This window comes from Notamacropus eugenii, chromosome 1 (assembly GCF_028372415.1).
Source record: "Notamacropus eugenii isolate mMacEug1 chromosome 1, mMacEug1.pri_v2, whole genome shotgun sequence".
Classification (NCBI taxonomy): Eukaryota; Metazoa; Chordata; class Mammalia; order Diprotodontia; family Macropodidae; genus Notamacropus; species Notamacropus eugenii.
This window is the reverse complement of record NC_092872.1, coordinates 146,331,580-146,475,758: the sequence shown is the minus strand read 5'-3', so window position 1 is coordinate 146,475,758 and position 144,179 is coordinate 146,331,580. Positions and strand designations below refer to the sequence as shown.

Below are 144,179 nucleotides of genomic sequence, written 5' to 3'. Positions count from 1 at the left end.
TGAAATACGAGTTTCAAATGAATTTCTGGAGGATTAAAAAGCACAACCAAAACTCCCATCTATAAATCTCAGTCTAACAAAGCCCTTTCTGTAAATATCCCTGGCAGGTACTAGTATTCCAGTTCTATAGATGGGCAATCTGAGGCTCTGAGAGACTGTGTGACTTGCCAAGGATCACACAAACTAGTTATTCTGTCATCACTGGAGTTTGAGCCCAGATCTCTCTCTTCATCCTCTTAAACCCAGCACCAGGCATTGAAGCTGGAAGGCTTGGATTTAGGGCTTGAGTAGTGTCTAAAGTCCTACTCTAGAGCAAAAGGGGGGCCTGATATTCAAGAAGTTCTACCAGATTAAAGGTCTTCTTGTGGGGGAGGGTTCCATTAGCAGTAATGACTATTCTCCATGTTATACTGCAAAGAGCCTTTGGTTCATGTAAATTGAAGAAGATTGTAAAGTATTCTCTCTCTCTCTCTCTCTCTCTCTCTCTCTCTCTCTCTCTCTCTTTCTCTTCCTTTCTTCCTTCCTCCCCTCTCCCCTCTCCTGATTTTCTCAGTATCTACATAGGAAAAACTAAATAGTTGAGGATTGCCTGATATGCAGTTGAATGGGCCAACAATAGACCTGGTCTGTCACTATATATCTTGGACAGACAATATGGATGGATGATGAACTGCACACAGAACTGAATAGGGGGAAAGAGAACAAGTGGAATGACATTTAGGAAACCATACAGTGCTTTTCAATGACCATTCCCCAATGAAATAAAATTCTATCTTTTAAAATCAATATTCTCCTAGTGGTGTTATATGGCTACACATCATGGAACTGAAAGATGCACTGTGGGAGGTAAATAAACTTCAATATAAACCTAATCCTGAATTACATGTGCAAATCTGTGGAAGAGATAAAATTAATAAGATATGTGACTAGAAATGAAGGTAAGCTAGTTAGGGAGAATGAGCAGATGGAAAACCCAAGTGCTACATTGTCATGTCAAGAGACTGAGAGAAGATTCATCACCATATTGAAGAGTTCTTCCCATGGAGAATTTATGAGTGAACATAGACAAGAGTCTCATAACATGAAATAGTGTGAATATGTTGTGATTAGCACCATTGGAAGGAGTACCAACATTGGTGACATCATAATTTTATTAAAGTTTTGCTAGAGAAATATCTTTATGTAACAGTCAAATTTACAAGTTCCATGTCTTTTCCAGGAGTCATAAATTTATAGAATTATCTGAGATCTTAAAAAATTATATAGGAAACCCCCAAACAATAGTCATAGGATATTTTCCAGTAGTAATGTGGCAGTCACCATTTACTAGGGCATATTACCTGGCATTTTAAAAGAAATGGGTAGATCAGTGAATCAAAACAAGTGTAAACATTTTACTGTATAATACTCTTTCTCCTCTCAGATCAGGTCAGAACTGCTTTAGTGTGTTTGAAATATCAGATTTCAGGTTTAATTAAAACTCTCCTCAGCCTTATCCAAAAACAGGAGGAAAGGGGAGGAGTAAATATTGTTAAACTTCCCAGTTTGAATAACGTTCTGCGATATTGTAATCCCAAATCCTTGTTAATGTCACCCACCTTACAAATCCCTTTTCCTGAAATGTTGGCAGATGGATTGGTCTAGCGGCATCGTATTCCCTTGCTATTGGATATAGACAAATGTGATTCCTGATTTCCTGTTAAAGACTTCTTGTTTTTACTATGATTTAGAGGAAGGTGAGGCCACAGCAAAAATATAACCTGCAGTCTTCAGAAAGGTGGAGAAAAAATAGCCCAAATATTCTTGAACTTTATTGTTATTATTGATGAAGTTTTTGTAATGGGTTCTAAGAGAGAGGTGAAACATTTAAAAAGATAGTTTAGAGGCAAAAGGAGGGCAATGGTTACCACAAGAGACAGAGAGAGATCTTTCAATGAATGTGATGGAATATTACTACACTGTAAGAAATAATTCATGTGATGAAGACAGAGAAACATGGAAAGATCTATATGAACTGATGCAGAATGAAGTCAGCAGAACCAAGAAAACAATATATACAGTGACTACAATAATCTAAATGAAAAAAATAACACCCTGCTCTCCTCCAACATACACTTAAATCAGAAATGCAAGAAGAGGCATGGTTCAAAAGAACAGATATGAGAAGACACTCCTCCCCCACACCTTTCCAGAAAGTACACTTGTACATATGTATAGGCTTTTTTCAGTGTATTGATCAGTTATGCTGACTTTTTCTCTTTTTTCTGTCTTTAAAAAATAATATTTTTATTTGGGATATATTTTATCTGGGAGGGCATGGAGGAGAGTTACCAGAGAAAACCTGATGGTATAAAAACTAAAAACATCAATAAAAACATAATTTCTTTTAAAAAAGGAAAAGGATGCATTCTGCCATATTTTTGGTTGAAATTTAGCATTTTTCATCAATTACAAAAATGAGAAGTAAAGGGGAAAACAAAAATGTTTCATTCCCCATAAGTATTTAGAGGAGCTCTAGTAATAGAATGAGGCACAAAAAATGAGTTGGCTAACAAATGTCTCCTGAAAGTAATGCTCATAAAATATAAGCTCAGCAAAGTCCTACCAAACTGGAAAAGTTTCAATTACTGACTTGATCAATCAGTCAACAAGCACTCATTAAGCAGCTGCTATGTGCTAAACACTGTGCTAGATACTGGGGATACAAAGACAAAACAATCCCTACCTTCAAGGACAGAATACCTGTCTATTGACTACCCTACATAAATTCAATCTCACCCCAGGCTGGCAGCAGGGGAATGAATTTCTTGGCCACAAATAAACGCAAAGATCACAGAAGAGTTTGTGATATGTCAATGGAGAGAGAAGCCATAATGACAAAATCACAGAACTCTGAAGCATTAGTATAAAAATAGTCCTTCACACTGTAGGAGGCAGGAGCACTAGGTAGGTAGCTAGATCTCCATTCATTCCACAGGAAATGATCTTAATAATCCTTCGCTAATTATAGCCTAGGATTTTCAGCTACATATAAATCAGTCCATCAGCTAGTACCTGTTATGTGCCAAGCAACGTATTCATTGTTGGGAATTCAAAGGAGATGCAAAACAAACAAAAACAAAGAAAATAACCTCCACCAAGGCAAGGTGTGTGCATGATTGAGATAAATCCCAACTGCTTACTGTGTTTCCTGCCCTGCATACTTTAGTGCAGATAAAACCTGATGATAATTAACAGTAGTGGGAAGAGGGAGGGATACCATAAGAGAGAGAGAAACAGAAACAGGGAGAGATCTGTCAAATCTTAAAGGGCAAAGAAAGGTCAAGAGGCCAGGCTTTTTGAAAATTAAATTTTAAAATGTATTTTATCCCTCTTCTATGTACATATTCCTTCTCCCCACTACACCCTTGAAAAGAGAAAAGAAAATCCTTCTAACAAATATGCATGGTCTGATGAAACAAATCTCCATATTGGCCATGTTCAAAAAAATTGATGTCTCATTCTTCCCTCTGAGTCTATCACCTGTCTGTCAAGAAGTGGGTAGCACATTTCCTCATGAGTCCTCTGGAATCATGGTTGGTCATTACATTGATCAGGGTTCTTAAGTCTTTCAAAGTTGTTTGCCTTTAAAATTTTGTTAAAATGTTCTCCTGGTTCCATGCCCTATACTCTGTATCAATTGATACAGGTTTCTCTGAACACATTTCTTTTTATCATACAGTATAATATTCCATTACAGTTATATATCATAACCTGTTCGGCCATTCTCTGATTGACAGGCACCCTCTTAGTTTCCAGTTCTTTGCCATAAACAAAAGAACAACTCTTGTTTCAGCAAGCACCCCCTCAAACACAGGAGGGCCTTCTGCACAGGCTCTTAGATCTGCATTTCTAAAGGGAAAGCAACTTTTGAGGGGTCCACAACCACTTTAATCTCCCAGGACAGAAACTATATTGGGGGATGGGCCAACAGTGGGAGAAACACCCCCCTATTACCATCCCATTAGACACAGGAATGTTTTGAACTTCCTCATAGAAGAGATGAGGTAAAAGTTTCTTTAGGTTGGGAATTTGGCATATTTCTAATTCACAGTAGTTGGAAATGAGGTTCCAGCTCATTTCCACACTCTAAATATTCTTGACTGCATGTGATCTCTTCAAAGTCAGGAAGAGAAAAGGGCGAAGTGAAAAAAAAAGGGAGGATCAGAATGAAGTTAGATACACCACCACTGTCTAACATCAAAGGTTAGATAGACAGTCACTGAGGCTACAAGGCAGAAAGCTAAGGTTGATATTTTTATAACCTTTTAAACTTCACACCAGAGGACCATCGTTATGTGAACTTTGCTTATTCGCCACAATCTACTCTGACCACCCGGGTATCTCTGAAATAAGCATGACTTTCTTTTCTGAAAATCATACCAACTCTTAACTACCCACATCAAGCAGAAGACAGCAATTCTTTGCCCTTGGATCAAGTCATAATCTTGTAGATTGTGCGGATATAGAGGGTGTAACTAGTCTTACAGTTGGAGAAAAAGGATTCTGACTCCTCTTCTAGATTACCAGGGTCCTCCAGGACTAAATCCAGTCCAACATGCACTGGATAGGATCAGAGGGGACCTTGAATAGAAAAGGGTGTGGATACAATCCTTTAGTCCCTTTAGCTTAACAACTGTATTTTGTTTGCTTTATCATTACGCTAGAATGTGGCATTCTGAACTGATCACAGTAATCTCAAAGTGGTCTGTCCAGTGCAGATTACAGTGAGGCTCTCTTCTACCAAATTCTGGACATTACACATCTCTTAATACAGTTTAAGATAGCATTAGCTCTTTTGGCTACTATATCACATTTTCAAATTTGTTTGCAATTCACTAAAATCCCCACCTCTTTGTCACACATACTATCACTAACCATGTCTTCCCCAGTCCTGTACTTATGAAATGAATTTTTAACATCAATGTAGAATTTTGCATTTATTCTCTAATAAGTATCATTTTATTGAACTTGGCCCACAGTTCTCCCTGTTAAAATCTTCTTAAACGCTGTCAGTGTACTTGTCCTTCCCAGTTCTATCTCATCTGCAGATATGATAAGCATGGTTTCTAAGACTTCATCCAAGTCATTGATACATATGTTGGATACCAGGTCCCACCTAGCACAGAGTGAATGTAATTACTAAATAGTAACTATTTCTCTTTTACCCAGGAACCCTGAGGGTCTTCCCCTCCTAGTTTGATATTTTGGTATTTTTTTTTTCTTCTATTGAAAGAGGTCTATTGCTTGAATGGGTGTATCTTCCTCAAAGTGAGACTCTGATAAGACCTTAGCCTAAAATGGCCAAGGTCCCACATTGCATCCTGGGCATCTCCAGTTGTCCTGATGAATATCAGGACCCAGATGGCTCAGGAGGAGAAAATGAGGCTGGTAACCTTGCACAGACCTCCCTCATTCAAATCAAAGTTAAGTGTAAGTCTTGTCATCATCTTGAGGTCACAGTCCTCTTTGAGAACAAAGCACAAACTCAACAACAACAACATACGTTGAAACAAATGTTGCTTGACCTTCATTTTTGAAGAGGACTGATAACATCACAAGATGGTATCTTGACTTTTGAGTGAATTGAATTGAAATGACGCAGAGTTGCACGAAGTCATTAGCCTCACTCTCCCTGAGTAATAGAAGTTCAGTGACAGGTTAAAAGTCAAGATGATTGGCCATGGCCCAGGATGCAATGGATGACCCTGGCATCTTAGATGCCTGACCAAGTTCTAAGCAGTCCATAGCACCTGCTTCAGCCACCTTTGTGGCCATTGGAACAAATCATTGTCATTTGACCATTTTGCCGGGGGAAATCTTCTCATGCTTGGGGTAGATATCCCCCTAACCCACTGACACATTTGAGACCTATTGGTTAACCTCAACCTACTTTAGTCAGTCTGCTATTCACATACTGCAGCTTCTTGGAGCCACAGGTAACAAAAGTGATCACCAAAGGTGGATGAGCAGCCCTGAAAAGGGTTGCCAAGCCCTCCCACCAGAGATGCCAGTCTCCCTGAACACCACATACTTCCTGTTGGAACAAATACAGCCATGAGTAGATCATAGCTGTACTTCTCTTTAAAAAAACCCCTCCCACTAATGACTCCTCTAAGGGCCCACTTGTTCAATGAGCTTCAAATCTTCCTAACAAGTATTTTCTCCTCATTTCATCCACAAGGCTAGCAGAAGAGACTTAATTGTTTTACTAAAACAAGTATAATTACTATTTCCAAAAAAAAAAATGGGGGGAGGGGGAATGAAATTAGTCTGGTATGACATCTTGATGATATTCTGGCTTGATGAATCCACTGCTTCCCTTTCCATAAAGGTTCACAAATAATCCCTTTTAATGTCTTCTAAAATTTTGCAGGAATTGGGAATTGGGATGCCATTTGCCTCCCTCATTTCTTTGCTGTTGTCTGTGATCTTTCAACAATGACAAATGTTATTTCTTGCAGCACACACGTATGCAGTTAACTCATTATCTGCTTGTTTGCTCCTGGTTGTTGATTCTGTAGTGTGTCCTTAGAAGGCATTTCTGGCCAACTTTTTCCCTGTTGCCTTCCCTTTCTAGCCATGTCACTTTGTGATCTGAGATATCAAAGTTGACTCTTGATTCCAATTGACCTTGGCAGGCCCTGCATTGCCACTACTCATGTAATCACTATTGGTGGAAATTATGCCTTTATGGTAATTGTTATATGACTGTAAGACATAGAACATAGTCTCTAACAAACTGAAAACAAGTACTACACAGAGGGCAACGGAGAGTTGCAGGATAGGTGTGAGTATGACAAATGGAGAGCTTTTTAGAACAATAGTAAAAGATGTGATCAAGAAAATATGATAGAGGACAAACTCATCATCTGGAAAGTGAACCACAGCCAATGAGGAATCCAATGTTAAAAGAAAGGGAGGTTGGTTTCCAGTATATTGAATGGATGCCCTATACATGGGAGTACATGGGCAAGCATCACGCAGGATGGACAGGCATTAATGGGTTACAACCTATATCATCAAAAGAAATAACCAAATTGATAAGATTTCAAAGGTATTAGAGCATTTGTCACTTCCTAGTGTATATGGCTAACGTTCCTTACAAAAGAAGCATTCATTTTTGACATACAATCTGAGAACATTTCATATTGCATTCCCTATTAGATTCCCTAAACTTCCTCATTTTGATAGAAAGTCACTTCAAGTCTACTAATGGAACCTTGATAGCTTTTGTAGTAACCCATGCTTCCAGAATACACATGAAAAGGAAGAAAAGAATGCACGCAAAGTAGGTCACCAGGGACTAATGGTGTTGATTCAATGAAAAATCTAGGTCAATGACTTTTTGGCTCAGCCTACATTGCCATGGGGATGTTGATCAGACTTAGTACCAGTGTCCTTGACTGGCAGGTTTTCCTACTGGCTGTCTGAATAAGCCTGTTTCTCCTTAACTCTCTCACAGAACAGGAAGAAAGAGAATAAAATAAAGGTTTGTTGAACAAGCATCAGTCTTAACAGGTCTGGTGACCTACTTGACACCTACCTGCTCTCAGTCATAGGTCATCAAAGGTTTTCTGCATGGTCTGTAGTCTGTAATCTGTAAAGGGTTATTTATAACCTAGGGCTTTCAGGATAGAGACTCTTTGCCTCTCTCCTTTACAGAAAGGAAGAAAAACAATAAATAGTACATACTTAATGACAAAGGTACTGTGAAGAAGAAATTGATCCAAACACCACAAAAACATCAAAGTTAAGTTTTAAGTTAGGTCTTACCATGGATATCACACAGGCTTGTTTATGCGCAGCTCCTGGAGGTAGTCAAGCATTTGGAGCTCATAGAGGTTAGTGCTATGAACAGACACAAGAGCTTTTGTTCTTATTCTAGGACAAATGTTTGCCTGAGAGGGTCTGAATGATTTGGAAAATAAGCCTTTCATATTTTCTGTATATTTGTGGCAAATTGTGCTGTGTGTCATTAGGCTTTTAATATGCAGTAACATTTATCTTTGCAACATTTATCATAGCAAGACAAGAAAATGGAGGGAAAACACCATATGGTCCATTGAGATTCATTTATTAATGAAGTACATTCAAAGCAGTAATTATTTCATATCCAGAAATCCAACTTGTGCCAACTTGCCAGAGACAGACAGGATCATTTCCCAGAATTTCTTGTTTCTTTTCTCAAAGTGTTGCATAGAACAATATTTTTAAGGTTGGTTTAGGACATGATTGCCATTAGCCAACCACTTTAAGGGTGAAACTGCTGTGGTGGGCTAAAACATAGAGATGAGCAACTCAGCCTCACCCTCAGCACATAACCTCTTTAAAACAGTTTGATAATTTTGACATCTTAATTTCTCTTATTTTTATATCTCCATTTAAAAAAATTAATTTTATTGCAATCTTGGGTTTTTACATCACTCCAATTTCTCCCTTGTATCGTATTTCCTCCCAAAGAACCATCCCTTAATAAATTTTAAAGGAAAAAAGAAAAAGAGGAGGAAGAAAAAAAAGAGCAAAACTGATCAGATTGAAAATGACAGCGTATGTAATATTCCACCATCCAAGGCTTCCCCATCACCACATTTGCAAAACAGTAGCAGGAATCAGCACCATCATTCATGAACTTAAGCCTCACCCAAGCATATGTTGCAACTGGCTTGTACCAGCTCGAGAGCAAATTGTTAAATTTCCAGTATGAGCGTATTCATCTTATAATTATCAGATGCTATGATCAGGGCTCGATTTAATACTTTGCTAATTGTTCAGAGTTAAGAAAGTGATTGGAGAAAAATTTTATAATGCATGTTAAACAGAAGTTTGTCCTGCATACAATTTTGTTTCTTGAAGAACTGGTCATCAATTTTTTACCACCACATCCCTTGCCTGACCCTTTTTCCCTCCCAGTGAACCATCCCTCATAATAAAGAATACAAGAGAAGAGCGTATTGGGGGGAGGGAGAAGCAGTTTCAACAGACTAGCACATCTGACAGCATATATTGCATTTAACATTCATATTCCCCTAACTTTGCAATGACAAGAAACAGAAGACAGAGAGTCACATTTTCTCATGCCTTCTTTGGGGCCAAGCTTTGTTCATGACTGTTTTTTGCAAATAGTTTTTCTGCCTACATAATTCCTTCTGGGAGCTGTCTAATCAGTCCAGGTCCATTTTAAATATTGCATTGTGATAACGCATTCTTTTAAAAAAAATTTATTTATTTTATTCTGAACTTAAGGAATAGAATAAGCATTTCCATAACATAGTAGAATAGGAAAAAAAGATGATTGCACATGAAACTGCAAATCTGTTATATACAATTTGTTATTCCTTTAAAATGTATAAAAGTTATGTAACTTTCTTTTTATTCCTTTTTTTTTCTTCCCCCCACCTTCCTGCCCTAGAGAGGGCTACCATTAGACACAAATATGTACTATATATGTGTGTGTGTTTGTGTGTGTATGTATGTGTCTGTGTACATGTGTGTGTCTGTGTGTGTACATATGTGTAAAATTATTCTATATGTACTTCCATTTATCAGTTCTTTCTCTGGATGCAGATAGCATCTTCTTTCATATGTCCTTTGTAATTAATTTGCATATCTATAATAGTCAAAATGACAGTCCCTCAAAGCTGTTCTTAAAGCAACATTGTTGTTACTGTATACAATGTTCTCTCGGTTCTGCTCATTTCACCCTTCATCATTTAGTGCGTCTATCCATGTTCTTCTAAGATCATCAAACTAATTTTTTCTTATAGCACAGTAATATTTCATCACAATTATATATCACAACTTGTTCAGATATTCCCCAATGGATGGGCATCCCTGTAATTTCCAGTTCTTTGCCACCACAAAAAGAGCTGCTATAAATATTTAAAACACACAGTTCCTTTTCCTTTTTCCCCCAATCATCTTGGGAAACTGGTCTAGTAGTAGTATTTCTGGGTCAAAGGATACAGGCAATTTAATAATTCTAGATTGCTCTCCAAATTGGTTGGATCGGTTCACAGTTCTGTGTGTTCATCCTTTTTGCTGAAGAAGACCATGCCATCAGAGAAATGATGACATGACTTGCACTTGACTTTGTTTTGAGTGGGGCAGGTCACCAGCCTCACTTCTCCTCCAGAACCATCTGAATCCAATGACCAACTATTCATCAGGATGACTGGAGATGACCCAGGATGAGGCAATTGGGGTTGTGACTTGCCCAAGGTCACATAGCTAGTGAGTGTCAAGTGTCTGAGGTGAGATTTGAACCTCAGGTCCTTCTGACTCCTGCATTGGTGCTCTATCCACTGTGCCACCTAGCTGCCCAAGTTCACAGTTGAAATTCACAGTTCTACCAACAGTGAATTAGTGTCCCAACAATGCACTTTCTAAAATGTCTTTTTAATCAACTTTTATTGTGTCTGGATGTTATGTACATTATGGCCCAATGTTAATACAGACAACATGAAAAAATTTAGACTTGTCTCTTACCAATAGAGAGGTGTAGATTGCAGAAGCTGAGATACGCACTGTCAGGAGTAACGAATCTGTATGCTTTACTTAACTTGTACTTCTTTGTACATGGAGAATTCTGTTGCATCAAGGGGGATTCTGAGAAGTGACAGTGATGTAAATGTCATTAATATATATGTTTTTAAAATAGCAATTAACAAATTCACTAAAAAAATTTCATGAGTAGGTATGGCACCATTTTGGCAGCTGAGTGGCACAGTGGATAGAGTGCCAGGCCTGGAGTCAGGAAGACTGATCTTCCTGAGTTCAAATCTAGTCTCAGACACTTACTAGCTGCGTGACTCTGGGCAAATCACTTAACCCTCCTTGCCTCCATTTCCTTGTCTGTAAAAGGAGCTAGAGATGGAAATGGCAAACCACTCTAATATCTTTGCCAAAAAATAAACCCAAAGGGAGTCACAAAGAGTCAGATACAATTGAAAAAACAGCTGAACAACAACAAAATAGAATCATTTGCCTAGGAGTCATGAATATTTGGTTCTAGACCTGGACACATACACACTGGACCTTAACCAAGTTAATTAATCTGTGTTCAGATAAAGTGTCTTAAACAATTATTGCATTATCCTGCCAATTTCTAAGACAGTAAGTCACAACACTGATGTAAATATACATCGGTAGAAGGAATTTCTTCATTGGGAATTTCCAACACTAATAAAGTCATAAGAAAAAAAAAGATTCCTGGATCAGGACTCTATATTTATATTGTGGTTGATATGCCTACAGTAGAAACACACCTTGAATATGTATCAGTAGAAAGTGACTGATCCTTTAGTGAAATATCAATGATGTGAAACTCAAACACATTCGTAGAAACTCAGACAGGTTTTTTTTTATTAAGGCAATTAATTAATAAAGAAAAGCAGCTAAGATATATAGGAGTTAAAATAAGTGAGTAACTAGACTGATCATTGTTAAAATGTCGTAAATAGTATATTTATTAATTTTTGTTGCTTACTTATTTTTCAGTCACGTCCAACTCTTCATGGCCCCTTTTGAGGTTTTCTTGGCAAAGATGCTAGAGTGGTTCACCATTTCCTTCTCCAGATTTATTAAATGCTCTCCTCAGTTCTTGACACTAGTATCAGAATTGAGGTATATCAGAAGCCCAGGGCATTCAGAGAAATTGGTGGTGGACTGGGCTGGGTTAACTGAAGTTTAGGAGTGGGACTGGAAGTCTACTAAAGATGATCTGATTTTGGATGAAGTTAGAGTTAATCTTAACCTTTCTTTGTCATGGCTTTGGTAATTCAGTGAGACTAATGGACTCCTTTACAGTGAAAAGTTTTAAACAATTGAAGGAAATCCTAAATTTCAGTTAGAGGTTAGTAAAAATAAAGATTTCCCACCTAAGGTCCTAAACTCACAGAAAGTTTCCACAAATCCCTTGAGGGCCTGTGGATCCCAGATAAAGAACTCCTGGGCTAGAAGGAGGGAACCAGATAGTGAGGGTCAAGATAGAGTTCAATAACACATAGTCTAAAAAAGTGATATAATACCCACATATCAGGAAATAAAGTAGGGTGGGAGATCAATGAAAATGGCTAATAAAAAACAAAAGCCAGTCAGGAAAAAAGTCATGCTATTGTTTGATCTGAGGTCGTTAAAAAATGTGGGAACAAGAGTGAAGCAGAGAAATCAGGGTCAGAATAGTTGTTTGCTCACTGAAATCTGTTGGCTATTCTCCTTTCTTCCTACGTTACCTAGCTGGGACAGAACTCTTAAAAGTGAATATAGTGCCCAAAGGGCTATAAAACTGTGTACACCCTTTGATCCAGAAACACCACTATGAGGTCTATATCCCAAAGAGATTTAAAAAAATTTTTATATCAGCTCTGTTTGTGTTGGACAAAAATTGGAAATTGAGGGGATGTGTATCAATTGTGAAATGGTGAAACAAGTTGAAGTATATGATTGTAATGGAATATTATTGTACTATAAGACAAGCAGGATGATTTCAGAAAAACACAGAAACACATATAAACTGATGCTGAGTGAAGCGAGCAAAACCAGGAGAACACTGTACTAACAGCAATATAATATAATGAAGAATTGTGACTTCACTATTCTTAGCAATATAATGATCTAAGATGATCCCAAAGGACTCATGATGAAAAAATGCCATGTACCTCCAGAGGAAAGAACTGATGGTGTCTGGAAACAGGCTGAAGCATGCTATTTTTCACTTTCTTTCCTTCTTTCATTTTTCTGTTTGAATTTTCTTCCATAAAATAACTAATATGGATATGTTTTATATGATTGCACATATATAACCTATATTGGACTGCTTATCATCTCAGGGAGGGTGGGAGGTGAATAAGGAAAGAATAGAATTTGGAACTCAAAACAAAAAAAAATGTTAAAAATTGTTTTTCCATGTAATTATTTTAAAGAGTGTACCACAGAATTGCCTTCATTATGAGTCTGAATTTGGTGTTTAATGTTCATCCAATTGGTTACATCTTCTTATATACTTCAGTAGGTTCAAGAGCAGAGACCACCTTACTTTTGATGTCTGTATCTCTAGCCCCTGGACAATACCTGGAATGTAGCATAACTTTAATAAGTGGTTGTTTATTGATGGTGATTGCAATTTCCATTGGTGGTCTTAAAGCAAAGGCTAGATCACCACTTGTTAGGCACATCATAGTGTGTGGTGGTGGTAAAAACAAGCATTTATTGAGCACCTACTATGTGCCAAGTCCAGGGCTAAATGCTTTACAAATAATATCTCATTTCACAGTGGAGATTCCATTTTTAGATGAGTTGGACTATATGGCTAAGGTCCCTGCCAACTCTTAAGTGCTATGACTCTCTGATCAACATCTCATCTTATGCAGTTCTTGTCCATGTTCCCATATTAGACAGCCAGTAAGTACTTAGTATTTACTACATTCCAGGCACTGTGTGAATTGATGCAGATACTAAAAAGGGAGTGTATCTATGCAAAAGACAGTACCTGTTCTCAGAAAGCTAATATTCTAATGGAGGAGATGTGAAAGCAGCTATTTACAAGCAAGTTACATACAGGATAAATGATCTAATCAGTAGAGTGAAAGTACTGGCATTAAGGGGGATCAGGAAAGGCTTCTGGTGAAAATGGGCTTTTATCTGGGACTTGAAGTCAGTCAGAGCAGTAAGGATACAGAGATGAGGAGGGAGAGTATTCCAGATGGGGGGAGGGGGGGCAACCACTGAAAATACAAACAGTCCAGAGTCTTTTGGGAGAAATTGCAAGGAGACCAGTGTGAATGTATTACAGAGTACATGGAAGGAGAAAGAAGTAAGCAGCCTGGAGAGGTGAGAAAGAGCCAGGTTGTAAGGAGCTTTGAATGCCAAACAGAAGATTTTATATTTGATACTGGAGACATTAGGGAGACACTGGAATTTATTGAATGGGGTGAAGAAGAGGGTTGACATCAATTCTCAATAAAGAATCTAGTTAATGTTTCCAGGTTGTTACATTTGTTAAGCTAATAATAACTGCTCATATTTATAAAGAACTTTAGAGTTTTACAAAGGGCTTTCATCACATCAACACTGTGATAGGAATAAAGAAAATTTCCATATATGCATTTTATAGATGCAAGCACTGAGGCTGAGAGAGATTAAGTGACTTGCCTATGATCACTGAGTAAATGTTACTGTTGGAATATGAACCCAGATCTCCTAACTTCAAGTTCAGAACTTTTTTTCTACATTACGATTAGACATGTAGAATGCCATGGTGAGAAAAACAATTTGATTGAAATCATGAGGTCTGAGTTGTAGTTTGAGTTTCTGCTTTACATAGCCATGTGACCTTGAGTCAGTTTTGAAATCTAGCTTGACCTCAACTTTTCATCTTTAAAATGAGAGAACTGAAGCAACTAATTTAATTCAACACTCATTTATTAGAGATCTACCACGTACAAGGTACTATGCCAGTTTCTGGGGTAACAGATTAAAAACAAAATTATTCTTATCCTCACAGAGCTTATATTTTACTTCCAAGTCACTTTCAGCTCAAAAATTTCTTGATTCTATGATCGCTGCAGAAGAAATAGAGTCAGTACTTCCAAATTCCCATCACCCAACATAACTATGCAAGCATGCTATGATACTAACCAAATCTGTTTTTATTATTTAATGTTGATGTAGCAAATATTCCGCTCTCACTCTCCCAGAGGCCGGCTGTGTTATCCCCTCAGAGTTCTAGAAGTACAACCTGAAAGGTTAAGGTATTTTTCTCTAATGCTTTCTCAAGTCTTGATTTTGAATGTTTCCCCTCCTCCAAAAGTACTCCCCACTATTAGGCACCGGTGACTAGAACTCCAGTTCCATATAATCAATTAAACAATTAATTAGCTTTTAAAAGGGAGTTTTACTACAACAATAGATCAAGAAGAGAAATACAAAGACTTCTCCCAGGGACACACATCCTCCCCCATAATATCTTAGTCTGGGGAGAAGAGTGAGACTCAATGAAAGTTTTTAATGGTATTGATCCCACCAAGTTCACTTCCAGTTATAGCACTGCTATCTGAAAAACCATCATATAAGGTATAGCTGGACTGAGAACCAGAGGGAACTCCCCAGTTCTAAGAGCCTAAAGCTGGACAAACTGCAAAACCCACTATATTCTAAACTCCCCTACTTCCTGGTACAATATACTATCTAATATATCCTTGGAGGGCGGCACACAGTTCTATGTGACTGACAGCTTCTAGATTTGAGATTTCAGATATATATAGTTAGCACTGAGGTCAGTAGAAGGAGAAAGCAATGTGGCCCTTTTCTAAATATTTAAACAACTTCTGAGCAGAGGTATAACTTACATCAGTGTCCTGGTTTGCCCCCACTCACTTGCCTGTACATAATGTATTTGCCGGCGCCAGATTCTGATGTATCCCAAATAACAAATGTGATAGACAAGGTTTTGTGGAGTCTTTTGTTTGCCTGAATTACAGCCATGGACGGAAATACCTTGGTAGAGGAAGACATTGGCATCAGGTCTAGTGCTCCATAAGTTCCTCCCAATGTGTTCGGTGTTAGTGATCTGTGATAGTATATAATGATCTTACTCTCAAAAATATTAATAGACAGGGCTGGTCCTTATTTGCAGGTGAATCAGGTAAATGGAAGGGTCCTAGAAAAACAATCCCCCTAAAATCATTCCCCTCTCTAGTCCTTTCCCACCTTTCATGCTGAAATACTTCAATTTCTGCCACTGGGGACTTATTCTTTTCAATGATCACAATTACCATGGTGCTAATTGTGATATGCTCTGTAATAATGCTCTCTCTTTGTTTCCTTCCTATGAGTTTCAACACTCTCAGTATCCATTGCTGCATCTTCAACTGTCATACACATTAACCATGTATGTTTCTCAATTCTCTGTCCTCCACCATCTTTTCTTCTCCTTCTACACTATTTCCTTGAGTTAAATCATCTGCTTGCATGAATTCAATGGTCATCTCCATGCCAATGATTTTCAGATCTACTTATCCAGCCCTAAATTCTGTCCTGACCTCTAGTCTCACCTCCCCAATTGTCTATTAAATATCCTTAACTAAATGTCCCATAGACATCTTAAACTCAACAGGTCTAAAACTGAACTCATTATCATTATCTCTTCCCCTCCTCTTTAACTTTTCTACTACTGTTGAAAGAGTGATCATCCTCCCAGTCACTTCAGCTCTCAATCTAGATGTCGTCCTTGACCCTTTGCTTACTCTCACCCTACATATGTAATCTGTTTCCAAGTCCTACTGAGTCTGCTTGTAACATCTCTCCTATGTGTTCTAATTTTTTCCTCTGACACTGCCACCAACCTGTTCCAGACCCTCATCACTTCCTGGAGTACAGCAATAGCCTTTTGATTGGTCTACCCACTTCAAGTCTCCCCACTCTACTTTATCTACTTGGTTTCTGAAATGATCTTCCTAAATTCTGACCATATCAACCCTTCTATTCAACAAATTCCAATGACTCCCTATCACCTCTGGGATAAAACCTAAAATTTTGTTCATTTTTGTAGCCCTCCTACCTTTCCAATCTTCTTACATCTTACTCCAGGCAAGGATGTTTAGAGACTGATGGTACTTGTCAGGGAAAGTCACCATAGGAAAGTAGTGACAGAAAAGCAGGGGATCAAGTAGGAATCATTAAGAAGACATCAAGCACTTGGCATAATAAGAAGGGGAAAACTTTGCCATCTTCATAATTTTGACCTGGGCCTTACTGCCATTTTACAAGAAGTCCTTAGTCAAGTCTAAGAAAATACCACTCAAGCAATTCCTTGTGTCCAGAATCCCATGTCTAGGCTTTTGACCCAAAGCACTTGGCACCCTAAAGACATTCATCCTAAATAGATTGTTTTAAGAGCTAAGTAGACAAACAATTCCCTCTAACATCCATCTCTTGTTTATTTCCCCTAGGAAAAAAGAAAGAAAGGGAGGTGAGAAGGACAGGGTAGGACAGGAGAGGGGAAGAAAGGAGAGGAAGCCAGCACTGGCAGCACCTTTAAGAACACAGCCACATTTTTCTGACCTACGTAGTCTCACTCTGATCTCCACAGGCAAAGTATAATGAGCCTTAATGTTTGTTCCTTCCTCAGTCATCAGCGCTGTAGCAATAATCAAGAGACTTAAGGGATTTTCCTCAGAGTTAAAAACACTTCAGTTTCACTTAGTGCCAGCACTTTCCCAGGCCTTAGAGTTTGCATCCATTCACAAACAAGGTTTGGTTAGATAATACCACTGAAGGCCCTGCCCCGTTTAAACTAACAAAAACACTCATCACTCATAAAAGAGAAAAAAATCCCCTACCCTTCAAAATGAACCAACTTCCTATTTTTCCAAGCCTGCAGCACCTTGTTTTTCCTTATTGCCTCTACTCTGTTTCCCAGCAGCAGTCAAAAGCTCCTGCCCCCCAAGGTGCACTGCTTGGAAAATTTGGTCATGATTTCTTTGGTCTGAAAGGTAGCACAGGTAGGAGGCAGAACAGAGGTATGCCACCACTTAAGCAGGATCAGGGGTATATATTGGTTGGGCCTCATGAGCTGGGCAACATATTAACTACAGGTGTTCAATAAATATTTGTTGTTTGAAAGAACATATACATTTGAGGGACACCAGAAAGGCTCCCTTTCTATCCCCCCAACTCCCTCCCACTAGGTTATCTTGGGTTTATTGAAATGCCACTATTAATTCTTGAAAACTAATGTAAATTGTCGCCACCCTGCCCCCAGCAAAAAAAAAAAAAAATTTTTTTTGATACATAAAATTTCACACATTGCCAAAGGCTTATCCCTTTCCTACCCATTTTGAGATTACCAACTTTAATTTGACTTAGAGATGTAAAGGACTTAGCTGAAATCTTTACCTTAAAATTTATTTTATTTTAAAGAAACAGCAGAAATATCTCACTGATGACAAAATCTGTCTCCTTTTTTTTCACTTTTGTATCCCTGGCTTCTAGACCAATGTCTGGAACATAGTATAGGATATATATATGGGTGATCTTTTTTTTTTAACTGATGTGCTGCCACTGTGCTATATTCAGATATTTGGTAGCTAGGTGGTACAGTGGATAGATTCTTGGACTTGGAGTCGTTAGACCTGAATTCATATCTAGCCTCAGACACAATAACTATGTGACCCTGGGCAACTCCCTTAATCTCTGCCTCAGTTACTTTATCTGTAAAGAGGTACATTGGGGTCAACCATAGCACCTATCTCTCCCAAGGTTGTGAGGATAAAATGAGATAATATTTGTCAAAGTGCTGTGTAAATAGTAATATTACTATTCATATTATATGTATTTATAAGTCAAATGTTCATGAATGTTAGGAAGCATTGTATGGTAGAGAAATAATTGGACTAGGGAGTCATGAAACCTAGCCTTCAATTTCAGTTTTGCTGATATTCACAACATTCCATTTCTTCATCTATACACATGAAGTAATTGAACTAGATGATTTTAAAGGTCCTTGCAACCTTTAAGAAAAATTTCTTCTCTGTCAATGAAAAATATTAAATCACTTTAGTTAGTTGCTTCTCTCTAAACAAAGGGCATTCTAAAAAGGTTAGGTGACATCACCCCTCTGCAAAGTCTCATTTCTAAGAGCTTAAATTGTTCGTTGCTTCTTCTAGTGGTGCTGGGGAATAAATAGGCATATAAATTATTTGAAAATTCCAATGCACACATGCAATTAGGAGAATTCATTTCATTTGATGAAGGCTTCTATTTAGAATCAACAAGCAAATAGAATTCTAAGTGAAGTTTCAAAGAATGATTCAATCAGGAGAACACTATATTAGCATATGCTAAAATGATGATCCAAAATCATATTTCATTTCCACATAACTACTTTATGTATAATTATGTCATAAGAAAAGTTCAGATTAGGATCCTTTCAGTGAATAGGGTCTATACCAACACCAAGTGTTTGACAAGAAATTTACTGATCAAAAAGTAAATGGAAGGGAGTTTACATATGTATATGTGTTTATATAAATAGATATCTACACATACAGATATCATCTGTCTATATGTGTGTGTGTCCCTGTTTTATGGTATTATAGTTTCAAGGTCATGAAGTAGCAGGTGATGAAAACCCTCCTCTTCAAATGTATTTTTTGTGAGTGGTACCATAACCTGTTGCTGGAACTGAAGAGGAAAATTATCAAATGTAAAAGTAGACTTTAGAAATATTACCACAATGATTGTTTGGCAGACTGGAAGACAATTAAACATACCAGGGGTAAGTGAGTATCACTTTTAATGAGAGAAATGAAGGAGATGAAAAGCTAAGAAACTGAGAAACCAGGGAAGGTAAAATTATTTGTTCTAGGTTGAAGGACTTCAGAGACACTCAGAAAAGAACAGATATTGTGACCAGAATTTAACCAGACATGACTTGAAGACTCCATTTTGTTTCTGCTTTTCTGCCTCGTTTCAACTCCCCTGAACAAGATATCACTCCCAGGACACATCACCTCTAATCTCATCACCATGCTGCTGACTCAAGCCTTGACTGATACTACCTCCTTCAACCTCCTCTCTGCTCTGAACGGTTGGAGAGCAGAGTACCAAATTCTTTCCAATACCTTCCTTTAGAGAGGACAGAAACTAGTTTCTCAGCTTACTCCATTTTCCACCTGCTACCCTGTGTAGTTTCATCTCCATAGAACAAGATGTCCCTGCATTAGTATCCTCTGGTATTCTCCCTAACTCCTTGACTTTTGCCCCTCCTTTTGTGTGTGGTTTCTTCCTTTAGACTGTAATCTAATTAAGAAAAGGGATTGTCTTTTTTATTAATTGTATCCTTAGCACAGTGCCAGGCACATACTAGATACTTAATAAATGTTAATTGGATTAGATTTAAGAAAAAAATTTTTATGATATGGTCTGCCCATAGAGTACATTCATTAGTATACATAGCTCAGATAGACAATGAATATGGACACTGCCTTGAGTCCAGAACTAAATAAGAGGAAAAGAGTGCATTGGGTTATGTTTTGAAATTCTCTCAGCACTTTCAATGACTCCAAGCTTTTTCTTGAGAAAAAATTCCAGTCTTTTTAGCAGTAACATTCTTTCAGTGATGCTATATGACTACAGATCATGAAATACCATATTCTATGAGTAATCAGTGTTGTGAGCCAGCCAAAATTCAATGGGAGTAAGCTGCAGCATATTACTAACAATGGATTGTACAAATAAAGTCATGTCAAAAATTATCAGCTCTGAAAACTAAAGCAGCGCCCATCCATTGGGGAGCAGCTGAACAAATGATACTATATGAATGAAATGGAACATTATTGTGCCATAAGAAATGAGAAAAGGAAATAGTCTCAAAGAAACCTGGGAACTACGAACTAAGGGAGAGTAAAGTGAGCACAACCAAGAGAGCAGTTTATATAATGACAACATGTTAAGAAATATCCTCTCTCTCTCCCTTACCCTTTGCCCCCATTTCACTCTCCTCCATCCCTTTATACATACACGCACACACACATATACGTATATATTTGCATATATATGCAAATATATGTTATTGTCTAAATTGCTCTCCTGCTATGTGTGCATATGGTATTCAGTGAAAAGCGTAACTAAAAAAAAACAGGAAGTACACTGGCTTTGTAGCAAGAGCAAAAAATAAACGGATAGCTAAGGGCTGCATTGGTGTCCATGGAATGTCAGGAGATGCAGAAAGTCCTCAGTACATTGGATGGATCCCCATTGGACAATTGACAGGAGGACATTGGTAAGATGCATATGGGATGAAATGTGTGTGGATGTGTTTTGATTTGTACCACTGGAGGGAGTTCTCACATTGATGAAACCACAAATACATTAAACTGTTGAAGTTCTGGAGGATGGTATATGAGGTACAATAAAGGGAGAGGCAGGAAACTGTCTCCTTCCCAGAAATACAGATATGTCATTGATGATAAGCATGGTTTAAAAAGCTGTTTTGGTCCCTCACGAGAAAACAAGCTGAACAACACCATGGTAACTACATCACAGCAAACAGGAAAGGCAAACAGTAGAGGCAGTTGCTAGAGATGCTGTGGTAGAAGGCGAACATGCAACAACATGGCAGAAGATAGTACTCGTAATCAGGTCACAGCCCTTCCTTATCAACATACTATTATTCCCATGTAAGGGAAGGAGTCTTAAGTAAATTGTTTATTCATCCTAGAAATAAAATGGAGACATTGTCATACAGAAAGCATTAATGTGATGGAACTCAGTTCTTGAACCACTCAGACTATATGATGAATTCCATTTGACAATAATTCTTAAGTGATTTTGAAAAAGTCTTACCTTTTCTAATCTGTCTTCATCAAGACAGTGTGCCTATTTACAGTTCCTTAAAAATGTATATAGATGGCTTCTGTGCACTGTTGAAGCAAGTCTCTTTTTGGACAAAGTTTTACTTCTCCATTTTAATCCATGAGAATGGAAAGAAAGAATTTCCCAAAAGCGAAGGGGGCAACTGAAGGGACATCCAGGCACAGATGCTGGGACCAGGTGCAAGCAGAGATAGAAACAAGTAGTAAAGGAAGGGCAGCTAGGAATGACTCCACCATGCAGAAGTGAGAACTCAGTTGACTGAAACACTCCCAGCCATTGTTTTTTGGTCTTCCTCTTCCTCTTTCTCTCCATTACCACCAATCTCTTCCACCAATTGCAGGTGCCCAGGATCATACGTTTGTATCTCTTTATCAAATATTTTCTCTAACATCCTTTTACATGTACAAGAAGCAATGTGGTATGGAAGTTAAGGAGGTGCCATAGTGGCAGAAAGACTTGGATTCCAGCGCTGCCTCTGACACATACCGACTGTGATCTTTTGTGACCTTTTGTGACTATGAGGGGGAAAATGATTCTGCATACAATGAAGATTTAACTGAATTATTTAACCCATTAAAAGTTTAAAATTGGGAACTGGGCAACACAAATTATATCAACAGCAGCTATAATAATTTTGTCCAGAATTTAAACCAATACAAATTTAATGGTCACAACAAAGAAACCAGAAGAACCCAGAAAGCACCTTAGCACATCTTTGACTTGTTTGTTAGAGAGATTTGGCTGCTAAAGTCAGAATATAGACTCACTGGTAAAATCTTATGAAAAGGATGAATGATAGCTAATTACAAGCAGTATCATCTCATAGAATAAAATGAAGCAGAAGACTAGTCTAAAGAAAGTATGGCAAAATATCTAAGCAAAGTCATCCCAAATCATTCAAGCATGAAAATGCCAAAAATGACTATGCCTGAAAGAAAAAGAAAAAAGATTTGGAAAAATTACTACAACAAAATTTTCTCCACCATGAATAGTGGGACCATCACATTTGGATCATCATAACCCCTGAAGTGTTTACCCAGGAAGTAGAAATGTCACTAAAGAACAGAAAGAGAAGATAGAGTGGTCAAGTGGAGCAAAAAATGGATCTCCTTGTGAAGTCTTGGGAAAGTGAGGAAAGCCTGTTGCACCATGGATGCTGCTCCCCATGGAGAACTTCTGAGTGGGTGTTGGTAGAAGTCACACAGAATGAGCAGACAAGGATTAGTTGTGATATGCATTGTTGGGGAGAAGTCCCAAACTGATGAGATCATAGACCTATAGTCGATCATAGTCATGTTAAATGATTTCTTTAAATAGGTGTGTGTACGCAAACTAATTAAGAATCTCTCGAGTTCCCTGAATCTTGCTTGCCAACTCTCCCTGACACAATTTGCACCACAGTCTGCTTAGCATTAAATTATATTGGTATGGATTCAAAGTATTCAAAGTATTTCACTTTCTATTCCTCAATTGTTAGATAAATATAACTACTGTATAAATATGTTATATAAATGCTGCTTTCAATCCAAAAAGAAATATGGAAAAGTAGAGTTAGAAAAGGCATTAGAGATTATCTAGTCTGGTACTTCCCACTGTTTTAAAGTCTGAAGCTTAAAATTTAGAAGATGCCCACATGAGTTAGTAGTTATCCCAGTAATACCCACTGAGAAAAAGTGACAGCATGAGCTCCAAGTATGGATTTCTGGACCTTTTCCAGTATGTTTGTTGCCTCCTGGGGGTCCATGAGTCACAGGTTGGAACCACTGATCTATTCTAATGCTCTAGAGCCTTATAGATAAGATTAATAGAGATTAAGCCACTGGTCTAAGGGGATGCAACTACTTAATGGCAGGGCCAAGACTAGAACCTAGGTCTTGTCTTCCTCCCCTGATCTCCTTATACTATAGTATGCTTAAGAAATCACATTAATAATGAGTTTTTCTCTCTTAGTCAACTTCCCTCATCTCTTGTCCACTTGATAATTTTGCCACACATCGAGCATTCTAACATGCAGTCTCTCCCAGGAGAAAGTCAGCACTTGATTGTCCTCTTATAATTCCCGACTCTAACACTAACCATTTCATTCCATTAACATTGTTACACTGTAATGCCATCAGAATTCCTTGAAATGTTGCAGCTGAGTTATCATACACATAAAGGCACTATTTAGAAAGCACTAAAAGAGGTAAATTTTAATAGAAAAATCGAGATATGGACAGAAGAATCAATAGCAACCATAGCAACAAAGACCATTTCTCTGTGCAGGCAGAAATGCAAGAAACAAACAAGTTTGGTTCAAATATCCCATCATCAAAACTGAAGAAACCCTTTGTTTGTCAAAAGCATATGCACGCTCATTGCCATTTAGTCTTAAAATAATATTTGTCCATGGTGTCAACAGTAAGTGGAAATATAAATACCTTATCAGGAGACCTAAGGATCTGGTAGCAATTCTGTTGAACTTTCCCAAAATGACCTTGCTTCTTTGCAGTGTGGCCCCATGGAGTACTGAGAAAACATATTCATTTCAATGTTATCTGTGACACATGAGCCAAACAATTATTTCTACTGAAAAAACATTCAAATGCCAGTTTGTGAATGATTCCAGCCTATAACCATCTTTTCTCCCCTTAGAGGTAATAATTAAGTGTAAATTTCTAAATATCTTATATTTAAAATCAGAAGCCAATTTGAAGAGACTTAAGAAGAGAATTAGAAGAAGAGAAAGTGGAGGCACCCATTCTAAATGGTCTTCAAGGAGTTTAGCCACAAAGGACAAAAGAGATGTAGGATGATAGAATGATCAAGTGAGTGGTTTTTGACAAGTGGAGAGACATGGGGGTGTTTATAGGTGGAAGGGAATTAGCCATTAGATGGAGAAATATTGAAAATAAGAGAGAAAGAGGATGATGACAGATGGTTCAGTCTATTGGAGGAGAGAAGAAATAAGGTCATTTGAAAAGGCAGAGGGCCTCAACAAACCTTGGTAAGTAGTAAGGCCATGTCATCATGCAGGATAAGGGTAAAGGAAGAGACAGCAGCAGAAGGCATATGATTGATATGAGATGAGGAAGAGGTAAGGAGAAAAGAGGGAGCTCCGAGCTAATAGATTTTTTTTTCTGGAAAAATATAAGGTTCTCAGCTGAGAGGGTGAGGAGGAGCCATGAGAGGTCAGAGGCGAGATGGAAACATTTCAAAGAGCTGCTGTGGTGAGTAGAAAGATTGCCTAGCAGTAGTGAGTGCCCAATTTTGTAAGATAAATTTGTAGTAGACAGTCAAAATGATTGCACGGTTTTCTCCAGCTTTGCTCAGCAGACCACGTATAGGAGTAGAGGCTACAAATAGGAGGAGTGATTCGAGGCTTAGGTTTGGAAGGGTAAAACAGGTGAAATCATAAGAAGGCTAGGATTTTAAGAGAGAAGGACAGTGTAGAGCTGAATTGGTTCATCAAGAAGTTAAGACAGAGAAAAGAAGAGAGAGTGACTAATACAGGGGAGATGGCCTGGGAGAGAATTGAAGGGTCAAGGGATTAACCATCACAGTACAGATAAAGACTAGGAAAGGCATCATTGTTTGCTTGTCCCTGAGGTGAAAAGCCAACAGATTATGGGTGGTAAAGGGATTTCAGAATTCTTGAATATGGAGGGGTTATATTAGATGATGATAAAAGATCAGATATGGTCTTTTTAACATATGGCTGAGGTAGGGTGGAGGATTAGAGGTCATGGGAAATGAGTAGATTGAAGAACAAAGTTTTTAGGGTATTTGAGGGAGAGTCAAAATATATGTTAAAGTCCCTGAGCATGAGGACAGGAGTTGGGGAGGAGAGAAAAATCATGAGCCATGAACCAAATTCATAGAGGAAGGAATGGGAGTGACCTGGTGGTCTGTAGACAGTTACCAGGATTTTGATTGGATGGTAGATTCGAATAACATGAAATTCAAAGGAGGAAAGAGGTTACTGAGTGATAGAAGTAGGGAGAGAAGCTGAAAGTGGCGATTATGAATTGTCCTTGGCAACCAAACCCTGAGTTTTCACTTTATCCATCTGCTTCTAAACATATTTCCAACTCAGACAAAAGTTCAACTTGGACGTAATTCTAACATGTAGTTGTCTATCTGGTAAAAAATTAGATATCAGGTTAACTGTGACTTTGTCATCAGTCCAACAAAGCCAGTTAATCCACAAGGGTTTCTGGAAAACATGTTTTTTAAGACTGTATTCTTTGATCCACATGATTTAAAAAATAAATTATTTAAAGACTTGACTTCGGATATTAGGAGTTTTTTTCTCATCCCTATGGCACTGTTCCTGAACACAATGAAATGTTGGGTGGTTGTTTTTGTGGTTGTTTTGAGATCTAAGATATCTACAGATGTGGGGCAAACTTTACTCATGTGCTGTATGGGGGTTAAAATTATTTTTATATAATATAAACCAAAAAACTCTGATTTTTCCACTTTTAACTCTGGCCATGAGTATTTGCTGCCATAAAGCCTTAGGCACTTTTTAATACCAAGGCATAAAGAGGTTGGGCTTTCAAGGTGGGCTTAAAACACTAATATCAGTGTTAAAAAAGTCTCTAAATTTGTGTGGCACTAAGAAAAGGAGATGGAATGGTGAATGAGATATTCAACATAAAGTTATTTTCCAGATAACTTATGATTACACCTTTAAGCGCCAGGACTTAATATTTCAAATTCTGGTTCTACTACTGTAGCAGCTCCCTCCAACCAATCAGTTTGCTACCTCTCCATGGTCTAATAGAGGGCAGTCCTCAGGGGTTGTTGTGGCCAATAAATTCTTCACTATGTGGCCAATCTAATAATTGCAATCCTCTCCAGACCTGGTTAGGCTGGTCCTGAGATAGCAAACATACCATCCATCATCAGCCCTTCTAAGTTAGTAGGGGTTGCCAGAGTGTTTGCTCTATGAGTAGCCGTAAATTCTTTGGAATTGTCTTGAATCACTGTAATGCTGGGAATAGCTAAGTGATTCACAGTTTTTCATCATAAAATATTACTATTACTATACAGAATGTTCTTCTGGTTCTTCTCATTTTACTTTGCATCAGTTCACGTAAGTCTTTCTAGGTTTTTCTGAGAATATCCTGCTCATCATTTCTTATAACACAAAAGTATTCCATCACAATCCATTCTATCACAACTTGTTCAGCCATTCCTTAATTAGTGAGCATAGCCTCAATTTTCAGTTTTTGCCATCACAAAGGAGAGTTGTTATAAATATTTTTGTATGTATAAGTAATTTCCCTTCATTTTTATCTTTGAGATACAGAATTCATATTGATATTGCTGGATTAGGAGGGTAGAGGGAGAAGTGGGGTGTGTGGGTCGAAGGTATTGATATAATTTTTTAAAACTCTTACAAAGAGATATTTACTCTCAACACAACAAGAACAAAAGCATAAATATTTTTCCTCAGCACCATGGGAGCTCATGTCAGTCTCTGGGGAAAATGGTCTTGGACTAAGTTTCTGTTCAGTTTCTATATAAACATTGGTCCCACCAAGTTCACATACAATGGTGATATTAATGTTTTATGGGTCTTCACCTCAGCTCCTACTGGGCTGGATCCCTAAGATCACTTTCAAAGGTTACTCCTTGCTCCTCTGGGCATTGGCAGTAAACTGGCTGTAAAGCCCAGCATAGACTCAGGTGCCCAGAGACTCACTTTCCTGACCTATCAAAACTCACAAGGTCCATGTTAAAGCTTCTGAATTGTTACCCTTCACCTAAAATAGCTAGGTGGAGCACCAGACAGAGCTCTGGAGATGAGTCTTGAAGACTCGCATTCAAATCCAGCCTCACTTTGTTAGTGGTGAAGCTCTACACAAAACACTTAACATCTGCCTCCGTTTCCTCAAATGTAAAATGGAGTAACAATGACACCTTCTTCCCAGGGTTGTTTTGAGGATCAAATGAGATATTATTTGTATAGAACTTGACACAGTGCCTAGAACATACACAGCAGGTGCTTAATAAAGGCTTCTTTCCTTCCCCAACCAAGCAACAATAACAACAGACAAACAAACAGTGAAGAATTTTCTTTTTTTTACAGGGGCACATGTTGCCTTCAAACAATATGGTCTCTCACTGGCCCTACCCACAGAATCAAACCAAGAGAGTGTGACTGAAGAAGATTCTGTGACTGTAGTTGTGAAAACCCTTTAGAAGCCCACTACATTCATTTTGATTCTGTTGGTTGATTCAGTTGCAGTGCTGAAGAGGGAGAAAAAATAAACGCTATTGAGTTTTGGATTTACTGCACAGCAGGATCTCATTTCACAGTTCAGTTTAAGCTTGTTTTGAAAATTCCATGTAAAAGATCTACAAAACACTGCACTTTTCCCAAACAGGACATCCACTAAAACAAAGCCATTGTTCTGCAAGTTCTGAGCCAAGTCTTATGCATGAGGTAAAAATGATCAGATTTGTGTTGTTGTTGTTGTTTTTAAGTAAAGTGTAATTTCATCTACCAGTGATTAAGAGCCTACTGCATGACCTATGTTTATGTGCTCGAGCAGAGAGTTAGGGTCATGCACACACCTAGCACTCCCAGTTCAAAATTCAGGTGGGAGCTTCTCAGTCGCTAGCGAAGCCTTCAAAAAGAAAAGCTGCCTCCAGAAATGCACACGCAGAATGGATAGAATGTGTTAGGTCGCATGACAACCTCTGCCTCTAGATGCCTTTCTTTGAGGATAGGAGCCATAAACTAGCTCAATTTATATGATTCAAACAAATCTTACTAGGTTAGATCTGACCTTCAAGATGTTCCTGCAATGGTATGTACTGTGGGTCGATATTAGAGATCCATGAGTTTGCATGTTATATTTTGTGATTGTTTTTTCCCGTTTGGCCTTTGGGGATGGGGGTTAGAGGGGAAGGGGAAGGGGAAGGTGAAGGAGGGAAAAGAAGGAGTAAACAGTATGATTTTTCCCAGGCCCTACATCCTCTTTATGGATAACTCTAGTTAGAAGCTATTGAAATACAAAAGGGCAGCTAGGTGGCGCAGTGGATGGAGCACCAGCGCAGGAGTCAGGAGGACCTGAGTTCAAATCTCACCTCAGACACTTGGCATTCACTAGCTGTGTGACCTTGGGCAAGTCAATTAACCCCAATTGCCTCATCCTGGATCATCTCCAGTCATGCTGATGAATATCACTGCATTCAGATGGCTCTGGAGGAGAAGTGAGGCTGGTGACCTGCACAGCCCTCCCTCATTCAAAAACAAGGTCAAGGGTAAGTCATGTCATCATTTCTCTGATGGTATAGTCTTTGGCAATGAAGGATGAACACAGGAAAGAAAAGGAATTCAGAAGGGGATCTAGACAAGCTGGACAGCTTGGGTACTATCCTGCTAAGTTTAACATATACTTTAAAACTTTATAAGAAAAGTTCAGTTTCATATACAATGTTTTCTATGTTCTTTGTATATTGAAATGTCTGTGTTTATTGATGATTTCATTTACAATAAAAAAAGAAAAATAATTAAATCATATCTCTGTTGCATAAATCAAGGTACACCTGGCACAGAATGAATAAATTTTAGAGGTAAGACCTTAGAAATTACCTAGCCCTATTGCTCATAAAGATAAGGAGACATAGGTCATTAAAATGTTTCATTTTTTTTCCTTTTGCAAAAACCATAAAGGTGACAGAAGATGCTTGGTGGTCTCTTTAGCTGTTTATTCCACTTGATACCTTTATCAGTTATCAAGGAAAAGCATTGTTAGTCGTATTCCTGATATTACTTGGTCATCCCTTCAGATGGAAGCAAGTAATGGCATTTGTAAAGAGAAAAGATATTGGGCTTAAATAAACTTATATAAAATATAATATCTTTAAAGCTATAAAATACATTATAAGCCTGCTGATAACCTTGCTTATTTATAATCAGATGGCCTCTGCTCCCAAGTCTCTTCCTCCTTTTCCCACGCATTCTGGGATGCAGTCATTTAAAATGAAACACTGGAATTCTTACCATGACCCAGTTACTGAGTGGAAAGACAAAGAACAGAGCTGACAAAGTTCTTTATAGTTAAGTCACATGACTTCCAGGAAACTCATGATACAACCATATGAGTAAGGTTTTCCAACTACAACTGTACTCAATGTCCTTTTTCTCATTTGTCAAGTATTATTTCATCATATTTTAGTATTTTAATGTATCTTTAAAATACATATGTAATGTATTTTAATTGCCTCGCAGTTGAGCAAATTATACTTCATATCACTTACCCCTCAAAACACTATTTCTCTTTGCATTATTCCTGGTCATGTCTCTCCATAAATCTTCCAGAGAGGATGTACTCACTAATATTCCATGTATACCAGCATAACACTTGGACATTCCATCTCTTATATCTTGCTGTTGTGATATAACTGACCTGTCTCCTTTTCTGACCATAAATTTCCCAGATATCTCTCAAATTACTTCTTATCATTTTCTAATGTCACTTTCTTGTCACCATTGGTAATACATTACACCCAGCATAAATCTCTCAATACTCTTTTTACTTATCTGCAATTTTAATTCTTCTGATATCATGTTATTCCCTGATTTGCCTACCTTATCACTAGGAAAACACTAAAATATAAAAGATATTCTTTTGTGTCAAGGGGTCGCTTGGAATAGTTTAACAGAATGAACAATTTGCCAAATGAAATTGTCTTCTCCTTTCCTTCTTTTGACACAGCAACTAAAAAATGCCTATTTAAGTTGTGTGTTCCAATAAATTAACTCATTATGATGCTCTCATCACAGTCTAGGCAATAAACATTTTTCATCCATTTTGTTTTTCCTGTAGAGATTGTTAGGCTGATGTCTCATTGGTGTCCCCTATCCTTCTAACTGACAACAAACCTTACTTCCAGCCCAGTCCCAGCAACCATCACTAAAGGGGAGCAACATCAGTGGAAAAGGATCCTGACACCCCCAAAACCACCACCACCACCACCAGCACCAAATGCCAACCAACTGCCATCCACAGGGCAGACAAACGAGCCTAAGTGAAGCAGCATGGTACCCTAATGGAGAAATAAGAAGTGACAGTCCAGGTCCATCAGGTTACTTTGACTATAACCTCCCCTTAGACATAGCAGAGATAGCGTAGAACTCTGAGGCCAAGAATCCTGGGAATAGCAGTGCCCTACATATAACTTACCCTGCTTCCAGCTCAGTCTTTATAGCCATTTGGGGAAGCAACCTTTATGGAGAAGGGGTCCACCATTCCTAACATCGCTAACACCAAACATGAAACAATTGCCATAGATGAATAGTTAAAGTCAAGAACCTGGAACACAGCAGTATTCTGCAGAGAACTAGACCTGCTTCCAGTCTAGCCCCTGAAGTCATAGACTAGGAAAGCAACTCTTGTGGTTATACAGCCTAGCAAGTGCCTCTACAAAGATTGTAGCCCCCACTCCCTCAGCAGCCACAACTATTTAAGAGCAGTCAATAAAATGTATTCTATCCCTACTGTGTGTCAAGCACTGTGCTAAGCTCTGAGAATACAAAAGAAAGGAAAAAAAAGTCTCTGATCTCAATGATCTCACTGTCTAAAGGGAAAGGCAACATGCTAATAACCGTAACAGGATATGTGGACAATAAATTGGGAGTAGTCTCACAGGAAAGTCATTAAGATTAATAACTGGGAAAGACTTCTTCCAGAAAGCAGTACTTTTGTTACACCTCTTCCCGCAGTAACGAGGCAAGGCCACTTCTCAATACTGAGGCTGCCTGAATCTTCCCACAGTAGCAGAGCAAGGCTACTACTGCGGGGCAAGGCGGATTCTCCTCTCCCTACAGTGGTCCCTGTCCAGGCACCAGATGCCCGGGGCGACTCCCGGGCCTTCGCCTTCTACTTACCTATCCCCGGTCTTCGGAAGTCTCCGGCCCCTCTCCTGGTTGGGGGAGGGGAATTCCCTCTCCCTGTTGGGGGAGGGGAATAAACAGGCAGAGCACCCGAAAGGAGTTGCAGCCAGCAAGCTTTATTGCGTTTCTTCTCTTCCAGCTCTCGTGGTCATCCCCTTTTATTATCCCCTGTCTCCTCCCCCGTACCTCCCATGGGCGGGCGAGCTCCTCCCAAGTGCCTCCCCATGGGTGGAGCCAGCCTGTTACCAGGGCCATCCCAGTACCCCACAAGGGGGCAGGTTTGGACCCTCAGGCGTCTCACGGTCCTCACGGGGGACCCCGGTCCAGAGCTGTCCCCCAACAAATGTTTAGCAGGGTGCTTTGTGTATATGTGTGTGTGTGTATATATATATATATATATATATATATATATATATATATATATACACACACATATATATACACATATATATATATATATATACATACACACAATATATACATACATATATACATATACACATATATTTGCTTAATACATGCTTTTTCATTCATCTCTTAAGTAGACAGGTAAACACTAAGATTTCAAGCAATTAGCACAAATAATATCACTTGAGGAGCTTCCAGAGAGCTTCAAAATCTACACAATACAGCTTCTACTTGGACTCCATATAGAGCATTCTTCATGATCATGACAAATACCTTGGTGAGCCTCAGTCCTGCTCAGTTCCAGCAGCCACCAATCATCAAGGGAAACAATTGCTATGGAGAAGGTATGGGACATTCCCCAAACCACCATTACCAATTATATGTTTATGCCTCACATAATATTGATAATAAGAGGCTTATTGAATCTTTGTGTTGCTTCAATCAAAACCTTATGAAAGAGATTGTAGGCTCCATTTATCTGAGTCAAACACTTTTTGTTGCAAACAAACAATATACACAGTAAGATCATGTATTCTATATATATTCAGGCATCAGTGAGTCTATGAAGATATGACATGCTATGAAAAATCACCAGTTCCTTTTTTTCTCTTCATATTTTCATCATTGACACCCCATATCAATGTACAGATCATTCTTTAAAAGCTTCTAAAGAGTTGCAAAGTATGGCAATGGGCCAGTAGTTATTTTCCTCAATTTTGGTAATATTATCACTAGGGTTTTTTTTCTTTACATTCACTGGGATTCTTCTCTTCTCTCTAAGATACTTTCAAAATGGAGTCTTCATTCTTTAAAATTTTTGATGTATGGATTTCTTCCATATGTCTGGACCAGATTTCTCATATTAAATTCAATTTCCACTTCTAATGTAGCACATTGACTATGATTATTAAAATTCCATCATTAATGCCAAGAACAAATCACTATAGAAATATTGACCAAACTATTCCACTATTTTCTTATTTGTTATTCTCTTTCCAGTTTCCTTTAGACATTTTCAAGACTCATTTAGTCTTCATGCCAAAATTTACGTAGATTCTTTCCCTGAATTACTTCTTGTTATTTTGTCTGGCAATATTGTTCATAATTTTCCATCTTCCTCCATATATTCGAGATGCTTTTGTATTCTAAACTGGTGTTACCATTGATTTCCATGTGTCAAGAAGGACAAATAACTTTGATGACCTTCTGTATCTCTGTATGTGAAGAAGTCAAATGTTTGCTAGCTAAGGCAGTTTCTGGATTCTTTTGGGTTCCTTTTTGTGATGACTACATAACGTAGGTGAAACTTCTGTAAGAAATGGTGACAACAAAAATAAATGTCTTTAGTTCTCATTTTCTTTATAAAATTTTTTTATTTAGTATTTTATTTTTCCCCAGTTATATATGAAAACCATTTTAACATTCATTTTTAAAATTTTGAGTTCCAAATTCTCTCTTTCCCCCTCCCCACCCCCACTGAGATGGCAAGCAATTCAATATGTTATAAATGTGTAGTCACGCAAAACAGTTCCACAACAGTCATGTTGCTAAAGACTAAGTATACTTCCCTCCATCTAAACTTGACCCCCATTTATTCCATTTTCTCTCTCCTTTCACTCCATCCCTCCTCAAAAGTGTTTTGCTTCTGACTACCTCCTCTCCCAATCTGCCCTCCATTCTATCACTCCCCCTTCTCTCTACTCCTTCCCCACTATTTTACTGTAGGGTAAGATAGATTTCTGCACCCAACTGAGTGTGTATTTTATTAACTTTTTGAGCCAATTCTGATGAGTAAGGTTCACTCATTCCCTCTCACCTCCTCCCTCTTCCCTGCCACTGTAAAAGCTTTTTATTGCCTCTTTTATGAGTTACAGATATTTTTCCATGCAGGTATATAAATAGTTTAACTTTAATAAGTCTCTTATAATTTCTCTTTCCTGTTTACCTTTTCATGCTTCTCTTGAGTCTTACATTTGAAAGTCAAATTTTCTATTTAGCTATCATCTTCTCAAGAATGCATGAAATTTCGCTATCTCATTGAATATCCATTTTCACCCTCACGGATTGTATTCAATTTTACTGGGTAGGTGATCCTTGGTTTTAATCGTACCTCCTTATTCCTCCAGAATATCATATTCTTTGTCCTCTGAACTTTTAATGTAGAAGCTATTAAATCTTGTGTTATCCTAACTGAGACTCCACAATATTTGAATTGCTTGTTTCTGGCTGCTTACAATATTTTCTCCTTGACCTGGGAACTCTGGAATTCAGCTATAATATTCTTGGGAGTTTTCATTTTGGGATCTCTTTCAGGAGGTAATCAGTGGATTCTTTCAATTTCTATTATACCCTCTGGTTCTAGAATATCAGGGCAGTTTTCTTTGACAATGTCTTGAAAGACGATGTCTAGATTCTTTTTTTCCAATCGGGGCTTTCAGGTAGTCCAACAATTTAAACTGTTTTCCAGATCAGTTGTTTTTTCCAATGAAATATTTCCCAGTGTCATCTATTTTTTTCCTTTCTTTTGGTTTTGTTTTATGGTTTCTTGATTTTTTCACAGAGTCATTGGCTTTCATTTGCTCCATTCTAATTTTTAAGGAATTATCTTCTTCAGTGAGCTTATGGAACTCCTTTTCCATTTGAACAGTTTTGCTTTTTTAAGGCATTCTTTCCTCATTGGCTTTTTGGACCTCTTTTGCCTAGTCTATTTTTTTAAAATTTATTTATTTAACTTTGAACATTCATTTTCACAAAATTTTGGGTTCCAAATTTTCTCCCCATTTTCCCCCTCCCCCCATCCCAAAACACCAAGCATTCTAATTGCTCCTATCACCAATCTGCCCTCTCTTCTATCATCCCTCCCTTCCCTTGTCCCCATCTTCTCTTTTGTCCTATAGGGCAAGATAACTTTCTATACCCTTTTACCTGTATTTCTTATTTCCTAGTAGCAAAAACAGTACTCGACAGTTGTTCCTAGTACTTTGAGTTCCAACTTCTCTTCCTCCCTCCCTCCCCACCCCTTCCCTTTGGATGGCAAGCAATTCAATATAGGCCAGATCTGTGTAGTTTTGCAAATCACTTCCATAATAGTTGTGTTGTGTAAGGCTAACTATATTTCCCTCCATCCTATCCTGCCCCCCATTGCTTCTGTTCTCTCTTTTGATCCTGTCGCTCCCCATGAGTGTTGACCTCAAATTGCTCCCTCCTCCCATTGCCCTCCCTTCCATCACCCCCCCCCCACCCTGCTTCTCCCCTTCTCCCCCACTTTCCTGTATTGTAAGACAGGTTTTCATACCAAAATGAGTGTGCATTTTACTCCTTCCTTTAGTGGAATGTGATGAGAGTAAACTTCATGTTTTTCTCTCACTTCCCTTCTTTTTCCCTCCACTAAAAAGTCTTTTGCTTTCCTCTTTTATGAGAGATAATTTGCCCCATTCCATTTCTCTCTTTCTCCTCCCAATATATTTCTCTCTTACCCTTTAATTTCATTTTTTTAAAGATATGATCCCATCCTATTCAATTCACTCTGTGCTCTCTGTCTCTCTCTGTGTGTGCATGTGTGTGTGTGTAATCCCACCCACTACCCAGATACTGAAAAGTTTCAAGAGTTACAAATATTGTCTTTCCATGTAGGAATGTAAACAGTTCAACTTTAGTAAGTCCCTTATGACTTCTCTTTGCTGTTTACCTTTTCATGCTTCTCTTCATTCTTGTGTTTGAAAGTCAAATTTTCTTTTCAGCTCTGGTCTTTTCATCAAGAATGCTTGAAAGTCCTCTATTTCATTGAAAGACCAATTTTCCCCCTGAAGTATTATACTCAGTTTTGCTGGGTAATTGATTCTTGGTTTTAGTCCTAGTTCCTTTGACTTCTGGAATATGATATTCCACACCCTTTGATCCCTTAATGTAGAAGCTGCTAGATCTTGTGTTATCCTGATTGTATTTCCACAGTACTTGAATTGTTTCTTTCCAGCTGCTTGCAATATTTTCTCCTTGACCAGGGAACTCTGGAATTTGGCCACAATGTTCCTAGGAGTTTCTCTTTTTGGATCTCTTTCAGGCAGTGATTGGTGGATTCCTTGAATACTTATTTTGCCTTCTGGTTCTAGAATCTCAGGGCAGTTTTCCTTGATAATTTCATGAAAGATGATGTCTAGGCTCTTTTTGTGATCATGGCTTTCAGGTAGGCCCATAATTTTTAAATTGTCTTTCCTGGATCTGTTTTCCAGGTCAGTTGTTTTTCCAATGAGATATTTCACATTATCTTCCATTTTTTCATTCTTTTGGTTTTGTTTTGTGATTTCTTGGTTTCTCATAAAGTCACATTAGCCTCCATCTGTTCCATTCTGATTTTGAAAGAACTATTTTCTTCAGTGAGCTTTTGAACCTCCTTTTCCATTTGGCTAATTCTATTTTTGAAAGCATTCTTCTCCTCATTGGCTTTTTTGACCCTCTTTTGCCAATTGAGCTAGCCTATTTTTCAAGGTGTTATTTTCTTCAGCATTTTTTTGGGTCTCCTTTAGCAAGGTGTGGACCTGCTTTTCATGCTTTTCTTTCATCTCTCTCATTTCTCTTTCCAGTTTTTCCTCCACCACTCTAACTTGATTTTTGAAATCCTTTTTGAGCTCTTCCATGGCCTGAGCCCATGGTATATTTATTTTGGATGTTTGGGATACAGAAGCCTTGACTTCTGTGTCTTTCCCAGATGGTAAGCATTGTTCTTCCTCATCAGAAAGGAAGGGAGGAAATATCTGTTCACCAAGAAAGTAACCTTCTATAGTCTTATTTTTTTTCCCTTTTCTGGGCAGTTTCCCAGCCAGTGACTTGCCTTCTGAGTTTTCTTCCCACCCCCACCTCACCTCCAGATCCACCCAGCCAGGGCTTGGGGTCTGAGATTCAAATGCAGCTCCCAGCCTCAGGGCTTTGGGTGGGGGCAGGGCTGCTATTCAGTGTGAGATTAAGTTCAGGTGCTCAGGTGGGGGCAGGGCCACCACAGGGGACTCAGTTCCCTCAGGGGGTTTATGCAGATACCTTCAAAAATGGATCTGGGCTCCTGCCTGCTTTGGGAGCCCTTGTCTGCTGCTGCCTCTGCTTCTGCCTCTGCTGCTGCCTCCTGAGGGGTCCTGAGTCATGGAGACACCCTGCTCCCCTCCCAGCAAGCCAAAAAGACTCTCTCACTCACTCCTGGCACCCGTGGGTGGAGGGACCCACGTGGTCGCTGGAGATTCATTCCCTGAAGCCTGCTCGGATCTGCTCCTCTTGGTGTCGCATGGCCAAGGCAGGCTGGGCTCAGCTCCGGGTCCGGGTCACAATGGACCTTTCACATCAGGTTTTCAGGTACCTCTGGAACAGAAATCTTGTCCGCTCCACTATTCTGTGGCTTCTGCTGCTCCAGAATTTGTTGGGAGTTCTTTTTTACAGATATTTTATGGGCTGTGGGTTCGGAGGTAGCATATGTGTTTCTTTCTACTCTGCCATCTTGACTCCTCCCCACTAGTCTATTTTTTAAAGTGTAATTTTCTTCAGTACTTTTTTGGGTCTCCTTTAGCAAGTTATTGACTTGTTTTTCATGACTTTCTTGCATCACTCATTTCTCTTCCTGATTTCTCCACTACTTGTTACTTGATTTTCAAATTCTTTTTGAGCTCTTCCATGACCTCAGACCAATTATTGGAGGCTTTGGATGTAGGAACTTTGACTTGTCTTCTGAATGTGTTTTGATCCTCCTTGTCACCAAAGTAAGTTTCTATAGTCAGAGGTTTTTTTTCCATTTTTTGCTCATTCTTCCAGTCTATTACTTGACTTTAACTCGCTGTTATGGTAGGACTCTGTTTCCAGTGTGTAAGGTGAACTGTCTCAAGCTTCAGTGATTTTTGGAGCTGTCTTCAAAGATACTTCAAGGGATCTATAAGTTTTCAGTTCTTTCAACGTGGTATGATCTAAGGAGAGGCATTTAGTCCTCTCCTGGCCCAGAACTATGAAGAGGATTCCCCTTCTCCACTGCTGCCATAAACTCTGCAATGCTAGTTCTCCTCACCCTGGGACACCCACCCAGGACTGAAACCCAAATTTAAGTATGGGCAAAAGAACAGAGTCCTGCCTCACTGCTAGCAAAGAGACCTCTATATTCTCCTTCTGACCAGTTGTTTGATCCCTTTACGATCCATGGACCAAGAGCTCCAGAAGAAGTCACTGTTGCAGCCATTGCCACTGCTGATTCCAACACTCCCAAAGCCTGATCCTGGTTTGTTTGTGCCAGTGCTGTGCTGAGGCCAGCTGTGCTGGACTGTGCTCCTCTCTCACCCAGATCCAACAGACCTTTCTTGTTCACCTTCCAGTTTGTCTTTGGCTGGAAATTTGTTTCACTCTGTCTTTTGTGGGTTTAATTGCCCTAGAATTTGTTGAGAGTCATTTTTTAAAGTATTTGAAGGCGTTTGGTGTAGAGTGAGTCCCTACCTTTATTCCCCTTGGCTCTATTCCCTGTAGCTCTCATTTTCCAGCATCAGCAGGCTTCTTGAATGGGTAAGATTGGTAGTGTTTTCTCATCTTTACTCTTAATTGGCAGTTGATTTTCATCTCCAACTGGTTAAGTGTTCAACTATGCAGAAATTCAGAAATGGCTCCCTATTAGTAACAAGTTATTTCTTGTGAATTAGGGTATGGTTAATTTCTTCGATGTGTGTTATGTTACTTGTTCCTATCTGATGTTTTCTTTCTCTTTTCTTGAATAAAGTATTGACAACATAGATACGTGAGGTTTTTGAGTAACCTCTAACCTTTGGCCTCCTTCATTTCTTAATCTCCAAGCATATTTTCCATCATATTTTTTCCATCATTATCTTGCACAAATTTCACACTGATTTCATTCATTATCAAAGTATGTCACTGACTTGGTCAGTTAAGTTCTTCATTGAACATGAATCTATCAACAACCAAAATAAATCACATGAATTTAAATGTTACAATGTCTCAAAGACTGATGTTGATCGAACTCTGTTTCTTAGACTCTTTTCTTCATGTATAATCTTGATCAATATTGCTTCATACAGAAAAAATGGCAGCCTGGAAAGCAAATGTTAAGCAAGCTATATGACCCAAACCAATTCAAGGAGTCAATCCACAAGTAAAGATCCAGGAACCAAAGCAAGAGACAAAAATAAAACAACAAAAAAAAATCTGACAATAGTCATTTGATTGAGTGTAGAAGAGAGCAAATGAGTTGAGAAATCTATTTTTGCAATCTGTAAAATGTCTATTTGACATAAACAAAAAAAGATTCCTTGCTGTCAGAGTTAAACACACTCTCAGGGGACAGTTAGTCCCACCTGTACTTGAACAAGAAATCTATTTACAAAATACTCAATAAACAAGGGTTTGATTTGCCTCCTCTTTTCAGTTAGGGGTAAGGGAAGGTAGAAATAAAAGAAAATAGGTTTCTGTTCCTTGAAATTCTTAAATATAAAAATTTAATAAAATTACAGCATAATTAATAAATTAGTGAGCATTCAGTCTTTCCTTGAACACCTCTAGATGAGGTGTACATCTTAGATGCCTAGACAATCTTGTATGTTTTTGAGTATCTATAATTGTTCAAAAAAATCTTTATAAACCTTAATCTGCCTTTCTGAAAATGCCATCAACTGTTTCTAGTTCCATACTGGTTGGCTTAGAAGAGCAAATATAATTTTTTCATGTGACAGCCCTTCAAATACAGTAGAGAAGTAGGACCACTAAACAATGCATAAGGATCCCTACAGGCTATATTGACTTGGAAAACCACATATTAATATTATCTGTGTTCTATTATACTTTTATTTATTTATTTTAGCTATTTCCAAATTACATTTTAATCTAGTTCCTGTGGCACTATGAGATGCTGCAGGCTTCAATGCCACCCATGGCAATGTGTTTGACACATCTACTGCAAGATAGAGATCATGCTTGCATTAAGTAGCTTCAGTTCCTTCAATTAATCCTAATTTGGAAACAAACTCAAGGTTCATTATTCTGGTTGTCCCCCTCTGGATACTTTCCAGTTTACCAATATACTTCTTAAAATATACCACTCACAATAGACTGAAATCTATCTTGCCCTACATAGAAGGGAAAGGGATGGGAAAAGGGGGCATGATGGAAGGGAAAATAGATTGGGGAAAGGGGTGATTGAGGTGTGTACTTCCTGGTGTGGGGGAGGGGAAAGATGGGGAGAAAATTTAGAATTCAATATCTTGCGGAAGTGAAAGTTGAAAACTGAAAATAAATTTTTTTATATATATACATATATATGCAATATATATATATATGAGAAAAAATATGCTACTCGGATGAGTTACATAGTATTCCAGATGAAGGCTAGTCATGGCAGAGTACAGTGGGACTCTCCCCACCCTGTACTCTATGCACCTCTAAATGAATCCTTTAATTTTTATTTTTTATTAATTTTAAATTAATAAGAATAATTAAAATTTTTGGCTGTCACATCCATTGTTGACTCAAATTGACCTTGAAGGATGACCTTAAAAAGAGGAGGACTATGAAAGAGTTGCAAGATTATTGTAATGTTGGGGAAGGCAATTTCAGTTCAGTATCAAGGTAGAAAACCAGAAATTGAGGAGCTGAAAGATAAGTGGTAAGAAGAGAAATAGAGACAATGCATGTTGGCAGTTTTTTCCAGGAGTTTTTTGGCAAACTAGAGCAGAAATATGGTACAAAAACATGAGCAGGTAGCATGATCAACTTAAAATTTCTTAAGGAAGGGGGAGATGTTTACAGAGGTAGGGGCAGGCATTCCAAGAAATGGAACAGCAATGGGAATTGAGTTGTGTGCTTGGCAGACAATAAAAAGATGAGTCTTAATGAATCAGAAATTCATTTTGGGGGAGCAGGGGTAGGTAAATTTGTAAAGGTCTTTTGGGGCAAGTTTATGGATGATCTTAAAGCTCAGTGAAAAGTTCTGTCCTACTATACTTAATAAAGTTATTGAAAGTTTTGGATCACTGGAATGACATAGTGAAGATGATGTCTCAGGAAGGCTGATATGGGGATAATTTTCAGGGTTCACAAGTAGTAGGCTGCTCCAACCAGCCTAGGTGTGAGGCGATAAAGACAAAGAAAATGAATGGCAGCAGTGAAAACTCAAGGAAAGGTAAAGAATTTTGAAGGAAAACTCAATAGGACTTGGTGTCTGATGACAGGTGATAGTTCAATGAAAAATATACTGAATTTAGAGTCAGAGGAGTCAGATTAAAATCCTTACTCTGTCACTTACCATGTACGTTCCTTAGACAAGTCAGTTTTCAGTTTTCTCAGCCATATAATAAAGGGTTGGACTAGATGACCACAAAAGCTTCTTTCACTCCCTAAATCTCTGATATGATGTGATCTGAGCTTTCAAGCCTGAGAAACTGAGAAAATGAAAAAATATTAACCTATACCCATATGGAGCAATTGGATATAAGGTACAATTATCCAATAGACCAGGAGAGCTAATAAGTCTTTAGTGAAGTAGGGGCCTTCTTATTTATTTGCAAGAATAAAAATATGCCAAACCAAAAAAATATATAGATTTCTTAGTAGCAATAAATACCAAGTGAAAACTTTGCAACTCTGATAAAACTAAAAAAGAGGGTATTTATAGGAAAATTACCCTTTCCTTTGCTTTTTGTTATATGCCACTATGCCAAGGGATTGATTTTTCATTGTTATGAGAAGTGCTTGAGCTGTTCTATTTCTAGCTGTATTTTAGTTAACTCATGTCAGATGGACTGCTTCATGTTTCTCTGCAATACGGCATATGGCTTTTAGAAATGTGCAGTCAATGGAATGGAAGGATCAGACTCTTCATGTTTGTGTCATTTAGCATCCAGCTAACTAGACATGTTTCTACCAGAGTGCCCTTTGTACAGACTTTAGGTTGGAGCCCACAGATGTTTATAAAAGGGAGTCTATAAATGAAATGTGGCTGGCCTGAGCTCATTTTGACCTGTTCAGACTGTAGGGTCAAAACCACAAAGAACTGAATATCTCAATTCAAGTGAGTTTACTATAGCCAAGAAATGCATCCCTAGTAAAATAATAATAGTTCACATATAGATAATTCACATTTCTATGCTGCATTAAAGTTTGCAGGATTGATAAAGAAAGCAGCACTGTTCAACTTTTATATAACAGACTCTCACTAATCATTACATCTGTCTTAAAACAATTTCTCAGCCTTAATAAGGAAACTTCACTTGATTTAGAACAATAAGAAAAGGAATGGAAAAACATCTCTAAAGAACTAATGTATACAATAGAACCACTTTATAATATTGGTTGAGGGGACTAAAAATAAGTAATTTATGGGTATTCCATCTTATATATTTATGTTTAGACATGTCATAGATATATCTGTATATACACATAAATTATTATACATGTGTGTACACATATGCACGTATATATTTACGTACACAGTGAATATAATTTTATGTTTTAGGGTATAACAGCTAGTCACTGATGCATAGTTATAATGTTGATGGATTGATTCCATGTTAGGATGGAATTCTATTGTGTTAACTTCCATATTCTCCAATGAAAGATATATGTGTAGTGGGAATTTGAATGAAAGTAAACCATGAACTCAAAACCAGAATATTCTATAATATAAATTATTCTAATAGGGAAGAAAAGAGGAAAGGTGTACAAAGGGATCCATGTGGCTATGCATGTCACTCATCAACAAGTTCAGAGTTTTAAAAGGCATACACAAAAGATGGAACCAAAGACAAGTAAACAAGGACAAGTATGAACTTATGGTATGATCCAGTAAAAATAGTGTCAGGATTAATGTGGAAATATATTTAACATGATTGGATACGTATAACCTATGTCAGATTGCTTGTTCTCTTGGGAAGGAGGAAAGAAAGGGAGAGAACGAGAAAAATTTGGAACACAAAATTTTACAAAAATGAATGTTGAAAACTTTTACATGTAATTGGGGGAAAAATACTACTAAGGAAAAAAAAATAATGTCTGGAGGACTAAAGTCCAGAATGTGTTTTTGAGATTATTAAAAAAAAAAAAGACAAGAGTGGGTGAGTAGGAGAGGGGTAGTTATATTGAGACAAAAAGAGAAACAAGGAATTTCCTTAGGGTCAGGGGCTAATGGCTTGTACTTGTATTCTCCATACCTAGTAGAGTAATTGGCACATAGTAGACACTTCACAAAGGCTTATTGATTGATTCCCTGATGTTTGGAGAAAATGATGATTATGACAACGATAAATGATGAAGAGAAGGGAAAACTATTCAACTTCTGTTTAAATCTCTCCTTTAAGGAGATGAATCTTAAGAAAGAAAGGATAGAATAAAAGTATTTAACCAGATTGAAACATGAAGCAAGCAATACTTCAGATAGGAGTTGGACTAAATGACATCATTTTCCTGAATCCAGAAAAGAATTCAAATAGCAAAATTTTAGTGAGTCAATTATTTTTAAAAACATTAACAAAATATTATCCAAGCAGCTGGAATAACATACTAAAAATGTAGATAGAGAGATAATATATAAGTATATATATAAACATATATATACACACACTATAAAATGGAACTAACACGTTGCATTTATGCCATGAATTCAGAGTTGGTTCATGCTAGGAAAACTATACACAGTATTAGTAGACAAAAACAATAAAAATCATGTTTTTACCAGTAGGTTTAAGAAAGGCTTTAGACAAAAGACAATACCTATTTGTGCTTAAGAAAAACACATTAAAAACTTAGGAATAAATAGATATTTTTTAATATGGCAAATAGTATCTAACTAAATATCAAGAGCTGGTGTTATTTTTTATGGAGAAATGGTAAAGTCCTTTCCAAAAGTAAAGGAAAAATAACCAGGGTCATCATTATTATTTGACATAGTTCTACACGTGCTAGCAAAGAGGAAAGACAATTGCCATTTTTTGCAGATGATGCAGTGGCTTACTTAGGAAATCCTAAAGTTTCAACTAAAACTACTTGTCATAAAAACTTCAGTGAAGTAGTAGGATGTGATGTAATCCTGTGTACATCAATAAGTTTCTCATTTATTACCAAAAAAACTCAGCAGAAAGTGATAAAAGATAAATTCCATTCAAAATAATTACAAAACATGTAAAATCTGGGAGTTCACCTACCATGGCGCACACAGGAACCATATAACTATTTAATGCCCTCTTTATAGAAATATTTAGAGATGTTATTGACATGATCCAACCATGACAGTTATAATAATAACAATATTATCTAAATTAATTTACAAATTCAGTGTCATCCCAATCAAACTACTAAAGCACTATTTTTTAAAACTAGAAATAAATTCAAAAATTAAGATGGAGGAGCAAAAGATCAAGAATCTGAAGGGAAATCATAGGAGCAGGGGGAGGGGAAAGAAAAAAAGAAGGAAGAAGGCCTCACAGCAAACCTCAAAGTATATTACAAGACAGTTATCAAAATCATCTGCTACCAATATTTTAAAATAGAAAAGTTGGTCAATGGAACAAACCAGGAACAGAAGACCCAGAAGTCATCAAACATATATAAGATAGTTTTTAATAATAATGATGATAGCATTTACATAGTACTTTCAGGATTGCAAAGAGCTTTACAAATCTCACTTTATCCTCACAACAATCCTGAGTGCTGTGTTGTTTTTGTTATTATTATTAATCATTATTTTGATTTTATAGGAGAATGAGATAGAAGTCAAATAACTTGCCCAGGGTCATACAAGTCTTAAGTATGAGGAGAGATCTGAAAAAAGATCATCCTGACTCCAGGTCCAACACTCTGTCCACTTAGCCTTCTCACTGCCTCTGTACACACAAGCACACCAGGTATTGCAGTATAAACTCACTATACTCTAAAATATGAAAAACAGTCCTGAAGAAATTAGGGCTAACCAACATCTCACACCATAAAGCATGACACATGACCTAAATATAAAAGGTTATATCATAAGCAAAGTAGTGCAGAAGGGAAATATTCATATCTATGGGTGAGGAATACCTTATAACTATAAAGAAGATCATAGGAGAAATAAGTGGACAATTTTGATCACATAAAATTGAAATTTTTGTACAAACAAAATCAATGCAAGTAGAATTATAAGACAATCACTTAGCTGGGGGAAAAATCTTTATGACAAATTTCTTTGATGAAAGTCTATTATCTACGCTATGTAGGAGACTGATACAAATATATAAGAGCAAAAGTTGTTCCCCAGTTGTTAAACAGTGAAAGAATATAAACAGGTAGTTCTGAAAAGGAAATGATTGATTAAATAAGAAATCACAGCAATCTGAATTCTACTTCATAGTCATGACTACGAAAGATAACAAAAAAAGGAAAAATGACAGTTGTTTGAGGAGCCATGGGAATACAAGGATACTAAATATACTGCTGTTAGTGAAGCCATGAATTATACCAGATATTCTACAAATCTGTTTGGCACTATACACAAAAAATCACTACGTGCTACCTAACTTTTGACCTAACAATACTAGTGTTAGGCTTATACCATCAAGGAGATCAAAGTCAGAAGGAATCGATGTGTATAAAGATATTTTAACAATTTTTTTTTCTGTAGCAAAACAAAATAAGAAACAAAGTGAGTGCTATCAACTAGGGACTGGCCAGACAAATTATGATTTATGAATGAAATGGGACATCATTTCTGGGTAAGACATAATGAAAGGGACGGATTCAGAGAAAATTGGAAAAATTATCTGAACTGTGCAGAAGCGTGCTAATCTCCTCACCCCCACCTCCTCCATTCCATCTCTTGACTGCGTTACAATATAACATTGTTATCATTTTAGCCTTCAATCCTTGGTCTAATACGGATGAAAAAGCTCATTATTGTCTCTTTGACTATCAATTCTGAAAATGACCTGCACTGATATCTTTTTAGATCATTATTATCAGAGGATTAATCCACTTCTTAGGAAGAGACTTGGTCCGTCCAGGAAAGATTCCTTTCTGAAACTGATTTGATTAAGAGGAAGAAAGGTTTTTTTAATTATTAATTCAAACTAGTGGTGAAAAGGGGACTGAAAAGTTTTAATAAAATTAAGTGACTATTGTTCTGTTTGACAATCAAAACTATTGCCAGAACTCTTTATATGTTTTATCTAAATGTGAAATTTTGCTTTGGTTTTGGGTATACTCTAAATTGTGAATTGAAATGGCGTGAGTCAGAATGATTTTTAAAGGTAGGACAGATTTCTATCCATCTGGATTTCTCTTTGTCTGAACAGAAAGGCTTAGAATTATTTACTGACTTTTTATCTCTAACCATTTGGTGCAGAGTACTGAGCTTTTCTTCCACAATTAGTACAAAATGAAATAAGAAAAACCAGGTCAACAATTTTTTATAGTCACTACATTATTGTAAAGGAAAAAAGCCTTTACATATCTAAAAATTCTGACCATTGATTGGCAGAGTAGTGAAAGACTATAGAGATAGAATAAGATTTACATTTTTCAGTCACATTAAATGTGTGTGTGTGTGGGGGGGTTATTTTTGTTTTTTCCTCAACTACTCCTGTTACAAGGGAAAGATTGCTTGTTGTTTGGTGGGAGAAGAATTGAAGGTAGGGAGAAAATGGGAGGTAGAGATGGAAATAGCAGAAGCTGTAGGCCACCAAAGAAACATTTTTATAAATCCAGTGAAGAGAATAGAAAGAAATTCAAAAATGGACATAGTTAGACAGTAGTATTGTCTAAGATTGTAGTCTGGGAACTACAATGCTAAATTTAATACATCCTTAAAAAATAAGCTATATAAAATTGAGGTTCACATTTTCATGTACAAACCTCTCCTCATTGTATATGGAAATGTTCATGTTTGTTAATGTCTGTCAAGATTATAAACCATTTTTTAAAAAGAAAAGAAAAACCAGTAAAGGTCCTGAAAAAAGAGAAACTATGCCTTGTCATTCACAAAGTGATAGGGAGCAGGGAGAGGAGAAAATGATATACGTTGTCAGTCATTTCGTTATAGTTTTTGCTTGTTTTTCTTTTTTACAAGGTGGGGTTCAATAATAAGGCATAGATGACTATGTTGTAAAGACAAAAGTCATTAATAAAATATATTTACAAAAATGCATTAAACCAGATCAAACCAGAATGCAACCTATATATTTTCTAAGAAGAACCCAAGGAGAACACCACTATGCCCTTTCCAAGAAATGGAGGCAAAATAAAGTCTGGCTCCATTCATTTCCTTTCTAAGGTCCTTTCCAACTTTAGCAATAGGTAAAGTTCCTAATCTGCCCTTGACACAAAGTCAAGTGGACAAGCATTGTCCCAATCCCATGAAGGGCAATCAGTACAAAGGTCATTCGCTAAAGGAACCTGTGAATATTCACATGTCCTAAAAACAAATATATTCTTTCAGCATGATTTGAGACCAACATAAACATGACTTCTACCCCTGAAACTTGTCCAATCAATAAGCAAACTAACTCTTGTATTCTTGCTTTTCATGTGTCACATGTCTTAAATAATTTTATTGTCTCTTGTTAAGCAGTGTACCACCTGAGGAGACAACCTGTTGAGAGAGGACACCAGTCTTCCTTTTCCCTTTCCCATCTTTACTGCTTCTCTTTCCTCAGAAAGCTGAGAATCTACTAGCTGGTCAGAATTCCCATTTAAGAAGGCATCTTTTTGGAAGCATTGGGCAAATGAAAAGTCTTGTTGGAATTTAGGATTGCTTAATTCTCTAAGATATTCCTTTAATTGAACTGCTCCTTCTCTCTGCAAACCTTCTTCCTCATCAAAACAACTTCCCAACTTCCTGATTCTCTGATCCCTATTAAAATGAATTACTATACTAGATAAAAGTTATCATCCACCACACACACACACACACACACACACACATGTGCTCCTGCTGTATTCTGTGTTATGGATCCAGTTTGTTACATGCATCCAGGATCTATGGCCCATAAACACCAACTCTGCACTTTCTCCATGTTGACATACCTTTATGTAACCAAAGATGATGTAATCTTGAGATTTTTGTTGGCAGGTTGCCTTTTTTGTCCATTTCTCTATGTATCAAACATACGTTAGTCAGTAGGCATGGATGCTCCTACTCCTTCTCTCCATAAACCGTGGCAAGAATATCTACAATCCTTATCTAAAATTCTGCTGTCTTTCTTTGGTCTGGCCAAATCCAGCGTCAATCCGCCTGGAGCTGAGCTCCTGCATTACATGCTGTTAGACACACTATCTATTGCACCTCTCCACCTCCATTCCCATTCACCTGTCCCTGCTTCTACTAATGCCTTCTTCTGGAAGCTGGTAGAATTCTCATTCATGTTTCTTGGACAAGTTGGGAAGCTTCCATAGTAATCTAGATAGGGAAAGATAAGGGCATCAGTTTCCTCATCTGTAAATCCAGGGTAACAAAATGTGATGATTTCCCATCATCAGAACTGCTGTAGGAAAAAATGATTTGTAATCTGTAAAGTGCTACATAAATGTCAGTGCATTATAATTCTTTGGAAACCATGCTTTATTGTGAACAAAGACCACTATGCCTTTGAACTCTTTCCTCAAACTATCCTTATGCAAAACTCAATCTGGCACTCCACTGAAAAGAATGCATCTTTTACAGTCTTCTCCAATGGAAACCATGTTGTCTTCTCACCCAGACTCATGGGGCCTAGAGGAGTCAACATACTCTTGCCCTGCCCTGCTGATTTCAGACCAATGTGCTGAGACCCTCTCTAAAAAAATAATAATCATTCCCATTTATATAGCACTTTCCAGATTATAAATCATTTTTCCCCACAACTTTGTGAAGTTGTCATCACAAATATCATTATCCCAATCTTACAGATGACAAAATTGAGGCCCTCATTACTGCTTATCTGAATCACTATAGACTTTCCCAACTTATCTCCCTACTTCCATCCAGTCTCTTGCCCCTCTGATCTACTTAACAGACTAATCTTCCTAAAGCAGAGTTCTAATTCTGTCACTCCCACACTCAAAAGCTTCCATTTGTTCCTCGCTTCCTACATAATGCCATTCATAGGCTTTTACAATATGGTACCAATCTATTTTTCCAACCTTATTCGATAAATATTTCCCCTCCACTACTCTCCTAATTGTACCTACCTCTAAGATGTAGTCAAACTGGGCTACTTGTCCAGTTCATGCTGTTGCATGAACACCTCTCACTTCAGTCCCTTTGCTCATGGAGAAGTTCCTGACTTGAAACCTGCTGGTTTACATAGATATGCCTTTTTGGAACCAGTTTAGAGGATCCCTGCCTTTGGCAGCAGAGCTCTCTAATTCATTCATTTTCTAAATTTCAGTAATCTCAGAACCTCAAATCAAGGCACCTTCTTGTCCCTGAATCTACTTGGCTCCTTGTATTAAAGATACCACATACTCAACCCCAATGACGTGCCTCCATTCTTCCTTTATCACTGCTGCTCTATCTTGGCACCGGATTTGAATATTCACTCTCTTACTTCTTACCACCATATTTTCTAATCACCCAGGTCCATAAACTTTTTCTCCACGCATATCTTTCTTATATCTAATCAGTTGCCAAATGTTGAAAATCCAATCTCCCCAACACTTCTTCCACCTGTCCATTTTCCTCCCCTTATAAAACAACAAGCATAATTCAGGCCTTCGTAACCTCTCACCTGAACTATTATAATAGCTTTCTATTTCGTTACCCATGCCTGTAATTTGTCTCTTCTTTCTCTGATCCATCTCCCACATTGCTGCCAGAAGTAAAAGTCTTGAAACACAAGTCTGAATATGCTACTCCCATTTAAAATTTTTTCATTCATTTAGAACTCAAAGACAAAAAGAACATTTCCATGTATGCAGTACAACATAAAGAGGATTAAATATAAAACCATGAGTTTCCATTTCATATTTTGTACTTTTTTAAAATTATGTAATAAATACTATGCCCTGCTTTTCCATTCTTCCTTCAAAGTTTTCTTTTGTTCTCTGCTGTACACTTCTAATTTTTTTCTTCCTCTCTTCCCAACCAGCCCTAGAGAAGGCTACCATTATAGCATGTGGGTATAAAACCATACTAGACATAGTTCTCTTTATCAGTTCTTTGGATGTGGACAGCCTCTTCCTTCGCAGGTCCTTTGCAGTTGATCTGAATACTAATAATACTCAAAATGACTTAGTCATTCAAAGTTATTCTTGAAGCAATATTGCATTGACTGTTTACAATGTTCTCCTGGTTCTACTTGTTTCAAATGTATAATCTTTTAATATATTGTCACTCCCATTTTCAAGAAGCTTCAGTGGCTCCCTACTGCCTCCAGGATAAAATATGAACTTGTTTTTATATGCATTCAGGTTCTATCTCCAAACTATCTTCGTGGACTCTGAGCAAACAGGCCTCCTTATGATTTGCTTTACATGCCTAGATCGCTCTGCCTCTTCACTCTGTGTCTCTCAGAACCTTTAATTTCCTTCATGCCTCAGTTTCTGTGCCACTTCTTACAAGAAACCTAGTCCTAATTCTCAGTTGTTAGCTCTTCTATGCTGAAAATTACTTCATGTTGACTTTTGTATTTTTTTTGTGTGTACCTGTTATCTCTCAATAGAATGTAACCTCTTTGAGGGTAAGAACTGTTTAATTTTTGCATTTCTATCTCCAGTGACTAATGTAGTGCCTGGCACATAGTAGACACAAGAAACACTTGATGAAATGAGTTACCCCTACCATTACATAAATCATTTTCTAGGGTTTGTTACAAGATAAAATAATATATAGAAATCATAAGCAGTGCTGAAGGTAATTGAAAATATGTATGATGAAAGGTTTCTATGTAGCACACACAAAGTGGCTTGTCCTAACTTGCTAGCAAGAGTTTCCCTGGTCTAGCCTGGTGCAGGTTCCTCTTAGTTTGCAGCTCACACATCATCATACAACAGTCACAATGGTTGAAAGAAAATGTCCCAGAAAATAATCTAGGCAATTTAGGATTTGTCAGCCTGGTCACCTGGAACTGGCCTCAATCATTGACCTTCAATCCTAAATTCACTGATCATCCAGTCAGGTTTGGAATCAGAGGGCCTGACCTCAAACAGCCATTCTGCACCTAATAACTTAAGCAGATCTCTTAGTCCCTCTATTATTCTACCCCTCATATAAACAAAGACATCTGATTAATGAGAAATTGTGGGGGTAGTGAGCAGAGCACTGGATTTGGAGTACTCATATTCAAAACCCAGCTCTATGGATCTTGGATAAGTCACATCTCTCTGTATCTCATTTTCCTTCTATAGCAACAACTCACCTTCCTATAGCACTTACTCAATGCCAGACACTGTGATCTCATTTGATCCTCACAAGACAGAAAGGTTGCAATTTTTTAGAGAGTAAACAGGAGAATTAATCCCAATATCCAGTTCATCCCAAAGTTCACAAGACAATTCCAATTATAGTTTTTTAGAAGAGTTATAAACTAGACCTTCCCCTAGAATGCTTTGCTCTGTGCATCTCCACCTTTTAAAACTGTACCACTCCTTGAAGATGCAGCTCACAATCATTTTCTCTATGAAGCTTTTCCTGACTTCCCCACCCCTACCTCCCCTGTTGTAGTAGCAACAGAGCAGCACACAGGGTGGGCTGCTAGCACAGGTTCTTGGATCTGCTTTTCTAAAGGAAAGGCAGCCTCAAAGGGGTCCACAATCATACTTTGATGAAACAATGCAGATAGATAAGTAGAAAGAAGTGAGTATCCAAGGAAGAATTCAACACCCAGCACTCCAACTGTCTAAACAGAATAATACATCCACCTACATACACCAGCAGACCAGGAGGGGACTCTTAACAAACAGTTATGAACAGTCCAGTCCAGGGAATCAAAATGTTCTTTTTATCAGCGAGCTGCCAAAGCAAAACACCAACCTCCCAGAATATACAACAAAGACTCAGCCCTTAATTGATTCAGAACCAGAAGGCATGAAACCTACAGGGCTCAACACAGCTGTGAATTATCAGAGTTCAAAGGAGATTAATCCTTCAGGTGTTTACAATTTAGCCTGAGCCTGGGAAACTGAACTCCAAAAAGAAAACAACAAAAATCCCATCTTGCTTACACTTACACCCATCCCCTCCAATGAGATCGCTCCCTCGTTTGAATCTTTATGATCCTTAGTACTGTTCTCATGGTACTGGTATTCTGCTTTGTGGTGCAATCACTTATTTGTCTAATTGCTCTTACTAGGTTATAAGCCTATAGCTCTTTTTTATCCCCATATTAGCACAATGTCTTGCATAAAGGAGTTGTTCCATAATTACATCTTGAATGAAAGTGAATTTTTCTAAGATTCTCTTTAGTACAATAGAAAGCTTGCTGGATGCATTTGGAGTCAGAGGTTGTTCGGTTGTGACTGACTCTTTGTGACCCCACTTGGATTTTTATTGAAAAAAAAAAACTCGAATGGTTTGACATTTCTTTCTCCAGCTCATTTTTCAGATATGGAAACTGAGGAAGCAGAGACTAAATAATTTGCTGAGGGTCACCCAGCTAATATGTGTCTGAGGCTAGACTTGAACTCAGGTCTTCTTGATTCCAGGGCATGGCACTGTATTTAGCAGCAGACTGGGGAGGGCACCTGCCTTCCCAGAAAGAGAAAAGGATAACATAGATCAACCCCCAAATACTGAGGCAATCAGACCACACTGGCAGATCAAGCCCCACTCCCTACCCACTTGCCATGATGAAAACAATAGTTCAAAACCTAAGTATGTAAATGACTGTCTTAAGTGAGAGATAGTGTGGTTTAGTACAAAGGTGGATATTGATCTACAGGGGTCCTAATCCTGACTCTTTAAATAATTAACTAGATTAGCTTGGGTAAGTCATTTTACTTCCTTGGGCTCCACTGTTTTCAACTACATTAAGACAAGATTGAACTAGAATCCCTTGAACATTCATTGACATCTGCCTAAATGCCTGGGATTGAAGTAGGTAGAGAAGTATTAAGTGGTCACATCTGATTTTTTTTTCATATTCTTAAACATTCCTGAGAAGATATCTTAGAACTTGTGGCCACACAAAGCACTTTGAATTAACACTAGAACTGGGGGTGCAGAGTCGGGGAGAGGAAATTCTTCTTTTAGCACATATGGCACTATCTTACATTGGAAGGAGCCAGAAATCCTAATGCTGAATCATCTGTTGCAGTCAGATAATTTTGATAGAAGTTTATCTTAATGCTTATAGTAAAATTCTAGTGTCCCTATTCTGTCTCATTGTTAGGACAAATAAAAAGTCATGTGTCAGCTTGAATTAGCCAGTCAATTAATGGGAAGAAAGCACTTTGTACTCCTTTTATGCATCTACCATATTCTAATTTCCATTATATTCCAATTTTCTATATTTCTATTAGTGTTTTATATATGTGTGTGAAATTACCATCTCATTGCACATACTAACATGGCATAGTAGATAGAAGATAGAACCCTAGTCTTAGAGTCAGGAAGACCTGGGCTAAAATTCCTCCACAGAGACTTGCTTAGCTGTGCGATCCCAGGAAAGCAGAAGAAAACAAGCATTTAATAGTCACCTACAATGTGCCAGATACTGTGCTAAGCTCTTCACAAATACTTTCTTCATTTGTTCCTCACAACTCAGGAAGGTAGGTATTATCATGATCCTCAGTTTACAGTTGAGGAAACCAAAGCAGACAGAAATTATGTGACATGTACCCAGGGTTACACAACTAGAAAATGACTGAAGCTGAATTTGAACTTGGGTCTTCCTGACCCCAGACCCATAGGTCTTTTCATTGTGCTACCTCACTGCCTCAGTCATATAATTTCTCAGAGCCTTAGTTTTCTTATCTATAAAATGGGGATATCACCTACCTTACAAGTTTCCTACAAGAATTGAATGAGATAAAACATTAATGTTTTGTAAACCTTAAAGTTCTATACGATTATGAGCTAATATCATTCATCTTAGTGTCTCTTACCAATATCTACCTTCTATCTATAAACACACTCTAACCTGGGAAATGGCACATATTAGATTCTTATTAAATGTTTGAAGAACTAGTGAACATGAGGATAATGAGCATGAATGAAGAAGCCTAAATCTCCTTAGTCAGGAACCCCTGATAGGCTTCTCCACCTTCTTCATGCAAAGAGGATACAAGAGGGTGGCTGCTTTCAGTTATTAGAGAGAAGATTCAGGCCTCACAGAGCAGCACCATTTGGACCTGTGGATAGTGGCAAATACAGATGGGCATCCATATGAGGGGCAGGGTTACTGAGAAGCATACACACCTGAAAAGAAATCTGTAGTAAAGGCCATTGCACACACATGTTCCTGGAGGGAATGAACCAAACACATGGGAATCTAGATAAAAGCCTATAAGGTAGGGCATTGTATCACTACATCTAAGGGGATCCCAGGGAGGAACAGTTGTCACCTAACAAAGATATGACCTGGCAGTAGAGTAACAGAGCATGGAAATGGGGAGAAATATCAATGTGGCAGCAAACCACAGAACCTCTACAGATTTCTTCTTCTTCTTCTTCTTAGTTGTCTCCAAATGCCTATTAACCATCTTCACCTGAATGTCTCCACACCCCTCAAAATCAACAAATCCTAAAGTGAGTTAACCACATTCTCCCTACACCTAAATCATCTCCCTATTTCCATTAATGATATGGTCTTCCTCCTTGGTGATCCATTTTGGCTCTTCCTTTTACCTGACTCCTTACAGACAGTCAATCAACCAAAAAGCATTTATTAAGCATTCACCATGTGCAGTAAGTCTTAGAATAGAAATAAAAAGTAAAAAGAAGTTCTTTTCCTCAAGGAGCTTACATTCTATTACCAAATCTCATCCATACTGTCTCTAGAATACCTTGCCTTTCCTTGTCTTGGCTCATGCTTACAACCACTTTGGTTCAAGCTTTCTCAGCTTCCTCCAAGAAAACTGTAATAGCTTCCCAATTGATCTCTTTGCTTCCACTCTTGGATTCATCCTCACCCAGCTTCCCAAATAATTTTAATTTCCAATTCTGATCATATCCCTACCTAAAGGCCTCAAGGCCTCCCTATTTGTTATAGGGTATTGCTTAGTGGGGTTTTTATAGCTTTCCAAATCTTGTCCCAACCTACACTCCCAATCTCATTTCACATTATTCTTCATTCACACCACATTCCAGTAGAGCTGTTCATTTCAACCTGCAATTTCCTGCGTTCCTGCATTGACAAATGTTTTTGTACCCTATAGGCATAGATCTAGGGCTGGAAGAAAAAAAAAAAACCAGAGGGCATCTAGACAAACCTTGTTATTTTACAGCTGAGGAAACTAAGACCCAGTGAGGTCAAGTGACTTGCCCAAGGTCACACAGGTAGTAAGCACAAGATATGGGATCATATTTTTCACCTCTTCCCTTGAGGTCAAGTTCAGTTTCTACCAAATTCATGGAGGCTTGAACAGCTGCAAGTAATCTCCTCAAATGGTTCTGAACTATTGAGCTTGGATCTCCCATTTTCCTCATCACGTTCTACATACATCTATCTCCTCTAGTAGATTGTAAGTTGTAATGTTTGCTGAATTTGTTCAGAGTGAATATCTTTTGCTGTGTGGTTCTTATGAGAGCCAGTGCATTTCTATTAGAAAGTGGGAAGGAGGGATCCAAGAAGGCCCTCCAGGGAGGTCATTAACTAGACTGATACGGAACACCATTTTCCCCCACCCCCATGGCCCAGTACTCCACTTAAAAACCAATGCTTTCTTGTTTGGATGTTGAAAATGGATCAGAATGCTATGAATTGGTTACGTAAGTAGAAATCAGTTTAATTACTTTGGTTTCCTTTAATAGGAAAGCCTATTTTTCGACATGATTCTAAATTAGAAATAAAACAAATATCTGAGTAAAAATAAAGAAAACTTTATTTCTTTTTCCAAAATAGCCGCCAGCGCCCGCGCTGCCCGGGTTCACAGAAAGCACCAGGAGGGCAGGAGGGACGCCGGGCCACCGTCAGAGCAGCACGGAGCTCAGCTCCAGCTCTCCCCGGCCCAGCAGACGGTCCCGCTCCAGGCCCCGGCCCTTGTTCTCCGCCTTGACCCTCACGGCCGTGCGGCGCAGGTCCTCCTCGGACAGGCCGTCGAAGAAGAAGTCCTCGTTAAAGACCGGGTTCGGGCTCCGCCGGACCACGGCGCTGCGCCGCTTGCGCGTCTTGCCCGGGGGCACCAGGGTGAAGCTGACCCTGCAGCCGATGGCCCCCGGCTCGGCCGTGCCGCTGTACAGACCCTCGGCCCGGAGCAGGCGGATGCGCAGCCGCCGGGACACCGGGCAGTAGTGGGCGGCCAAGTGCAGGGCGCCGCCGTCGCGGCCCAGGGGCACGGTGCTGCGGCCCTGCAGGCGCTGCTGCAGCGGGCCCGGAGGGGCCGGGGCGTCCCGGACGGCATCGCAGTCCTCGTCCTCGTCTTCAGCGCTGGAGACAGAGCGGGCGCGGGCCAGAACGCGGCTGCCACCGGCTCGCAGCGCCCGGCCCCAGAGCGCGTCCGGGGCCCGGAGGAGGCGGCGGCGGCGGCGGCGGCAGCGCGGGCGGCTCCCGGAGCGCGGGGCGGGGGCGTCCCGGGGCGGCGGGGACGCGCAGGGGGACGAGCTGGCAGAGGAGGAGGGGGACGAGGCGGAGCCCGGGCCGTCCCGGGCGCCCCTCTGCCCTCGGGGGTGGCACGGACCGCCGCCGCCGCAGTAGGTGTGAGCCCGAGGCCTCAGCAGCGGAGCGGGCCGGGACTGCAGGAGCAGGGCGGCAGCGGCTGCGGAGCCCCCGAGGAAGAGGGACTCCTTGCGGCGGGTGTTGGGGCTCTCCAGCAGGACGCAGAAGCCGTAGGAGGTGGGCCGGCGGGGCAGGTGCGGCAGCGAGAGGGCGGCCTGCGAGCGCGGGTCCCAGTCGGTGAGGTCCGGGTCTTCCCTGGCCCCCGCGAGCGCTGGCCGCGGCTGTTGCTCACCTGTGCTGCTGCTTGAGTTCCAATCATGCGGCCACATGTCAGGTTCCGCAGTGCAACGTCGAGGAGTGGAGGTAGAGGCACCAAGAGGCCGGACAGGAACGGTGTGGGAAGGTAGCCGGGGTGGGATGCAGAAAGCCGGAATGCGGCCCGGAGTGAGCACGTTGCAGAACGGAGAGATTGCCGGACTCTTGGACGCGATATCCACCGCTGCCTTCCCGGGCTCCAGGGCCGTGCGCACCCCGGTGGAGTCGCGGAGTTTCTCTAAAAATCTCATTTCCCTGACTCTGAGGCAGGGGGGAGCTTAGAAATTCTCCTACTGAAGACAAAGAGACTTGGTGTGAGCTTCCTTCCCCAGAGACAGACCATCGGGTCCCCTTCCCCCACTGTCCCAATCGACTGAAAAACTCCTGAGCCCAGAGTCCTGAGCAGACACACACAGAAACAAATTTATCCATGTGTGATCTCAGATAAATACTTTCTCAATAGTGCGATCGGTTACCTTTTAATATTCAAGTGTTTCCTCCCTTTCCTTCAATCACCCGCAGCTTTGACCGCTGAACTGCTACTCACTGGTCTTTTAACAAGCTCTGACTTGGGCTTTTTGCTTCAGCACTGGAGTGAGGGAGAGCTGATACGTTCTCTTATATCCTGGCCCCAAAGGGACCACCCAGTGGAGAAAGCGGATCAGCCGATCCTTCAGGAAAAAGGCTGGCCAACTCCGCCTCTTACCTCACCAGAGAGGCTAAATGAGGGTAATGCGCTCTAGGTCGCTGAAGTTCAAATTCTTCACAGTTGACTGCTTTGGGAAAAGGAGTTGTACTCGCATCCGGGAAGAGACAACTTTCAAAGTTGTTTTAAAAGAATAGGTTTTCCAGTCACAGATTAGGAATTATTAATAGCTGCTGAATTCCCCACCATTCTTGGAAAGGAGGCACACCTTGGCAAATTTCCTAGCATATGGAGAGAGTGAGGCAGAGCAAGGAAATAGGAAGTGAGCTGAGTTCTCTTATGCTTCAGATACAATTACACGCCCAACTGTGCTACAGTGCAACACCTGAGACCCAGAAATTGATTACACTTTATGCCAGCAACTGTCAAAGCTAGTTTCCCTCCACTCTGCCTAATGCAAACATCCATTAAGCGTAATCAGCAGCCTCAGAATTTTTAAAATAACTTTAAAATTTTTTTTCAGTTATCAGAAGCATTTTCTCTTCTCGCTCCCCCTTAAACACTGAAAAAAAATAAGGAAGAAAGGAAAGAAAAGAACAAAGGCCAGCAGGAAGGAACCCTTATATCCATGAGACAATCAAGCAAAACAGATTCTCATGTGGCTCCTTATTCTGCATATTAGTCCAACAGGTCTCACATTGCATCCTGGGCCATCTCCAATCGTCTTGATGAATATCTCCTGACCCAGATGGCTCAGGAGAAGAAAGCGAGTAGGTGACCTTGCACAGCCCTCCCTCACTCAAATCAAAGTCAACTGCAAGTCATGTCAGCATCTTGATGTCATGGTCCTCTTTGAAAAAGAAAGACAAATACACGTGCAACATCTCATTTTCATGATGGTGGGTAGGATTCTTCCCTGGATCGCTGGAATCATGGTTGTTCATCTCTTTGATCAGAGTTCTTGAGCCTCTCAGAATTGTTCTCTTTACAATATTATTATAGTATAATTCTGGGATGGGGAACCTGCAGACAGTCCACATGGGACCTTTTGGCTGAATCCAAGTTTTACAGAACAAATCCTTTTACTAAGGGAATTTGTTGTGTGAAGTTTGGATTCAAAGGGCTGCACTTGAGGACCTAGAGGACTGCATGTGGCTTCAAGACCACAGGTTCCCCACCCCTGGTACAAATCATTCTCCTTGTTCTGCTCACTTTGCATCAGTACATATAAGTCTTCCCGGGCTTCTCTGAAACCACTCCCTTTATAATTTTTCATACAACAGTATTCCATTACAGTAATATAACCACAATTTGTTCAGTCGTTTGACAACTAATGTCTACCATCTTAGTTTCCAGTTCTTTGCCGCTACAAAAAGAGCTACTACAAATATTTCTGTATATATGGACCGTTTCCTCTTTCTTTGATCTCTTTAAGGCTAAACGAGGGCAAGCATAGCAATGATCTTTTGGTCTAATTCCAAATTGCTTCCATAATTGTTGGACCCATTCACAGTTCTACCAACAATGCATTAATGTGCCTGTTTTCCCACAGCTTCTCAAACATTTGGCATTTTCTTTTTTTTTGGTCAACTTTGCTAATTTGTTGGTAGAATCTTAGAGTTGCCTTATTTTTCATTTCTCTATTAGTGATTTAGAGCATTTTTTCATGTGGCTACCAGTAGCGTGGGTACACAGAATTTGAAATAACCTCAGAGAACATCTAGTATAATGAATTAAATTATACTCCCTTCAACAATAGCCCCAAGAAATGGTTATGCAACCTTTGCTTTGCAGACCTTTAGTAAAAGAGAAGTCACTGTGTCCTGAGGATGCACCAACTTCGCTGTATTAAGTAAGCCCTGAGGATGTGTGTGTGTGTTCATACTTCATTGCCTGTAAGGGTATGAGTTAGAGCCGACCCTTGTCCACTGCAGGACGCCACACTGAGAGCCTGCCTAGATAACCTAGGGGCTTGTCAGTAGGGGTGGAACTAGATGGATTTCAGGAGGAAGGGTCTCATCTTTGTTTGCAACGTGGCAGTTCTTTGTCCAGCTCCGGATGTCCAGTGGAGAAGACACCCATACAAGGAAAGGTGTTAGGTGATAGGTTCAATGTATAGGCTTAGGAATGTTCACGTAATTAACACTATATATGCATGTGAGCTAGCTGGAATAAACGGAGTCTTCACCACCTTATCTCCCACCTCATTTCATTACTCACTAAATCAAGGCCTCTTGCCAGACAAGAGCCTTGGGTCGGGGTTAGGGGTTCCCGTAAATGGTCTAGGGGACCCCAACAATTGCCGAAGAAGTTCCTTCAGGAACTAATGACATGACTTGCATTTGATTTTGTTTGGAGGGAGGGAGGGCTGTGCAGGTTACCAACCTCACTTCTCCACAGCCATCTGAATCCAGTGACCAGATGTTCATCAGCAATTGGGGTTAAGTGACTTGCCCAAGGTCACACAGCTAGTGAGTGTCAAGTGTCTGAGGTGAGATTTGAACTCAGGTCCTCCTGACTCCTGCACTGGTGCTCTATCCACTGTACCACCTAGCTCCCCCAACAAAGAATGGTACATGACTGAACAACTGAACGAGTGTACAAATATAAATAAAAATAAATTCAAGAAAGTCTATTTGAGGGGGACTCATGTTTGAAGAGGGTAGTATGATGAGAAATCATACCTAAGAGTCTCTGCTAGTCTCAGAAAGTCAGTTTCCTCGTATGTAAAACTGAGGAAAGGGAATATTTTGGGACTAGAACCTTCTGGCTCTAAATCTATCAACCTATAACTTCCCTTCAAGAAGTAGAGGGATAGAGCAGTCAGCTTCAAAGTCTTAAGATTTTGTTGATGCAGGTTGGCTTCCAACACACCAAGTCCACTGGTTGGAGTTGATCTATGGAATCCCAGGACACTCACTATTTTCTGGTGTAACCCATATCTTAAATCTCATTGGTATTGGATTCTCATGGGTGGCGTTGAAGACCCTGCCCTGTGTGAGTGGTGAGGCAGAGTTATTGAGAGCAGAAGAGCTTCCATTCTCAGCCAGCTCACCTTTGGAGACTTCATCTTCTTTGAGCAACCAGTCATGTTGGGTATTCCTGGTTTCCACTTTCAAGCGAGAAGACAGAAGAGGCCAACTCCACTTCATGTTGCTGAAGGGAAAGACTCTAAAGACATGAAAAGGACTGGAAGTCTCCATCCTGTCCCTGTTCTTGTGATTTCAGGAAGTTTCCCCTTGTATGAGATCAAGGACACTCTCTCTTGGTTAAGCTAAGTTATCTCATTCCCAAAGGGAGAGCTCTATCATTCTGGATTACCTAGTATATATTCACCTTTGTGTATCTTTTCTGATGTCTGTTTTGCTAACATTTGGATAAATGGGCCTTTTTATTATTCTTTATGTGTGTTCATTGTGGAACTGGTATTAGATGGGGAAGACATCAAGCCTTGGATACAGAGCTTGGTGTCCTCCTTCCCCACAAAATGAGAAAGTAATAAAAAGTTAGAACCTGATCATATCCCCTCAACAAACAATATTTAAGGGAGAAGATAGATAGAACTCCCTCTTCCTCTGAGGAGAGCAGAGTGACCCCTGGTCCCAACCTTCTGCCTCTCCTCCTAGTGAGAATGAAAGTCTCCCTTGGAGAAGGGTAGGGGGAGAAAAGGCAATCTATTGCTAATCTGCCTCCTTTCTAGGCACACAACCTACAAGGATAGTCTCTTACCATATGTGGACCACTCCTTTTGCTGCACTAGCCTTTCCTGATTCCCTCTTGGACACTGTCCCTTTCTTAGTCTCAGAGTTCAGAGAGGTGCCACATTTGATTGCTAATTATTTGTTTTTCTGTCTTCAGTTGATCCCACTACAAATGGATGTCCTGGTCTGGCATATGTTTCCTCTACCATTCTGCACCCTTGAAGCAACACATTCTATACTATATTGAGTCCTTTATCTAGAATTTGTGTAAAAGGAGAAAGGAACTATACAAATGTAGAAATCACATAGCCAAGTAAGGTCCCTAAAGTTCCAGTGCATCTATTTAGATACAGTGACCTAGACTCCAGACTTTTTCCAGTCTAATACCCCCATGCAAAGAACGATGACTTCCATCCCACAGTAGTTTGCCATTAAATTTTGGATTCAACAACTTAAATAAGTTGAATCAAGCTCATTGGCTATTTGTAACCTCAGGTCAATCAGCCCAATCCAATGGCATGGTAGGTGTTAAAGTCTACTCATATTCTTGCCTAATCATTAAAAAACTTCCCTTACCCCTGCCTACTAAGAGACAACAAAGAAATCATAAAACAGGTAATATTCCCATCACATCAAATTAATTCAAACCACAGCAAAGTCCACCCTCCAAGTTCACAAGAAAATACCCATTTTAAAGATGGAAGCAGCAGAAACAAGGGACAAGCTTAGCTTGTCTGTTATCTGTAGGGAGGACCATATCCTAGGGCTATAATGTAATGGGTAAAGGAACAGATGCTTAGACAAAGGCATGATCGGTAAGTTTGCCTTGGAAGAGGAGAGATGATGGAAAAGAGAACATCCTGGATGCTCTTGTAAAGGGGAAGATGAGGTTCCCAGAAGTTGCAGGGACCAATCTAGTAGAAAGGAAGTAAATAATTTTTCCACCAGTCAGCTTCTTGATGTATATTTATATATCCTGAGAATTGGGGGTATTGCAGAAGTTGTGGCTTCTCTAAATAATAAGGATGGATAAATGGTCACCTTTAGAACTATGTTCACCACATAAAAATTAAAAAACAAAAAGTGTTTGAAGTTTGCCAAAATATGTTATCTACATTTACTTTTGGAAAGTACAATATTTGAAAAATATTTGCAACTTAAGTTTTTGAAAATAAACTAATTCCTGGCCCATACTCAGAGATCTTTAAAGAACTATAGTGTCTTTAATTCCACATACATGTTTATTCAGTTAAAACCAGGCAAGAGGGTCTGAGCTGAGAGACTTTCTATTATTCAGTAAATTTACATTTCCAAATAACTGTCTGGTCTAATATAAAGTCCAGAACTTCAATGTATTTCAATTTCTCTGTTTTCTTCCTGTGAAGGATTGTCAACTATCACTTGGCTTGTTAATTTAAAAAAATATTTGAAAGATATCTTTTTACACAAAATAGCATAAAGTGTTCCTTGTGCAAATTTTTGAACTGACTGATTTTTATGAGAATTCACTCTGAGATCTCCTGGCTACACTGCCATATATGTTACTTCTACCATCATACATTTCCTTCACTTCCCCATTTTGCTATCCATGACAACTCTCTTTCTTCATTCATGATAAACTATTTCAGCCACTTGCTTTCCTTGACATGAGACATCCATCATTTTGATGAAATTTATATATTCTAAATTTGGGGGATGATATCAAGTTTAGTTTCTAAGGTTGTGCTTTTAGAATTCTTCTTATCCTACTTAATAACATCTACTATTTATCTTTCTGGAAAAGGCATAGTTTTTTGCATCCCATACTTGGCTACATGAAATGCAAATAAGTTTACTTAAGTTTTCTCTATGTTTTAGTTATTTCACAATCATTAGTGTAATCCAAGGACAAGAGCTTCAAACATTTATTCTACATAAACTATTTGGAGTAGCATCCCAAAATCATTTTCTCTCTCACTTGTATTGCCCCTTCTCTCAGAAGCCTTTGGGAAATACCAAAATATAATTCAAACATTTTGTGCATTTAAATCACCTCACATGTGAACTACAAGATTCTCAGAGTTAGTATAAGAACTCAAAGTAACAAATATATCTAAAAGGTATAAAACAGCTTTTATTCTACCCCAGAGAAAAAATGTGGAAGACACATAAAGGATTCACAATAGCCCATAAATAATCAACACTGTTCTCTTTCTAATAAGTCTTTTCTTCCTTCAGGGTCCTAAAATCTCTCATACTCATAGCACCACCTTGTGGTTTGGACTCCCTTCAGAAGTGAACTGAACCCGAGGTTGCTTGGAAGACAACTCCCTAACATGTATCCTTCTTCCCCGTGTAGACCCATGTAGACCTCATGTCTTCTACTACTACCTGTAGTTTGTACTTTCCTGGAGGAAAAAAATTCATGAGGTTACTAGATGGTCAACTTCCTACTCAAACCCCTATCTCACCCCTCCCCCAAAGTGGGTCCCACTTTCTAATCCCAGGGAATCCATCTATACTGGAATCCAGCCTGGGAAAAGTATCATAGCTAGACACTCAGAAGGCTGAAGAATAATGAACACTACTATAAAATGCCCAAAAGAAATTTTAGCTAAGTATTTCATTTAGCATTTGAAACACTGATTTTGAAGTATCAGAATATTTTCCTATAATTATTTAATTATGTTCATGGTCTTACTAAAGTCCCATCTTCTCCCCTCCCATTTGTCCATTGATCTTTCCCTTCTCTGAATACCATGCAGCAGGGCAGCTCGGTGGAGCAGTGGATAGAGCACCAGTGTAGAAGTCAGGAGGACCTGAGTTCAAATGTCACCTCAGACACTTGACACTCACTAGCTGTGTGACCTTGGGCAAGTCACTTAACCCCAACCGTCTCATCCTGGGTCATCTCCAGTCATCCTGATGACTATCTGGTCACTGGATTCAGATGGTTCTGGAGGAGAAAGTGAGGCTGGTGACCTTGCACAGCCCTCCCTCATTCAAAACAAAGTCAAGTGCAAGTCATATCATCATTTCTCTGATGGCATGGTCTTCTTCAGTAATGAAGGACACACACACACACACACACACACACACACACACACACAGCATGGAGCGCATGTGCATATTATCTGCCATGTTCATTTTAGGCACTTTAACCAAGGCTTGTCTTACATTGCTATTTCTCTTGTCTCATGTGTCTGTCTTACCAATTATGTTGTAAGCTGCTTAATGAAGGGAGTATGTGTTATGTCTTTTGCATCCCACAATCTGTCTGGTAAGAATGCAATGCGTAGAGTAGGTACTCACTCAATATTTGTCAGATGAATCTTCCTTCATCTCAGGATGCCTTCCTTAATCATTATTACCCATGCAATTTCACCCTTGAGGAACAAAAAGATGAAAAGTGCTGGAGTTCAATTTTCATTCTATCTCTGAGAAAGTTAATATGATCTCTCCTGCTGGTCATGTCTTATCAGAAGCCTCAGTGCCCAATTCAACCCACATCACATCCTTTGAAGACAATGTCACCAGAACTTCCTCTAGCTAAAGAAATGTACTTTAAAAATTTCAGCATGTAGGCACATTATCTTGTGCAAATGATTTATTGCAATGTTTTTATCTTAAAACAAGTAAATGATGTGATTTTTGTTTAGTTTGATGGATGCTGGTGGCTAGCAAGATAATGAATTGTACCATTATCACATAGCTGTCTTAGAAAACAAATACTATTGGTCGTGGGCTCTGACCTTCTGCTTGACCCTTATTGGTCACTGATTTATTTTAGTGTTTCTGTGAACAACAACCCAACTTTTGTTTTCTCTGGTTTCCCATTTATTCTGTTCTCTTTCTAAAACACAGTCCTGAATGGCATTAGCTCTCAGCCCCCACCTCCCCTGCTGCAGTCTATAAAGACTGTAACAGGGGAACAAATTTGTTTTTATTTCTCTTCCTTGGGGACACTGTTCATAGATGTTTCAATTTCTACATCTGATTTCTCCTCTTCTCAATAATATAATATTTTCTTTAAAATAAAACAAATAACTTTGCATAGGTAGGATTAACGTTAGAGTTAGAATATGAGGGATTCTAACAAGACAACTATTTTTCTATTTTTCAAATCTTAAATCTATATTTAAAGGCTTTCCAAACTGACCTTTCAAATCATATTTATAACATAAATCAGTTATACTACAATGACTAGGTTGGTGAACAGTTTAAAAGAGAATCATGTTTTCTGAATACCAAAATTATATACCTTTAACTAACAGTGAACATCATTTCTTTACTGAATCCTATCTTGATATGCTGAATATTTTTTTAAAAAAGCCACAGTCCCTATCTCTTAATTTTCTTGGTTATCTCTCTTTGGTTCATGCATTGGACAGCATTGCCATAATTGACAAAGTCTGCCACCTATTGGTAAGTCTGGAAAGCTAGCTAATTGACAACTAATGTTTTTTTTTTTCCTTTACTATTATGCAAAAATCTACTTACAAGACTTATTTTGGGATTTTGAATTGATTTGATGATTACCACTTCTTAGAAGAAGATGGACTCTAGTTCTTATTGATGCAGACTCACAAAGCTATAGTCCCAGTCTTTCCTCTGTTTTCTCGCCCTATATCATTTTTTAAAATTATTTATTTTATTCTGAATTTAAGAAATTTTAAAAAAGCATTTCCATAACATAGTAGGATAGAAAAAGAACCAAGATAATTGCCTTATACCATTCTTTATTGAGCATTTCAAACTGGATGCCCCAGTGATATCTCAAACGCAATATGTCTAAAAGAACTCATTTTCCTTCTCTCCAAACCCATCTCCCTTCCAAATTTTATTATTTCTGTAGAAGGCACCACAATCCTCTCAGTCTCCTAAGTATGTAACTTTACTGTTATCCTCGCTATTTCTCACCACAGATTGCCAAGTCCTGCTATTTCTATTCTACAATATCTCTCACATCCAATCATTTTTTCTGTACACACAACTATCCCCTTATCTCAGGTTCTTATCACATCTTACTTAGACTATTACAACGGCATCCTAAATGACGGACTTGGCTCAGACCTCTCCGCTTTCAAATTCATACTCCACATAGGTGCCAAAAGTAACTTTCCTTAAATGCAGGTCTAACTATGTCTGTCTTTCCCTCCTTCCTTCTTTCTCTCTCTCTCTCTCTCTCTCTCTCTCTCTCTCTCTCTCTCTCTCTCTCTCTCTCTCTCCTCTCTCTCTTTCACCGCCCCCCTCCTCTTTTAGACAATCACAGTTAAGTGACTTGCCCAAGATCACACAGCTAGTAAGGGTCTGATGCTGGATTTAAACTCAGGTCCTACTGACTCCAGGGCTGGTGCTCAATCCAATGTCAGTCCACTTCTCAATAAATTCTAGGAGCTCCCTATTGCCCTTAAGAAAAAAACATCAGTCCCTCTGCTTGGTTTTTAAGTCCTTTCACTACTTGGCCCCATTCCATCTTTCCAGTCTTGTTATTCCTTTCTCTCCCCTCCCAGACTCTAAGATCCGGACAAACTGGCCTCCTCACTGTTCACTCCCAGAATTCTACCTCCTGTATGCCTTTGCACTGGCCCTCTGTTATGCTTCAAACTTATTCTCTACTCACCAGTCTCATAGATTCTCTCTCTTCCTTCAAGATTCAACTCAATATCACCTTCTATCTGAAGCCTCCCTGATTTCCTCCCTTCCTAACTGTTTCAATAAAATAACTTCTATTCATTGTGTATTTATTCTGAATATACTTACACATGCACACAGTAGCTCCTTGAAAAGAGGCAGTTTTTCTTCTTTTTCTTCTTTTGTAATCAAATCCCTAGCACAGAGCATATAGGGCCACATAGGACAATTAAATGCTTGATTGACTACTTGGTTAAATCTGAATATCAGATATATTGTTAATCAAGATAGAAACATAAACTATTTTAACTTGGATGGAATCATCTATAAATTAAATTCATATAACACATAACTTTCCTATGACCAGGGTTGTGCTGAAGCCAGGTCTTGATTTATGTTTTTGTTAATTGTCTAGACTTAAGAAAGTAATGAAGAAAATGTTAATAATGAACTCCCAAGGGTGTCATGGCTACATTTTTCCCCCTAAGAGCCAGTTGTTAAACATTTACCAGTATACCCCTGCCTCTACCCATCTGTGTACTCTGGATTACTAAATTTTATTCAAAAATTAACATGAAAAAAAAGTTATAGGATTTTCCTGGGTCACTTTGCATTTTTACACATTATTTTTCGTCACATGTTTAAGTCCACACTTCCATATAGCAGCAGCCTAAGTTTGTGCAAGAATTGCCACCTACTGGCCCTTGAGCCAAATCCATCTCCTGAATTATTTCTCTTAATGCTTTATGCCCACCCCTGACTGTAGAGCCATTTGTCTTTTGGCTCAGCTGGAATTAGAACTGTCCAGTCCTGATTCGCTCCCTTGATGCACAGCTTCCGGAGCCATTAAACATCAAAGCAGCATTAAGAGTTGGGTGGTCCTTAGATTAGTGAACTAGGGGCTTGGAAAACAACAATCTCTTCCTGGCTTGATCATTGACTAATTAAAGGGCCATAGGGAAGTCATAATTTTCAGAAATTGTTCAAAAGGACCAATATTATTTTTTTCATTCCCAAGGAAGAGGAAGGGAAGAGAATAAGCGTTTATAATAAGCACATATTATGTTCCAGGTACTGTGCTAAATGCTTTATAGATATTATATTATTTGAGCCTCACCACAACCCTGTGAGGCAGGTGCTATTTTTATCACAAGGAAACTGAGACAAACAGCACTTAAGTGACTTGCCCAGAGTCAGGTCAGTTCAGTCATTTTTCAGTCCTGTCTAATTTTTCATGATCCCATTTGAAGTTTTCTTTGCAGAGATACTAGAATGATTTTGCCATTTCCTTCTCCAGGTCACTTGACAGAGAAGGAACTAAGGCAAACAGCGATGTGACTTGTGCAGGATCACACAGCTAGTAAGTGTCTGAAGCCAGATTTGAACTCATGAAGATGAGTTTTCCAACTCCAAGCCCAGTGCTCTATGCACTGTGCCACCTAGCTGCCCTTGTCCAGCTAGTAAAGTTTCTGATACTGGGCTAGATCTGAATCCAGGTGTTTCTGACTTCAGGCCCAGCATTCTATTCACCACACAATCTAGCACCCTACAGAGGAGGATAGCTGTCTATAGAAAGTTAGTTCAGTTTGCAAAACCAGGGGAACACAACTAGTAAGTGTATGAGGCTAGATTTGAACCTAAGTGTTTCTTTTTTTTTTTTTATTTAACTTTTAACATTTATTTTCACAACATTTTGGGTTACAAATTTTCTCCCCTTTTATCCCCTTCCCCCCCCAAATCCAAGCATTCTAATTGCCCCTGTGACCAATCTGCTCTCTCTTCTATCCTCCCTCTCTGCCCTTGTCTCCATCTTCTCTTTTGTCCTGTAGGGCCAGATAGCTTTCTTGACCCCTTAACCTGTATTTCTTATTTCCCAGTGGTAAGAACATTACATTTGATCCTAACACTTTGAGTTTCAACTTCTTTAGCTCCCTCCCTCCCCACCCCTTCCCTTTGGAAGGCAAGCAATTCAATATAGGCCAAATCTGTGTAGTTTTGCAAAAGATTTCCATACTAGTTGTGTTGTATAGGACTAATTATATTTCCCTCCATCCTATCCTGACCCCCATTACTTCTATTCTCTTATGATCCTTTCCCTCCCCATGAGTGTCGACCTCAGATTGCAATCTCCTCCCCATGCCCTCCCCTCCATCCTCCCCCCCACCCTGCTTGTGCCCCTGTCCCCCACTCTCCTGTATTATGAGATAGGTTTTCCTATCAAAATGAGTGTGCATTTTATTCTTTCCTTTAGTGGAATGTGATGAGAGTAGACCTCATGTTTTTCTCTTGCCTCCCCTCTTTATCCCTCCACTAATAAGTCTTTTGCTTGCCTCTTTTATGAGAGATAATTTGCCCCATTCAACTTCTCCCTTTCTCCTCCCATTATTTCTCTCTCACTGCTTGATTTCATTTTTTTTAAGATATGATCCCATCCTCTTCAATTCACTCTGTGCACTCTGTCTCTATGTATGTGTGCGTGTGTGCATGTGTGTGTGTGTGTGTACTCCCACCCAGTACCCAGATACTGAAATGTTTCAAGAGTTACAAATATTGTCTTTCCATGTAGGAATGTAAACAGTTCAACTTTAGTAAGTCCCTTATGACTTCTCTTTGCTGTTCACCTTTTCATGGTTCTCTTCATTCTTGTGTTAGAAAGTCAAATTTTCTTTTCAGCTCTGGTCTTTTCATCAAGAAAATTTGAAAATCCTCTATTTCATTGAAAGACCATTTTTTCTCCTGAAGTATTATACTCAGTTTTGCTGGGTGGGTGATTCTTGGTTTTAGTCCTAGTTCCTTTGACTTCTGGAATATCCTATTCCATTCCCTTCGATCCCTTAATGTAGAGGGTGCTAGATCTTGTGTTATCCTGATTGTATTTCCACAATACTTGAATTGTTTCTTTCTAGCTGCTTGCAATATTTTCTCTTTCACCTGGGAGTTCTGGAATTTGGCCACAATGCTCCTAGGAGTTTCTCTTTTTGGATCTCTTTCATGCGGTGTTCTGCGGATTCCTTGAATATTTATTTTGCCCTCTGATTCTAGAATCTCAGGGCAGTTTTCCTTGATAATTTCATGGAAGATGATGTCTAGGCTCTTCTCTTGATCATGGTTTTCAGGTAGTCCCAGAATTTTTACATTGTCTCTCCTGATTCTATTTTCCAGGTCAGTTGCTTTTCCAATAAGATATTTCACATTATCTTCCATTTTTCGAATCTTCACGCTATGTTCTGTGTTATCTGTCTTTCTCATAAAGTCCTTAGCGTCCATCTGTACCATTCCAGTTTTGAAAGATCTATTTTCTTCAGTGAGGTTTTGAATCTCCTTTTCCATTTGGCTAATTCTGCTTTTGAAAGCATTCTTCTCCTCATTGGCCTTTTGAACCTCTTTTGCCAATTGAGTTAGGCTAGTTTTCAAGGTGTTAATTTCTTCAACATTTTTTTGGTTCTCCTTTAGCAGGGAGCTGATCTGCCTTTCATGCTTCTCTTTCATCCCTCTCATTTCTCTTCCCAGTTTTTCCTCCACCTCTCCAACTTGACTTTCAAAATTCTTTTTGAGTTCTTCCATGGCCTGAGCCCATTGGGTGGGCTGGGACACAGAATCCTTGATTTCTGTGTCTTTGCCTGATGGTAAGCATTGTTCTTCCTCATCAGAAAGGAAGGGAGGAAGTGTCTTTTCTCCGAGAAAGTACCCTTCAATAGTCTTATTTCTTTTCCCTTTTCTGGGCATTCTCCCCAGCCAGTGGCTTGACCTCTGAATATTCTCCTCACACCCACCTCGCCTCCTGGTCCTCCCAGCCAGCGTTTGGGGACTGAGATTCAAATGCTGCTTCCCGCCTTAGGGCTTTTGGCGGGGGCAGGGCTGCTATTCAGCATGAGAATTAAGTTCAGATGGTCAGGTCGGGGCAGGGCTGCCTCTCAGGCACAGTTCCCTCAGGGGGTTTATGCACAGACCTTCCACAATGGATCCAGGCTCCCACCCGCTTGTGGAGCCCCTGTCTGCAGCCGCCTCTCAGCTTCTATCTCCCGGGGGGGCCCGAGCCATGGGGGCACCCCACTCCCCTCTCGACCCGCCAAAGAGACTCTCTCACCGACTCTCGTCACCTGTGGGTGGGGGGGCTTGTGCGGCCGCTGGAGATCCCGTCTCTGAAGCCTGCTCGGATCTGTACCTCTCGGAGCCGCGGCCGCCGCAGGGCTGGGCTCCGCGTCTGCAGAGCAACGGACCTTTTGCGAGAGGTTTGCAGGTCCCTCTGAGGGTGGAGGGACCCGCCTGGCCACTGGAGATCCCGTCCCCGTAGCCCGCTCGGATCTTTTCCTCATGGTGTCGCGGCCGCTGCAGGGCTGCACTCAGCTCCCAGTCCCGGTGCCCAGTCCACAGCGCGAAGGACCCCCCGCGAGAGGTTTGCAGGTCTCTCCGGAACAGAAATCTCCCTCGCTCCAATATTCCATGGTGTCTGGGTGCAGAATTCACCGTGGGTTGGTCCCCTCTAGCCGTTCTGTGGGTTGTGGGTTCGGAGCTATGTGTATGTGCGTCTTTCTACTCCGCCATCTTGGCTCCGCCCCCCCCCCCCCCCCAAGTGTTTCTTACTCCAATTCTGTTCTCTATCTACTGCGTCACCTAGCCATCTTATAGCAATATCACCTCCCTCCCACTTTGGAGGTGGGGTGGTGGCAGGATAGAGTGCCTGAGGAGCAGTCATAGCTACCTCTAACTACCCCCTTCCATACACTCACAAACACATACATACCCACAATTCCTGGCACAATTTTCCTGATTCTTAATAGCCTGTACTTCTGCTACCAAGCTCCAAGGGCAAGCACTTCAGTGTCCCCACAACCGGTAAACGTAACAAGTAAGAAGAGTAAAGACTAAGTCTTGGATAGCCCACAGTGTTCTAGAGCTGAGAGAGCTCTGAAGTATTTCTGATCTTTGATTTTAAAAACCTGGGACTGCAGGTTGAGTAACTTCATTATATTATCACCACTGAAAGGTCAAGGAGCTTATTGAAAATAAAGAGTTAGCTACAAAAAATGTTGAGGTAGAGAGAGAAATAATTCATTTCAAATCAACCAAACAATTATTAAGCTCCTGCTGTGTGTCAGATGCTATGGATACAAGGAAAAACAGAAGTAAGCTTATGTTTTCATAGCACTTTGTAGTTTAACCAATCAATCCACAAACTTTCTTTTTAAGTGTTTATTATGTTCCAGACAAAGTGCTGTTGGGTTGCAATATGAAGAAAAAGTACAAACAGCCCCTGTCCTCAAAGAGCTTACATTCCAACAGAGGAGACAATATCTATTAGCTTATATTTATTGATTATTTTATAGTTAACCAAAGTTTTTAATACACATCATTTGTCACTTGTTTGTCCCACACAACAACCCTGATCTATTATTGTTATTTTCCACTTTACAGATCAAGAAAGTGAGGCACAGAAATGTCAGGTACTTTGCCCATGGTTACATAGAGCTAAAAGCAGTTAGCCTGGGTCTTCTGTGTTCTCTCAGCTCTGCTTCACTGGCTCCTGGACATGTTGTTGGGTTTCCCTTCTCTGATTTATAGACTATTAAAAATAAAGCTTGGCTCCAAGAAGAGGAGTCAGTGTTTTTCTCAAAATGCCAGATTTTCCATCCAGATTGCATGTTCCTCTAAACTATAGCTCCTTCAAAGAGTCTTCTGGCAAAATCTGTTGTGATTATCAACTGTGGCCAGTGCTTTCCAAGCTGCTAAAGATAACATTGAAAGAATTCTTCAAGGGGATAGTAAAAGAAGAAGACTGGAACATGACTAATATGACCACCAAAGAGGAGAATCCAGGATCATAAGAATAAGAGGTAAAATTGTTAGCTCCACAGCCTTTGTACAATCTCTGTGTCATGCCCAAGTTTCAACAACTCCCCCATTCATTACATCATCATTTGTTTTGTATTCTGAAGTTATTCTTTTCAAGAGAACTTGATTTATGTGAAAATACTCCTTCTTCCTAGTGTCTCTACATCCAGAAAGTTTGAAGCAATGCCTTATTTAGCCAGACTGATTTTATGAAGTCCAAATCAAAAGCCCTTTTAAAAACAATCAGTTTTTTTAATATTTAGAAGCTACAGGAGATTAGGAACTAGCTGGAAGACTTCCAAATCTATCTTTGCAGAGGTTCTGCGTATACTTAGATCAGAATGATTATAAACTAACATATCAATGGTATATGAATGACCATTTTCAAAGTGCAATCTTGTTTATATTTCTTGTTTGTTTAATAAACCCTCTCCTCTTAAAATAGTAAGGTAAATTTTTAGACCCTTCCATCCAAATTATTAGAGATGATGAATTAGTGGTGTTCGTAGTGAGAGAGCACATACAGGTTCTTGCTCTACCCATCCAACTTCCAATTGCACTGGACAGTTAGGTCCCCACAGCATGGCTATTTATAGATTATGTTCCCCTCAAAAATCTAGGGACATACCTAAAGGGTTGTAGAGTGTCTTCTCTCCTACTGTCCCTCATGTGACCCCATCTGATTTGTTTCACCCCAGTATCATTCATTCACTGGTTAATACCTTTCAAAAATCATGTAGCCAGTTGATTTCTGCTCAATATCAATTAACCAATTAACATCAATGAGCTTTTACAAAAGGATATTTACTGAGATAAATAACTAAGACAAAACTTCTAAAACCAGGAGCACATTCTCCTCTATCACATCAGTACCTGCTGAGAGTGAGTTCAAACTTAAAGTGGTTGCTACAAACATAACGTAGCTCTTGCCACATTTATTATGGATGTGGTATAGCCAATGGATGAGTCACTTCTTTGCTTGCAGAATATGATCTCAGTTGCCCGTTCAATCCACTGCTGGGCTGGTTCACATATGTTGCTATTCAACCCTGGATCCTCACCAGGCTTAGAAGTTATTGCTCCTGGTAGATCCTTCTATGGTCTCTAGATGCTGGACCTCTGTTTGCTATTCTGACCTGTCAAAGCTCACAAGGTCATAACCTGGTCTGTTCCATTTCTGATACTCATTCACTTATGATCAGGAAAGAATAAACACAAAGAAACAAAGAAATAAAGTTGTCATGAGTTCAAGACCACAGGGCAACTAAATGAGAGGGTTGAATCCCCTTCCCCACCTGGAGGCCAATAGGAGTTCTTGCATCACTGGCCATCATGGAAGGAAGAAATTTCCCTATTTGTGCTCTTTGTGTCTACATTCTATTCCAGCTCAGCAGGCAATTAAAAGACCTTTCATCACCACTCAGTAAGCTAACAGGAAATAGCCAGAGCTACTCACTTGAGCATGCTCTGAGGCAAGGAATGGACCCTATCTTTGCACATCACCAAGCATTTCTTGAAGCAAGACTTAATGTGGGATGATATCAATGTAAGAACTGAGTTTTTTTGATGAATTCACCATTTGTAACATTCAAATGTGTCACTTACAGAGGCTGTGAGAAAGTTTGCTTCTCCACACTCTTTCTGACTTTGAATATCTTTCTTGATCTGTTAGTCCATGTAAAAATCCTAATGTTTATTTCCTCATCAAATTCATAAATGAGGAATAGATGATACCAGTTTGAAAAATGTGTCTCCAGTTTTCTGGAATAAGAAAGTTATTTGCTAATAATAGGCTTCTTAGTATCATAACTTAAAAGATGCTCAATGTCACTTAAACCCACATCCACATTTCAAGTTTAATGCTCTTTCCAAAGCAACCTCTGGCTTTCTCCCACCTTAATATGCTAATAAATGTCATTTTGATGCCAAAGATTGCTGATGCCCATTGTATCCAATAAATGTGAAACAGATCCTATATCTTTTGAAACACTAATCATACTAAATAAAGAATGTACTTGTATGCGCAAACATAATTGTGTGTAATCATTAGTCTAGTTCTAATCACATTATTAATGTAATTACCAGCAAAAGTCACCAATATTCTAAAACACTCCATTGATAGATATGCCTTAAGTGTCATAAGATGGCTAGTTGCTACTAATTCCCAAAATAAATATTCAGTGACCTTGGTAAGGAATGTGGGGACAGGGGCAGTGAAAAAAAAGGGAAGATAAGTCAGGAGGACAGGGAAAGTACTTATTATATTCTAAATTAATTTTATATAATTTTTCCTCTGACTAGTTTATCCATGTTTCCTCTCTTGAATATTAATATTTGTCTTTGTCACTAATTAAAATGCAACCAATGTACATTCCAATCAGGATTTTCATAATTTGAGAAAGAACAAACTAGATTAGAACTGAAGGCTTGACTTAATTCTTTTCTCAAACTCCCAATTTTGGGTGGGGTACAGGAGGGGAAAGAAAAGTATACATTTTTGTATTTCTCAGAACAGCACATTGCATTGATTTTCATAGCTCTGTTTGACCTTTCCCTACTCAAGGGTAAGAAGCTGGCTGTCACCTAGGGCAGAGCTTCTTAAACTTTTTTCACTCACAACTCCTTCAATGCTTCTTAAAATCATTTAAGAAGCGCTGGTCTACAGTATTACTTAGACTGGGGGTAACCATGGGTGTCTTGGGGAGGAGGGGAGGAGAGGTAAAGAGCCTAATTGAGAATATTGATTAGTGCCCAAGGATGGAATCAGAGTAGTTAAACCTGCAAGAGAAAGTAGAACAATATCCAGTAATCAAAAAGGAAGTGGGGAGCCAAAGAGAATGAGGGAGTACAAAGCCACTCTATTCCACCTGATGACCTAATGTGCTGCAATTCAACAACTATGGCCCTAGCAAGCTGGAACATGCCATTGTGGAACCCAGGGCAAGCTAGGAGGATTAAGACCTCATGGAAAGAGCTGTTGGGGATAAAAAGCCCCTTTCTTGACAAGGTGGAGGGTGGGGGTAGGAAGGACCTCAAAGAAACCAGTTCATTGTGATAAAACAGAGTCTCTGTCATACTGAGAGATTATTATTAGGGAGACTGCTACTGGTGGGAACAGGGAAAATCAGGAGAGGAAACAAAACCTCCTGGTCTCAGATATCTTGAAGTACAGCCCCAGGTACCATCCCCTAGTTGTACCTTGCTATTATTGTGATGGAATAGATATCTATCTTCTTTCCTTCCTTCACCAGAGATTCACAGTTTTTCTGTTTTGCATTCATGGCAAAATCCTTCTTAAATTAATATGTAGATGAAAATTTACAAAACATTTTCCTTTTCACAAGCTGCTAAGGATTTATTAAAATTGACTGAAACTTGTAGGAGAAAGGGGTATAAAATATGATCTTTTTCTCACATCACAACCAACATTCTAGCTTCTGAGAAGTGTGACTTGCAGGGTATACTAAATTAGATGAATGCACATCACAATATCAATTTAATAATTTTTTCATTTGCTTCAAAATCATTGGCTACCATATATAAAAATGCACTCTCCTGTGAGCCATTAAGTTTGGGAATGATTGCAAGAGACCCTGCATAATGCAAAGACCTTTGACTTAATTTGATTTGGCCCACACCAAGAAAGTAGTTGTGCCTACAGATGCAAAAACACAACACAGTTTTAAAATTTCTTAGTAGTAATATACTCAAAGACCACAAGATGGGGGTGCTACTTCATAAAAAGAGAAACTTTTGTCTTTTTTTTCAAGAGAAGAAGCCATACTAGTCATTTGTAGAGTAGGATTTTTTCCGTCATTGGAATGATAAAAGAATTTCAAAGAATATTTGTTTATTTTCATGAGCTTTAGGTTTGCCTAGGAGCTCTGCTTTCTAGAAAACCAGTTAGGGTTAGGGTTAGGGTTTTAGAGTTAGGATTAGAGTTAGGGTTAGACAAAGAGACATAGCAGTGAAGGAAAACATAGTGTGACTAATCTATAGCCCAGCAGGAGCAAGCAACTGAGTCCTGGAAAAGGGCATACCATCATTAGGAGGCACCTAGGTGGTACACTGGATAAAGCACCACTACAGGAGTCAGGAGGACCTGAGTTCAAATCTCACCTCAGACACTTGACACTCACTAGCTGTGTAACCTTGGGCAAGTCACTTAACCCCAATTGCTTCATCCTGGGTCATCTCCAGTCATCCTGGTGAATATCTGGTCACTGGATTCAGATAGCTCTGGAGGAGAAGTGAGGTTGGTGACCTGCACAGCCCTCACTCACTCAAAAACAAAGTCAAGTAGAAGTCATGTCATTATTTCTCTGATGGCATGGTCTTCTTCAGGCAACCAGGACTAACACACACACACCATCACTGGGAGTGAAAGCCAATTGCCTGAGCCAAGAAAGACAGGCAAGATTGTTGTGGATGTAGGGAATTGTTACATGAACTCCAAGAGAAGTATGACATGGGTAGAACGTAAACCAGAAGAACACCAGAGGAAGTAAGTCAACCCCTTTATGTGAGTACCCAGTGGAAAAACTCCAGTTGCCTTACTCTAGTCATGCCTCTATCTCTTTGCCCTCATGGATTTATCATTGCTTAGAGACTATAGTCTAGACCAGGAGTGGGAAACCTGTAGCCTTGAGCCCACATGAGGCCTTCTAGATCCTTAGGTGCAGCCTTTTGACTGAATCTAAATTTTACAGTACAAGTCCTTTGTTTTGTAATGTAATTATATTACAAAATAATAATATTTTTAACATTTGTTCTGTAATGTTTTATAAAATTTGTTCTATAAATTTGTTCTTGGATTCAGTCAAAAGCCCAAATTTAAGGATCTAGAAGGCCATGTCGCTTCAAAGCTGCAAGTTCCCTAGCCCTGGTCTAGGCAGATAATATCTGCTACCACTAATTTTGATGAAGCTGGAATCTGCAGTACCCCATTTCCTTACTACCCTATCTCCTTTCTTTTACCACTGCCATTATGCCTTATTTCTAGCATCCATTCCTTCTTTCTCTTCTAGGCCTCTTTCTGTGCCCGCCAGCTTATTACAGTATTGCATTGCTTCTTTTTGTCTCCCTAGGACTTAGCACAAAGCCTAGCACAAAACAAGTGTTTAATAAATGTTGAATGATTGATTTTTAGTCCCTCTGTTGCATAGTCTAAACCACGAATTTGTTTTTTCTAAGGTTCATTTGCAAGAAGAGTGTATGTCTAAATGAACACAAAGACATATGTATAGATAGATGGATAGATGGATAGACGGATAGATGTATAGACAGATAGGTAGATAGACAGACAGAGAGATAGATAGACAGACAGATAGCTAGATATGTATATGTGTATATCTTCTTAACATAGACTGGGTGATCCCCAAGTCAACTAATCTATTCTATCTAGCTAAAAAAAAAATCTCTCCAAGTCATCAACTAGAGATCTCTAATTCCTTTTCCACTTTCATCTAACTCTGCTTTGGCATAAAATGAGAATGATTTTCATCCTCATTCCTTGTTTTTAAAATATACCCAGCAGGTAGAGGATTTTCACACATCCCATCTGGCTCTAGGGAGGTGCTGTCTAGCCTCCCTTTCTAGCTCTCCCTCTCAGACTCAGAAGCCCAAGAGATCAATAAAGTGCTGATCATTTCACTTTTCACTTCAGTGAGGATACCGGAGAGTCAAAGCATTTTTCCTAGTCATCCAACCCACTAGAAGGAAACTGCAGCCTTGCTACTCAACAACTGGCTTAGGTACCAGCCTGGCCCTTCCTTTAGAGGAGTCATCACAGGATATTGGATACAGTTTTACAAGTAGAAACAACTAATCCCAAAGTCACACAGACCAGACCATTTCAAAAGGTGCTGAGATCCCTCTCTTTTCCTTGCTATAGCTTTCAATTTATTTTTCCTCTTGGATTTGTTAACAGAGAAAAATTGTTTCCCAAGTCTGGATACAAATTAAAACCATTTAATAATATTTTTGGTAACATTTAACAGCCAGAATTTATGTTGCACTTGAAAATTTGTTAATTTCTCTGTTTAAAAAAAACAACACTGCCATTTGTTTGATTTTTGATTAGCTTGATTTTTAACTGATTTTTCCTGAAGGTGAATATTTATGTACTTGCTCCCTCTGTACTTTAAGAACCCAAGTGTTTTTCTTCAGTGTGAATGTTCTGTTCCCTGTTAGAGAGGATCATTAGTGATGGGCCTCTCCAAACTTAGGCTGGCCTTTGGAGGACAGAGATGTAGTTCATTATCAAATCTTTACCTAAAGCCTTTTCAACTTGCCAGAATTTGCTTGGTACTGACATAATCTTCAAAAACCCATCACCATGTTTCAATGAGTCTGAAAAAAAAGGATTTTAAGAGCCCTTGAGAAAAATTTCAAAATAGGTTAAAACTTTCTCTGTTTGTGATGTAGATAAAATCAAGTCAAGCTCCAGTTCCTTACTTTCTCCTTAATCTACATAAGGGCAAAATTTCCAAATCCCTTCCTATTGCCCCCTCCCATTCCATCCCCACTGCTGCCAAAATCTCCTGCATATGATAGCTGTTTCTCTAAGTTCCAGTCTTTTATCTGCCACTTCATTCTGATGTCTCTTGTGAAAATATATCTGTCCCCATGTGACTGAGTTCAAAGATACCTTGGCTTTAGGACCTTATTCACTCCCAGGTGATAAGGGTTGCTAATAGGTTAATGAGATAAATTAATCTTGAGCTAAGAAACCTGTTTCTTTTCTCAGATAACATGATTATCTTAAATGGTTTAAAATACATGTGTCTGGAAGGCACAAAAAGTGAGTCCAGGCAGTCATAATGATCAAGGTGATATTTAGGGGTAAAGAAAACTATTACAACCATTCCCCCAAAACCCTTATTTCATAGAAGAGCATCTACACTGCCTCAAGATACAACCAATTCTGAAAGATAACTTGCTTTTCATAAGAGATCTTCTAAATGAAATTGCCATGAAATTGGAACCAGTAGAAGACTTGGGACTCTCAGGAGCCCTTCAAGACCTTGCTCCACTCACAGAATCACAGACTGTTAGAGTGGGAAGGAACAGGGACCATCTAGAGGATGTCTCTGTGGAACGATCCTTTCTACAGCATCCCAGACACAAGACAATAAAGCCTCTCTGTGGAAACCTGAAGTGACCTTGGCACAGTTCTACATGTTAAGTTGGTTTTGTTTTTTTTCCCAAAAACTAAATCTGCTTCCCTTCATCTTCTACCTATTGCTCCTTGTTTTGCTCCTTAAGCCAAGAAGAAGTGTTAGCCCCCTTCCACACAATGGGCCTTCCAAAACCTTGATATATCCAGTGCATAGCACAGTGCATAGCACCTAGTAGGTGCTTAATAATTTTTTTTTAACTGTACACATATAGGCTCTCTTCGCTGAGTAAGGAGTTCATGTAGGAAGTTTTATATAACTTATCCCACCTTTTCCCCTTAGGTCATGATTACAGAAAACCAGTTTTGTTTTGTTTCGTTTTAATGCAATAAACAATACTAGGATTTTCAAATCTATCTTTATGACCTTGGGTGATGGTTGACTTCTCGAATCCTTGATCTTCTCATCTGTAAAAAGGGGGATTGGACTAAATGGTCTCCAGTTCAATCAACAAACATCTATGAAGCATCTACTGGGTACAAGATTCCATACTGGTTACAGAAGATACAAAGACAAAAATGAAACCTGCCCTGTCCTTGAGGAGCTGATTCAAGGCCTCCTCTCCATTGTGCCAACTCCACTCCCACTATCATCTCCATCTTACCCCCTTTTTGTACCTGTAATTCTGCCTCTGGGATGTTGGGCTCTCACAGGAGAGTTTTCTCCTTCCCTTGCCTGGAAGCAGGTTTCTAAAAGCACCCTAGCCATCTCTGCACCTCCTCACTGTCTTTTTTAGCTCCCTTTCATATAGAGTCTTCTCCCATTAAAATATAAGGTCCTTGAGGGTAAAGTTTGTTCTATGTTCTCATTTGTGTATCCTTAGCCCTTGGCGCAGTGCCGGGAACATAGTGAATGCTTAATGACTGCTCTGTCTGGAGTGATACAGTAAGCGAAGCAAATACAGAGTGCTTTTAGGAGGCAGAGTACACTAACAATTGGAGGAGTCAGGAAAGGCCTCTATGTAATATGGAACCAAAGCTGAGCTTTGAAGGAAGCTAGGGATTCTAAGAGACACAGACGAGAGGAAGAAGTGATTTCCAGGCATCAGACCAGCTGTGGAAGATGAGACCCAGAGGAGAAATGAGGAATGTCATCAGCCAATATCCCTCAGGCCAGTTTGACTGGAACAGAAAGTGTGTGAAGGGGAATAGTAGGATGTGAGAGATGGGCAAATAAAGTTGACAACATTGGTCATTGATTACTAAAGGATAGATGAGGGAAAAAGAAAAGTCGAGGATGATGCCAAGATTATAATTCTTCAGACAAGACCATACACCTTATATGGTGACCTAAAAAGAAACAGGGATGTTTTGAAGATGCAGAGGTTTGGGGGAGAAATATACTGAGTTCTGTTTCAAACATATTGCGTTTGAGATGCCTGTGATGCACTCAGGTAGAGGGATTCCAGTGCCAATCCCATAGTCAGCTCCCTGTTGGGCTTACTGACTTGGGGGTCATGACCATTGAACCCATGAATGAGATCACCTAGAGAGCCCAAGAAAGCCTTGGAGAATGCTGACATTGTGGATAGAAAAAAGACTGTGATCCATCCAAGTACATTGTGATGAAGTAATAGAACCAAGAAAAGGAAATGCCATAGAAGTCAATAGAAATTAAAGTATCTAGGAGAAGGGGATGGTCCACAGTATCAAAAGCTGAAGGAAGAAATCAGGTGCAAGGAAAACCAATTAAAATTAACCATTGGATTCAGCATTTAAGAGACTGTTGGTAACCTTGAAAAGACCAGTTTTTATTAAATGGTAGAGTAGGGTCAGATTATCTAAAGTAAAAAAGAGATTGAGAAGTTAGGAGATTGACTCAACCTTTTGACTGAGAAAGACCCTCTAGAGACCATAGGAATTAGGCTGGAAAAGAGATATAGGATGATAACGAAGAATTTTCTGAGCTAAGGGGCAGACTTTGTTTTATTTTTGAAAGATGGAGGAAGCTGAGCATGTTTGTTAGTGTCAGTGGGTAAGGAGAGATTAAAGATAAGAGACTGATGGCATGATCCAGGGAGGAAGTTCCCAGAGACACAAGAGAATTTGGAATCAAAAGCACAAATTAAAGAATTGACCTTGAAGAGATGAAGAAAGGTCACCTCCTTCTCAGAGGCTAAAGCAAAGGAAGAAAAAAATGGGGGATAATGAAGAAAGACTTGGAGGTTTGGAGTAAGAAAGAAAAGGGGACTTTCACTGGATGATGATTTAATGATTCCCTTTCAATTCTAAATCTACGATCCAATTTTTTTTTTTAATTAGCCCTCTTCTTTTACAGAGGAGGACACAAAGTGATTTTTCCAAGGTTAATAGATAGTAAATAGAAGAACTGGGATGTGAACCAAGAGGTTCTGACTCCAAATTCAGTGCTCCTCCGATTACTGTACACTCCTACAACACCCCCAAACATTTTATCTTTTCACTCCAAAAGGAGAATGGCAAGTGCTTCTGATGAACTCACTGATTTATCCCAGCCTTGAGGGAGAAGGTCTACTCTCATCCCTGACACTGTGTCCTCCAGTTTCTAGACTAGTAAATTCAACCAAAAGAGTTGATCCTGCCTAGATACAACCAAGAACTTTGAGGCTAATAAAAGCAATAGACCACACAAAGCTTTTTCTCTCCCTTTCTCTTTTTTCTCTCTCTTTTTAAAAAATTATGTACTTGATAGACGTCAACAAGCACAAATTATTTCAACTGGTTATATGTGAGACCATGAATCTCTATTAAATATAGCTCATTTACTTTAAGGTACATATTAAATTTAAGACTACTGAGCCTAACAGTGTCACCTTCTGAACTTCCTTCTGCTCTTTCGAATGTTTTTGAAATGTTTCATTGATTCTCATTGAGAAAAGTGTGGTTTTTGTTTCTGTTTTCCCTTTTAGGGAATCTTAGAGGGGTGGGTTCAAGGAAGAAGCAAGAATGCCTTATTTATAAAATAGAGAAAATTTTGGGTAGGATGTTTGTCCCAAGCAGGCAGAGGTCAGATTCTTTTGCCCCTTGTTTCCCTTAGTGAACTAATGAGAGACCTTAGCATGATCTGAGAAAGAGGAACTTGACCAACCTTGGGAAGAGAGGAAACATCAGATAATGTCAAGGAGCGGCTCAGATTGTAGACTTGTAGCTGCCAGAGATGCTAAATAGTTGCTAAAATTTTACCAAAGACATCTGTACCCCTATTATACTTCTACGTGTGATGACACCTTTCAAAATAAGCAAATAACTAAGTTGGAAACTCCTTCAGGAGGAACTGGATTAAGTTCAAAAGACATTTTCCCCCTCTGTGTATATTCTGTACTTATTTATCTGTGTACCTGTCGCTTCACAAACAGAATAGAAAAAGGACAGAGACATTTTCTTATCTTTACAACTCTAATACCACACCTGGACTAGGGTAGGTGCTAAATAAATAGTAGGTGTGTCAATTAAATGAATTTGTCTCTGAATAAGGAGAAAAGAAAGAAGTTTGAGGCATATAGCCAAAAGAAACACCATACAAGCATAAATATTATGAAGTTAAATGGTTCCATGAAACTTATGATATGACATGACATTACAAGGAGACCTTATTTCCATCAGAACAATGATTTAAAAGAGTATATGTCCAGGACAGCCAAAATGCAGGTAAAAAAATCTGAAAATTAGTCTTTGCAGTGACCTGAGACCATATAATCTTTACTATGGTAATTTTGGCTCTCTCTGTACCAGTTTCTTACTTGGTTGATCCACTTACAGGTTGATCAAGCTGCCCTTGGATGATCAAGGACAAGGAGCAGCCCCCTAAACCTGTTCTTCTCTGACTAAGGTAAACCTTGCAGCAACATCTCTGTTACACTAGGTCTCCATAGCCCCACTTCCTCATGACTAGCACTTGAGGTATACTGTGCTTCTACCCAGCGCGTGGGTGGTACTGATTGTGACTCACTGATCCAGTTTACTCTCCACCAGTCAGAGAGCAGGCAGAAGGGATTGCCTCTCCAAAAATCTCCCCAATTTTTTTTACAGTTGTATTCCTGACATTAATGAGGGATTTCTGTATTCATGAAAATGGTCATTGGTTGGAGAAACATCAGGTAGATTGTCTTTTCTCTTGTAATACATTGTCCCAATGGAAATTATTTAATGACCAGCCAGCTTCCTTATTTGGACTGGGTGAAATTGTAAAGAATCTTTTCACTTGTCCTTGGGCCTCTCTAGACTATTTCTCCTCTCTTCTCTCTTCCTACTATCCAACCTCTCATCTCCTACTCATCAAAGACCTACCTGTCCAAAGTCAACTTCATCTGTGCCCATGCCAATGCCTTGCCCTTAAATGGATATCCTTTAAGATCCAAGTCTGATGGCACTTAATCCAGAAAGCCTGTTTTTCTTTTTAATTGTTTTTTTAAAAAAAATTTTCAAGTAATAAGATATTTTTATTGGTCTGTCTCTCACACTACCTCCCAATTAAAATTTAAAAACAAACAAATCCACATGTATATATGGATACATATGAGCACATCTGTTGATAATTGAACAAAACAAATTCCCACATCCAAAAATGTACATCCCTTTTCTACATTTTAAGGTCATCACCTTTCTGACAGGAAGTGAATGGCATGTTCCATCTTCATTCTTTTGGACTTGTAGTCATCACTGCGTTGATCAGAGTTCTAAAGTATTTCAAAGTTGCTCTTCTCTATAATGTAACTATATTATATAAATTGTTAAGATTCTGCTCACTTTCCTCTATATGAGCTCAGGTAAGTCTCCTCTGTTTCCTTGGAAATTGTTCATTTTTTATGGTCATAAACCACATTTTATTTAGCCAATAGGTGAACACCATTTTGGTTTCCAATTTTTTACTACTATGAAAAGAGCTGCTGCAAATGTTTTTGTGCCTAGAGAGCCTTTTTTCTTTCTTTGAATTCTTTGCGTTATAGTCCCAGTACCTAGAAACCTCCTTGACCACATCAGTCCAGGTGATCTTTTCCTTCTTTGGACTATCATAGCATGTGTTTTCTTAGCATTTTGTTGGCCATTATACTATACAATGCCTGCTGTTGTGCAGCTTTGCGTATGTGTGTATGCACGCATGTACACACTTGTACTTATGTTTTATTTGACTCCTCAACATCCTTCCTCAATGTCTCACTGTGATCCTGAGACCTTAAAACCTGTGCCAGTAGAGAATAAGTTCTGACAGATCCTGTCCAGACAAAAAGGCTTCATATCCAGACCAACAGATTTCTGAGCACCAACACAAGTGAGTCCAGAGATGTTCAGTGCCAGGTTTGCTGCAGTGATGGATTTTTCAGAAAATAACAGCTCAAGTTGATATCCTGACATAAATGAGGCTTATGGTATGAGAAGGGGAATGATTCCACCTCCAATACTTACTTTAGTTCCTTGAGAGACTCGAATGAGATAATTACTTCCAAATCCTTTGCAACCCTTAGCATACCAAAAAAATGTCAGTTATTATGACGAAGGTGATCTTCTACCATAGTGGGGGTAAAACTCACAGCAATGAAATCACAGATCATTGAAATACATCTTATCTTTCCAACTAATTTAGAAACTCCCCTGCAACAGGGACCCTGTTTTTTTTACTTTATTGTATCCCCACATAATATTGTATAATATCCTTCATACAGAAGATGCTTAATGAATATCTGCAGATGGATATATTTTCCTGCCCTTACATTTCTATCCCTGAGTAAGTACTCTCACTCTCATCATTAAAGTAATTCCTGAAATATTGCCTCCTTCACTAACATGCTCCGTGGATCAATCAAAGAAGATCTGGCAGCCCTCAGATACTTCCCCAGTTGGTAATTCAACGTTTACAGCCGCAGTGATGTACTTATGCTTTTCCAATCATCACTCTCATCCTTAAACCAAAATGGGAACTGCCTATTGAACTATAGATTTTCATCTTTTCATATATCATATGTAGCTATGTAAGAACAGGGATAGAGATTAGAGCAGTAGTTCCATTGGAATGAGGAGCTCTCAGTGTGAAAATTCCGTCTACCAAATCAAATGAACACATTCTCTATACTTACAGACCCAGAGAGTTGTCTAAACCAGAGTTATCAAACATGCAGCTGCAAAACCAGATAAAAATGAACTGGAAAATATTTAACAAAACAAATAAAAATGCAGTATGACATTTTAAATTTTAGAAAATTTAAACATCATATTTTAAAATTAAGTCAATATGCATCCTTCAGGGATCTTTGATGGCAACTAGATGGTACAGTGGTTAGAGCACTTGACCTGAAATCAAAAAGACTCATCTTTGTGAGTTCAAATCTGACCTCAGACATTTACTAGTTGTGTGACCATAAGCAAGTCACTTAACCCTGTCTGGAAGACAAAGTGATGTTGGTGAGCTTGCACAGCTGACTCAAAACAAAGCCAAGTGTAAATCATGGCATCATTTCTATGATACTGTCGATGTTCTTAGCAAACGAAATTCCCACACAAACCAATATGAAAATCTCCCACTAACTACTGCAACTGTTTTTCTAAGGGATTTTTTTGGAAATTAACCATAACAAATCACAAATTTCCCAGGCTGCTACCCTCCTGATCGAGCTTTCTCATGATGTTGAGTTTGGGTAGAATGGTGTGAGGAGGTGAAGTGTAGCTTATTCGGGCTGGCCGCTTTGTTAATTTGTTATCCTAGGGTTCAAGAGGACCTAGATCAAAGAAGACAGCCAGAATTCTGCACTGATGCTAGTGTCTTAATACATTCCCCTTCATCTGCATCAGAAACAATGATTCCTGAGCAGAACAGAGACTAAAATGCCAAAGTTGTTTTGGCAAGTCGACCTAACATGCTTATGAGTGCAGTCTGCAGGGACTGTGTTTCTCTCCTTGGATACAATGGTTTCATGTGGCTGGGTAAGACTGACCTGATGTCAATTTGAGGTCTAAACCTCAGACTGTTACAGCCAAAGGTGGCAGTGGAGATCCTTCTTATCTCATCTCTGAACAGCCTGCCCAGGGCAGAAGAATCCAGTAACCCAAACTGGAAACTAGCCAAGCTATAGCGCCCTATACGACCCCTCGCCATGCTTTGCCCAGCTCTCCCTTTCCTTTCTCTTCCTCCCTCCTATGCATCACCCTCATCCTGCCAATTGACTTCTTTTTCTTCTGATTCGGAGGGGACCTCAGGACTTTCTGGACCCTCTGGTGACAGGTCCCCCATGCTTCACTTGGGAACTTTGGTGCTTGAGCATGGGTGAGGGTGGTTGCTCCTACAGAAGGAGAAGCACTGTTCACTTTGTAAAAAAGCTAAGCCAGAATGGTGTTGGAAAAAGGCTCAAAACATTTCACAGAGTCACATTTGTGTTGGAAATATACAGACAAAAAAATAATCACTTTTCTAAAAGCTAGACCTATACTGCTCTGCTTCTTTAAATAATCTATATACAAAATTCTCTAAGAGCAGACATAAATATGGCAAGGAGACAGAAGAACAAAAAAGGAAAATCGAAGTAAATTTAAAATGACATGAGGTTATTTTGTAACAATTACATGGTTTTATTTTTACTAGTTATACTCATCCAACTACAGGACGTATGTATTTTAAAATAAATTAAAATGTCCAATACAAATGTTTTCTTCTTTTCAGGATAATAAAGTTTATAAAGGCCCAGAGTCATTCTTCCAAAACTGAATAGGTGTGGACAGGCTGGTTCTCTTCCTTTGGGTTAATGCTGGAGTGTTTGTGACCCCTAGAGGGAACACAAGGGCAGGTAACTGAGTGTCCTTTAAGTGACTTTCCATCTAGGCATCCACCGATTCGTACGTTGTGATCCTGTGTTCTTTCATTTGTTGCGGAATCCTAGCCATTACTTGGCTTTAAGAGAAGAAAGAGGTCAAAGGAATAAATACTGTATCAAAAGAATGCAATCCAGGAGGAGCAGAAAGAGGTATCATAAGTTTCTACAAATTATACATGTACATTAAAATATTGCCTTCAAGGCAAACCAAAACCTCTCATGAACAACGGAATGTGGATAAAAAGAACCTTGGCTTCCCAAACTAAAGAGGATATATCAACATAAGTTTCTGCAAGGTCAAAAGGTTAACCATTTTGAAAGAAAGTGAGATGAAATTGAGATGATACATCAAGATTTTTCATGTGTTGAGAAGATGATATGACAGAACATAAAAACCTCACACTTCACACCCCTACACCCTTACACGTCACAAATAACCGGAACTCAAAGAAAAACTGCAGAGACAAAATACTCTCAGGAAGTGCAATCTAATGGAATATAACATTTTTAAATGATACAAATATTCAAAGGAAACACTCACCCCCTAAGGGATCGAAGGTGATCTGTCAACAGACAGCTGACCTACAATACACCAATCACAAATCATCTCTGGGAAACCACCAAGAAGCTCTGAGTTCTGAGGACCTCAGCATACACACAGGCCAACACAGCCCTAAACAGCAAGCAATAGGCCTAACTATGCATTCCCTCAGGGCCTGTCAGCTAGCTTCTGCCCAAATCTCTGCTGGGATGGAGAACTCTCCATCTCTTCCAGAGGCCCATTCCCCTGTGGGTTACCTTGAAGTGTGATGACTTTGCTAATTCCTTTGTTTGGGATTCTGCTACATGGAGTTTAGATCCTTTTCTTGTGACTGCCTTTCAAAGACTTGAAAACAGACATAATTCCTGCAAATATCCTTTTTACCGGGCTCATCCGGCCCTTGTCCTCCTCCAGATCAGGTGGCCAGGCCTGAAGAAAATTGGTCATTGTCACTGAACATTCCAACTTACCAATGAGCTTCACCCTAGCCCTGGCATGTGCGCTATTGCCCTCCTAGGCCTGGCCACATTATTTTCTTACTGCAGCAAAGACCGCTCTAACTCTCTTGGATGCCATATTACACTATTGACTCAACTGGAGCTGGAGAGCCCTAAAAGCCCAGATTCTTTCAACTACATCACTCTCTCATCATACCTTCCCCTAGAGGTTAGTAGTGAAGCTGATTTTTGATCCTTGATTATTTCATTCTCAGTCAATTATTTCATACTCCACAGATTGAAATATGCAAAAATATGGCAGCACTTTTTGCTAAGGCAAAGAACTGAAGGCCGACAGCATGTCCAGCAATGAGAAGATGGCTGAAAAATTGTGGTATGTGAACGTAAATGAATAGTATGGAATTATAAAAGTCATTAAGAAAAATTTAGGGAAACAAATGAGCAGATGGAGTAAAGCACACTCATATTCAATGACAAAAATGATGTAAAGGAAAAGTATTCTGAGGTCTTCACTTCTCCAGAAGACGATTAGTGAACCAGGCCAACATCCTGTTGGTAGAGAGTACAAGAGCAGAAGCAAACTATCTTTAGAGATGACACATGTTTGCATGCCAACCCCCAATTTTATTTGTCTCTTAGAAGGGTGGCAGATTTCATTTCTTGGGGAGGAAAAGAGGGAAGGAGATGATTACTTGAGATGGATGGGTACCCATAATAGCCTGATGGAAGAAAGAGCTTAAAAATCACATTTTAAAATATCCAGCAAGAACAGAACCAAGTTCAAAAGGGGACATAGACAAATAATTCTATGGGGTTCATATAAATTAAGTATCTACTTTGAAATGACCAAAACTATATGTAAGAGATTCTCGGTTTCCTGTGCAATCCTCTTCTTCACTATTTCTAAATTAATGTGACCGACATAGTTATATTTATTGAAGCTTGTGTAATACACAATCAAAGAGACACCAGTTTCTTCCTACGAGAATCGACCTAATACTTGTTGCCTTTTAGATCTTTTGTAATCCTGACTACTAAAATGGTTAGCTCTTTTTGAAAAGCATTCAGTCTTAGCCTTCACTGACGTCACTTAGAAAAACTTTAGATCCAGGTCACATCCAGATCCTTATGGTGCTCTGCCAGAAACCAATTTTCATGCTGATACTGAAAGGTGAAGGACCGACTACGGTTTGGGACTGATCCTTCCTCTCATTCTACATCCACCAGATCCTTTTACTTGCTAGCCCACATCACTCTTATTTTGGAAAAGACTGCACGGGAAACTCAGTCATATCATTTGCAAAAATCTTGTTAAATGATAACCGCAGCATTTGCCATACTGAGCAATCTAAACACATGGAGAACATGGGAGATGAAATGAGCTGGGGGGGGTGACATTGGGAACGCTAGCACCAGGCCTACAACCTGTTTTTCTATCACTTTGCTACCCAAACCTTTCATAACCTAATGTTTAACTTTTCAGTAACAGAAATCAAGCTCCTTATTCTCCATGTGCAGATTTTTTTCTCTTCCCTTTTTTGAAGATGAGGACATTCGCCCTCCTTTGATCCTCTTCCATGCCACACCATTTTCCCCAAATGGCTGATTCTGGCTTCTCCAATGGCATCTGCCTCATTTCTCTCAGTATCCACTGTGCTTGGTGCCCTGGAACTCATCTCAGTTAGGTGCCTTTTTTTAACTCAGGTATCACCTTCTTAAACAGCGATTTTACTACAAAGAGAATTCTCCTTGGTAAAAAAACAACAACAACAATAAAACTGGAATAATAGGGACTGCCTCTTGGCTCTCAATAAGATCGTCCAAACTGAGCCACAGTACTCACCCTTGTTCATATTTCTCTTTCCTCACCATCGAATTAAAAACTTTTTAGAAGTTCTAAAACCTGAAAGTCTTTTCCTGTGTTCACCTTCCCTCATAATGAAAAATATGCCAATTAAAAGAATTCAAAAACAATCCAACAATTCGGAAAAGAAGAGAAGTGACCAAATGATTTTGGGTTGTAAGGTTGAGTCTTACCCATGGGGGGGGGGCGCTTGATGATGGTGACATACTTGATGAGGATTTGAACACAGGTCTTTTGGCTCCAGATACCACAATCGTCTTTCCACTGTGCAACCACAAAGTCTCTCTCCCTCTCTCCCTCCCTCCCTCCCTCCCTCCCTCTCTCCCTCCCTCCCTCCCTTACTCTCTCTCTCTCTCTCTCACTTTCACACACACACACACACACACACACATGCACACAGTACTAACAGGCTCTTAGGCGTTCCCCAGTTTCTCTTACTGTGAAGTATCACATAAGGTTAACCAGGAGCACCAGGAGTAGTGCCAGGCCGAAAAAGCTGATGGTCCAGTAGGGCATGTCTGGGGAGAAACAGAGATGATGCTAAGGGGCCATCATAGGGATGTGAGGACAGCACAGTGTGTGGAGCGTTCCCAACAGGATTAGCCCCCACATGTAACAGGCACACAAGATGTGGAAGCCCAGCTCCAATATCACTTTCTCTTCAAGTCCAAGAGCCACGAAAAGTCAATCCACTAGGTTCTCACAGAGTTGTCTGTCACACTCAGATCTATTGCATTGCTAATGCAAGTCTGTCTTATCCACAGCCAACTCTCCAACTCTCCTAAGTCTCAAGTGAATTTAAAATCTGTTCTGTTAAAGGAAGCTTTTCCTCCAAGTGCTGCGTTCACACAGGAAATCACAGGTCCAGTCTCGAATCTTATCTCCTCCATTATGCCCTTGAGAGGAAATGTGGAGAAGAGGGTAGATAGCTGAATTCGGAGACAGGAAGATATAACTACAAGTCCAGTGGCTTCGGGCACATGTTGTCTCCTTGACCCTGGGCAAATCACTTTGCCTCTCAATGTCACTCTCGAAGATATTAAGATAAAAGTATGTATGGGTGTGCACTGGAAACATGAGTTCCCTAAAAGGAGTTCTCCGTGTCTATGAAATGCCATGCATGAACCTCTGCAGAAGAGAGGAAGGGAGTGGAAGGGATGGGAGTGAAAGGAAGAGCAGAGTGTGGAGGGAGGAGGAGGGGCTAGAGGAAAGAATGAACGAAGAATGCATGGCATAGTTTGTATATTTCCATCTATCTATCTGTGGCTTTCTCTACGCGGTGGTGGGGAAGAAGGGAGACAATTGGGAACTTACCATCCAACAAAATATTCATTAATTTTTTTTTTTAAAAGGAACAAGCATTCACTTAAGTACATGTTACATAATAATTACTTCAGAAATAATATCTCATTTGAGATGCTAATAAATGTTTTCTAAGTGAAAGAGGTTTGAAGATCCACAGAGGAAAAGATGGGAGGAGCAGCCTGAAGGGGTAAATGGCAACAAGGTTTGTGTGTCTTGTGGCTCTTTGGAGGACTCCCTTTGTCCTCAGGGAGGCCCTCATGACTGGGGCTCTCAGAAGGCATTTGCAAAGGTCATAAGTTTCTGCCCTGAAAAGAGACCCCTGTCAGCTCCTTGCTTGGGTTTGGGGGAGTGTAGGGATGGTCTGGCATTGGAATTGTTTTTTCTCACCTCTGACACTAACTTTCAGTGACTTTGGGCAAATTCAAGTCTGTTCCCTGGATCTGACTTTGCTCAATCTCAAATTTATAGGGTTGGAAGCTCTGAGGCCCTTCCCAGATCAAACCTTCTCCATTCTGTATGTTAATACTGCTCTCCAATGTCCGACATCCTGGCTTCTAAGGGCCCTCCCAGCACCGACATCTTGGCTTCTGTGTGCTGCACCCAAAACTCTGACAATCTCAATTCTAAAGGCTTTCCAAGTCCTGACATTGTAGGTCCTAAGAACCTTCCTGTTGTTAACCTGTTATGCGTTCTGTTGTAGGGAACTTCCTTGCTCTGCAGTGTTTCAGAATCATCAGTCTTAATTTCACCCCCAATTGCTGGATTCCAAGCCTCCTAAGCTTTCCTTCTGCCTCAAGGCCCCTTCCCATCTCCTCTTCCCACTGCAGTTTCCCCACCCTGACTCGATTCTATTTTCCCTACTTGTCATGTGGAGGTTATCCAGCTTGAATAGGCCCCTGGGGCAGTGGCCTGTGGTCTTCCTGGTCCCGTCCAGAAAACCTTGTCCAATGGAGTTCGAACCCAGGTTGGAGGAGAAGCTGCAGTTCCAGTTGACCCTCACGAAGGGCATCTGATGAAGAGCACATTCAGTCAAGGGCCTGGCACAGATGGGGACCCAATTGCTCATCGCACTGTGGCCTTCTCCTTCCAAGGCCACAGCCCTGGGGTGAATTGAGGAGGTCTTCTTCCCTGTAGCCCAGGGAGGTAGCATGAGAGGACTCCACAAAACCTCAGTAGATTGGACCATGCTTTCTTCCTTGTAACCTGGAAAACAAAGGATGGACAGTCAAGCAAGAGAGTTACTTAGAGACTCAGCTGAAGTAAGGCCTTAGTTTATCACCCCTGAGGAACCAAGGGATTTGCATCCTGGAGAAAGAGAGAATCCTCCCTTGCACTGCCTAACTCACGCTTTTGTCTGAGACCCAGCCAGGAAGGGTGAGAGACAAAACAGGGTTGTATCTTTATGTGATTTCCTGTGGGAGCAAATGTCGACTTGTACTGGACCCCCCATTTTCTTCTCTGGCCTCAGCAATCATTCATTGCTCCTAATTCTGCCTTATGGGATTCAGCAGAATGAAAACCTCTTGCTCATGATAGGCTCCTGAAAAATCAAAGAATGTGATCATGATGTCTCCTGGCTAAACATGAACAGTTCTTTCTAGCTGTCGCCATCATCATCAGTAGTATATCTCTGCAAGGTGATTTAAGGTTTTCACAGTACTTTAGAAATGTGGTCCCATTTCTCCTCACTGTCGAATTTTGAGATTGGTATTACTATGATTATCCCCATTTTTCAGACGAGCAAATGGAGCATGAAAGCTGTTCCCTTAAGTGACGTCCCTATGTCACACAGCCAGTGAGCTTGTCAGGAAAGACTGGAACTCGGTTTTCCCTGGCTCTAGGATCAGGACACTAGCTACTGCACTGCCTCTCTGCCTTTACCCCATACTTTCATGATGCCTCGCCATCCTGGGGCTCCTCAAAATGAACTAGCTTCAACTTGTAAAGGCAGGGGAAGATAGAACTGTCACCTCCCTCCTTTCAAGCTACTACACTTCTGTTGTTGTAGATTCAACTACGATTCCTTGTAGTCAGCTAAATGCAGACAGAATTGTGACAAGAAATCATATGGCAAACTGGTTTGAAATGGCTATTCAGAATTCAGAAGTTCTGAAATCAGAACCCATCCCTTAAAACTGAATGAATGCTCTGATCCTGTCAAATCACTTAACGTCTCAGGCTCAGGAAAGTCCTTAAAATGATAGGTTTTGGACAGCTAGCACTTTGCCTCCCGGGAGGGAATTTCCACCCTCAAGGAAGACCAAGAGACATATTAGCACACCAGTGTGTTTCTGTTGGGGTTTTTGGCATGCATGCCCTGTCACTTTGATGGCTCTTATTAAGCTTACTCTCAAGATAATCTCCAAGGTCACTTTCCAATGAATTGTTATAGAGTTCTGTCTCCCCAAAACTATATACTTCTGTTTCATTAATATAGAAGTGGAATGGATTTCAAAAGCACTAAAGAGCCGTTTGAATCAGAATCACATATTGAGACCTGGCCAAGACCACATCTGGGCCAACATTATAATTTACAGAAGACACAGCTGAGGCTCATCTAGGGTAATTTGTTAGTCAGCTGTCAAACTGAGAGGAATTAGAAAGTTAGGAGTAGAACCCAGGCCCTCTTCCTTCAAATCCACTTTCTTCCACTTCAGTACATGTCAATTTTTATTAAATTTCACTTGATTGGAACAGAGCCATCATTGTCGTAGGTGGAAATCTTTTGTCCTCCTGATTCCATCCTACTCTTAGATACTTATCCTTCCTTACTTCACCTCATCCATCCTTCTCCTTGCTGACCTCTAGTCTCCAACCAAAGAATTACTTCAAAGTTTGCATTTGCAAAGACCAAAAAATGGACAGAACAACAATTATCTCCAGCTACCACAGATAACACCAGAGATGGCACCAAGTAGTGGGCAGTCTAGCAACTCAGTTATACGTAGGTTCTATCTTTTGGACCTGGATGAAAAAATGGGACATTGGAATAAAGGATTCTGGGCAGGGGTGGAATAAGGGATAAAAGAATAAGGCTTAAAATGAAGAGAAAATAATACTGAGGTTATATCAGAAGACTGGTCGGGACAGTGGCCAAGATGATGGCTTAGTCAGGTAGCTCACCATCAAGGTAATGACTGTCCTTGGCCAGGGTGAAGAGGCACAGAATGGTAATGCCATGTGTTTCCCTGCTCATCTCCCAGTACACTTCACTGTCCACGACAGGCTTGACAGGGACAACGCGATGGGTACACAGGAAATCCACTCTGGTTGCAAATCCATTCATCATAGCTCTAGATAAAAACAACAATGGGAGGTGATATGAACATCTGTGAAATTGGTGCTGAGAAATGTGTTGGGATTCTGGGTAGAGAGGGGCTTAAATATATGCCAGAAGTGACCTGAGAAAGGCTGACAGTGGCCTTGGAATGGTCGGTGAGCTAGCATTACCTGTCTGGGTAGCAGTGGTGAGAAGCCGTAGGACCGCAACTGGAGAAGACATTCTTGACATTAGACTGTTTCTTACAAATCAGTACTTATGAATGAACGCACTTTTATTTCCTGCACTTTCTGGGATTAGAGGCACTGGGATAAAGTTGTTTGGGAATTTGAACATAGAGAAAATGAGACTAAAGGTAAGTGTATAATCGAGTTGACTATCTTTTACATATAGCAGTCCATTAGAGGTTTATCCTCAAGGGTGTGCGGAAAGTGTTACAATTCTTACCTCAAAGAAGTCACCTTGCATTCAGGGAAATAGGGCCCAATGGTAGTTTCCCTAAACAAGAGGCCAATCTGGCAAAGCAAGGAAAGAGTCAAGTAAACTTGGGGTAAGAGAAGATGGATCCCAGTCAAGGAATGGGGAAATCAGCTGTGTAGTTGGCGGATGGGGTCGGATATGGGGAAGACTAACCATGTGTTGCATGACATTCTCAGCAGAGTTGAATGTGTCACAACTGGGCTGCCCCATATCTTCTGAGCAGATGAAGTTCGTAACGGTAAAGTTTGCAACAAGAGATTCCATGCTGGACGTGCCACTAACTGAAATATGAGTCAGAGAGGAACATCTGTGTGTGAGCATTATCCACTCTACTAGCATGCCCAAGGTCACCCAGTTCCTATTCTATTCCTTTCTGCAAGGGAAACCCATTAACCTGGCTGCACTGATAACTCTGGGTAGGTACGATTTCTCACTCTCCCAGTTCCGCTTTATTCAGCTTTTCTTCAAGTCCTAATCTAATGACAAAATCCGTAAAGACAGTCCACCAAAGGATCCCGAGATGCTAGCACTTTGGTAAGTGGTAAGGCTGGTGCTAAGGAATGGTAATGGACTGGAAGATGTTCCTGGAGCAAAAGTGGTTGACAAAGGAGCTCAAACTAAATCAAGGTGAAAGAAAACCGTTGATAGAACCACAACTGAGAAACTAGAGAACCAAGAGAAGTTCGTTGGATGGGAAAAGGGTTCTGCTTGATTTGGTCAAGATTGATCAGGAAAGCACTTATTCATCATTTGCCATATACAATGCATTGTAATAAGTGCTAGACATACCAACAGAAGCAAAAGAAGGCCCTGCTTTCAAAGAGCTCCCAAGCTATGTCCAGATGACTATGTGGGGACCCACAATCTCGAAGAGAATGAAGTTCAACATGAAGCTGAATTATCACAAGAGGTACCAGGTTCTGGGCAAATGCTAACTCTGGTCAGACAAGGTGGGGGGCTGTTCGAGGGGCCTTTCTTTTTCCTCATCTTTGGCATGAGATGCAACAATTTGTGCCACGTGCCTGCAGGGATCTCTCTGGCAAATTACCAGATATTTAAATCTTCTCTGGAATTGCTTACAAGGGACTTCAGAAGTCATGCCAAATCCCCACTCCTGTCTTGCCCAGCCTCTGCATCATAGAGTTAGTAGGGTTTGTTTGGAAACTCTACGTTCCCTTCCTTTTCTCCTTCTTTCCAGAACTTCGAAAAGCCTACTGAGCCCTTTCCAGAACGCTAAAGTCCTAACAATTCTACCTGTGTAGGCTTCAGGTCCTGTTGATCCCACGGAATATGGGAAGGTTGCAATAGTGGCTACCCCAGAAGCTGCAAAAGAAGAGTCTTATTAAAATGAGGACATAAAGTGGGAGAAAGTTAAGTTGGCTAACACCTTAAGGGCAGGGACTGAGTATTTTTATTTCATTCTTTGCATTCCGAGGACATAGTACATTCCTTGGCATATAGTAGGAGATGAAGGAATGATTCCACACTGGGCACCATCTCTGGGTTCTCTATGCAGGAAATGACAAAGTAAATACATGACTGTCATCAAACTCATTTGACTGGTGTTTAAGTAACCACAGAACGGCTTTCAGGGGTTAAGGTTATTTTCACTGCTGGTAATGTCTCTGGCAGAAATAGAATGAAGCTCTCAAGGAAGATTCTCAACACGTAATTCCTGCTCCAGGAACATTTTTCCATCTGAGCTTCATATGGAACATTATGTCCATAACCCGGATTGTCCTGTGAGGGCAACCTTATCACCATGGAATCTTGGAGAGAGGACATGAGAATCCCAGAGTCTGATTCAATGTCTCTTATCCGAAAGATCCAGTAGGAGGGAGATATCCTACTTTTCCACATAGAATTTCAGCCTTGGAAGCCTCCTAGATGGCATCGAAACAGGACTTCCCAAAGAACCCCGGGAAAAGAAAGGATAATCACCCTCTGCCTAAAGAGTTACAGTGAGAGGAAAGTCATTCCATATTGAGGTAGCTGATTCTAATACTAGGAGTCCTTTCTAACAAGGCTCAAGTGAGTTACAGAGGCACAGATTTGAGAGAAAGTCATGCCAATTTCACTGTTCTGGTTCTGAGCACCAACTCCCCTTGTGAAGACATTTCTGAAATCACAATTGCCTGCGACTCAACGGATATCTGTGTAACAAGGCATTTAGTTTTCATGAGTTGAAATGGATGGTGTTCATGACAAACTGGGAAACAAAGGACAGAAAATGAATGTAAATATCAAAGGAGTTGGGAATAGAAGGCAAAGAACACTTGAGAGGCTACATTGAGAAAAGAAGACCTGGTGGCTCAGCTTGCTGTCTTTTCGTATGTGGATGATGTGATCGCTGAACAAAGGGACAAGAGAATTCTCCTGGGAACCTGTCAGCTCTCTACCGTGACAAACATAACAAAGGATCTTGATTTGCTCTCCTCTGCTCTAAAGAGACACAGACAACAACACACTTTCCCATGGGTTGCCTTGGATTGTCACCAGGCTCTTCTCCATAGTCTTCTGACTTTTAGGAGAAAATCAACACATCAGGATGAAGGACGAACAGAAATGTGACACCTCAGGCATGGCCTGGTCCAACCCTTACCTGACCAGGAATACCCTCCACCACATCCCCAAGAAGTGGTGAGCGACCATTTATTTGACATTCCTCAGGGAAGGCAAACCTTCTCCTTCCTGAAGTAGACCATCCCACCACATGATACGAAATTTTTCTTCACTTCTAGTGGATATTTGCTTCTTTGTAACGTGACACTGTATTGCTCGTTCTACCTTCTGGGTCAAAGAAGTACAAGTACAGGCCCATTTCCCTGTGACAGCCCTTTAACCCCCTGAAGACAGTTGAATACTGTGTCTCTTTCATATACCGTAAGGTTTTCCTTAAACTTTTTTATTTGACACACCACACTGTTGATCCATGTCGAGCTTCAGTCCATTAAATGTCCCAATATTTGTTCAGAAAATTCCAGCCCCCGCTTGTCCATCTTGGAGTCATAAAAGGGTTTTGAGAGTACAGACACGAAATTGTACTATGCCTATTAAATATCACCTTACCTGATCTGAGCCCACCATTCTAGCCTATGATTTGGAATTCCAAATCTGTCATCCAATATATCCATTCTTTCTATCTCAAACCCTTGGGGTTAGATGTAAAATCAGTAAACGTGTTTTCTACCTATTCTCTAGCTGTTTTCCTTCCCTAGGTAGCACAGAGACCAAGAAATATCCCTGGGACAATTCACTACACACCTCCTTCCAGGAATAATTACTGACTATTCTTTGGGTCCAGCCATTCTTCCAGTTGTCAACTACTTAGCTGTGATGCCATCTAGTCACCATTTGTCCATACTGTCCATAACATTAGCATGGCAACATTTGACAAACCAATTCCTCTTCTGCTTACTACAAATGTCTTCCACCCTTAGGGGGAGAAAAATACCTTTCACTTGATCCTGTCCTCACCTTCCCCTATTCCTACATGTCTTCTCCCTTTTACAGTCAATCGAGAAAAAAGCTGCTTCTCCCTCTCCTCCTCACTTCTCACCCTCTTGCAATCTGCCTTCTGATCCTACCATTTAACTGAAACTCCCTGAGTTTGACCAATCATCTCTTCATCGCTAAATTCAGTGACTTTTATGCAGTCCTTATTCCTTTTGAAATTTCTATGATACAGACTCTGCTGATCACACCGTTTCTCCTCCAGACTCTCTCTTTCATAGCGTTATATGATTTAATTCTTCTCTTGAGGGACACGATGACTGGACATTTCCACACAAAGGTTGCAAACTCATCTTAAACACAACCTGTCCAGAGGGTGATTCAGATGTCTTTCTAAACCCACATCTCAGCATCATCTACCTATTGCTGCTGATGGCACCATGGTGACCCGGTTCACAACACTCACCCTCAGCCTTGCTCCCTTGCCTCCAGTTTCCAAAATTAACATCTATTCTATTTCTACAGCACCGCACACATTAACTCACCCAGACACTACCTTCATTCAAGTCCTCATCCCCACTAGCTGGCATGGCCTAGCACAATAGCCTCCACAAACTGGCCTCTCAGATTCTGCCCTCTAAACTTCAACCATCTTCCACACACTTGTTAAATTCAAGTTCCCAAAGCCCCGGTCTGGCCATGCCACTCACATCCTTAAGAACCTTCACTGGTCTAAAATTTGCAGACTCCCTTCTTTAAGATTAGCCATGGAATAAAATAGAAGTGTCCCTATTTCATATTTTAAGCCAACAACAAATTCAGTTAAAGCCCAATGATCTCTATCCATTTCATTTACATGTCTCACAGTCATACACTATACATTCTAGCTGTTGTATTTTACCCGTACCTGACATTCCATCTTCTGGCCTTACATAAGTGCTCACACACCCCTGGAAAGCTGTCCATCCTCACTTCCACTGCTAGGAACCCCTCATCCTCTCACTGGTTCACCTGAAACCCTGTCTCCTCGAACCGTTTTCTTGATGTACCCCACTAGAAAGAGAGGTCGTGTATTTGCTGTAAATATATTTCATGTTTTGCTCTTTCTGGATACATGCAAGCTGCTTAAGTTCAAATGCTATTTGAATTTATGAGCTCAGCAAAATGAATGACACTCAATAGACAACCATCCAAAAGATAATTGGTTTGACCTGAATGGAAGTCCACTCCATTTTCACCCTGTTCCTCAGTGAGCCCCTCCCTGCCCAACACCCTCCTCAATTGTAACTGAGAGATTAAACTCGGTATTCAGATGTACTCTGATGCATCCAAAGCATGGTAGGACTAACACTTCTAAAGCTCTGCATGTGAAAATAGTCTCTGTAAATATATGCACGATACTTTTCAACTAACTTGTGCCATTGTCATTGTACTTGTCCTTCATTATGGAGTTTGAAGTATGTGAGAACCCCCACAAAATGCTGTCTAGCCATGTCTCCTCCATTCTGAACTCAATCCATTGATTGAAAGAAACCTAATTCCAAAATCTTATATTCGTCTTCACTCAATTTATTTTGTTAAATGTAACAGCCTGTTTGTCGAGTGAGTTGAGTCCTTACTAGATCCTGATTCTTTGCCGTATGGTAGCTACCTACCAAACAACTCTGTGTCATCTATACATTTGCTTCCTTTTATGTATGGCTTCCTTGAAGTTGTTTAGAAATCTGTAGAACCAAACAGCTACTTCCTCAGAGATTGGTGACTGAAACTGACTGAAAAGAAGAAAAGCCAGAACCCAGTCTCTGGGGAACTAGGTATGTGTAACATGACTTTGGTGCAATTGTATGGACAAGGGATGAATGAGAAGAAAGTTTGGGCTGCCTGAGGGGCCAAAGCATAATGAAAATGAGAAAAAAGGTAATGTTGGGATTAGAACAAAGAAAAAAGGCATGGGTGCGAAACCTTGCTTCAGTTAGGTAGCTCACCATTTAGGTAGAGGATGTCATTCTTCAGAATATACACGCCCAGCCTGGTGGTGCCATAGGTCTGGTAGTTCAGCTCGCAGGAAAACTTCTCTCTGATCAGAAAGGGTGTGGTAGGATCTTGCCAGCAGTGGCATACAGCAGCCACTCTAGTCATGGATCTACACGTCATTGGTCTAGGAAAGGAAATTTTGATACAATCTCCTAAGACTGGTGCTGACTGCGGTGACAGAGACTTGTGTATTGGGGCAGTGAAACTGGGACGTCAGAGACGTCAGGATAATAGTTGATAGTGCCCCCGAGAGGACCTACAAACCTACAACTGTTCTGGAGAAAGCACTGTGGAAGACACAAAGATCTCCATTCCTGACACTCCATGGCCAAGACAGAGAGGCATGAAACAACTGAGGAATGGGGAAATGCAGGAAAAGGTCACTTTGTGGAGACTTTATATGTATATTGTCTACCGTGAGCCCTACTTATGTGAGTGTAGCCCCAGGACAGAAACCTAGACCTCCAAGTCTTAGCTTCCCAGGTCTCACCTCAGTGAAGTTAGTGTGCTTCCCGAGGAGAAGGGATTCAGCTGCAAGGAAAGGAAAATGTGAGTGAACAAATGGGCCTTGTAAAGATGACGCCCAAAGAATGGAGTAGACTATTGAGGAGGAGGAGGGGGCTTGACATCATAAATCTGGAGCTCCCAAACACCTTAGAAGCTGTCTTCTGACTTGCCTACATACTAAACTGCTTACACTCTGCTCCTGACTCGTTCTATCATACCTCTCTCCCCAACACAATCATCGCCACCGAAATATAAGCTTTCACCTTATCATCCCCGGAACCAGAGCCTTAGGACATTTCTCAAACACTGTGACACAATGCAATCTGGAATATATAATCTGCTGATTTTCCACATTGCCTTAATGTGCTGTCTTCAACCCCTTCCGGGCCCCTTAGAATTCAAGCTCCTTGAAGGCTTGGATGGTCTTCTTCACTTGTATCTGTATTCCCAGTACTTAGCAAACTGTCCAGCACACAGTATGCACTTGATTATGAAAGACTCATTCATTCATTCGTTTATTCTGACTTTGCTATCCTAATTTCACAGATGAGGAAACCTGAGGCTCAGGGAGATCAGATAATTAGCCCAAGGTAACACAGGCAAGAAGCACCAGACAACGTATTTGAACCCAGTGTCCTATCTCTCCAGAACCAATGCTTTTGTCCATTAGAGCATCCCAAGGTCAGGGTAGGGACTGAGAAATCTCACCAGCTGCTGCAAGGTCCTTTTGATGGAACACAAATAGGCAGAACCAGGGTGATCCATGTGGTCTTGGTAGGACAAGCTGGTCCTGATGAAGTTGAATGGTAAAGGCTGCAGGCTGTTTACACCAGCTATTGTAGAAGAGGAAAAAATATCCATGTCTGAACTCTGGGCACATCGAACAAATAGATGTACTGACAAATCTATTCTTATCTTGTCATGGAAGGAAAACTCCTAATCCCTGGCCTTAATAACATCCATTTCAAGGTACCCCTACCATTTCCTCAACCTCCCTTGCCTATGCCTCTCATCTGCTAGGAAAATACAGTAAGACACTCCTGAGGAAATGCATACTAAGCTTGCCCTCTGTACCTGAATAATCGTAATTTAAACGAAAAATTCTTTGCCATCATGTGTATTGACTTCTTGGTTACTATACATGGTGTTGCTTGGTGCTTTGGGAACGTGGCTTTCTGAGGTCCCAATCAATGTTTTTTTTCTAGCTTCTCTATGGAGCATCTGTTACACTTTGCAATTGACAACTATGCCAGTATATTCACAGTTACCCCCAGTACCGTAAACACTGCCTTAGCGATTCATTTGGCACCATGGACAGGATTCCAGGGGATAAAATTTGGAAATTAACCGTGCAAAGTTTCAAGAGCTAACTGAACTTGGAACATTTGAGGGGTACATAAAGGAAAAGGGGGTTGACACCTCCCACAAACCTGACAAGAGATTCAGAATTTTTCCATCTGCACCAATAAGATAGAGGCCCAAAAGTTTCAAGGATTATTTGGATATTGGGGACATCATGTACCACATCAAGAACAAAATTTGAACCCTTATAGAAGATTACAATAAAAAACACTGAATTGGCGCTTGGTCACTTGAACAAAGTAAAGCTTTTGTGGAAGCATAGACCACGATCCAATTGAGCCTTGATTTATGGCATATTCAACCTGTCTGAAATGTGCCCTTTGGATTTTTGTCTAGGAAACTCCTTTCTTCTGGCATTCAATACACCCCTTTTGAAAAGCAGTGGTTAGCTGCCTGTTGGGCTTTGGTAGAGACTGGACAACTGACTTTGACTCATGGGGTAACATTAATGCTGGCAAATGGATTCAAGACCTGGGTAATGATTACACCAGCTTCTCAAAGAATTGGACAAGTCATTGGAAATGCTATGTTCAAAACACATTTAAATCAACCCTCTATGAATGAATAGCAAACATACCCACTAAGGGAAAGGATATACCCTCCGAACCATAGCAAAAGTTGGTATAAGCCTTGGCAAAATGGAATGAGGGATTAGAAGGATTAACTGAAGAAAAGGGAAAGGAATTGTTTACTGATGGTGCAGCAGAATATTAGGGCCTCAGAATACACTGGAAAGCGGTAGCCTCTAAGCCAAGTACTAGGTGGATATTGGAAAGTCCTTGCACAGGTGGAAGGGGTCAATATGCTGAATTTGTGGCAGTGCATCAAGCTGTCAAAACATTCCAAGGAGGACAGAGTGACATATTGACTGATTCATGAATGGTAGCTAATTGCTTAGATACATGGATGCCCATGTGGAAAAAAATCACATGTATATATACATATATATAGATATATACATAGATATAGATATAAATATATATAAATATATCTATCTTTATCTATAAATATATATGTATGTTATATATATAAAGATGTAAATGATATACATATGTGTGTGTGTGTGTGTGTATATATATATGTATATATATGTATATATATGTATATGTACCTAGTGATTCACTCCACAGCAGGAAATTTATGTCCTGTCTTCTGTGTGGGTATATGTGCACATGCGTTTGGGAGGAGGTCTTTGAGGGTCACCCTCCCCCACACAAGATGTGGAGGATGTGATCGTTGAACAAAGGGACAAGAGAATTCTCCTGGGAACCTGTCAGCTCTCTACCGTGACAAACATAACAAAGGATCTTGACTTGCTCTCCTCTGCTCTAAAGAGACACAGACAACAGCACACTTTCCCATGGGTTGCCTTGGATTGTCACCAGACTCTACTCCATAGTCTTCTGACTTCTAGGAGAAAATCAACACATCAGGATGAAGGATGAACAGAAATGCGACACCTCAGGCATGGCCTGGTCCAACCCTTACCTGACCAGGAATACCCTCCACCACATCCCCAAGAAGTGGTGATCGACCATTTATTTGACATTCCTCAGGGAAGGCAAACCTTCTCCTTCCTGAAGTAGACCATCCCACCACATGATACGAAATTTTTCTTCACTTCTAGTGGATATTTGCTTCTTTGTAACGTGACACTGTATTGCTCGTTCTACCTTCTGGGTCAAAGCAGAACAAGTCCAGGCACATTTCCCTGTGACAGCCCTTTAACTCCCTGAAGACACTTGAATACTCTGTCTCTTTCATGTACCCTAAGGTTTTCCTTAACCTTTGTTATTTAACACATCACACTGTTGAACCATGTTGAGCTTCAGTCCATTAAATGTCCCAATATTTGTTCAGAAATTCCCAGCCTCTGCTTGTCCATCTTGGACTCATAAAAGTGTTTTGAGAGTACAGACGCAAAATTGTACTATGTCTATTGAATTTCACCTTACTACATCTGAGCCCACCATTCTAGCCTAAGATTTGGAATTCCAAATCTGTCATCCAGTAGATCTATTGGTTCTATCTCAAACCCTTGGGGTTAGATGTAAAATCAGTAAACGTGTTTTCTACCTATTCTCTAGCTGTTTTCCTTCCCTAGGTAGCACAGAGACCAAGAAATATCCCTGGGACAATTCACTACACACCTCCTTCCAGGAATAATTACTGACTATTCTTTGGGTCCAGCCATTCTTCCAGTTGTCAACTACTTAGCTGTGATGCCATCTAGTCACCATTTGTCCATACTGTCCATAACATTAGCATGGCAACATTTGACAAACCAATTCCTCTTCTGCTTACTACAAATGTCTTCCACCCTTAGGGGGAGAAAAATACCTTTCACTTGATCCTGTCCTCACCTTCCCCTATTCCTACATGTCTTCTCCCTTTTACAGTCAATCGAGAAAAAAGCTGCTTCTCCCTCTCCTCCTCACTTCTCACCCTCTTACAATCTGCCTTCTGATCCTACCATTTAACTGAAACTCCCTGAGTTTGACCAATCATCTCTTCATCGCTAAATTCAGTGACTTTTACGCAGTCCTTATTCCTTTTGAAATTTCTATGATACAGACTCTGCTGATCACACCGTTTCTCCTCCAGACTCTCTCTTTCATAGCGTTATATGATTTAATTCTTCTCTTGAGGGACACGATGACTGGACATTTCCACACAAAGGTTGCAAACTCATCTTAAACACAACCTGTCCAGAGGGTGATTCAGATGTCTTTCTAAACCCACATCTCAGCATCATCTACCTATTGCTGCTGATGGCACCATGGTGACCCGGTTCACAACACTCACCCTCAGCCTTGCTCCCTTGCCTCCAGTTTCCAAAATTAACATCTATTCTATTTCTACAGCACCGCACACATTAACTCACCCAGACACTACCTTCATTCAAGTCCTCATCCCCACTAGCTGGCATGGCCTAGCACAATAGCCTCCACAAACTGGCCTCTCAGATTCTGCCCTCTCGTCTTCAGCCCATCTTCCACACACTTGTTAAATTCAAGTTCCCAAAGCCCCGGTCTGGCCATGCCACTCACATCCTTAAGAACCTTCACTGGTCTAAAATTTGCAGACTCCCTTCTTTAAGATTACCCATGGAATAAAATAGAAGTGTCCCTATTTCATATTTTAAGCCAACAACAAATCCAGTTAAAGCCCAATGATCTCTATCCATTTCATTTACATGTCTCACAGTCATACACTATACATTCTAGCTGTTGTATTTTACCCGTACCTGACATTCCATCTTCTGGCCTTACATAAGTGCTCACACACCCCTGGAAAGCTGTCCATCCTCACTTCCACTGCTAGGAACCCCTCATCCTCTCACTGGTTCACCTGAAACCCTGTCTCCTCGAACCGTTTTCTTGATGTACCCCACTAGAAAGAGAGGTCGTGTATTTGCTGTAAATATATTTCATGTTTTGCTCTTTCTGGATACATGCAAGCTGCTTAAGTTCAAATGCTATTTGAATTTATGAGCTCAGCAAAATGAATGACACTCAATAGACAACCATCCAAAAGATAATTGGTTTGACCTGAATGGAAGTCCACTCCATTTTCACCCTGTTCCTCAGTGAGCCCCTCCCTGCCCAACACCCTCCTCAATTGTAACTGAGAGATTAAACTCGGTATTCAGATGTACTCTGATGCATCCAAAGCATGGTAGGACTAACACTTCTAAAGCTCTGCATGTGAAAATAGTCTCTGTAAATATATGCACGATACTTTTCAACTAACTTGTGCCATTGTCATTGTACTTGTCCTTCATTATGGAGTTTGAAGTATGTGAGAACCCCCACAAAATGCTGTCTAGCCATGTCTCCTCCATTCTGAACTCAATCCATTGATTGAAAGAAACCTAATTCCAAAATCTTATATTCGTCTTCACTCAATTTATTTTGTTAAATGTAACAGCCTGTTTGTCGAGTGAGTTGAGTCCTTACTAGATCCTGATTCTTTGCCGTATGGTAGCTACCTACCAAACAACTCTGTGTCATCTATACATTTGCTTCCTTTTATGTATGGCTTCCTTGAAGTTGTTTAGAAATCTGTAGAACCAAACAGCTACTTCCTCAGAGATTGGTGACTGAAACTGACTGAAAAGAAGAAAAGCCAGAACCCACTCTCTGGGGAACTAGGTATGTGTAACATGACTTTGGTGCAATTGTATCGACAAGGGATGAATGAGAAGAAAGTTTGGGCTGCCTGAGGGGCCAAAGCATAATGAAAATGAGAAAAGAGGTAATGTTGGGATTAGAACAAAGAAAAAAGGCATGGGTGCGAAACCTTGCTTCAGTTAGGTAGCTCACCATTTAGGTAGAGGATGTCATTCTTCAGAATATACACGCCCAGCCTGGTGGTGCCATAGGTCTGGTAGTTCAGTTCGCAGGAAAACTTCTCTCTGATCAGAAAGGGTGTGGTAGGATCTTGCCAGCAGTGGCATACAACAGCCACTCTAGTCATGGATCTACACGTCATTGGTCTAGGAAAGGAAATTTTGATACAATCTCCTAAGACTGGTGCTGACTGCGGTGACAGAGACTTGTGTATTGGGGCAGTGAAACTGGGACGTCAGAGACGTCAGGATAATAGTTGATAGTGCCCCCGAGAGGACCTAAAAACCTACAACTGTTCTGGAGAAAGCACTGTGGAAGACACAAAGATCTCCATTCCTGACACTCCATGGCCAAGACAGAGAGGCATGAAACAACTGAGGAATGGGGAAATGCAGGAAAAGGTCACTTTGTGGAGACTTTATATGTATATTGTCTACCGTGAGCCCTACTTATGTGAGTGTAGCCCCAGGACAGAAACCTAGACCTCCAAGTCTTAGCTTCCCAGGTCTCACCTCAGTGAAGTTAGTGTGCTTCCCGAGGAGAAGGGATTCAGCTGCAAGGAAAGGAAAATGTGAGTGAACAAATGGGCTTTGTAAAGATGACGCCCAAAGAATGGAGTAGACTATTGAGGAGGAGGAGGGGGCTTGACATCATAAATCTGGAGCTCCCAAACACCTTAGAAGCTGTCTTCTGACTTGCCTACATACTAAACTGCTTACACTCTGCTCCTGACTCGTTCTATCATACCTCTCTCCCCAACACAATCATCGCCACCGAAATATAAGCTTTCACCTTATCATCCCCGGAACCAGAGCCTTAGGACATTTCTCAAACACTGTGACACAATGCAATCTGGAATATATAATCTGCTGATTTTCCACATTGCCTTAATGTGCTGTCTTCAACCCCTTCCGGGCCCCTTAGAATTCAAGCTCCTTGAAGGCTTGGATGGTCTTCTTCACTTGTATCTGTATTCCCAGTACTTAGCAAACTGTCCAGCACACAGTATGCACTTGATTATGAAAGACTCATTCATTCATTCGTTTATTCTGACTTTGCTATCCTAATTTCACAGATGAGGAAACCTGAGGCTCAGGGAGATTAGATAATTAGCCCAAGGTAACACAGGCAAGAAGCACCAGACAACGTATTTGAACCCAGTGTCCTATCTCTCCAGAACCAATGCTTTTGTCCATTAGAGCATCCCAAGGTCAGGGTAGGGACTGAGAAATCTCACCAGCTGCTGCAAGGTCCTTTTGATGGAACACAAATAGGCAGAACCAGGGTGATCCATGTGGTCTTGGTAGGACAAGCTGGTCCTGATGAAGTTGAATGGTAAAGGCTGCAGGCTGTTTACACCAGCTATTGTAGAAGAGGAAAAAATATCCATGTCTGAACTCTGGGCACATCGAACAAATAGATGTACTGACAAATCTATTCTTATCTTGTCATGGAAGGAAAACTGGTAATCCCTGGCCTCAATAACATCCATTTCAAGGTACCCCTACCATTTCCTCAACCTCCCTTGCCTATGCCTCTCATCTGCTAGGAAAATACAGTAAGACACTCCTGAGGAAATGCATACTAAGCTTGCCCTCTGTACCTGAATAATCGTAATTTAAACGAAAAATTCTTTGCCATCATGTGTATTGACTTCTTGGTTACTATACATGGTGTTGCTTGGTGCTTTGGGAACATGGCTTTCTGAGGTCCCAATCAATGTTTTTTTTCTAGCTTCTCTATGGAGCATCTGTTACACTTTGCAATTGACAACTATGCCAGTATATTCACAGTTACCCCCAGTACCGTAAACACTGCCTTAGCGATTCATTTGGCACCATGGACAGGATTCCAGGGGATAAAATTTGGAAATTAACCGTGCAAAGTTTCAAGAGCTAACTGAACTTGGAAAATTTGAGGGGTACATAAAGGAAAAGGGGGTTGACACCTCCCACAAACTTGACAAGTGATTCAGAATTTTTCCATCTGCACCAATAAGATAGAGGCCCAAAAGTTTCAAGGATTATTTGGATATTGGGGACATCATGTACCACATCAAGAACAAAATTTGAACCCTTATAGAAGATTACAATAAAAAACACTGAATTGGCGCTTGGTCACTTGAACAAAGTAAAGCTTTTGTGGAAGCATAGACCACGATCCAATTGAGCCTTGATTTATGGCATATTCAACCTGTCTGAAATGTGCCCTTTGGATTTTTGTCTAGGAAACTCCTTTCTTCTGGCATTCAATACACCCCTTTTGAAAAGCAGTGGTTAGCTGCCTGTTGGGCTTTGGTAGAGACTGGACAACTGACTTTGACTCATGGGGTAACATTAATGCTGGCAAATGGATTCAAGACCTGGGTAATGATTACACCAGCTTCTCAAAGAATTGGACAAGTCATTGGAAATGCTATGTTCAAAACACATTTAAATCAACCCTCTATGAATGAATAGCAAACATACCCACTAAGGGAAAGGATATACCCTCCAAACCATAGCAAAAGTTGGTATAAGCCTTGGCAAAATGGAATGAGGGATTAGAAGGATTAACTGAAGAAAAGGGAAAAGAATAGTTTACTGATGGTGCAGCAGAATATTAGGGCCTCAGAATACACTGGAAAGCGGTAGCCTCTAAGCCAAGTACTAGGTGGATATTGGAAAGTCCTTGCACAGGTGGAAGGGGTCAATATGCTGAATTTGTGGCAGTGCATCAAGCTGTCAAAACATTCCAAGGAGGACAGAGTGACATATTGACTGATTCATGAATGGTAGCTAATTGCTTAGATACATGGATGCCCATGTGGAAAAAAATCACATGTATATATACATATATATAGATATATACATAGATATAGATATAAATATATATAAATATATCTATCTTTATCTATAAATATATATGTATGTTATATATATAAAGATGTATATGATATACACATGTGTGTGTGTGTATATATATATGTATATATATGTATATATATGTATATGTACTTAGTCATTCACTCCACAGCAGGAAATTTATGTCCTGTCTTCTGTGTGGGTATATGTGCACATGTGTTTGGGAGGAGGTCTTTGAGGGTCACCCTCCCTCACACAAGATGTTATACCCTGTGTTTCAGGTACTGCTTTATCTTTGTTTGGAAGGGTTTTCTTAGAATGAGGTGATTCTTCATATTTAACGCAAGGTTCTTAACTTTCTTATCACAATCATATTCTCTACATAGCTTCCATGTGGGATCTAATGGATAGTCGCCTAATGTTGCTGATTTTCTACCTCTGGAGGATGGAGGACCTGAGGGTTCCTTGAAAGTTGGGACTGATGATGCATTGGGATCAGGAACTGCTGTAAAAATGAAGAAGTAGTACTGACATTGCATACTGCCCAACACCACTGTGTCCTATAACTCTTTGTGATCATTCCAATTGGTATATGGTTATTAACTCAGAGTTGCACATGTAGGGGATACATAATAAGTGTTTGAAAAATGAAGGAATGAAGAAAGTATCAATAAATGAGTGAATCTGGACAGGCACTTCAGGTTGACTTAGCTGCCTGGGGCCACACAGGAGGAGCCTTTTATAAGGACATGTCTAATGGGTCCTGCTGATGACACTCCAAGAAAAAGAGGTATTCAGTGGTACAATGGACACCATCATGACTTTCCCTCAGAAAATCTCTCTGAAAGAGTTGATTTACCCTGCTAATTCCCCTGACCATTCCATGCGCATGCCTTGCTAAGGTATCACCATGCAACCTCAGAGAGAGACCTAGAATCCCAGAAAATGAAAGAGTGTCTCTGGATCACAAAGGTCCAGAAGGATGGAGAGCCCATTTCTATACAACCTGGGACATTTTCTTCAGGGAAAGCCCTCAGAGACCATCTAACCCTCTTCTAATGCATTCTTAACATCTTGAGTGTTCACAATGATTTCTATTGCTGGGAAATTTACTATGGTGTGGAGAATTTCTTGGTAAAGCCTACAGAGTTAACTTCAGTGGAAGGAACAGAAGACTGCAAGTTGATTTGGATATCAAGACACTTACTGGTGAAGAGCTGTAAGGGATGGTGTTCATTACAACCTGTAAAGCAAAATAAGATATAATGAAGGGAAGATCAGAAACGAAGGAAGAGGAAATGGGAGAGACCCAAAGATGAGAGCAAGAGCTGTCAACATTTCATTTGTGCCAAATCATGAAAGAGAAGAGGAATGGCATTCCTGAGGACACGAATAAAGAGACTGGGAATGAAAACATCTTCAGATTTGTAAATGGAGGACATGGACGCTGGATATGGGGAATGGCCTTTCCTGTTTGTGCACCCTGAACCTTAGCCATGACGTGAACGGCAGAGTCTGAGTTCTCCTGTTATATCCTTAAGGGAGGAGAGTGCAATTCCTCAGGGCCCTTCCGTAATCTGTTCCATGAAGTTCTTACATGAGGATAGAAGTAAGAAGGACCCTTCAATCTTCTGAGATTTAGATGGATCCAAGAGCCCTGATCCCTTTCATTTTTGCCTTTTCCTGGCTTGCAGAAACTCGGTAGGAATTCAAGCCCCCTACTGTCTAACCCATTCATCTCTAAGAGCATGGAAGAACGCTTATAGACAAAAGGTACCACTTCAAAAGCTTTTTCATTCCTTGTGGTCCAAGCTTCCTGTAGATGTACTCATTCCGTTCCACTCCCAGCAAAATGTGATTTAGCCTAAGCATGGAAACCTTCTGTGAATGGGTGTCCACTGCATTAATCAATGAGAACAATTTGCTTTCATGTGAGTATCAATACTCACATGAGTATTTTGACGCAGGAATTTTCACGCCTTCCTTAACATTCTGCTGAGGCCAAGTAGAAGCATCTTATATAATATGCCCCATGAGAGGTACTGGAATGTTTGAAGACAATCTTTATACCTCTTTCATCTGACTAAATACCTCAAGTTCCTTGAAGCAATCTTCTTATCACATCATTTCAATTTCCCATCATGGCCATTTTCTGTCTATATATGTTCTTTCTGAAGGCTGGATCCTCAGATCACAACAGATTACTATCATCAAGGGCTGATAAGGCCAGATGATAAGGGAACTAGCATCTTCCTCTTTACAGTCTCTAGATTTACCTTCATGAAATCTAATTGGTGTCTTCGCAACATGAATCCTTTCTGGTCATGTCCCCATCACCCTCTGGTCAGCCAGATTACTGGGTAACTCTGCATCCATATTTTGGCCTTACGTTGGTTAAATGTCAGGTTCTTAGATGTGATGCACCTTTCTAATTTTTGTGGAGTTTATTTTCTGCCTTCTATTATTGACCACCCAACACTTCTACTTGTCTGTCCTTTGTCTATTTTCTGCCATCTACGATTCTACACGATTGATGGCTAAAAACATTACATATAACAGGATCAAAAGCAGAGTTCAAGAGTGGGCAGCAAATGAAAAAAGTCAGACAAAGAGAAAGAATGGCTTAAGGTAACCAGGAAATAGACATGGGTACGGCTGATTGAGTGCAAGTGGATGAACAAGGGAAGAGTGAGAACATGAGCTGCTGGGGTGGGGCTGGGGTGGGAGAGATGGCCTGAATCTAAGTGGGGAATCAAGGGAAAAGATAGGAATGTTGGGACTATGGTCTCATTACAAAGCTTATGCTGGAGGGAAAGAGATCAATGGTTGTGCCAGTGAGGAATCTCACCATCAAGGTAGAAACTTTCCTTTTCCACAATGTAGGGGCCCAGTCTGCTGATACCCTCAGTCTGTTTGCTCAGCTCCCAATATGCCTTGTATTTGTCTAAGGAGGGATTGGTCGGCCCCCCTCGAAAGTTGCACACAACTTCCACTCCAGTTTTTGAGCCACCCTTGAGAGATCTGTGGAAGGAAACAAATGCTGAGGTTCCTGAGTTTCGATGCTGAGAAAATTACTTCTAGGAGACAGTGGGGACAGTTCAGCTGAGATTTCCTGCCATCACAAAGGCTGATACGGAATCCTTGATGGTGGAAACATGCCCATTCCTTGTGTGGGGAGTTTGCCTGTGCAGCCACACAACTCCCACTTGAGAAATGTATTTCCACAAGCCAGCATTTATTCCCAATCACGACACACAAGGGGAATCACTTTCCTAAGGACTCTGGAAGGAAGAGAATGGGTAGGAAATCCTGCTCAGATTTGAAAAAGGAGGAAATGGACCGTCCATGGAGACAGTGCTTCTGTTGTCCACCCACCCTGCACGTTAGCCATGAAACTGGGGGCATCATGGGAGATGATGTGTGGGCCTGACAACTTCTTCTCAGGTCTCACCTCAGGGCCACCACTTGGCATCCATCATAGGAGGAAGCAATGCTGCTTTCCCCGAACAAGGGTTTGAACTGTGAAGGAAATAAGAAGGGGAATGAATAACCAGATTTTCAGCCCCCACGGTGGAGAAGCTTGCTATGCAGGAATGGGTCTGGACAAGGCCTGTGAAATCTCACCACGCGACGAAGCATTCTCTGGATGTTATTGAAAATGCCAGAGCTATGGTCATCCATGCCTTCCATGTAGCGTAAGTTCGTGATGGTAAAGCGGATGGGTAAAAATGTCATGTTGTCACTGGCTGTTACAGAGGAAGGAAACAAAAGATCCAGCCCTGAATCCTGGGCATGTCTTGTACTGTCTTACGCTTTCCTGGAGGGCAATCTCATACTCCATGGCCCACTGACATTCACATCAAGGAATCCCTAACCACTTCCTCTCTTTTCCTTGCCTATGTCCCCACAGTTGTTCTTCCCCTTTTCTAGTTATGCACACAATGATACTCCTGGGAATGCCTATCAGCCGCATTCTTTTTACCTGAGGAAGTGGAGGATTGTGATGGAGTCAGAGAGGTGTCTGCAGGGTAACTGGTTCTCACAGGAACTGAGGAAAAATCATGAAGAGTGGAAATCACTGATAAAGACACTGTGGACAATTTCATAGTGGATGTGGGAGAAAAGTGAACACCTGGATGTAGTCACAGAATGCTTTGGGGAGGAGTTAAAGCAGTGGAAACAGATATTTGAAAAATGGGCTTCTCCTGACAAACTTGTCAAGCTGTGCGCTTCTTGTTTAGAATGGTCCAGGTCTTCACTTCTTTTAGGTTTTGAATGGGAAACATGGACTCATTTCCTAGAACTATGGGAGTATTTCTTGAGAAGCTGTTAAATCAACTGCCAGAAATTCATATCCTTCTTTCTTCGGTGTATGTGAGGATTAATGAGGGGAGAGCCTTGCAATATCCAACATACCAAGGTCACTGTCCCCCACCCAAGATGATGCACCAAGTCTCAGATTCTGATTCGCTCATTTGGAAGGAGGTGATTTTTAAGGATCGTGGCCATTTTCATTTTCCTAATCACATTCTTTAAGCAGCTTCCATGGGGGACCCAGTGGACATCACCTAGCATCCTAATCTTGCTGATTTTCTACCTGCGCGGGCTGCAGGCCCTAAAGATGCCTGGAGAGTCACAAATGATGACAGAATGGGGTTTGACGCCAAAAGGTGTCAAAAAAGAAAGAAATACTGACACTGAAACGTGACAGAAACTATTGTGTCTTAAAACTCTTTCAGATCAACTCAATTGTCATGGGGTTATTAATTCCGGGTTCCCCCTGTAGGAGATGTCAAATAAGTGTTTGACAAATCACTACATGATTGAAGGTGGATGGGTATTTCTAGTTGCCTGTGCTGCCTGGGCTATTACAGAAGTAATCTTTCATAAGGCCATGGCTAAGGTGCCGAGCTGGTGACACTATGAGCTCCAGTGACACTTCGGAATACTTCCTAAATACCATTATGAGTTCTCCTTTAGAATATCTCTCTAAAAGAGGTGAGGTCCACTGTTAATCCCCTTGACCATCTCGTGGGGATGCTTTGCTAAGTTTTCACCATGCTATCTCAGACAGAGGCTCTGGATTCCCCCACAACAGAATGTAAACCCCCTTCCGAACAAAGATTCCCACATTTTTTCACCCTCTACTCTGAGCACCGAGTTCAGAGATTGATACATAGATGGAAGTTAAGCAATGTTTGGTGCATCATTGACTGATGGTGAAGACAGCTTAACAAGTCATCTCCACCCAGTTTTGAGCCAAGGAAGGGCGAGTGATGAAACAGGAAGCCATTTTTGCATGGCAAGGGAGACTCAAAGGATCTTGAGTGCCTTTTCCCTACATTTCAGTCTTTTCTTCACAGTTTCACCAAATCCTATTATATCAGAACTAAAATCATGCTGAGAGGAAATCTAATTGAAGAACACATGCACACTCCAGTATCCCTGAGAACTTGTCCTTTAGCTGACATTTGAAGACCTCCAGTGACAGGAGGTCTTTGTTTCCCATGATTTACGGAAACATGCTAACTCTATATCTTGGATTCCTTTCTCATATCACCTGAAAATGGCCTCCAGGGTCAGGGACTTGGGCATGGCAAAGGCACTGGCCTCCAACTTTAGGGGTCAAGAAAGGAGTAAGGTTCAGTGCTCCCAGATGGCTCAAGATTATGAGATGAGAGTGCCCACATACTTACCAACACTGGGTAGATCTGGACCAGGTTCATTATAACCTGGAAACAAAAAGGTTGACAATGAGGGTCATGAATACATCATGGCAGAAAAGAACAGAAAGGAATTCTCATACTGAATAACACAGGTAAAGTGGATCAGCTCTGCTGCACCTGATCACTTATGAGAAAAAGCTGCTTCTTGGAGGAGAACCCTATCACACCAGGACGAGATAGGAATGGGAAGCTTGCAGCTTGTGAGGAATGAGAATAAGACAAAGCATAAGTAAGTGCCTGAAATAAGGCATTCTTTCTCCTTTGGTGTATAGGAAAGTGGAAATGGTAGCTCCTCTCCTTCCACTCCTGGCTTGATGGAAAGCTTAGGATCACACATAAAGAATAGAAAGGGTCGTCATAGGCTTTCCAATGCACACCCTTCCTTCTCCAGATGAAGAAACTGAAGCTCTGAGATGCTAAAGGATTGGATTGTTGATGGACTTGGTGTCAGGGACACTGAGTCGGATTCCTCCCTCAGGCCCTTGCTTCTTTGGTTTAACCTCATTCAGTCTCAGTTTCCTCATATGGAAAATTAGAACTATGGTAGAACCTACCTCACAGGACTATTGAGAGGACCAAATGACCCAACATTGTCAGTGTTATAGAAATGCTATTGTTATTATCATTATTAGAAGGTCATTTTCATTATGACAAGGATTTCTTCAAGGTCACCCAGCTAGTAAGTGTCCAAGGGTAAGATCTGAACAATGTCTTCTCTTTTTTTCTTGGAGAGAGAAGGTTCTCTCTTCTCAAAAACTTCAAAGAATAATCCTAATTTTGAATCCTTTCTGCCACTGTTCAAATGAATTCAACATGCCTTTATTGAGCTAGTTGGTGCTGTGGGAAAATTCCAAAAAAATACAATGCTAACCATCTTTCTCTAGTCACCTCACATTGCTGTCAGAGGCACAATGATAACAATTACTGTTCAGTCAGTTTTCAATTTTGTGAGACTCTTCATCATCCCATCCGGATGTTTTCTTGGCAAACAAAATGGATTGCTTATCCATTTCCTTCTTCCACTAGTTATTATTTTTTTCCAATAATTAATCACTTTACTTTTGCTTCTTAACATTGACTTCCACAACATTTTGAATTCCAATTATTCCCCCCATCCCTCCCTTCTGAACACCCAAAGACAGCGTGCTTTCTGATTGCCCCTTCCCACAATCTGCCCTCCCTTCTCTCATACCCTTCCATCTCTTCTTCCCTTCCTCTCTGTTTTCTTCTGGGGCACGGAAGATTTCGATAAAGCTATATCAATATTGCTTGCCTTCCCAATGAGAATAGGGGGAAGAGAGTGAGAGAAAATCTGGAACTTTTGTAAAAAACAAAAACCAAAACAAATGGGAAACATGCTTCTTTACATGGAGTAGGTGAAGAAAATAAAATATTCAATTAACAAACCCAAAAACTAGGACTACAAACAAATTAGTCCAAGACACTAGAATTCTTTCCACATAGACTCACAGGGCCAGAGAGTCTCTCGTTGGCACATTAAACTGCTGACTGTAGCTCAACAAGAGCTCCAGCAGCATCTTCCCAGAAATTGTTAAAGGACATAATGTTTTCCCTGTTCTATCCTCACGTAGAATTTTGCATTTATTTCTATTAAAAGTTACCTGGTCAAATTTGTCACATTGTCTCAGCTTTCTGGATTCTGGTTCTACGCAACACATCAATGACCCTTTCTCGCCTAGTCTCACGGTATCAATAATTGGTTTCCATCTACGTATCTCTCTAAGCCATTGAGAAAAAGGTTGAAGAAGACAGGACCAAGGAATGCTCTGTATAGTTTCCGTCAGATGTCAAGAAACTCACAAACTCAGAGGAAAGGTCTCCGTAGAGGAACAGGTAAGGTCTCTAGAGTCTGTCTTTCTCTCTTCTGAATTGCTGCATGAGATTAGAACCTTGTTCATAGCAGAAGCGTCAGAAGGAAAGGCGAACGTTCAGATTAAAAGAGAGGAGGAAGAGAAGAGACAGAGGCAGAGATAGATGTTAAGACTTCCTTCCATGAGACTGCTTACCATTGATGTAGAGACTATCTTTGTCGAGGGAGTAGTGGCCCAGTAGCCGGATACCACGAGTTTGGTTGCTCAGCTCGTGGAAAATCTGCTTGGCATCTAGATGAGTGCTGCTGGCAAATGGGAGACACGTGCAGATGGCATCTACAGCTGTCTGTGATCCTTTCTTCACAGGCCTAGGAAAACAGATACTCTGGATAAACTGAGAAAGAGTGGTAGGGACACAATTTTTTATGATTATTTTTCAATGAGGAAAACAGTAATGATAATTGTCATTTCTGTAGTGACATTGCAAAGCGCTCCCTTCAAGCAACTTTATCAAGAATATGGTATGAGTACTCTCTTCTGTGTTCTACAGATGGAGAAATTCAGAAAAGGTAAGTCACGTTACTCATCCATGTTCAAAGACACTGGCATTAAAGCTGGAATTTGAATTCAGGTCTTCTGAATCCAATGGAATTGGGGGTAATAGAAGCAAGAAAGAACTCCAGGCATAGCCAAAATTGTGATCAGATTATAGTGACTCCCCCAAATGAATGTAAGCTCGTTGAGGAAAAAGATTGTTTGGTGGTTTTATTGGGGGAGAGGAAGACATTTGTTTTTGTTTTGCTTTTCTGACCCCAGTGCCTGCCACTGTTCACAGAATCTCGCTGATACTACATGCATTTCGCTGAATGGATTGATGCATGTGAGGTGTAGAACTGGCTCTAGATAGAAATCCTAAAATATATGTCTTCTAAAGGACGGGGAGAGAAAGGAGAAGAGATTCCTTTTGACAGGGCTAGCATGAAACTAGAGGAAACAGAATGTGTGAGTCAATGTACAGTGAAGCTTTGAAGTCTGTGCTTCAAACGTAGAGCTCTCTCCCAGGAGACTCACTTGCAAGTCCCCAGCTTGGCAGCCTTACCTGAGTTCAGTCACTTTGCATGCAGAGTACAGGGAACCAAAGGTGGTGTTTTTGAATGAGTGGCCAATCTGGTCAAAAAAGAAACAAAGAGAAACAAATGGTGAGTATGTCAGGTGGATGTTCAAGATATTAGGGCAGCTCGGCAGGGTGGCTGGAAGCAGGCAGTCTCACCAGATGCTGCATCATGGTGTCTACGATATTGAATTGGATTGAGTTCGGACAGCTCATGTCTGCCAAATACCGGAGGCTGGTGATGGTCAGCTTCAGGGTGAAACACTTCAGGCTGGGTTCCATGGCTATAAGAGGGAGGGAGAGAGAAGCCCAGGTTTTCAACTGGAGGCATATTTGTCTCGTGCCTCTTAAGAGTGCGTGGAGTAAAGGAGTAGTCGTACTGGCTCAGTGACTGGCTTTGAAGTCAGGAAGACCTGGTTTTACCTCCAAAACTTATTAGCTTGGTGAACATTGGCAAGTCACTTGGCCCCTCTGATCCTCAGGCATAGACCTAAAACTAATACGTAGAAAGGATACAATATGCATCGTTGACATCGTAATGTGGCCTAGGATGTACGCAGAAGTAAATTCAAAGTTTGGATATGATGTGGTCGTAGCACTCCTAACAGAACTTCTTACACCCTCCAAGCTCAGAACCAAGCATGAACTATTCAGAGGGCAATAAAGATTCATAACCTATAAGCGCTGGAAGGAACCGCATTTCCTTGCTTATCTACTCCAACCGCTTAATTTGAGGAAAAGAAAGCCACAGCCAAGGTAGGGGAATAGACTGACTCAAGTCTACAAAAAGCAATTAGGGGAGATAAGTCTGACTTTGGGAAAGTGGCGTTGACTACATTAGATACATAGATGGGCCTGACAAAGAAAATTCTGCAAAGCCAGTGCAAAAGGCTTCAGCTGGATATGGTGAGCATGAGACATTGTGATGTAGGAAGAGCAGCAATTTGACTGAAACTGTAGGAGAGCTGGCAAAATGTGCCCAGCTCCTCCTTGTGTCTTCCAATCTTTCAAAGTCAATCCCAGAAGTATAAATGGCCATACAGCTATGGTAAGATAGGAGCTGAATGAAACTTACTGGGAAAATCATTCAAATATCAGGTGGTAGTGGAGGAACTGCCATTATGCAGCAAGCGAAAGATTTCCAAAAACGAACAACTTGACCTGAAAGTTGTTTGCTGTGCCAACTAGGTATAACTGTGGATCTGACTCATTAACTCATTAACAGGTTGCTCGGTGGCTGAGGTCTAGCCTAACAAAGAGCTACACCCATTATCCTGCACAGAAATGGTCACTAAGTAGCTACATTTCACTGAGCAAGCAGCAGACAATCAGCCTTGGATGATGGTTCGGGAGCCAGGGTTTTTTCAAAAGATTCTTATCGAAAAAGTATCTTGAGCATCAGGACAGCTTTGAGTCCTTTGAGTGACCCATTGCCCAGGTTAGGTGTTGTGTTTGGTTTGTTCAATTCTGCAGCATATCGGGGTAAAAGCTCCGGTTCAAGAAATAGATTCTATTTATATCATATGGTGACTGGCTTGTATGCTGCAGCAAATAGGAAGAAGGAGCTGGCTAGCTGGCTTCTGGGCAGTTATGTAATACTTTGAATGCTGCCAATCTAGTCCATGAACAAAAGGCCATTCCTTTACAAGAGTAACGCTGCCATGGAACAACACAATTTGGGGAGGACACAACTGCAGGTGTACCACAATGGAAAGATATATGTCAGAGATTATTAGGCTGCAGCATGTTGCTCCTGATGACTCACCCATTGTAAGCTTGTTAAGGGTAGGGATTATTTTCCCTTTTTCTTTGTTCTTCCATCATTTGGAATAATGTTTGTTACCCGTGGGAAATGTTAAGAAAACACTTGTAAGTATTGAAATATTGGAGTACATGTTAAATGGGTTGGAAGGAGGAAAAGCTTAGAGGCAGAAAAGCTATGTTCCAAGTTGATGCAGCAATCCAGGAGTCCAACTCTGAGAACCCAGACTACTACATGTTGTTAGTGGCGATGGGGAAGGACTAGATCTTAGATGAAATTTTTCAGAAGAATCCATGTGACTGATTGGGTAGAGGAGAAGCAGATCGAAGAATCAGAGATGGCTTCTTAGGTGGATGCCTAGGTAAAGGATACAGCAGTCAAATAAATGACAGGGCAATTAGTGGATACGGAAGAAATGAGTCAGAGTACAAACTGGAAATACTGCTTTGGGCAGCACTAACGTGATCGAGTGAAAATGGACAGATGAACTTTGTGTTGTACAATTCGAATTCACGGGAAAACAAGGGACACTTTTCAGATCTTTAGGACAGAGAGGAAATTAAAGCTCCGATGTCTTTCAAAGAGCGTTCCAAACGAGTTTCGTACTTAGAATAATGAAGAGCCAAGGGGTGCGCCTTGGGGAATATGACAAATGAGAACAGTAATGACAACCAGCAGCACCACCAAGAGTTCTGTGGCAAGTTAAGATTGACAAAGCCCCTTCCTCACAACCTGGAGCCACAGCAAGCACTATGACTCTCCTTGGACAGCTAAAGAAACTGAGGTTCAGAGAGTGTAAGTGATTTGTGAAGGGTGACAAAGCATACTGGGATCAGGATTTGAAACAAAACCTCCTCACTCCAGCTTTGGAATGCTCCCTCTATTCTATCCTGCAATCTCAGGGGAACCCGCTAGAACATAGCACCATGAGAGTATTTTGAGAAGGATATTAGAGGCCTCTGGGAACCTTGAGGAATTCATCTCCATGACTGAGGTGAGGTTTTGTGGTCAACTCACTCCTAAGCTTGGTCAGCCCAAGGTGAACTGAGGCCCAGAACTAAATCTTAAGGAATCAAGAGAATAATGGTGCTAGAAGCAGAAACAGGAAAGATCCAGCAAGAGATTTCTATGCACACACCCACCCTTCCTTCCCTGTTCCTCTCTATCTAGGCCTGAACACAGTGCTGGGGCTGAGGGGTAGAGTGAATGAGCTGTTTCCTTCCCAATAGGGACCTTAGAAGGCTGGAGATGTTGATGTACTGTAGACTTACAGTTTTTGGTGGAGTCCAAGGTCAGATAATTGTCATCTGGAGAGAGAAAGAAAGAAAGAATCACGTTGTGAGGAAAGTTTTCACCAGCCTCACTTCTCCTCCAGAGCCGTCTGAATCCAGTGACCAGATATTCATCAGGATGACTGGAGATGACCCAGGATGAGGTCATTGGGGTTAAGTGACTTGACCAAGGTCACACAGCTAGTGAGTGTCAAGTGTCTGACGTGAGATTTGAAGTCAGCTCGTCCTGATTGCTGCACTGTTTCTCTCCGCACTGCACCACCCAGCTGCCCCAGCTTGTGCTCTTCTGAAAGGGAAGAAGATCCATGCCAGGGATTGGTTGTACTTCAGGCAGCAGAGAAATTGCCTCCCCTCCAAAGAGCTCATTGACAGATTAGTCGCTAGCTGTGTACTGGCTTAATACATCTCAGAGAACCCACACCTTTCCAAGAAGAAGCATGAAAGGAGTCTGGGTCAGGTTGTAGCTTCCCTAGAACCTGGCAAAGGAAGAGAAAGAAATCTGACCCTCGAAAGTGAGAGAGTGTGAATTGGAACACATGCACCAATCCCTTGAAATAAGGAACGAAATTACAGAGCTTCATTTGCAGACCTGGGCTACTAGCCATGGGAAGATGAATGAATGGATACACGGATGCATGGCTAGATGAATGAATGAATGAATGGGTGAATGAAAAAGCATTTAACAACGACTTACTAAGTGCAAAGCTCTGTACTCACCATCGAGAAAAAGACTTCTCTCATCCAGCATGTAGGACCCCAGTTTCGTCATATTGCAGGTGTGATTTCTCAGCTCCCAATAAAGTTGTTCTTTCTGCAGGATGGGGCTGTCTGCATCTCTCCAACATGCACAAGTGACACCAACTCCAGTTCCTGTTGCTTCTTTCCAAGGCCTGGGAAAGGAGACAAAAATGGGCATCAGAAGCCCAAAATGGGACTGATAAGTCTGATAAGAATTTTGCAAGTAGGAACAGCACCCCTGAGAAGGCTGAGGTAAACCCTGAAGTAGAAGAGACTGAAAAGGGAGACTTTTGTGGGGAACTGCCAATTTTCCAAGTCTGATTCACCTCCCTGAGATGATGTGGCAAGGAGACGTGGATCGATTCAATGAGGAACTGGAAAATCGACCTGGACCCACAACACAGCGGGTTGGAGAAATCTCCTTTCTGAAGGGCACCAACTGGGTACCGTGATTCATGAGGCCAGTGACTCCCAGGGATCTCACCTGAGCGAGGTTAGTCTGCAGCCGCAATAAACAGAAGCAATGCTGGTTTTGGCCATCAAGCACCTGAGCTGGAAGTGAAAGGAGACAGTCGGATTTCAAGATCAAGCCTCTATACCAAAGGACGAGGAAAGCAGCTGGGCCAAGCGGAACGGAAGGAGTCATGTCTCACCAGGAACTTGAGGACACTCTCTGTGCCATAGAATTGACTTGAGCCCACCTGGCCCATTTCACATGTATAGATCAAGTTGGTGATGGTGAACTTGAGGGTGAAGAACTCAAATCTGCAGTCCGGAGCTACAAGAAAGAGAGTGAGAGATGTCTGAAATGCTCAATGTGCGTCATTCAGCACAGTCAGGGACACCCCATTGCAATGTACTTGGGAGGAAAAGTCAGTAACCTGGCCCTATTCACCGCATCCCTGAGGCAACCTGTAACCCTCCAAACTTGGTTCAGCCTCTCCCATCTGTCAGCATCATGATGAAGCAAGGTTACTATGAAGGAGGATTGAAATGCCCACGTGTGGGCTTGGGAACTATTCATCCCAGTGATGTAGTGTCTGTAAAGTGCCTTGTGAAAGCACTATATACATGATAGATGATGATAATGATGACTGTCTCTGGAGGCTACATACATAAGCCATTACATCTCTATCTTCAGAAGCAGCAGAATGGTTCTCCATGGTTCTACCACCGAGCTTTGCTTCTTTGATACTTCAATGTATTTGCAAACTCATATTTTGTTGTGTTTTTTCTTTTCCACACTTCTAACAACTGCCAAATACTGAATATGTGGAGGCATGTTTTCTAAGAAAATCATCATGAAAACAATCACCCTCATCTTTAAGGACACTGACCTGAAAATGTCCTATTCTTTCGTGCAAGGAAAACTCAGCAACCTGAATAAATGAATGAATCCTTTAGGAAACCTTGAGCCATAAAACTATTCTTCTGCTCACACAAGGCAACAGAATAATATTGTATTTGGAGAAAGGAGACATGGGTTCCCATCCTGCCTGTCCCCCTTGCTATCTACATGGCTCTGGGCTTCAGTGTCCTCAACTCAAAATGATGGCAGAACTCAGACTAGACTAGATGACCTGGAATTCTCCTGCCAGGACAGCCTAAGATCCTAAAATCCCCTCTCTCTCAGTCTCCTAGCCAAATGAAAGCAAAAGCTTCCAGAGAAGGGATCAAAGGTGGAAGCAGACCTTACCTGTGCAAACTGAACTTGGATTTGGCCTCCTGGATGTTACTGGAACTGAAGAGAAATATCATGAATGAACACTGTGGACCCAATGTCCATGTGACAAGGAGGGGAAGGGACTGTGACAAACAAGGAAAAGAGACTTCATTTGGATAGGGTACTGAGTCAAGCGGTGAAGACTGCATCCTGAGAAGGAGGGGGACATTATGCCTTCCTCTCACTAGTACACTCGTGGTCCATTCTTGCCTTCCTAATATGCTGGGAGAACAGGGTCGGTAAGGACAAGGGGTGTTCTCTCTTTGATACTAGGATAAGAATACTCACAACAGCTTACGCAGGAGAACAGGGACACCCTATAGTTGTAACCTACAGAGTGAGAGAGAGAGAGACAGAGAAAACAGCCATGTTTGGAAGGACCAAGAGATTTTGAGAAAGTGTGAAAGAGCAACATGAGAGAGCATCTGAAAGCAAAGGAATTGAAAACATATGGGTCATCAGCTAAGAGGAAGCATTTCAGAAAGTAGTTCCCAGGTCAGAAGTCCCTTTGCCCATCTAGGGTCCTGTGGGGCCTTGGCTACCCCTCAGACTCTGAGCGCATCAGAGGAAAGTACTTTCAGTAAGTAGGTGCCCTCCAGGCAAAGCTGGATCCTCCAAGGAACGGAAGATTGCTTTGACAGGTGAGTGCTTAAGAGGAGTGGGGCCAAGCATGGAGGTTAAAGAACTATATGTCCTGGACAGAATTACTGCTCACCATTGATGTACAGGCTTTTCCTGTCGAGGGTGTAGGGACCCAGTCTTGTAATTTTGCATGTCTGACTGCGAAAATCATGGTACATCCTCCTTTCGTCCAGGACTGGAATGGTGGGGACATTCCAATAGGCACAAAGTAGATGCACGCCAGTGCCTTTCTTCACAGACCTGTTGAAGGACACATTGGTAAGGACTGTCAAATATCTGGCTTCTCATGGGCATGCCAAAGTTAGGTGCAGTGAGAAGGGACCATCAATGCGCCGCAAATTATTTCAGGTTTATTTTAGAATAATTCTTGATTGTAAAAGAAGTGTTTGGTAGAACTATCACTTTATTGATTTAAGGGGTTGAGGGTAGGGAAAGGCATAGACCTTTCTTGAGTAAGGCCTGTCAGCACCTTCCCTGCAACATATACTCAGATGGTTGCCTGGGGAAATTTGATGATTTGCCCAGGCTCACACAATCACCTGGTGTCAAGAGAGGGGACTTGAGCCCAGGTCTTCTTGACTCTTGGGGCCTACTCGCTACCCACTAAAACAGGCAACCTCTGGAATATAATGGATATAATGGAATCAAGATGAGCAGCACTAGCACTCCAGACACAACTTCTGCAAGACTCTGATATTGTTATAATCTTCCTGTTCACTCCTCTGTGGACCATCTTTCAACACTCACATATTTTGTAAGTAACTTCTTAATTATCCAAGCTAGTTGGTTAGCTCCTTGTGCATCCACTTCCAGCTCTTTGAACAATTGCCATTTTGCTGCCTCTGTGGAACTGTTTCACCTTCTGGGTCTTCAGAAGTTCATTTGTGGGAGATTCTTATTCTTCCTCATCTACTACAGTGCTGAGAACTGGATGGCACACAGAACTTTGTAGTTCAGAGGGAATACCATTCCCTCACAGGTGTGAACATAATTGGACTCTTGTAATCGTTGAGCGGGAGAGGCAACATGTGACCAAGAGGTAGAGGGGCTGTGGCTGAGACAGAGAAAGGAAATGGAAAGACAGAGTAAAAGATGGGGAGGGGAGGAAGAGGGGAAATATAGAAAGAAGAGTGAAAGAACAGGAGGCAGAATGTGAGAGGAAGGGAAGAGAGTAAGAGAGGAAAGTGGAGGAGGAGAGGGAAATGAGAGAAAGAGAAAGAGTGAATGAGAGGAGGAGGAGGAGAAGAGGAGGAGGAAGGAAAAGAAGGAGAGAAGGGGAGAAGGAGTGAGAGAAAGAGTTAGAAAAAGAGAAGGAGCCTAGGAAAATGAAAGGGCAGAGAATGGGGAAGTGAGGTAGCAAAAGGGACAGGGAGAGGGGGAAAGGGAAATGGGGAGAAGTGAAAGGGAGAGAAAGGGAGTGACAGACAGAGAGACAGACAGAACAAGAAAAAGTAGGGAGATAGCGTCTGTAGCCATGTGCAGACGTTAATAAGTTGAGGTGGGGGGAAAAGGCGACACAGCAATGAGAGGCAAATAAGGGAAGTGAAAGAAGAGATTCTGTTAGAGAAGGGAAATCTCAAGGTAGGTCACTGAGTTCCTGTACAGACCTCAGAACAGAGAATTCTAACCAAAAGTTGCAAGGATTGAACGTGCCTTCCTAAAGGTCTACTCTTTTTTTATCTGCCTATACAGTATAAAGAGTTATGGAGCTCTGATTAATTCTGCTACCTAACTCTTTTGTCTACCTTGATTTTGTTCCAAATATAAATAGGCCAGGCACTAGGGGAAATACAGAAAACTCCAATGAAAGCAGAGTCAAATCCCTGAATGTGAGGAAATTCCTGAATGGAGTGGGATATTAGCTATTACAAGTCATTGGAATTAAAGGCAATTTTCTTATACAAAGTGCATAAAATAGCAGAGAAAAGGACCATGTGAAAATGAGGCCCATTATATTATCCCTAAGCTAAAACTCAGCTAACTCTTATTGCAAGGCATAACTGACGAAATCTCTAGCCCCTTATGGGAGAAATGGAAGGCAGGGGCATAGTAGAGACAGGTGAGACCTGGGGGACACAGCTTGAGCATATGTAGCTCCACTGCTTCCAGGAGGTAGGACACAGCAGCTACTTTCCACACTAACGCTTATCCCTTCTTCCACCAGGATGACTTGTCGAATTTCACCAGACAGGACCATTCCTAATCTTCATATGAATTCTTGGAACTCCTTTCTAAAACATAATATAATAGGAAGATGGGCCAAGGAACCTAGTCCTTATGAGCATGTGCAAGCTGCTTGGCTGATGTTCTATAGAACAGTTTTATTTGCTATCCATGTGAAGAATCTGATCGTTTCTCCTACTTTTACTATGAATGGGTGATCTGTGCTCCAAAAATATTCTGCAGTTTCACAACTGAAATATCAGAGAACAGGTATTCCCCTTTCTCCACAAATTTGAGTGTCATTTAGTTATTTCTGCCATTTTCATTACCTTGACTCGATCCTTCCATATGGTTTAAATTACATCTCTTCTGACTGTTACCATCCATGGATACTTTTCTGACTGACTACGTACAACTTGAAAATTGTATGCCCATAGACTTTAGCCATTTGTCTCGTGTGTTTGTGCGTGTGTGTGTTTTAGTGTGTGTGTGTGTGTGTGTGTGTGTTTGTGTGTGTGTGTGTGCGCATGTACGTGTGCATTGCTCTGGGTAAAATTCACTTTTGATATGTGCTAAACTGGCCTTTAGGTGAACTAAGGGGAAGTCATTCTTTCCACCTCTGTGTCCTGGTGGTATCTCAAAACCCAATATAACCAAGATGGAACTTGGTATCTCTTCCATTTCCACTGCCCCCTCCATAAGCCTGTCCCTCTTCCAGACTTCCGTAATTTTGTGAAAGCCACCACCATCTTACCAATCACCAGGTTTCAAATCTCTGTCTCTGTTACAATTTCTTCCCTCTACCTCAGCTCCCATAACCAGTTTATTGGCTCCTTGATTTCCTTTAGTATCTTTCACATTTGTTCACACAAAGGCCCATATCAACAACCCTGACCTGGAAGCTTCCAATAACCTCCCACTTCCTCTCTTTGCTTGCAGTGCCTCCTACCCTCCCAATTCATCACCGACTCCTCCTCTCTTCTATCCATCCATCTTTCCCATGCCTGCCAAAATAATCTCCCTAAGACACATCTCTCACTATGTCACTCTCTTACAACCCAAATGTCTAGTGGCTCCTTATTGCCTCTAATGTGAATTAAAAACTCCTCCACCTGACCTTTAAAATCCTTCTCGATTTGCCTTCTTCAGTCCTGTGTTCCAGAGCGATGTACATACTGCTCACTTGGCACTTGCAGAAGACTGGCCTACCAGCTGTACCTTGAACTCAGATGTTGCATGGTGCTTTTGCATAAGATGTCTCCCATGCCTGGATTGCACTCCCTCTTCAAGATGCTCTTGGACTCCTTAGTCTCCCCTTCAAGGAACGCAGCTATGATACCACCAATAGAAAACCTTCCCTGAATCCTCTCAGTTGTCAGTGTCCTCTCTCTCCTCAACTCACCATGTATTTAGGTCATACATTGTATCCCCTCAGCGCCACCACAATGCCAACTCCTTGAGGTCAGGGCCTGTTTTGTCTTGAGAATAGCTACCTAGCGCTGCTGCTGGGAAGCAACCCAAAGCTTCTTGAAGCAAATCGTGGTGGGACAGCCTCTGGTACTGGCAGTAGTCTTCCTGGTGTTGTCCAAAAAGTGACCATAGACCCAACAAAAAGGAAGAACTGCACCAGGCATCATCTGTTTCCCTGACAACCTGGGCCCATCTCCCTCAGTGTCCTTACCTTAATGACTTCAGCTTGCAACCAGAGAAATGGAAGGCAATGCAGCTCTTTTCAAATATTGCTCCGACCTGAAAAGCAAGACAGAGATTGAGGGAGCCCCTGGACATATGGGGCTGCAGGTCCAGAGAGGAGGAAGGCAGGACAGGAAGGGAAGATTCTCACCAGACTCTGTAGGATGTTCTCAGTGGCGCTGAACTGCCTGGAGCCTGACTGTTCCATGTCTGCCTTGCAGAGGAGATTGGTAATCGTAAAATCGAGTGTGAAACACTCCATAAGGCGAGTGTCTGTTTTGGGGAGAAGAGAAATTGAGTCTTGGATACATAGGATCAAAGGATTACAGATTTAGACTTGGAATGGACCTTCTAATCCCTGCATCTTGCAGGTGACGAACTTGAGGCCCAGGGAGGATTCACTGTAGTGGCCACGTTCCCATACACAGTGACAGAGGTGAGACTTGAAACTAGGTATTCACGACTTGTAGACAAACGCCCTATTCAATGGAACATGTTGCCATCCATCAACTCCAAAAAGGATACCCAAGTGAAGTTCATCTATACTTTACTGGAAAGAAAACTGGCCATCTTGACTCCAATTATGCATCTGTGATAGGACCTCCCTAACCCCTCCCTCCACTACCACCTTCTTCTGCAACTCCCACCTCCTCTGCTTACAGTCAGTTTCCCAAAGAAACGCTTCACTTCACACTATATAGGACACAGAGCACAGACACATGGAATTAGTATGGGAGGAACTGAGGAAGAGAGATGGAAAAGAATCTCGCTGTCAATGCAGACGGGAAAAGATGGGGGGAAAATTAAGGATGAAAACCACCCTGGTCAACCTATATGAATGTCAGGAGAAGATAATGTTTTAGTGTGGTATGTGGCAAAAGGGACAGTGCGAGGCTAGGTCCTTAACTATCCCATGGAAATTGAGGACTAAACTACTGAGAGACCACAGGTCATCACTGGGCCACCACTTTCCCTTCTCCTTCAAGAGTATAGAGGAAAATAGGATGGGGAAGAGGATCAACAGTTTACTTTGCCAAGTCATGGGTCCATAGAGAAATTACAACACTGAATACTCACTGCTTCTTGCTGCATTGGAAGGCTATTAATTCTGACAGAGGGGAGAGAAAGACATAGAGAGACAGAAAGAGAGAGAGACAGACAGACAGAGCGAGAACGAGAGCGAGAGACAGAGAGACAGAGAGAGAGAGAGAGAGAGACAGAGAGAGAGAGAGAGAGAGACTAAATTAAACTGATGAATAAAATCATCCAACATAACTGCAAAGGAACTATAATGAAAAATTCTCTCTAATTTCAAAGGGACAACTGATGAACTCTGGTACATATTGAGGCCTGCTACATTTTTCTTGCTTTTTTGTAAAATGGCTAATACAGAAATGTGCTTTGCATAACTTTAACATATATAACAGGAACCATATCCCTGGCCCTCTCAATGCATGGGGGACAGACCGAAACTAGGGAGAGGATTTGGAACTCAAAATTTAAGAAAGAATGGTAAAGAAAATGGATGGATCCACAGATCAGTAAGATGAGGTTCGTGAGAGACTGTGAAAAGTATGTTGTCCCTACACGTTTCTTTTGGAAACTCTCAAATTTTACTTTGCTGTTTGCAATTGGAAATGTCAGCATTTCACCAAAAAAAAAAAAAAAAAAAAAAGAGGAAAATGAACTTACCACAAGGACCGCTAGATTTGACAAGGGAGTGAACAGAGTGTCACACCACTCAAGTCAAAAAAGCCCCAAAACAGAGGTGCCAAGAGAGAAATGCCTACACAAGGAAATTCTTATGGCAAGGGTAGAGAGTGCTGGATTAGGAATCAGGAACATCTGAGTTCACATACAGCTGCAGATACTTACAACAATGGGTCAAACCAGGAAGGGTCACTTGATCAATGTCCCTTTCAGTTTCCTCATCTATGAAATGGGGAGATGGTTAAAATTCCCTGTAGAACTAAATTTAAAAAATATCTAGACGGAACTCTGTGAACCCTAAAATACTAACTATATCATGTGCAGCAGCAGCAGGAGTATCATCTTCGTGATTAAGCCAGACACAATTCTCATTTGGTGATCCAAACATATTTTCCAAAGTCTTATCACTGTACCTTACTGTGAGGTTTAAAGAAGTCTACTTACTTGTAGACACAAAAGTAGAATAGCTGGGTTCTTGGGTTGTGGTATAGGAGTGGGTACTTGTAGGAGGTAAGGAGGTGGTGAGTGCAAGGAAAGTCCAAACAAAGTGGTAAAACAATGGGGCTGGTAGAGCTGATTTATCCCCTTTTGAGGAGCTGTTGCTAGGCAAGTCACTATGACCCTGTTTACATAAACATTCTAGTCATCGATAAGGAAACCTTAAAGTGACAGCAACACCCAACTGCCAGAGCAATGGTGGGCTTCAGGGTACCTGTACTTAGACTCCCAGAAGATCCTTGGGTCCCTAGCCCTGCTGCTGAGGCAGTGACTACAGGCAGCTTTGTGGAAACAGAGGCAGCTGAGCCAGTGCCTGTTCCCCACTGATTTCCGTTGCTAGAGGGCTTCGTTAGAGCAGAGTCAGGATGAGTGTGGTCCTAGGGCTTTCTAACACAGGGGATAAGTTAAGTCTTCTGTGCTTGAAATTGTGCCCAGGGATGCCTGGGTCTCCTTTAGCGCTGGGCTCAGAGGACATTCTATTATGGGCTCACCTTCAGAGACAATAAAGATTCTGGGCTACTGTCCTGTAAAATCTGAGTGAGCAATAGACTTGGAGACTCAGATAGTTCAACCTGGGTCACAGCAGCCAGATCTGTACCGGATTCACCCTCCCTTGGTCCCTGTGGGCCACCTAGATGAAGAGCTATTCTCTCTGGCAGTCTGAACCCCACAACTTGCTACAATCTCTCCTAAGTTAACACTAGGAGAAAGTGAAGGTGTCACTTCAGTTTGGGTGCTGTATCGTGGAGGACCTGCAGAGATGTCTCTAGTCACCTTGATGATTGAAACATACTGGCCTCGATGACTAAGGTGCTTAGAGATAGCTCGGAGGTTTTCTCTAGGCCTCTAAGCAGGATCGCACTAACGATTTTCTCTAGGGGAACAAAGGTAGCAGAGATGATCGATGAGCCTCCGGGAATGCTCACTGACAACACTGGGGCCTTGGGAAAGAAATTGGTCAGTGGAACATCTCTGCTGCTCTCTGCCACTCTATGTAGGAGCTCAGGGCTAATAGGGAGTGTAAGGAAAAGAAAGACAGTGTATGTGATTTGGGTGCTGAGAGTCAGATTTCGGTTTAACACATATAGGAGAAAGCTGAGCTCATGTGCTCCAGCTTATATAGCTCACCTCAGAACAAGCTATTAGACTGGAAGGAGAGCGCCCTTGGCCATGAAGGGGGGTATCTGGCCTAGTGATGATGGCAATTGTGACCTGAGCTAAACATGAGGACCAGGGGTCACCTCTTCTTGTTGGAGAAAAACCCACAGATACTGGTGATGGAGACAGCAAATGCTGGTGTAGTTATTACCATGGATGAGTCTATTTCTCCTCCAGGCCTGGTCTTCTGGACTTTGTATTACCGAGGGTGAAGGATGTCCTATAGACAGCTGGCTCTGGGCTGCACCCTTCCACAGGACTTGATGAAACTTCCCTGAGATGAGGGTGCTGGTATCTGAGATTGCAGGGTCACCTGGTCTGCTGGTCCCCCAAGCTGGGTTGATAGCTGAGGCCAAAATACTCTCTAACACTTCACTGTACCTGCTTCTGAATTCAGTCTTTGGAGCAACAATACTACCCCTCAGGGACTGTGGTGACTATGCTGTCTCTGGGCTCTAGGCTGGATGATGTAGTTGAGCTTCTCTGAGCTCCAGGCATGGCCATGATTCCCAAGAGGCTGAAGGAATGTGAGTAGCTGGGTCCTTCAGTCAGGCAGAACAGACAAGTAGGGAGGGTTCTCTCAGGCCAGAGTCTTATCCCTGTGTTTGCAAAGCGCATCTGTTTTCTCTTAGTGCTTGCAAAAGTGTCTGTGTTCTCTGGGTAGGTGCTGTACAACTTTTGACCTTCTGTTGGCCTTTGTGTAGACATCAAGAAAGGGCTTGCGTCCCCTCCACCATCTGCTGGGATGGTGCTTGGAGGAGTGAAGGACAAGGCAGCTGAACCTGCCTCTGGTCCTGCCTGAGTATGCCATGCCACTGGCGTGGTCTTTCATGGCTCACAAGATCCTTGGCAGACTGTGGGATCTGCTGGAGTCAAGGAGCAGGGCAGGTTTATGGGAATAACCATGGTCACTCCAGAGGGTCTCAGGTGGAACTGATGTTTCTATGGGAAAACAGAGTTCCTCTGGGTGTCTCAGATTTGAACCAATTTGTGATCATCCCCACAAAGAGAAGATGGATACCAAATGGTCGCTGAGCCTAGAGGGGTTTCCTTGATCAAGCCTCTCTTCCAGTCTCTGAAACAGAATTTGTCACTGTGAAGCTAGTCCTCAGGATGGTGGTAGACTCTCTTGAGCTGCTTGTCACAGCAGACCCACTGAGCCACCAACTGTATTCCTGGAGGAGAATGCTATGAGCACAAGAGGTGGTTAGCATGTGGGCAGGGTTGGTCTTCTTTTGGCAGGGATACTCATTTCCTCTCAGTGCGATTCTTTTTTCCTTTGGATAATACCCAGTCTCCAGGACCCCATTTTCCTCTCCAATACACATCATGGGCACTTCATCCTCTAAAGGCCTTTCACAAGCCCTGTTAAGGCCTTGAACCTACACTCTGGCCATTTCTCCTTGAGCTTTATTACTGCGCCAATGATCATACCAAAGACTCTTCTTGCAGGATTCATGCTTAGTCCCTAGAAAGTCTCCCCTGGACTTCCATGGTCCCCATTGGTGAATGACTCTCCTGATCTATTTTTTCATGAAATCCAAAGTCATGCTTCATTTCATCCCCTAGATCCTCTCCAGATCTGGAACTGTGACCAAATCCTCACTGCCATTCTTCTCGAATATCTTGTGTCCATATACTCTCTTGGTCCCCCACGGACCATTCCTGCAAGATACATAACTCAGTTGTCTTTCACTGGGGACCACTCCTTTCTATATGTTGTCTCCCCCATTAGAATGAAAATTCCTTGACAGCTGGCTGCCTGAGGAGCTCAGTTTCACACCTTTGGCATATCCATGCTGAGAGAAGTTGTGATCTTTGATACTGGAGACGTAAAGGTCCTGCTACAGCCAGTGCCTACTCTTAGGGTCCCTATAACAACCAGGGTAGATATGCTTTGATTTCAGTTCCTTGGTTACTTGTCTGTGGTGCCGATACAGTGACTTTAGAATGCGTTTTGGAAAGAAAAGGAGCAGCCCTGGCTCCTGTCTCAAGCAACTGCTCAGTTGGCTCAGTGGACAGTGCTTGCTCAGTGCATGTTCCCCTCTCAGGACTAGTGTCATGTCATGGTGTTTCTGAAGGAGAAATTAAGCTGGGATAGATCTTGCTGGGCTCTGTCCCTGAGATGGCACCGTTGGAAACCTGGCTCTCCTGCAGCCCTGATATCAGAGTCTAATCTGTTTGGGTCACTCTGTTATTGGCCTCGATTGCAAGAGAAGACAATGGACCTTCTGGGTCACTCTCCCATGGGGCTTTGATGATAATTAATGAACTCTGAATTTCAAGTGGATGAGTCTGGGACACAGCAGCCACACTTGAACCTGATAACAATATGGACAGCAGTCACTGGGGTTCCCCATGCCCCCTGCCACGTGGAGGAAGGGCTTATGACTCTGCTGGTCAGAATGGCTTCAGAATTTTTGGAGAGTCTTCTGGAACTGCAGGAGGAGCAATGGCTGAGTTCACTTCAACTTCTGTGTTGAGCCCTGCTTGGAATGGTGCTCTTTGTGGTCTCTCTGGTTAATGTGGTCAGAGGAAGCTCTGAGCTCCCCTCTCTCTGCATGTGGAACACTATGGGCATCAGTCCCCACAAAAATTGAGCCAGTGCTGACCAATGAACCTCCAGGATTAGTCTTTGAGAAGAGTGGATCTTCAGTACAAGTGGTGGGTGGTCAATGGGGCATTGGTGCTTTTCTCTGATAACGTATTTGGGAACTCAGGGCTGAGAGTGACCACAGGAGGGACAGGGCCAACGTCTTTGATTTTAGTGCTGAAGATGAGTCTTTTGGCATCAGGCCTTGGGGCAGTTGAGCTCATGTTCACTGTGCAGGGAGTAAGACCAGATGAACTTACAAGAGCAGAAGAAGACAGTGTCCTTGGCTATGCAGGGATGGTATCTGATTCAGCCAATCGTCAGATCCCTGGCCTCAGAATTGGTAGATGAAGGAGAAACTGTGCTTTGTCCAGGGAGAACCATGCAACTGGTGCTGAGGCTAAGAAGCAGGACTGAGATCACTTGAGCTTCTGTGTTGTGCTCCATGGGAGCACAGACAGATATCCCCAGTCATCTTGACTGTGACAGTATGGACTGTGCTCCATTGTGGCCAATGGGAGACTTCAGGTCCACGCTGAGTCTATCAATTGCAGTGTAGATTGTAAGCTACAGTCCCGACTGGATTGAACCAGGAGGGGTACCTAACCTACTTGGTACCTCTCCCATAAGTGCAGATAATTACACAGGAGGTCCAGGTAAAGGAGTGATCAGCAAAGCACCTGTGGTATTTTCTCCCACTCTACCCAGAAGTTCTTGGTTGGGAGTGGTCTCCTGATAAAGAAAGAAGATCGTTACGACCTTGCTGCTGAGGAGGATGCTCAGGCTTTCAGTCCCAAGATTATTGAAGCTCATGGCTTGAACTTGTATGGAACCCCAGAGAAGGTGACTGGAGACAAAGGACAGAAGGCCTGTGGCAAAGCAGACATAATACCAACCAATCACCGTGAGATCCAGGGCTTCAGGGTAAGTCAAGATTCAGGGATCACCATTCTTATGCCAGCGATCCTGGTGATGGATACAGCAGGTGCTGGTATATTCAATACCAAGACCCAGTCTATTTCTCCTACAAGCCTGATCCATATAAGTACTTGGGGTCTGCGATGGAGTCGTGTAGCCAGCTGGCTCTGGGCTGGACCCTCACACACCACTTGACATGAGGTCAGCCTTGCTCCCACCCAGATGAAACATTCCTGGGATGAGTGTGCTGGCATCTGAGGCTGCAGGGTTACCTGATCCGATGGCCTCCCACATGAGAACGCTGGTGCGAGGCCAAACCACCCTGTCAATTTTCACTGTCCCTGCTTCTGAAGTCAGTCATTGGTGCAACAGAGGGAGTATCTCACTCAAGGGCTTTGGGTTCTGTGAGCTCTGGGGGAGGAGGTTCAGCTGGGCTTCTCTGGGCTGCAGTCATGACCAAGTTTTGTCATGTTTCCCACAGAGGGGTAGGAGACTCTTCTGCAGTAGCTGGGTCCTTCACTTAGTTGGCTCAGAGAAGAGGTGGAAGCCCTGCTGTCAGGCCCTCCTGGCCTTTTGGTGAACACGTGCTCGCTGGCACCGATTCCAGGGGTGTCGCAGAAAGTGCTGGACGATGCTTTAGCCTCTGTTGGCCCTTCTGGAGACATCAAGAAAATGCTTCTGTCCACTCCAGCAGATATCGTAATGATGGTGGTAACAGGAGAGGACAAGGCAGCTGAAACTGGATCTGTTACTGTCTGGGTATCCTGGCTCTCCAGGGTGTTTCTCCACATCTGCTAGTCTGGGTTTGGCCTCGTTTCCGTAGCCCTCATTGCTGTAGAAGTTGAAGACAGAGTCCAGGTGGGAGTGAGACAATGAAATGTACAGACTGGCTTTGAAGGGAAGGGTTGCCTCTTCATCAGAGACTAGCACTCTGAAGCAAAGGAGAAGGGACAACAGGATATAGAGTCAGAGAATCCACTAGCTCATTTTTTAGAGTAGGAAACTTATGCCTTAAAATTAAGCAACCGTTTCAAGGTCACATAACAGGAGGTAATCAGCAGAAATTGGAATTATACTTAAGTTTCCAAATTTTGCTATAGTGCTTTTGAAGTATTTAATTTAGCTACATGGTTCAAACTACCATCATTTGGTATAACATATATATATATATATATATATATATATATATATATATATATATATATATATATATATATATATATACATATATATATACATATATATATACATATATATATATATATATATATAAAATATTTCATGTAAAGCAGCAAATCAAGTTCTCTGACCACAGGGAAATGTTCAAGCACCCAACACGTGAACTGCTGCAATATATACTATTAAACGGGAAACAAGCACATCATGAATATGTCAGTCAAGAAAAATAGGAAAACACGTGCTGGGAGAAGTCACTAATTTTTTTCAGACACATATCAGAGGAAGAAAAAACCCCAGAACTGTGAAGAATGCTCAATAAGCTGGGAGAAGCCACTAATTTTCTTCAGGGACATATCAGAGGCAGAAAAAAACCCAAAACTGTGAAGGATCCTACATAAGGAGGGCAGTAGTGCATATCACAGCACTCCCTGTATCACACACTGTTCTAAATCTACTATGATTTTAAAGGTTCAAAGTAATTCTTCATGTTACAATCCTTTCGATGATTTTTTCCCACTGTTAGGAGAGAGAGTCAGCAACTTATGACCTGTGTGTGAAGGCAAGGAGACAAGAAAGCTGACACGTGTAGCGAGTGGGAAGGAGGCTAGTTTAGTAAGAGCATCGAGTACTTTCAGAAGAAAAATATCTGAACCATCAGAATTCATGAACATCTCTGCCCTTTCCTTCTACCGCTTCTGCATCTGGGGTCTACTTAGTGAAAAAGCCAGGTAGACAAATCTGTACCCTTTCCTTTTAATTAGAAGGCTACTCTTGATTTTCTTACATAAAACATAAAGTTCTGATTTAAAAAGTTAAAGAATATGACTTCAATCCTTTATTTACTCACCTTGTTTGGATTCGGAATTTTCTGCTACTCTCTTCAGATGTGCGGAGAGAAACTTAAAGGTCTCATAATGATGTTCAGGCAAATCATGAATCAGTAAAAACATCCTTTTAGAGATGGATTTAAAACTCTGGAGAACTTTGTGGTGTCATTCTCCAACTGCCTAATAATACTCACCAGTGGTTTGAATGTTTGTAGACGCTCTAGGGGATCTTCTTCTTGAATTGCTTCAATAAACTCCACATTTTATTTGACAATACAAAGACACTGTTTCTCTCAAACGCTTAGGCTGAATGCATTCTTTCAATTGTTAACGAAATGACAAATGTTGATTTGGAGAAAAAGAGTGGGTCTTAAGTAGGTTTAAAATTTAGGCCTCCACAATGATATCAATTTTAATGAGAAAATCCTTAGAGTAATTTAGAGTGCAAAAGTGCCTTGAGAGCAGGAACTTTGTCTTAAACATACCTCTCTTTTTCCTGCCCCCAACATCAACAGAAAGATCTTTTGGCTTTGTGTGTATAGCAACATAGGTGCGTGTCTGTGTGAGACATGCTCAGAAAAGATTTGTTGATTTATTAAAAACATGTAAATATAAGTAATATGGAATAACATGTTTAAAGAGTCTGAGTGCCAGAAATAAGGAGGGACACAACAAGGTAGTTTCGCTGTATGTAAATAATTTGTATATAAATTTGTATTTATATAATTTGGATATGAACTTGTTTTCATGGATTGACCAAAAAGAAAAAGAAAATACATTCTAGTTCAGCCCCATATAACTCTATTTCCAGTTTAATTTCCTTTGAAATTCAAACCTAAGGGTGGGGAACTTCAACTGGTTTTATAGAGGATAACTTACCATCTGATTTCAGTAAGCTTATCATCACTTTCAAGTCGAGCCATTTTTAGGAATTCAAAAGGGAAACAGGTTATGTGTTCTAATCACCATGAGATTTTGAAACATTCAGATCAATGGGAAGGAACGAATTAGCTTACATCACCATGTCTATCAATATCAACCATTCCCTTGTTGAGTGCTTCTTGCATACTTGAGATAGCAGCATTATTTCCAAGGGTTCGGTAAACATCTGTATATTCAAGTCGTCATTCTTCAACTGATTTGCAGCATATGTCAACTCCTAGTGGAATCTACTACAAAATAAAAAGAGACAATTCTAATGATTATAGGCCCCCCTCAAATGGTCTTGTAAAGCTGTTATTTATCTCTATATATTTCTCAAATAAAAGATTTCCGATTTAGGTCATGGGAAGTAGCTAGAGAATAGTGAGCTCAGTTGTAACTGAGTTAAACATATCTGGAACACTGGGATGGAAATGAGTATCAGCCAAGTGTTATCTAATAGAGTATTGCATGGGGGAGTATGGAAGACTCAGGTGGTATTTATGCTGCCTTCAACATTTATTCGTTGGGAGAATTGTGGGCAAGTTACTAAAACTCTGGGAAGACCCAGTTTGCATGAAACGCATCGAAAGACAACGGCAACATCTTTCTCACAGTGTTGTTATTGTAAATCTTAAGGTAGCAAATATACATTTGTTCTTATTACTAAGAAATCACTGAGTTAGTCCGCTGAGCAAAGAACACTAGAAGTCAGGCAATTAGCTCCTGAACGGAGAAGGCGGTAGAGCCTTCCAATCTCACATTAGACAGATGAGCCATATTTCAATGCACTGGACCAACACTGTGATATCATCAGTCCTCTGGGAATACGAAGGAAGAACAACAACAACAACATAAGAAATATTTGACAACAGGTCTTCTCTAATGTTGCTTCCCACGTCTGCATACAAATCATAAAGCATTCCTTGAAAGATGGAACAGGGATAACTTCAACTTTGGATTAGTCATTTCACGGGAAGCACAAAACAGACACTCAGAAGCTTGCTAGAGGAGTTCAGCATTGTCATGGAGGGTGTAAAATATAATGCCTCGGTGAAAAACAAGAACATGGTGGTATCAGTGGGGAGATCCTACTGATGCTCTTGTTCAAAAGTGACACTGAGCTGACCACAATTTCCATGTCTTTATGCACAATATCCTAAGTGACATCTCCATTTTCTCAAAAAAAGTAGGTCTAATACTCGCCACAGGAGAAAAGAAGTCAAAGGCATAGAATGTCTACTGGTAGACATCTTATAATATCCATTGGGATGCTCAGCCTGAAGAGAATGTCAACGTATAAGAATATTCAGTGATTGTTTGTAAGGTATTTGGAGGACAGGTAGATCTCCAAGGTCTCCCAACGATAAAAGGTAGTGACAAGTGGGTTTTCAAAAATGGTACGTGACAATCAAACATCTCAAAATTAATGGAAACAAAATGCTTATCAAGTATGAAAAAACATTGGAATCATTAAAGCAAAATGCTCTCTGACAAGCTCTTACAGCAAGGCATCTGCCACCCAGATATTGTCATCCTTCTTTGGAAGTCTTAACGGCATAAATCATCCTGTTGAATGACTCTTTGATAATAATCATCTAGTGAGGCATAAGATAGGAGATATCAGCAATGTATTGAGCACATCCAGCCCAGTGCCTAAGGCAAAAAGGGATGCCCAGTGGATGGTGAGTTTCTCCAAATACTCTTGCTTGCAGATGACATCCTGTTCACTGCATCAAGCAACAACACATTGCAGAGCCTCCTGGAAGAGATCTGCAATCATTCAAAGGATAGTGACTTGACCATCCAAAGAAAAAAGGAAGACCAAATGGATACCCAGATTCCAACCTATGTCTGGCTGGACCCCTACTGAATTTGTCTAACGGTATCTCCATGTGGGTGCAGAGAGGAAAAAGAAGATGAGAGCTCTCCGGATTGCTTTTGGAAAACTGACCAACCCCAAGCTTCCCCAAACAACAAAGGCCCAGCTATTCAGCACTCCCTCGGAAAACCTAGAGACGAACCTCATGTGGCAGGCAGAGAAGGGGGCTTGGTTGGTGTGAGCGGCCTGCAACATATCAACAAGGCACTCCAAAGAGCAAGAGTAAAGGTGGTCATCTAACAATCACATGGCAGAAAGAGAGGATGGACTGATTTTGGGGAATGGGAGGGAAGGAAGAAAGGAAGGTAGGGGAAGAGCACTTTCCTACTGCCCTTGTGTTGCAGGGAGAAAGAGAGAAAAGTTCCCAGCATTTTGACAGAGAATCTTGGGGAAAATATAGACACACAGGTTGAGCAGGCACAGACGGCTTGCAAAGTGCATCATGGAGGGAACTCCCCAAATCATGAGACAAAGCATCTAACTCAGTGTTCTTTGCTTCAAGATTCTGCTCAAGTGACCACTTTCTTCAGCAGGAGGACTCTCCTGGTCCCTTCGGGGGCGAATGCTTCCCACTCTCTCCAGGTTACTGTGGATCTCTTCTGTACACTGCTACCCACAGGCATGCTTTTAAACCGGTTAGTGCAAGTGCTATGAGGCCAAATGCTGTTTCCTCTTTTGCCTTCACAGCCCCAGAGGCAGGCACAACACCTGGCACGTAGTAGGCATTTCAATGTGTGCTGAGAGACTGGCAATACATGGTTGCAAGTCACAGATCACAACATTCAAAGGTCAACACAGAAGTGCATGCAGGCCACAAGTAGGTTATCCACTAGAAAAAAAAAAGTTGTGTACAAGTGGAGAATGTCACAGAAGTAACCATGACCCACATAAAAAAGATGAGTCAGCCACTGAAGTGAGGACAAGGGATTACCAATGGATACCTTGTGCCACGGGTGGTGGCACAAAATGTCAAGAGAATGAAAGTAAGGTCCGGCATGTATGTACATCCCTGCCAGGGACAAATTAACGGAAATACATGATTTTCTGCATCACACATTGTTCTCTGTATCACTGGAAGCAGCAGCCACACTGAGGAGATTACAGGTATCTTAGACTCTTAGGGTACGAGCAAAGATTTCGTCTCTTGCCAGATGGATATGTGCTGGGGGGCAGTCATCCAGTCTGACACCAAAGGTTCCTACAGCACTTGGATTTTTCTCAAATATTTCCTTCATGACGTTTGCAATGAGTTTTCTCCATGTGCCTTTGTATTTTGGAGGACTGAAGTCATCTCTGATTATTGTGGGAAAAAGGAGGTGATTTATTTGAGAAAAAGCAAAGGAAACAAAATTGTTTGAATCATCATTCAAATACATGAACAAAATATTTTGGCTGAAATGGCATCCCTTCAATATTTGAATTTTTAAGAAAGATGCACCTATTACCAACGTGGCAAGTCATTCTAATTCCTCACTTGCCATTCATCAGTAAAAGAAAATTAACTTCTTCCATATATTTTAAAGTGCACTAAGTGTTTTTCATGCCATTATAATGTAAACTATGCTGAATTTTTCACTGAGGAAAACCTCCACAAATATTCACAAAGTATCTAGTATAACTAAGCTGGAGATACAGAGAAGGATTCTTCAAATATTCTAGATCCATTATCTTCTACCCCAACATCTTCAAGTTTCTAATGGTCCTCTATTTATACTAATATATATATGTATATATATATATATATATATATATACACACACACACACACTCAGGCATGCATGCATATGTATATGTGTGTATGTATATGTGTGTGTGTGTGTGTCTGTGTGTGTGTGTGTGTGTGTGTGTGTGTACAAGTGCTGACACTCTAATTTCTTTTCTTTTGGGCTAGATATTGTGCGATATTTTCAGCAGGTACAGCTCATTCTAGAAATACTCATTCCTGCTCTGCAACCGAAGGGGCTTAAAGAGTGTCCTATAGCCCACAGAGGTAAAGAGCCACAATCCCTATGTGCCAGAGGCGAAATTTGCACTCAGGTTTTGACTCACTCTGAGGCCAGCTCTCTACCTGCTATTCCATGCTGCCTCTCACTCTTGTATCTACAGAGAAAAGTAAAGGGGTGGATAATATATGTGGGGACTGTCATATTTCCACTGCAGATAATAGGATCATGATGGATTCTTGATGATGGGTCTTAGGGAGAGTTTATGGAAGGGATATTTACATTATTAATGCTAGCATGAGAGAGTCCTGTGAAGAAAAGATGGAGCCTGAAATGAACTGGATCACAATGTGGGCATCTTCAAGCATTAGGAGAGCCCATCTCATGTATGTGTATGTCACGCTATAATATCTTAAATTGCCCAGGATTCATTTCCACATAGGTGTGAAAAATGAATTTTGTATTTGCAATTTTCAGGAATACATGTTGCTTGCTTTTTTATTTTTGTAATACATACTATAGAAAGCTACATTTTTGTGCCTAAGCCTAAATGGAAAAGGACCCCCGGGACTATGGCCCTTACAAGCCAGGTAAAACCAACCACCAAGACTTAGGAAGAATATTTAGGAAAGAATTTTGAAAGTTAAAATATTTTGAGAACTTAATATTCTAAGTAGTCTCAATCACTGAATTGTTACATTTCTCCAGCAAAAGCATGGTCCTTTACTGAGGACATCTTTCTTTCTGACTCTTCTTTGGGAGAAGGTGGACTGTGAAATTTTGATTCCAATTCACTACCAAGCAAAGTCTGCCTCATAATGACACTCTGGCTGCGTGTTGTTGGCAAACGGTCTGCTTGGCTGAAGCAAGAAAATAAAGAGTTGCTGGCTTGATTTCCACACCTTCTCCTCTACAAATCCACAAAGAAAAAAACCCAAAACTATAACAGATGGTAGACACCGTACCATATCAGACTGCTATATTCCTTTATCCTCCAGCTCATGAGGTCGCCATTAGTGACCCCAGGATCCTTATATAACAAGTGGAGGCCAGGATTGAAATATCCACTTTATGGAAATGCTCACTCTTTAAAATATACTAAGTGGAGCTTTACATTTTCTCCCTGAAACCCTGTGGGACTTCAAATAAATTGCTAGAACCTACAAAATCCTCGTCAAAGACGCCTGACATTATAGAATAACTTTGAAAGAAATGGAAGCTGGGGAAAGTTTGGCATGAAATGAAGAAAGTTCAAACTACTTTCACAGGGAGTATCTGCCACATGAGTATCCCTAGAAGACACATTCTATCACAGAAACTCTATTCATAACCTAGAGTGTATCTTGGTTATGGGAAATATGGAAAATATTGGGAAAGTAGAACAGTAAGATTTGGATGAATCAACAACTGGGACTTATTCCATTCATGACAATAAATTTATTCTGAAGACTCTTAAAGATCCTGACTACTAAAAGGAACTTGACTCATGATCAAGATGGCCAATGGTCATTTTGCAAATTGTTTACAATGAGATTTTGCCTGAAGGTTATAATATCTAGCTAAAATTTACAAACATTTAACATGTAAGGAAGTGAAATTATAACAGATTCAAACTAGAAATGGATCAAGAGCCTTGTCATGTGTAAAACTGAAAAATGGATAGTTTTAAAGTGTCTACTACTTGGATTAATATTGTGCATGTTCACCCTTGGTTGCCGAAGAAGACCAAGCCATCAGAGAAATAAAGACATGACCTGCGCTGGACTTTGTTTTGGGTGAGGGAGGGCTGAGCAGGTCACCAGTCTCACTTCTTCTCCAAAGCCATCTGAATCTAATGACCAGATACTCATCAGGATGACTGGAGATGACCCAGGAGGAGGCAATCGGGGTTA

At 40.7% G+C, this 144,179-nt stretch overlaps 2 protein-coding genes and 1 long non-coding RNA gene across 15 annotated transcripts; 1 reads left to right on the top strand and 2 right to left on the bottom strand.

Annotated features, from left to right (window-relative positions):
- Positions 1-55,641: 55,641 nt before the first annotated feature.
- On the bottom strand, positions 55,642-57,639 carry LOC140508441 (C2 calcium-dependent domain-containing protein 4B-like). 2 transcript variants are annotated; one of them, XM_072616384.1, is made up of 2 exons: positions 57,228-57,639; positions 55,642-57,041 (listed from the first exon to the last, which is right to left on the bottom strand). In XM_072616384.1, the coding sequence occupies exon 2, from the start codon at positions 57,000-57,002 to the stop codon at positions 55,752-55,754; it is 1,251 nt and encodes a 416-aa protein (XP_072472485.1). In that variant the 5' UTR covers positions 57,003-57,041; positions 57,228-57,639; the 3' UTR covers positions 55,642-55,751. The 2 variants fall into 2 exon arrangements, with proteins under 2 accessions (XP_072472485.1, XP_072472476.1); XM_072616375.1 differs by having other exon boundaries at positions 55,642-57,044; positions 57,228-57,638.
- A 29,593-nt stretch (positions 57,640-87,232) lies between these two features.
- On the bottom strand, positions 87,233-128,925 carry LOC140520834 (mucin-16-like). Of its 12 annotated transcripts, none has more exons than XM_072635205.1 (32): positions 128,810-128,925; positions 128,648-128,715; positions 124,877-125,043; positions 124,450-124,491; positions 124,135-124,179; positions 123,092-123,216; positions 122,923-122,990; positions 122,418-122,590; positions 121,680-121,715; positions 118,806-118,930; positions 118,635-118,702; positions 117,731-117,903; positions 115,674-115,709; positions 113,960-114,025; positions 113,602-113,723; positions 113,429-113,496; positions 112,826-112,998; positions 111,185-111,220; positions 110,414-110,482; positions 108,372-108,496; positions 107,647-107,687; positions 107,108-107,280; positions 102,129-102,253; positions 101,404-101,444; positions 100,865-101,037; positions 96,681-96,749; positions 95,580-95,707; positions 95,394-95,461; positions 94,790-94,959; positions 92,528-92,869; positions 90,800-90,879; positions 87,233-87,575 (listed from the first exon to the last, which is right to left on the bottom strand). In XM_072635205.1, exons 1-31 carry the CDS (start codon positions 128,918-128,920, stop codon positions 90,809-90,811), a joined length of 3,297 nt encoding a protein of 1,098 aa, XP_072491306.1. In that variant the 5' UTR covers positions 128,921-128,925; the 3' UTR covers positions 87,233-87,575; positions 90,800-90,808. The 12 variants fall into 12 exon arrangements, with proteins under 12 accessions (XP_072491306.1, XP_072491338.1, XP_072491316.1 ...); XM_072635215.1 differs by lacking the exon at positions 87,233-87,575 and adding an exon at positions 87,582-88,468; XM_072635237.1 differs by lacking the exon at positions 90,800-90,879.
- LOC140521272 (uncharacterized) lies at positions 113,728-128,814 on the top strand. Its single transcript, XR_011972862.1, has 4 exons — positions 113,728-117,557; positions 118,012-118,104; positions 126,968-127,236; positions 128,116-128,814. It is a non-coding gene; the product is annotated as an uncharacterized lncRNA (long non-coding RNA).
- Positions 128,926-144,179: the final 15,254 nt, after the last annotated feature.

Excerpts from the sequence above, each read along its gene's own strand:
- LOC140520834 (XM_072635188.1), bottom strand. The coding sequence starts at position 128,920 with ATGGAGTGTTTCACACTCGATTTTACGATTACCAATCTCCTCTGCAAG. Across the intron at positions 124,492-124,876 it reads GAAAAGCCTGTACATCAATG|GTTACAACTATAGGGTGTCC; the intron begins GTGAGCAGTAAT and ends CTCACTCTGTAG. Across the intron at positions 117,904-118,634 it reads TGCAAAGTGACTGAACTCAG|GCCTGTGAAGAAAGGATCAC; the intron begins GTAAGGCTGCCA and ends CTGTTTTCCTAG.
- LOC140508441 (XM_072616384.1), bottom strand. The coding sequence starts at position 57,002 with ATGAGATTTTTAGAGAAACTCCGCGACTCCACCGGGGTGCGCACGGCC.